At 42.4% G+C, this 117,555-nt stretch overlaps 1 protein-coding gene and 1 pseudogene across 11 annotated transcripts; both read right to left on the reverse strand.

Moving 5' to 3' along the window:
• Window positions 1-35,120: 35,120 nt before the first annotated feature.
• Window positions 35,121-114,640, reverse strand: MALT1 (MALT1 paracaspase). 11 transcript variants are annotated; one of them, XR_012427112.1, is made up of 18 exons: window positions 114,214-114,640; window positions 104,849-105,015; window positions 88,416-88,537; window positions 84,331-84,481; window positions 78,801-78,979; window positions 78,291-78,387; window positions 77,428-77,460; window positions 74,270-74,296; window positions 72,100-72,132; window positions 66,767-66,809; window positions 63,955-64,158; window positions 53,698-53,875; window positions 52,902-52,976; window positions 51,949-52,076; window positions 44,355-44,504; window positions 41,533-41,690; window positions 40,235-40,360; window positions 35,121-38,622 (listed from the first exon to the last, which is right to left on the reverse strand). XR_012427112.1 is itself a non-coding variant. In XM_005586570.4 (17 exons), exons 1-17 carry the CDS (start codon window positions 114,420-114,422, stop codon window positions 38,185-38,187), a joined length of 2,475 nt encoding a protein of 824 aa, XP_005586627.3. In that variant the 5' UTR covers window positions 114,423-114,640; the 3' UTR covers window positions 35,121-38,184. The 11 variants fall into 11 exon arrangements, 8 of the variants coding, with proteins under 8 accessions (XP_005586627.3, XP_073878533.1, XP_073878530.1 ...); XM_005586570.4 differs by lacking the exon at window positions 66,767-66,809; XM_074022432.1 differs by lacking the exon at window positions 78,801-78,979 and having other exon boundaries at window positions 114,214-114,341.
• Window positions 93,061-95,145, reverse strand: LOC102128254 (large ribosomal subunit protein mL37-like; annotated as a pseudogene).
• Window positions 114,641-117,555: the final 2,915 nt, after the last annotated feature.

Consider the following 117,555-nt stretch of genomic DNA (forward strand, 5'->3'; position numbering starts at 1 on the left):
TTCTGTGGGGGAGGGGGCTGGGCCCTCTGCTAGCAGATTCCCTCAGCAACAGGGCCTGGCCAGGCTCCATTGTGCAGAGGCCCCAGCTAGGAAAGGCAGAGGGGGAAGGAAGGGAGGAGATGGTTTTCCACGGCCTGCCCTTCTCAGAGGGGGCTGTAAACATCCCAGAGCCCTTGGTTCCGGAGGGGGAGGAGACGCCCATGGAGAACTCAGTTGTTTCCCAGGAGGAGAAGGCTAGAGAGGGGCCCCGTGGGCATCACTGAGGTCATTGTTTACATGTGGAAAATTAGGCTGCAGCCACTCTTGGCTGCATCCCGGGTGGGAGGTGTTAGAAAGAGGACCAGACCAATCTTGCCCTTTGACGATGCCCAGAGGAGGCGACCAGTCCCCGACAGCCCTGCTTGGCGGCGGATCCTGGCCTTCCGTCCTCTGTGCGCATGCGTGACATTTTCTGCTCTGCCCTTGTCAAAATGACTGCATGTTCTTCTTAGCATTTCAATTTGCAGAGCTTCTGAAGGGCTTCTGCCTCTGAAGTCCCCTGCCCTGCCTCGGTTCTCACGCCTTCACGCTGTCCCTGCTCTTCCATCCTGCGTGGCTGTGGTCCCCTCTCCCTCGCCCCATCTCTCCTTCTTAGCGTCCATCTCCTCCCCACGTTCCTTCTTCCCATTTATTCCTCCCCCACCGCTGTTCCAAAAACAAACAAATTTCCCGTCCTCTTTCCAGTCTGTTTTCCCTCAGGATAATAAAAGTTCTGTCGGGGATCAATAAAACCATCCAGGCTACAAGACATTAGCAAACTTTGTGACCTAGACAGGCAATGCAAGTTAGAAAGCTTTTGCCAATAGTGATGTTTTAATTTATTTATTCATTTATTTTGAGATGGAGTTTCGCTCTGTTGCCCATGCTGGAGTGTAGTGGTGTGATCTTTGCTCCCTGCAACCTCCGCCTCCTAGGTTCAAGCGATTCTCCTGCCTCAGCCTCCCGAGTAGCTGGGACTATAGGCATGTGCCACCATGCCCGGCTAATTTTGTATTTTTAGTAGAGATGGGTTTTCTCCATGTTGGCCAGGCTGATCTCGAACTCCTGACCTCAGGTGATCTGTCTATCTAAGCCTCCCAAAGTGCTGGGATTACAGGCGTGAGACACTGTGCCTGGCCTATTATTTATTTATTTATTTAGAGATGGAGTCTTGCTCTGTTAGGCTGGAGTGCAGTGGCGATCTCAGCTCACCGCAACCTCTGCCTCGCGGGTTCAAGCGATTCTCAGCGATTCATTCCTTAGCCTCCTGAGTAGCTGGGACTACAGGCGTGCGTCACCACACCTGGCTAATTTTTGTATTTCTTTTTTTAATAGTAGAGACAGGGGGCCGGACGTGTTGGCTCACGCCTGTAATCCCAGCACTTTGGGAGGCTGAGGCGGGGGGATCACGGGGTCAGGAGATCGAGACCATCTTGGCTAACACGGTGAAACCCCATCTCTACTAAAAATACAAAAAAATTAGCCAGGTGTGGTGGCGGGCGCTTGTAGTCCCAGCTACTCAGAAGGCTGAGGTAGGAGAATGGTGTGAACCCGGGAGGTGGAGCTTGCAGTGAGCCGAGATTGCACCACTGGACTCCAGCCTGGGCGACAGAGCGAGACTCCATCTCAAAAAAAAAAAAAAAAAAAAAGTAGAGACAGGGTTTCACCATGTTGGCTAGGCTGGTCTCGAATGTCTGACCTCAAGTGATCAGCCCGCCTTGGCCTCCCAAAGTGCTGGGATTACAGGTGTGAGCCACTGCATCTGGCCCCAGTAGTGATATTTAAATGCCTTGGTATGTAAAGATTTGAGCATCCAAATGCAGAACACAGTTATTGTAAAAATGACCACTTTTCTGACCATGCCTGATGAAAAAGATGTTAGCATATTTTCTAAACATCATTTAGTGCCTTAAAAAGAACATAAATGCCTTCTGGAGGGATATGTTGATGTTTTTAGTAATTCTTATATTGCCACTTTCTTAGAGATCATTTTTTCGACCTGGAAAATGTCTTTTTTTTTTTTTTTGAGACAGGGTCTGGCTCTGTTGTCCAGACTGGAATGCAGTGGCACAATCTCAGTTCACTGCAGCCTCCACCTCCTGGGCTCAATTGATCCGCCCATCTTAGCCTCTTGAGTAGCTAGGACTACAGGTATGCACCACCGTGCCTGGCTAATTTTTGTAGTTTTTGCAGAGACAGGATTTTGCCTTGTTGCCCAGGCTGGTCTCGAACTCCTAGGCTCAAGCCATCCAGCAAGCCTTGGCCTCTGCAGTGAGCTGCAGTGCCTGGCCTGTCATGCTCTTAAATACACACTGGGGAGACCCAGTCACCCATTTCATGAGGGGCCTTTTCATTATTAAATGCATCACCCACATACAGGAGCAATACCCAGGACTCAGCAGAACAAAGCATGCAAACCCAAACCCAAATCTAACCTCTCCCAAAGCCTCTTCTCACCACACACCCTGGCCGAAATGTAAAAATATCCCAGTTAATTTCTCATAGGAAGGAGTTGGACCTCTGGCCAGCACAGAGTTCCTCTGACAATTACAACTCATGGAAGCACTTACCTTCCTTAGGCTTCACTTTCCGCTTCTGCAAAGTAGGGTCTGCTGTGAAGATAATTTATGTATGTCGAGCACTCAGCACAATTAGCAATATTAAGATTGTCTCTGACCTTTTTGCCTTGTAAATCTGCCTCTATTACCTCATATTACCAAGACTCACAATAAGATATTATATAATCAAGACTCACAGGATTATCAACCTCAATTTGCAGACAGAGAGATGGAAACTTAGGCAGGTTCAATAACTTTCTTGGGGTCATGCAGCCGGTTAGACCACGGAGTCTGGATCTGAACTCAAAGCACTCATCAAAATAAACTACAAGCTCTTTCCAGAGCATCAGCTGCCTCTCCTGCATCATGACACTGTTGTAAACGGCTGGCCTCACCTGAGTCCCTGGAGGTCTGTTCTGTGGCGACAAGTCCATTATGTCAATGCATTTGGAAATGGCGGGAGGCAGTCCTTCCGGATGGCTTTTAATGCCTCTGAAGCAGGTGGGGAGAGAGCAATATCAATGTTGGGGGATGCACTTGCAGCTCCTGCATGTGTGAGTGTACTGCTGTGTGTGCTGCCCAGGTCCTTCGCCAGGCTGGAGCCTTTTTTTTTTTTTCTTTTTTTTGAGACGGAGTCTTGCTCTGTCACCAGGCTGAAGTACAGTGGCACAATCTTGGCTCACTGCCACATCCGCCTCCTGGGTTCAAGCGATTCTCCTGCCTCAGCCTCCTGAGTAACTGGGACTACCAGGCATGCACCACCACACCCAGCTAATTTTTGTATTTTTTGTATGGACGGGGTTTCACCATGTTGGCCAGGATGGTCTTGATTTCTTGACCTTGTGATCTGCCCACCTTGGCCTCCCAAAGTGCTGGGATTACATGCATGAGCCACCACACCCGGCCGGCTGGAGTCTTAAGGCCTTTGAGGATAACTGCTTTCCACAAACACAGAGGAGATGGGCTTTCCTGCACTGCTGTGATCTCAGGGCAATGGGAAGCTTCCCCACGAAGTGTCCTCTAGATCCGGGTAGTCTAACATGAACCGGGCCTGAAGCACCGGTGTCTGAGGATGTTTCTTCTGAGGACTTTGCTCTGTCTAGGGTCCTCCTTCCAAATGCACATGCCAACAAGAAGGAAATCACAAGACTGATGGGGACCTCTTTCTGGAAAGTATTAACCACTGCCTAGCTGGGCTTGGGGAGCCAGAGGGAGTGGGCTCCCAGGAAGAACAACTCGGGTGTGGGGGCGAGAACAAGTGGGAGAGAGAATGGGGCAACAAGGAGAGGCTCACTGAGGACCCACTGTCCTTCCCAAGATGTGTGTGTTTTTTTTTTTTTGTTGTTGTTGTTTGTTTGAAGACAGGGTGTGATCTTGGCTCGCTGCAGCCTTGACCTCCTGGGCTCAAGTGATTCTCCCACCTCAGCCTCCCATGTAGCTGGGACCACAGGTACATGCCACCATACCAGGCTAATTTTTTAAATATATTTTTTTGTAGAGATGAGGTTTTGCCATGTTGCCCAGGCTGGTCTCGAACTCGTGGACTCAAGTGATCCACCCGTCTCGGCCTCCCAAAGTGCTGGGATTACAGGAGGGAGCCACTGTGCCCAGCCAGGAAAATACTTTTAATTTGATATTTGTTTTGCGGTCTCTGTTGGGTTTTCTGGCTCCTCCCTGCTAATTTTTGGCTAGAAATGAAGAGGGATGGTGGCAAGAGGAGGGTGTGTGCGTGAGTGGCGGGGGGTGAAGGAGAGTGAGAGCTGGTTGTCAGGCTGAGTGATGGTGGGTGGATGAGAAGGAAGCTGTCTCCCAGCTTCGACACAGGGGTGTGCACACTAGCCACATGCCACATCTTATACCATGCACACCACATCACACACGCACACTGAATCACACACACCATATACACACCCCTTACCCCATGGCACACACATACATCACACGCACACACCATGCACATACACACCACACACACTCCACATTATACACACACCACCACCACGCATACTTTCGAGAGAATAACATTGCCACCTGGTGGCTATTCACATTCAAAGGCCCCGCTGAGTCTCCAGCTTAAGTAATATAAGTTGTGTTACTTGGTACTTAGTTACTCCGGTTCCCACAGTCAAAAGTCCCTCAGCTCCCTTGTGTCCTTTTCTCTGAAAATGAGCCAAACCATAAATGTACTCCTGAGGAGTGTTTGACAGTGTTCCCAGGAAAGTCTGGGTGAGAGACAGCACTCCGAAAACATCCCCCAAATGCACTCCCGGTGCCCGGTGCCTTCAAACCCAGACAACTGGGCTTCTTTAGGAAAGAAACTGTGGACTTGAGGAGGCAGAGAATAGCCGAGAAAGGGCTTGATTTCAGGAGCTGATTCCAGCCTCTGTCAATACTGTGCATGTTTTAGCTGCAATGACGGAAGAGCAGAGAACCCTGCATTATCAATATCAATTTCTGCTTCCCTGACCCATGTTTGGCATCTCCAGTAACGGCTCATTTCACTTTGCAATAATTAAAAGATATGCCATCCATTTGCATTTTGAGTTCCTGCTCTGGGCCAGGCACGATGCCTGGAGTTCTGTCTGCTCCATCCACTGCTGGTGGCCTCAGTCCCCCCAGAAGGTGCAAACACAAGTGTGCTACTTGCTTTTTCTTTTTCGTTTTTTTTTTTTTTTTTGAGACGGAGTCTCGCTCTGTCGCCCAGGCTGGAGCGCAGTGGCCGGATCTCAGCCCACTGCAAGCTCCGCCTCCCGGGTTTACGCCATTCTCCTGCCTCAGTCTCCCGAGTAGCTGGGACTACAGGCGCCCGCCACCTCGCCCGGCTAGTTTTTGTATTTTTTAGTAGAGACGGGGTTTCACTTGATCTCCTGACCTCGTGATCCGCCCGTCTTGGCCTCCCAAAGTGCTGGGATTACAGGCTTGAGCCACCGCGCCCGGCCCTTGCTTTTTCTTTTTTTGAGACAGGGTCTCTCTCTGTCACCCAGGCTGGAGTGCATTGGCACAATCTGGGCTCACTGCAGCCTCGACCTTCTGGGCCCAAGTGATCCTGCCTCCTCAGCAGCTAGGACTACAGGTGTGAGTCACCACACCTGGCTAAGTTTTAAATGTTTTGTAAAGGCTGGGCACGGAGGCTCACGCCTATAATCCCAGAACTTTGGGAGGCCGAGGTAAGTGGATCGCCTGAGGTCAGGAGTTTGAGACCAGGCTGGCCAACATGGTGAAACCCCCGTCTCTACTAAAAATACAAAAAATTAGCCGGGCGTGGTGGCACATGTCTGTAATCCCAGCTACTTGGGAGGCTGAAGCAGGAGAATTGCTTGAACCTGGGAGGTGGAGGTTGCAGTGAGCCAAGATTGTGCCATTGCACCCCAGCCTAGGGAACAGAGCGAGACTCTGTCTCAAACACACACACACAAATTTTGTAGAGACTGGGGTTGGAGGGAGATCTCCTTATACTGCCCAGGCTGGTCTCGAACTCCTGGGTTCAAGCAATCCTCCTGCCTTGGTCTCCCAAAGTGCTGGGATTATGGGTGTGGGCCATTGTACCTGGCCTGCGTTCTTTTTCAACCACAGGTGATCTTTATCTCCCTACATCAGAGGCAGCAACAGGGTTCAGCTGAATGAGATCCTATGCATATAGATATGGTTTGGATTTGTGTCTCCACCCAAATCTCATGTTGAGTTGGAGGAGGGGCCTGGTGGGAGGCGATTGGATCATGAGAACGGATTTCCTCCTTGCTGTGCTTGTGATAGTGAGTGAGTTCTCACGAGATCTGACGGTTTAAAAGTGTGTGGCACTTCTCCCTTTCCGCTCTCTGCTGCTCTGCCGTTGTGAAGGTATGCTTGCTTCTCCTTCGCCTTCCACCATAATTGTAAGTTTCCTGAGGCCTCTCAGCCATGCTTCGTGTACAGCCTGTGGAACTGTAAGTCTATTAAACCTCTTTTGTTCATAAATTACCCAGTGTCAGGTAGTTCTTTATAGCAGTGTGAGAATGGACTAACGCACATACTGTGCATAACTCACTGCCTGTCACGTCATATGTGTTCCTAATGGTAGCTGCTTATGCATATAAATAATAACGATGCCTGGGAGCAATGCACATTTTCAAGTGCCTTGGAATTTTATAAGGACTCATTATAAGGCATCAGAATTTCCAGCTATAAGAATTTTTATTTGAGGAAGTTTAAGTTCTTTCCAAATACTAACCCAGAAGTCTTTGCAAAATCCCCTGAAAGTGACTGACCTGAAAGGGAACGCTGGCCGACCATTAATCTGAGTAATAGAGTTAGGACAAGGTACAGGCAGTTCTTCAAAGTCTCCCTCAAAGTCTGGAGCAATAAAACTGTGTTGTAAACAATCTGGTATTGAACTGTATGTTCTAGGTAAAGGGAGACTTTTTATTTGCCCCAAGGTGGGGAAGGAATACAGTTGTGAAAAGTGGTTCAGGATTAGCCCATGAGCAGGGCGACGGGGAGGACTGGAGGGCTCACATCGTCCCTTCTCTTCCTCCCTGGTATTTGAATATAGGTGGAATCAAGTCAATGTGAGGATCAGAGGAGGATGTAGGATAGCAGTGTGGAAAGCAACACCGGATGGGCTTGCAGGGCCTTGGAGCAGCAGGTGGGCTCTTGTGCCTGTGTGGGTCGTGGTGGTGAAGAGTGAAGTGCAGCTCTTTGAAGCTGAGTTGCTTCCCCCTAAGCTGCCTGTGAAGCTGGAAACTAGGCTGTTTACCTCTTTCTCCTAGGTCAAAACTCGAAGCACTTTTTGTTGGAGACATTTCTAAGTCTCCAGAAGAAAGGCAGAAAGTGAAAAAATTTAGAGTAAGACTGTCATCTATGCGTGTGGCTGTTAGGAGCAGAGCTTAAGGCCACATTCCTTCTCACAGTCTAATTCCAGCTTGTTCTTTGTCTCCTTTTACCTGTCTTTAAGCTTCCTTTTTTTTTCCTTTGGAGGCAAGGTCTCCCTCAGTTGCCCCAGCTGGAGTGTAGTGGTGTGATCATGGCTTACTGCAGCCTTGAACTCATGGGCTCAAGCGATCTTCCTGCCTTAGCCTCTGGAGCAGCTGGGACCAGAGGTGCGTGTCACCACATCCAGCTAATTAATTTTTTTAAAATTTAGAAATAGGGTCTCACTATGTTGCCCAGGATGGTCTCAAACTCCTGGGCTCAAGTAATCCTCCCACCTCAGCCTCCCAGAGTGTTGGGATTACAGGCATGAGCCACTGTGCCCAGCTGAAGCTTTTTTCTTTTTTCTTTTGAGACAGAGTTTTGCTCTTGTTGCCTAGGCTGGAGTGTGATGGCACCATCTCGGCTCACTGCAACCTCCACCTCCCAAGTTCAAGCGATTCTCCTGCCTCAGCCTCCTGAGTAGCTGGGACTACAGGCATTGCCACCATGCCTGGCTAACTTTGTACTTTTAGTAGAGATGGGGTTTCACTGTGTTGGTCAGGCTGGTCTCGAATTCCTGACCTCAGGTGATCCATCTGCCCCGGCTTCCCAAAGTGCCGGGATTACAGGCATGAGCCACCACGCCTGGCTCCCAGCTAAAGCTTTTTTAAAAAACCTTTTTATCTTAAGATGATTTAAGGCTTACAAAGGAGTTCCCATCTACCCGCCACCCAACTTCCCCTAAAGTTAGCATCTTAACATTAGTACAATCCTCTTAACTGCAGACTTTATTCGGGTTTTACCAGTCTTTCCATAAATGTCCCCTTTTGTGTTCCCAGATCCCAGGCAGGCAGAATCCCATATGACATGTGTAGTTGCTTGTCTTGTCTCCTTAGCCTCCTCCTACCTGTGACCGTTCCTGTCTTTCCTGACCTTGACACTTGACAGTTATTCTGCAGACTGTCTTTCAGTTTGAGTTTGATGTTTTCACACGATTAGATGAAGGTTATGCATTTTTGTAAGAATATCTTAAAAGTGGGGTTGTGCTCTGTTTAGCAGGCCATATCGGGGCACGTGACGTTGACATGTCTCATTACTGGTGATGTTTCTTTAGCCATATGACTAAGGTGATGTCTGCTGGTCTCTCCTCCAGCCTGTCTTTGAAGACAGCATGGCCCCTCACAGCTCCAGGACAGCCCTAACCCCAGCCAGAAGGACGTTCCTGGGAGGCTCATCTTCCCCTGCACATCCCAGAGTCGAAAATAGGCTGCTCAGAGCTGAGCTAGGGCCCAAGTGTGCGCTCTGTAAACCTGCAGATGTTTCTAATTTGATAGAATTGGTTGTTTCAACTGAGGTTGAAGCTGATGATTACATGAAAATAAGCCAGGTGAGGTGATTCACACTTATAATCCCAGCGCTTTAGAAGGCCGAGGTGAGAGGATCACCTGAGGCCAGGAATTTGAGACCACCTGGGCAACATAGTGAGATCCGTCTCGACACAAAATTAAAAATTAGCCAGGCGAGGTGGCACACCTGTCATTCCAGCTACTCAGGAGGCTGAGGCAAGAATATTGCTTGAGCACAGGAGGTTGAGGCTGCGGTGAACCGTGATTGCACCACTGTGCTCTGGACTGGGCGACAGAGGGAGACCCTGTATCAAAAACAGTGATCCCACCTAAGCGATGAAGGAGCTGATGGATTTATGCTCTAACTCCCATCAGTCACTGGTTGAGGAGGTGGGAGTTGGTGTGAATCCCTGGGTACCTCCAGGCTGCTGGGTACATAGGCAGAATCACCTCTGGAGAAAGCCCTTAGGAAACAGTTGCAGATATTGGCATTTGGAAGAGCACACTGAAGTGGTGAGCCCTGCGGGATATGGGCAGGGTACCAGCATCATCTGCTATAGGAAAGAAAGAGAAATTATATAAGTGTTTTTTTTTTTTTTTTAAAGTCTTGCTCCGTTGCCCAGGCTGGAGTGCAGCGGTGTGATCTTGGCTCACTGCACCCTCTGCCTCCCGGGTTGAATCAATTCTGCCTCAGCCTCCCAAGTAGCTGGGATTACATGCCTGGCTAATTTTTTTGTATTTTTAGTAGAGCGTTTTTACCATGTTGGCCAGACCGGTTTTGAACTCCTGGCACAAGCGATCTGCCCGCCTCAGCCTCCCAAAGTGCTAGGATTACAGTTGTGAGCCACTGGACCTGGCCAAAAATTACAGAAGTTATATATTTGTGTTAGTTTTTTTGTGATGCTATAAAATACCTGAGGCTAGATCGTTTATAAAGAAAAGAGGTTTATTTGATTCACAGTTCTCTAGGCTGCACAGGAAGTATAGTGCTGACATTTGCTTCTGGCGAGGCCTTAGGAAGCTTATTGCAGAAGGCAAAAGGACGCCAGTCTGTCACATGGCAAGAGCGGGAGGAGGTGCCAGGCTCTTTCAAACAACCAGATCTCATGTGAACTCATAGAGTGAGAACTTGCTAATTCCTGTGAGGACAGCACCAAGCCATTCATGAGGGATCCTCCTGCATCACCCAAACACCTCCCACTAGGCCCCACCTCCCACATTGGGGATCACATTTCAATATGAGATTTTGAGCAGATACATACAAACAATATAAACATTTAAACCCCAAAAGCGGTATGTGTCCTGTTCAGCTTCCTAAAGTTATTCATCTTAGTCTCCTACCAGCTAGCACAGTGCCTGGCATGGAGTGGGTATTTGGTACACATGTTTGATTGTTGAGGAAAAAGAGTTTCTCAGGAAAGGGTAGAAAGTGCTGAGAATGTCTCATGCATGTCAGGAAGCAGCAAGAGCTGTGCATAGAAAAGACTGCAGCCGCCGGGCACGGGGCTCAGGCCTGTAATCTCAGCACTTTGGGAGGCCAAGGTGGGTGGATCACCTGAGGTCCAGAGTTTGAGACCAGCCTGGCTAACCTGGTGAAACCTTGTCTCTACTAAAAATACAAAAATTAGCTGGGTGTGGTGGTATGCGCCTGTAATCCCAGCTACTTGGGAGGCTGAGGCAGGAGAATCGCTTGAACCCGGGAGGTGGAGGTTGCAGTGAGCTGAGATCACACCATTGCACTCCAGCCTGGGCGACAGAGCAAGACTCTGTCTCCAAAAAAAAAAAATAATAATAATAATTCTCATACAGTTCTGGAGAACAGAAATCTGAAGTCAGTTTCACTGGGCTAAAGTCAAGGTATTGGCAGGGCTTGTTTTTTCTGCAGGCTCTGAGGGGAGAATGTGCTTCTTGGCAGCTTCCAGCTTTCATTAGCTGCCTGGGTTCCTCAGCCCATGGTCTCTTCCTCCATCTTCAAAGAGCATCACTCCAGTCTCTCCTCTGTCATCACATTGCCTTGTTTTGTTTTGTTTTGTTTTGTTTGAGATGGAGTCTCACTCTGTCCTCCAGGCTGGAGTGCAATGGCATGATCTCGGCTCACTGCAACCTCTGCCTCCCAGGTTCAAGTGATTCTCCTGCCTCAGCCTCCCAAGTAGCTGGGATCACAGGCGTGCGCCACCACACCCAGCTAATTTTTTGTATTTTTAGTAGAGATGGTGTTTTCACCATGTTAGCCAGGATGGTCTCCATCTCCTGACCTTGTGATCCACCTGGCTCGGCCTCCCAAAGTGCTGGGATTACAGGTGTGAGCTGCCGCACCTGGCTTTCTTTCTTTTTTTTATTTTTTTTTATTTTTTTTTGTATTTTTAGTGGAGATGGGGTTTTACCATGTTGGCCAGGCTGGTTTTGAATTTCTGGCCCCAAGTGATTTGCTCAGCTAGGCCTCCCAAAGTGCTGGGATTACAGGCATGAGCCACTGTACCCAGCCTTCCTTTTTATTTATTTATTTATTAATTAATTAATTTTTTTTTTTTTGAGACGGAGTCTCGCTCTGTTGCCCAGGCTGGAGTGCAGTGGCCGGATCTCAGCTCACTGCAAGCTCCGCCTCCCGGGTTCACGCCATTCTCCTGCCTCAGCCTCCCGAGTAGTTGGGACTACAGGCGCCCACCACCGCGCCCGGCTAGTTTTTTGTATTTTTTAGTAGAGACGGGGTTTCACCGTGTTAGCCAGGATGGTCTCGATCTCCTGACCTCGTGGTCTGCCCATCTCGGCCTCCCAAAGTGCTGGGATTACAGGCTTGAGCCACCGCGCCCAGCCTTCCTTTTTATTTTTAGTTTAACAGAGTTTAATTGAGCAAAGAACAGTTCACAAATCGGGTAGCCTCTTGAGCTGGGGGAGGTTCAGAGAGGCTTTGGCGCAGCTGCATGGTAGATGATTTATAGACAGAAAATGGAAAAGGACTTACAGGAAACGGAAGTGAGGTAAGATCCGGACTGGTTATAGCTTGTTGTTTACATTTTTGAATAGTTTGAACAGTTAGCCCCCTTTGATTGACCAAAACTAGGTGGTTGGCACAAGAGTAGGCTACAGTCTGTTGACACCTCCATTTAGGTTATAGTTCATTATGTACAGAGAAACCTGCAGGCTGAACTTAAATATGTGAGGAGGCAGATTTAGGCTAATCTTGATTTAACAATTCCCCACTTTTGATCATCTTCTTGGTTTTGAGAGATTGACCAAAACCTTCATCATTGGTATCTTTTCACCATCTTAAATGTTCTTATTTGGTCTCGTAACCCACTGGGAAAGAGCAGAATAGTGGGTTTTGTGAGGTGAGAACAAGGACAAGATAACAGTTCTTGGGCTGGGCTTGGTGGCTCATGCCTGTAATCCCAGCACTGTGGGAGGGTGAGGTGGGTGGATCACAAGGTCAGGAGATCGAGACCATCCTGGCCAATGTGGTGAAACCCTGTCTCTACTAAAAATACAAAAATTAGCTGGGTGTGGTGGCACATGCCTGTAATCCCAGCTACTCGGGAGGCTGACGCAGGAGAATAGCTTGAACCAGGGAGTCGGAGGTTGCAGTGAGCCAAGATGGCGCCACTGCACTCCAGCCTGGTGATAGAGCAAGAGACTATCTCAAAAAAAAAAAAAAAAAAAAAAAAAAAAAAATTATCAGCAGAGGCAGCTGCTTCAGAATACCTCCAAGTTTCCAACATCCAAAATCAGCACCATTCAAAGGAGTGGAGTCTCGCCCTTCTGAGAGAGGAGGTAGAATCCACGTGTCCCAGAACCTCTGAGATGGTCCTGATTGCACATCTTCTGTCCTGTTATCAGCTCTTGTGGTAGATTCTAGAACCAGATCTGACCCAAGGACACTGAGCAGCAGGATTCTTCCTCCTCACAGCATGAATTGTTGAATGTATTGCTGCCCCCTCTCCTAATATTGTGGCTTTGAAGTCCCCAGTGGAAGACTCTTCACAGAAACCGTGGAAGGGGAAAGGCGGCCTCTTGGGTCACCACTGAGATTGTCCCATCGCCCATCACAACCTCCGCATCCCACTGGTCAGTTCCCGTGAAGGGAACTTCCACTAACCTTTCCCTTTGAAGGGGTTTGCTACATCTCTACGAAGTGTCAGCCCCAGGTTTAGGATAAGCACACGTTCCCTCTTCAAAGTGTTTACCTTTTACAGAATTCTTTCAATCTCCTTGATTGTATCAGGGCAAAATATATTGAGGGATGTATTAGGAATCTGTTAGGTTGCAAAATCCAAAAAACTCGACTACTGCTAACTTAAACAGGGCAAGGTTTCTCAACCCCAGCGCTATTGTTGTTTTTGGGTTGATGCTCTGTGTCGTGGGGGCACTGTCCTGTGTATTGGAGGATGCTTTGCAGAATCCTTGGCTTCTACCCATTACCTTAGTGATTCTCAAACAGGGGCGATTTTGTTCACCCAGGGGGCATCTGGCAATGTCTGGAGACATTTTTGGTTGTCACAACTGGAGGCGAGGGGTAGAAGTTGGCATTACTGGTGGCTAGTGGGCAGAGGGCAGGGATGCTGCTCAAATATCCCACAATTCCCAGGAGAGCTCCCAGCAACAATTACTGGGCTTCTGAAGGCCAGTCATGCCAAGGTAGAAAAATCCGGGTCTGAGGGAATGGAAGTGGGCATTGAAGTTGATCCAATAGGATGAAAGGAGAAAACCCCCAGAAGATTGACACTTCCCCCAAACATAGAATTCATATCCTATTTCCTCTGCAAAATCTGGCCCCATGCTGAGAAAGCCAAAAATAGTTGGTTTTAACTGATGAGTGCTGGGATAAGATTCCTCGCTGGCCTACTCCCTGAAACAATTTTGTTTTGTTTTGTTTTTTGAGATGAAGTCTCACTCTGTCACCCAGGTTGGAATGCAGTGGTGTGATCTCAGCTCACTGTAACCTCCACTTCCTGGGTTCAAGTGATTCTTTGTCCCTGAGCCTCCCGAGTAGCAAGGATTACAGGTGCATGCCACCATGCCCAGCTAATTTTTTGTATTTTGGGTAGAGATGGGGTTTCACCATGTCAGAACTCCTGACCTCCAGTGATCTGCCTACCTCAGCCTCCCAAAGTGTTGGGATTACAGGTGTAAGCCACCGCACCCGGCTGGGACTGCAAAAATTCTAAAAGCCACCAAATGCAGCTGCATTGGGCAATATGAGCCCTGACAATATTCTGCAAAATGAAATCCTGAAAGAACCAGATGCAAACACAGCCCACCTGGGCAGCAGGCAGGGCAGCCTCTGCGTTCTTTCTTTTCTTCCCCTTTATCTGACATCTGTTAAAATGCTTCGGCCTCAAAGTGCAATCAAATATCACCCACTTGTACGTACAAATGAAAATAACGGATAACAAAGGGAGAAAGGAAAGTGTATAAGCATAAATGCCTCAGCTGCAAATCGATCCAGTGCTGGGCATGAAAGATTGTATTTTTTGTTCTCTTATAAGTATAGCTAAGTGATGATAAATAAATAGATGTGAGTCGTCACCAATTAGCATAGCTACTGGTTTCCTCCTCACCCTTCCTCCCCATTGACAATGCACTAGGTATAGGTTGAGGGAGAAGGTCAGCTATGGAGTGAAAGAAAGGAGAGGTTAAAGTCATGGTGTGCACAGCTGCTGGGTGCACCTGAAATAACATTGTTTTCAAACCTTTTTCTTTTCTACCTACCACTAGCTTAAAATACAAGAGCTCATATGCATCTTTAAAATCCAAGTACAGGAAAATGGAAAACCAGACCACACTTCCAGTTCTACTTTTTCTCTCTGCTCTTCTGGTGTTATCAAGAGATACCACCACCTCCCTGGGCTGTCCTCTGGCCACGTGCTCTCAGGCTCAAGTCCCTTAAAGAGCTGGACAGCAAAGTCGAGGATGAAGGAGAAGGGACAGGCAGAGGAAGGTCTGCCATAGGCAGCACATTCCCAAGACATGTTGTGGGTATGAAAACATTCTGGATTTTCTCAAGTCCTTTGGCAACATTAAATTTTGTGTGTGTGTGTACTAAGGCTGAAACAGAAGGACTGGTAGAAAGAGGATTGTTGGTGAGTGCATGTAGACAGCCTGTGGTTGCATTGATAAGCCTTGTTAAAGTATTCATGTGAAAATTTACAAGTCAAAATGGAGAGAATTTAGGGCAATTCTAGGTCCCCAAGACCAGTGACTCTGATATTATTCAAAGATGATGGACTGGGCTAGGTGCAGTAACTCACACCTGTAATCCTAGCACTTTGGGAGGCTGAGGCAGGAGGATTGCTTGAAGCCAGGGTTTTGAGACCAGCCTGGGCAACATGGCAAAATCCTGTCCCTACAGAAATTTTTAAAATTAGCTAGAGCATGGTCTCATGCACCTGTAGTCCCAGCTACTCTGGAGGCTGCAGTGGGAGGATCGCTTGAGCCTGGGTGTTTGAGGCCACAGTGAGCCATGATTGCGCCACTGCACTCCAGCCTGGGCAACAGTGCGAGACCCCATCTCAAACCAAAACCAAGAAGTGTTAGCAGACTCACCTTTCCACAAGCTTTTGAGCCTCCCAGAGTGGGAACTGGCTCAGTCTATATAGCTCCCAGCACAGCATCAGGCAAGGGCGCTGTCATGAGTAGTGTTATTGGAGCCAGTCTGCCTGGGTCCAAATCCAGGCCCCACCATTTACCTCCCCTGTGACCTTGAACAAGCCAGCTAGCCCTCAGGGCTTTTATTTTCTCCTCTGTAAAATGGGCATAATAGCAGCATTTCCACTGCAAAGACCTGAACGAGTAAAGTGGTTAGCACTGTGCCAGGCTCATAGCGCTCTATAAGTATTAGCTGTTATAATTATTAGGGGTTCAAGTTCTGTTTTGCTCAGCTTTCTAGCTCATTGAACGCTAAAGACCCAGTGCATTGATTGCTCAAAAATTTGTCATAATTGCTTGGAACTTTTCATTTACATACTGCAAAGATTATTTCTGCCATAACATTGCAAATGTTTTTGAATAGCCTACTTCCCGTTTCTGAATATGGGCAGGGATCCCTTTGGGGTGCTCGCTGTGTGGGCTGTGTGTGGGGAGGGCGTGGAGGGTGGCATGACTGAGATGTACAGGGTGGAAACCCTCGGGACAGAGGGGCACTGGAAAGTTCGTAAGGCGCAGTGGCTGAAAAACCTCACACCCACCTTAGAATTCCCAATACACTTTCCTCAGTGAAGTCAGTCTCCAGGTCTGTCTTTTCCTTACAGTGTTTCTCAGTGCCTCATTCTGTACATGAGAAATCCCAGTACAAATCCAGAGTGGGAACGATGCAAAATAGAACTGTACACTTACAAATGGTTAATATGGCAAATGTTATGTTTCACAAGAATTAAAACGAATAGTAAAAAAGCCACAATTATAAAAAACAATCTAGAGTAGGGAGGGACCTAGGGACGTCTATTCATGATTTGACATCCAATTTGGAGAGGCCAGAGTCAGGGGAGCTCCCTGCCAGGATTCTGGTCCTTTTTCTTTTTCCCTGTTGGGTGGGTAGTTGTCAAAACTCCATTAGAATCTAAACGCTTTTGCTTCCATGCCCTGCCCCTGCCCCAGGGGCCCCAGGGGCGTATCTGGTTGACTGTTCTCAAGGCAGGGGCCTCCCTCCCAGGAGATTTGGTGGAGCTTTTTTGCTATTGCTCTGCCCTTTGGCAGCATCACAGGCGTGGGTGTGGGAGAGGGAACCCGCCACTTGTCCTGGCCTGTTCGTGCATGCCCGAGTCTGGCTGTCATCCCAGCCGCCCTGGCTGCTGTCCCTCGGTCTTCCTGAGGGCCCCCAGGCCTTCCAGGTATCGTATTGAGCCACGAGCTGGACGGGGAGGGCCTGGGTGTGCTATGCGTGGGAGCTCGCGGGTGGGTGAGAGCGCACCACTACCTCTGTGTGTTGCGCAGCTGCAGGGCCCCGGGCAGGTGCAGATGGCGCTCAGACCGGGACGAGTGCAAGCCTGTGCTGCCCTCTGCTGGGGACCCAGCTCCTGACCTGCCCCGAGCGCAGAAGGCTAAGGAAGACCCAAGGCCAGGCTGGGGCCCACAAAGCCGGGGTCCTCTAAGGGGTGCATCCATTTCCCAAGGCCCCCGTGCAGACTTTTAGCCGTCCCCGCGCGGGGGCCTCAGGGTTTCTCGCCGGGCCCTTCACGCCCTCTGGGCTCAGGCTGGCACGCACTGAGCCATTCTAGGTGGCCAGGACTCTGCTGTCTTGCCTAGGGGCCAGGTGAGCTCGAACTGTCCCCCTGGGGCGGCTGTGACTCCTGCAGGCTGTGCCTTCCTGGGCTCCTTTTCCAACATTGCCATCTGCCCCATTTCCTTTCCAAAGCAGAGGTGTAGGCGCCTGCCCACTATCAGTCCCCCTTTGTTGCCGGAGGCTCTGAAGGGTCCTCCTGCTTCCAGACCATCCATTCCCGTCTGACTCTGCAGCCAGACAGATCTTTCCAGAACACTAATCTGATTCTGTCATGCCCTGGCCTGACCTCCTTCAAAGTCTGCCAATTGCCAAGAGGGTCATTACAAAACTCAGCATGAAATACTAAGGCCTTCAGATCTGGTTCCTGCTTCTCTTCTACCTTTTAACCCCCAGCATTATGGTCTCTTATGTCCGTCATCTTCCTGTGGAGACGAGAGGCCTTGTGCTCTGGAGCCACACAGCCGGAGTCCTCTCCCAGCTCTGCTATTTGCTGGCTGTCTGACCTTGGCCGAGTTTCCTCTCTCTCTCCTTTTTTTTTTTTTTTTTTTTTTTTTTTTAAGATGGAGTCTTTCTCTGTCGCCCAGGCTGGAGTACTGTGGTGCGATCTTGGTTGACTGCAACCTCTGCCTCCCAGGTTCAAGCAATTCTCCTGCTTCAGCCTCCCAAGTAGCTGGGATTACAGGTGCCCGCCACCACGCCCAGCAAATGTTTTTGTATTTTTAGTAGAGATGGGTTTTCACCATGTTGGCCAGGCTGGTCTTGAACTCTTTTTTTTTTTTTTTTTTTTTTTGAGACGGAGTCTTGCTGGGTTGCCCAGGCTGGAGTGCAGTGGCCGGATCTCAGCTCACTGCAAGCTCCACCTCCTGGGTTTACGCGATTCTCCTGCCTCAGCCTCCCAAGTAGCTGGGACTACAGGTGCCCGCTGCCTCGCCTGGCTAGTTTTTTGTATTTTTTAGTAGAGACGGGGTTTCACCGTGTTAGCCAAGATGGTCTCGATCTCCTGACCTTGTGATCCACCCGTCTCGGCCTCCCAAAGTGCTGGGATTACAGGCTTGAGCCACCGCGCCCGGCCTTGAACTCGTGACCTCAGATGATCTGCCTGCCTTGGCCTCCCAAAGTGCTGGGATTACAGATGGTGACCCACCTCGCCCAACCCTGGAGTTTCTTCTCTTGCCTCAATTTTTCATCTATAAACTGGGGATGATAACAGTAATATGCTTCATAGGGTTGTTGTTAATATTATTTGCATATAGAATATATAAATGTATGCAAAGCACTTAGAATAGTATGTGGTGCATAGTAGGTACTTTATAAGTGTTAGTCAACATTATTCATTGAAAATGTGGGGTATCTCACTATGTTGCCCAGGCTGGAGTACAGTGGCTGTTCACAGGAGTGGTCCTGGCTCACTGCAGCCTCGAACTCCTGGCCTCAAGGGATCCTCCTGCCTCAGCCTCCCTAGTAGCTGGGACTATAGGCACGTGGCACTGTACTGGCTGCAATGTCTTCCCTTTGACTTCAACTTCTCCTGTTCATCTGATGGCTTGAATAGCCATTCAAGCAACCTATCCAGCAACCTCAGATCAGTTCCTTGATCTTAACCCCAGTGACCTTCACTTCCAATTTACTCAATCCACCCGCACTCATGACCACCCCAGAACTGGCCAGCACTCACACTAACAGAACTGTCTTTGAACTCTTACATTTCAGTATTCCACCTTCTGACAGCACCCACCTATCCTTCCAGCTATCTTAATATAAATGATTTTTTATTTGCTCATTTTCCTTCCAGGTTATCCAGATTTTTGGCCTCTCCTTTTACTATCAGATCTTTCTAGCTTTTTAAAATTTTCCTACTGAGTTTATACATTACTGATGCCTTGAACTCTTACCAAGTTCTTGAACTTTCTTGCACATCCATTCCCTCATGTATTCACTCAGTGAACATCCAGGGACTGTGTCAGGGACCAGCACACATGATCTCTGCCCGCAGAGCTTAGAGTGGAAGAAGGCAAAAAACACATTCACAGTTATACAATTTTGCATGAGAAAAATGCTGGGAATGAAAGCAACAGGCTGCCAGGTTGGAGAATAAAATGGAGAACTGCAAGAGGAGAGTCTTCAGGGATGGCTTCTGAAAAGATTCTTTGAATGTCACCAGATTGAGGCCATATGGACACATTGACGAGGACAGTTTTTTTGTTGGTTTGTTTTCAGGAGAAGAGTGTTGGGATTGAAATAATTTCAGAGTTAATAAAAGCGGACTGGGTGCGGTGGCTGAGGCCTGTAATCGCAGCACTTTGGGAGGCCAAGGTGGGTGGATCCCTTGATTCTAGGAGCTGGAGACCAGCCTGAGAAACAGTGAGACCCCATGTCTACAAAAATTTAAAAATTTGCCAGGCATAATGGCACATGCTTGGGCCCCAGCTACTTGGGAGGCTGAGGTGGGAGGATCTCTTGAGCTCACTGTGATTGCACCACTGCACTTCAGTCTGGATGACAAAATGAGACCCTGTCTAAAAAACCAGCATTAGTAAAAGTGACAAAGTAGAGATACAAGTAGAAATAGAGATGGTTCACACAGGCTCTGTTTTGGCAGTTTAGAGGGGGAAGCAGAGAAAATGGCAGATACTAGAGCAGGCAGGACTGGCTCCTTGTTAAAAAATTAAGGATTTCTAAGCAGCGACGGCAGAACACTAAACCAGGCACAGGGCCCTGTGTGTCTGCAGAGGTCTCACGCCCACGAAGCTGGCTCTGACAGCATGCCTGTGTGCCAGTGAGAAGAAGTGGTCAAAATGAGGCATATTGATCATATTAGAGGGGACATAACCGAATAAATGAAATTTAGGAAAGACAAAAAGGAGATGGAGAGGCTGGGCACGGTGGCTTATGCTTGCAATCCGAGCACTTTGGGAGACTGAGATGGGAGGATCACTTGAGCCCAGGAGGTTGAGACCAGCCTGGGTGACATAGCAAGACCCTGTCTACAAAAATAAAAATAAATTAGCTGGGCATAGGTGACGTGTGCTTGTAGTCCAGCTACTTGGGAGGCTGAGGTGGGAGAATTGCTTGAGCCCAGGAGGTTGAGGCTGCAGTGAGCTATGATTATACCACTGCACTCTAGCCTGGGCTAGAGAGTGAGAACCTTTCTCTAAAAGAAAATAAAAGGGGGATGCAACCCAGAGTCTATGTGGAGGGGTTAGACAGGAGTGACAAGTCCTCCACTGTAACAGGAAGAAAGAAAACTATAGATGCAAGAGGGTTAGTAACACGCTGTGATGGCTTCAGTTTTTCAATGACGGGTGAAACAAGGCTCCTAGGAGTGGGGGAGGGGAGGAGGAGAAGGGGAATGAGGGGCTGAAGTAGACAGAAGTGTGTGGAATGGTGGGGTTGGAGTTTCGCCAGCTGAAAGTAGAAGAGTGGATAGGGGAGTTGGTGTTTGTGAGAGCAAAGAGAATGAAACAAAGAATCCAGATTCTTTGTTAGACAAGAAAGTCAAGATTTGAGTGAAATAAGAGGGGCCAAGCGTTAGCATATTGATTCTGGTGACTTGTGATATTGAAGGGGCACTCGAGAAGGTGGGCTGGAAGATAGGGCTTTGTAATCAGAGAGGACAAAATTTAAATCCGTGATTTTGGAAGAGTGTAATTTTTGTGATGACAAGGTCCAGGATCTCTCTTGGGTGGTGTGTGGTTGGGTTACAAGAAGTCTGGATGAGGAAGCCAAGGAGCCGAGAGAAGAATTGCGTGGGTCATCAACATGGAGGTGAAATTACCAGGAATGATGAGGGCATAGGATGGAGCTAAGCCTTCAGGACAAGTGCTAAGTCTTCACTCTTCTCTCAAGATGGGAAAATAATGTACCATTAAAATTATTTTTCTTCTAGGCATGGTGGCTTATACCTATAATCCCAGCACTTTGAGAGGCCGGGTGGGAGAATTGTTTGAGCCCAGGAGTTTAAGACCAGCCTGGGCAATATAGCAAGACCCATCTCTACAAACAAAACTAGCAGGGCTTAGTGGAGGATCACTTGAGCCCTGGAGGTCGAGGCTGCAGTGAGCCATGATCAAGCCACTGCACTTCAGTCTGGGTGACAGACACCCTGTCTCAAAAAAATTTTTTTTTCTAACAACAGCAGTTCTAAGTTTTGCGAACTCCTCTCTTCTTCCACTTCATCAGAGAGATCAAATCTCCGTGGGACTGAAGGGGGCACAGTTCTTGCTTTGAGCCAGGAGAGGGAGCAAGAGACTGCAACAGAAGGTTCTGAATCTAAATGAAGCCATTTGGAAAACAAAGGGGTGGATCACGAAAGAGCTTGTGGTCCCCCCTGGCCTTTCTGCATTAGTTTCCTAGGGTTGTTCTAATAAATTACCACTAGCTTGGGCCTTACAATAGTGAACATTTATCCTCTCACAGCTGGAGTGCAGTGGTGTAATCTTGGCTCCGCCTCCTGGGTTCAAGCAATTCTCCTGCTTTAGCCTCCCAAGTAGCTGGGACTACAGGTGTGTGCCACTGCACCTGGCTAATTTTTGTATTTTTAGCGGAGATGGGGTTTCACCATGTTAGCCAGGCTGGTCTCGAACTCCTGACCTCAAGTGATCTGCCCACCTCAGCCTCCCAAAGTGCTGGGATTACAGGTGTGAGCCACCACACTGGGGCCCATGATATGCTTTTTTAAAAAAAAAAACAGCCTCAGAAATTTTGAACTACTTTTTCTAAAAGAAACCAGCTTTATGGAGAAATAATTCACATGCCAGATATTCACCAGTTTGGTATATTTCCAGATCATTGTTCATCACAATCAATTTGAAAACATTTTTATCACCCCAAAAGAGTCCCCATACCCATTGGCAGTTCCCGTTTCTCCCAAGTTCCCTGGCACCCAGTCCCTGGTAGCCTACCCTATCACTGGAGATTTGCCTTTCCTGGACTCTTTTTTTTTTTTTTTTTTTTGAGACGGAGTCTAGCTCTGTTGCCCAGGCTGGAGTGCAGTGGCCGGATCTCAGCTCACTGCAAGCCCTGCCTCCCGGGTTCACGCCATTCTCCTGCCTCAGCCTCCCGAGTAGCTGGGAGTACAGGCGCCCGCCACCTCGCCCGGCTAATTTTTTTTGTATTTTATTAGAGACGGGGTTTCACCGTGTTAGCCAGGATGGTCTCGATCTCCTGAACTCGTGATCCGCCCGTCTCGGCCTCCCAAAGTGCTGGGATTACAGGCTTGAGCCACCGCGCCCGGCCGCCTTTCCTGGACTCTTTACGGAAATGGAGTCAGACAGTAGAAATGCAGTCTTTTAAATTACTGATGGGCTGAGCTGGGTGCTGTGGCTCACTCCTGTAATCCCAGCACTTTAGGAGGCCAAGGTGGGCAGATCACTTGAGGTTAGGAGTTTGAGACCAGTCCGGCCAATATGGTGAAATCCTGTCGCTACTAAAAATGCAAAAATCAGTTGGGCATGGTGGTGCACACCTGTAATCCCAGCTACTCAGGAGGCTGACGCAGGAGAATCAATTGAACCCAGGATGCAGAAGTTGCAGTGAGCCAAGATCACACTACTGTACTCCAGCCTGGGCGACAGAGTGAGATTCTGTCTCAAAAAAAAAAAAAGAAAGAAAGAAAATATTATGAACAGCGGGTTAGATGTCATTCTTTTGATTTTAGGGTTGTATTCAAGTATAAGACTCATTCTTTTCACAATGAGTGGTTAAAGCAGCAAAGCTGTAGACATCTGAAGCCTTTGACGGCTTAGGGAATAGGAGGAAGATCTCTGGGGTCCCCCCTTTTCTCTCTCCTTCCCCCGCAGCCCTCTCCTTTGCCACCACCAGCCGAGGGAACAGTCTTGGGGGAAAGGAAACATCCAAACTCAGCGCTGTGGGGAGAGAGGAATGAAGGCATGGTAAGAGACATGCGGGGCTGTTCCTGGCTTGCTCACCACCTCGTCCTCGTCCTCTTCCTCTTCCTCTTCCTCACCAAGACCACGGAGTTCCCCCAGCCTTGGAGCAGAAGTGTGGTTGTGCCTCTGCAGTAAGCTGGGTGTGGGACTGGCCGGCCAGCATCTGCACTCTATGCCGAGTACCTGTGCCTGGGTGACCCTTCCCCTGCGACTCCAGTGTGACCTTCCTTCCCAAGCCTCTTGTTTCCCTGGGGGTCTTCCACATTCAGCCGTGTCAAGCTCAGGGAATAGCAGGAGGAAAATGGGATCCCCCCAGAGTTAGGGGCTGGGGGATGGGTTGCCACAGGTACTAACAGGCAAACCTGTCTTGTTCTTCCAGCCGGGTGCCAGTGGTAGTTGACAGGGAAGGGGCTCCTGAGGAAGACAGCAAGTGGGGAGAGAGGGAGAGACAGAGAAGATGGAGACGTTGGAAGTCTCTGCGGTGGCCCAAGGGGGCAGTGGGGCCTGGGGTAGTCGGGTTTCTGCTCCCACCAGCCCATAGGCCACTTGGTCCCTTTACTATGGACCCTGCTGTGGGCAGCCATGGTGGGGTGGAGGCGTGTCCCTGGCACCCCCATGTCTCCCTGCACGAGTTTCCTGAGGAATCTGTGGGCATCCCGACGCCCTCTGGGTTTTACCTGGAGAACCACTGCTCACAAGTGGCCACTCCTTATTTCTTTGAGCAACTTGAACTCTTTGTGAAATGGGCTCCACGGAGGCCTGTGCCAGTGGAGACAGGAAACATTGCCGCTGTTTTCAAGATGGTTCCGTTCACTCTCTGTCCTAGTGACCCTGTATTCAGCTCCCACTGTGATGGCTTGGGCGGGGGGATGGGCTCGTTTTCTGGATAGTTCCACTGCCTCTGCCCCACTGCATGCGAGCCTGGTCAGCCTGGTGAGGGAGGGCATGTTCAGGCCCCCTCCAGCCCTGGGCCTGCTGTCCTTCAGTGGCCTGTGTTCTGAAGACACGGGTGTGTCTCTGTCACCCACTACCCACTGAGTCACAAACACCTGGGGCGGGAAGGAAGGTAAATGCTCCTCGAGGGAGAGTGTGTGTATGAGGGTGGGGTGCGTGGCTGGGGGGGCACATGAATGGTAGCCTCCACTTAGGCGCCTGTACCCACCTTCTAGCAGGTCAGCACGGCTGAAGCCAGCAACTTTGTTGTGTTCTCTGGGCCTCAGCAGTCACGACTTTGGGCCCCGAGATGTGCCCTTGTCGCATTTATTTAAAGAGTTGAAATCTGAAAGGTGCATTAGAAACCGTTCTATTTCTAGAGTCACTCTAAATACACTGCGGTGGAAGATGGCCAAGAGCTATTGTGAAGTGAAAGTAGGAACTGGAAAACGGTGCACTCAGCATGATCTCACACATGCACACGTGTGTACACCTGTGTGTATACATGTCTAAAAGATCTGGACACATGTATGTGTATAATACTCATACGTGTGTGTGTGTATGTGTCCAGGTGGTCTGGAGATTTATATACATAATACAACCGGAAGAAATATACACTAAAGAGGTAGCATTATCTCTTGAAAGTGGGATTGGGATTATGTGGGGAGGGGAACTTTTAAACATTAATTTACGGAAAAGAAATGGAAAAACGTTCTGGTTCAGTCTAGCCAGGGTAAGTTTGAGACCTGGACCCCAGGGTGACTTGCACCTCAACCACTGCTCTCTGCCAGTGGCCTGGCCCTTGGTGTGAGTGTTTACAACCTCAGAAGTTACTTGTCCTGCAGGTGATTTCTTCCGATGGCTGGAGAATGTTTATGGCATTGTCCATCTCTCTTTCTCCTTAATGAAACTGCCTGGCAGCCACGGTATTTCAGAGAAGTCTTAGCCCCTAGTCACTCTCCCATGTAGCTCTCTGTTCCATTTTCCACGGGGATGACTGCTCTGACATCAGAATCGGCAATGGCAGCAGGAAGCCGTATCATCAAAGGTGCGAGGTTGAGCCCTGGAGAGAGAGGTGTTCATAGGGTAATTTTTGCAACAGTTGGAAAATGCTCTGCTGGACAGACCTGGCTTTTGCCCAGAGGCTCAGCAGGAGTTGGTCCATGTGCTCCGTTCTCATTTCCACCACCCAGTTACTCCCTGGGCCACCCGCCTGCCGCAGAACCTGAAGTCAAATCACCAGAGGCTCAGCTTTCTGGTCCACGGGGGGCTGTTTCTTTTTCTATTTATTTTATTTTATTTATTTATTTTTGAGATGGAGTCTCACTCTGTAACCAGGCTGGCGTGATCTTGGCTCACTGCAACCTCCACCTCCTAGGTTCGAGTGATCCCCCTGCCTCAGCCTCCGGAGTAGCTGGGACTACAGGTGCGCGCCATCATGCCCAGCTAATTTTTTTGTATTTTAGTAGAGACCGGGTTTCATCGTGTTGGCCAGGATTGTCTTGATCTCCTGACCTCATGATCCGCCCGCCTTGGCATCCCAAAGTACTGGGATTATAGGCATAAACCGCCACACCCGGCCATGTGTGACTGTTTCTAGGAGAGATTTCTGTCTCATCCATTCTCTTCCTTTTTTCTTTCTCTCCCTCAAAATTTTCCAGTGTTCCTGGGAGGGCTAGTCATTCACAACTTAAGAGTGGCATAGTAGTGGGCTTTCTGCCTGAAAGCTGAGGAGTTGGGACTTTAGAGTGGATGAGTGGAGGGATCGTTCTAGAGAGGAAGGCAGTGACTGGAAACTAGGTGGCAAGCAGGCATCGTTTTGCACTTCCACTCATCCCGTCTCTTCCCCAGAGCAAAAAGAACTGCAGTAAATTCTGGGGATTTGCAGTACTGACATCAAGTCCCCAGGGTGTCCCAGCAGAAGGGGTGGCAGCGACCATGGGCTGTTTCTACTGAATGGAAGGCTCCATCTCAGGAAGCAATAAAAGGCAGTGAGGTTTTTTGGGCACGTGGCATCTGTGAGATCTGAGGGGATCAGATAATGCCCAGGAAGGATTCTGAAAGCAAATGAGAACATTCAAAAATGCTCACTGACAGCACAGCCATGTACAGATTATCTGGGAGATCTTAAAGGAGGCATTTTTCCAGGGATGGGGAATCTCAGGTTGGCTTCAGAAGGTTGACTGAAGAGAGGGCCAGTGCCCTCTCCCTGGACCGCCTGCTTAGGTTAGAATGCATGTGTGCCTCCCTCACTAAGGTTTCATCAGTAATTTATTCTTTTTTTTTTTTTTTCTTTTTGGTGGGGGGAGACAGTCTCACTCTGTCACCCAGGCTGGAGTGCGATGGTATGATCTCTGCTCACTGCAACCTCTGCCTCCCAGGTTCAAGTGATTCTCCTGCTTCAGCCTCCCAAGTAGCTGGGATTACAGGCACCTGCCACCGTGCCCGGCTAATTTTTGTATTTTTAGTAGAGATAGGGTTTCACCACATTGGCCAGGCTGGTCTCGAACCCGTGACATCAGGTGATCCACCTGCCTTGGCCTCCCAAAGTGCTGGGATTACAGGCATGAGCCACTGTGCCCCACCAGGGTTTCATTCTTTAAAAAGGTCTGAAGTATCTCAAAGTAGATTGTAGCCACCATACACTGAACAAACAAAAAAAGCATTCTTCAGTTGGGCATGGTGGCTCACGCCTGTAATCCCAGCACTTTGGGAGGCCAAGGCAGGTGGATCACCTGAACCCAGGAGTTTGAGATCAGCCTGGCCAATGTGATGAAACCCCGTCTCTACTAAAAATACAAAAATTAGCTGGGCGTGGTAGCACATCCCTATAATCCCAGCTACTTGGGAGGCTGAGACAGGAGAATCGCTTGAACCCGGAAGGTAGAGGTTGCAGGGAGCGAAGGTCACGCCACTGCACTCCAGCCTGGCGACAGAGCGAGACTCCGTCTCAAACAAAACAAAAACCATTCTCCATTCGTCTCATAATTGAGTTTGGATTGGGCGACTGAGGCATGAACAGGATGTGAAGGAATGGAGATGTGGGTGTGGATGGTGTTATTGAGTAGTGTGGGAGAGAATGAGGGAGAGTTGAAGAGGGCATCTGGGATTGAGAAATGTCTTGAGGGGCTGATGCTGCAGCCTCTGGTCAAGAAGCCAGTGTCCAGGGAGAGGCTGCACATATCAGAAAGGGAGGACAATGTGAGCCCCACGGATGAGTGAGCAGGGGCAGGTCCTGAGGGAGTGCTTCTATGAATTTGGCATCCTGGGCAAATTTGGCAACAGATGGGCAAAAACCCAGAGGTGGAGAGAGGAGATGGGATCTCACATGAAGCTCAGCCTGGAGAAGTATCTGGAACTCTGAGCTCGGTGGGGGTGCAGAGCGGGGTGGGCATGAGAGAGCATGGAGGCTGGGGACGGGAATGGGGGCGTGGGCCCCTATGGCCTCTGTGTCTCCATGGAGTGGGCTGAGTGGTCGTCTGCTGAGATCAGCATGGTGGGAAAGAGACGGGGGCTCCAAGGAGAGAGCTTAAGCTCCAGCTCTTGGGCATGCCCTGCAGAGTCTGCCTGATGCTGGAAAAGGAGGACAAGGAGAGGAAGGAAGTGCAGTGCTGAGGGATAGAGGCTCTGATGGGGTAAGCCGAGGCTCCCTGAGAATGTGCAAAGGGGAATTTTATCCAACTTGGAGGCTGAGCAGTAAGGTTTTCTGAGGGATGTGTCACTTAATTAAGGTACGATTTGAAGAAAGAAGAGGGGTGAGCTTGGCAAAACTGTTACTGGAAAGAGGTCTTGATCCAGACCCCAAGGCAGTGTTCTTGGACCTTGTGCACAAAATAATTCAGGGTGAGTCCATAAAGTTTATCAAACAAGTTTATTAAGAAAGTAAAGGAATGAGAGTAGTTATTCCATAGACAGGAGTGGCACGGGCTGCTGGATGGAGTATATTCATGGTTACTTATGGATTCTGTGCAAAACCAGGGGTGGGTTGTTCATGAGTTTTCTGAGAAAGTGATTTCCTGGAACTGAGGGTCCCTCCCCTTTTTAGACTACATAGGGTAACTTCTGGACGTTGCATGGCATTTGTAAATGGTCAATTAGCAAATAAGTAGCAATGAGGATGATCAGAGGTCACTTTCATCACCATCTTGGTCTTGGTGGGTTTTGGCTGGCTTCTTTACTGCATCCTGTTTTATCGGCATGGTCTTTGTGACCTGTATCTTGTGATATCAGTCCTGCCAACCTCCTATCTCATCCTGTGACTGAGAATGCCTAACCTCCTGAATGCAGCCCCTATTCAAGATCGAGTCACTCATTCAAATCCCTCAGACAAAGTTAGGAAGGCATTCCAGGCCGTCAGCAGCAGGCACAATATTCCAGAGTGAGACAGCCTCAAGTGTCCTGGGGTGCGGTCATGATTAACCTTGACCAAGGAAAGGTTTGGCCCTTATCCCCGGCACCCAGGAGGCCACCTCTAAGCCCTTGGAATTGCCTCCCTGATAAGAGTGCATTTATTTACCTGGGGGCCTTGAGCCCCAAGAGATAGTCTCTGCTAACAATGTGACCTATGGGGGTCCCTCGGGCCAAGTGGTGTCAGCTCCACCTCTGCAGGGGCTGGAAACCAGCATCAGCCAACAGGATCAGCCATGTCTGGGTGACCAGCCCCCAGTAGAAATCTTGGACACCAAGGCTCAGGTGAGCGGCCCTAGCTGGCAGCGCTTTGTGTGTTTCGGCACATCGTTGTTGGGAGGAGTAAGCACTGACCGTGCAACTCCAGCAGAGGAGGATGATGGAGGGGGCCTGGTCTCTCCTGGCCTCTGTCCACGTGGCTCTTCCCTTGCTGATTGATTGGAATCTATATCCTTTCACTGTGATAAACCATGACCATGAGTGTTACAGCTTCTCTGAGTTCTCAGTTGTTCTCGTGAATTAATGGACCTGATCTTCCAGTGGAATGGGGTGGGCGGGAACCAGATTGGCCCGTGATGGCCTGTGATGTCCTGTGATGTCCTAGAATAGCCAGGTCACAGGTGGGCCTTCCCATCTGGGGAAGGTGATGAGCCCAGCCTGGCTGGTGCAATCTGGGGTCATTGTCAGGAGTCATTCATGCCAAGAGATGGTTTAGTTTCCATTCTGTGTGTGTTTTTGGGTGAAATGCACAGAGAAAGCACTACTCTCTGTCTCTGCATGGCTTCCTGTTGAGGGGACCAGGGAGGATGCAGTAAGAGAGATGGCCTTTGAGCTAGTCTCTGAGGTCCCCTTTAGGAATTGGTAAATAACACAACCCCAAAAGGAGAGGGACTTGGAGAAACCCAATGCTGGCTGGGGTGGCAGATTTGCCCCTGAAGTCTTTGGGTTGGACCCAGCTGTGTGGCAGCTCCCCTGCCTATCTCCCCAGGCTTAGCTCCCACGTGCCCTCTGCCCTCTAGTCTTGTCTATTGCTCTGCCCCCAGTGCTGGCCCCAGAGGTTCCCAGCCTTCCTGCTGAAGTGCCTGGGCTCCTGAGGAATGGAGTCCAAGCTTCCTCACACTCAGCCAGCAGCACTGGCCTGGGGCATGGATCACATGCCCTTTGGGGAGCGGGTGAGTCCTCTAGGAGTAGGTCCCGCACTGCCCCTCTGGCCTCTCACAGCCCCACTCGGATTATGTATTTGGAGATGGGCTCAGGGAGCCTCAGCTCTAGGCTTGCTGGTGACCCCAGGCCCTGTAGCATCTGGCCAGGAAGTTCCTGTGCAGTGTAGGCCAATAGCCAGCCTCCCTTTTTAAGTGGCATTTTGAAAGCCAGCTGCTCCCATTGGCCCACCTGAAGCTATCCCTTCTCCTGCTTGTCCTCAGCAGGGGCCTGCCTCCAGGTCTGCTCAGCTGAGCAGCGCATCACGCAATGGTCTTCCTTATCCTCCTTCTCGACACTGTTCGGTGACATTCTTTTCAGTCTACTGGCAGAATGAATCCTACCTAGTAACGGTTGTGGTTTCCAGAGCCCTCAGCCCTCCGCCCTCCCCACTCTGTTGGCCAGTCTAGCTTGGGCCTTGGTGGCCAGTGTTGGTCACATGCTGCCAACAAGGGGCCAGGACACGAAAATGTCGGAAAAGGTAATTTGTGAGTCATACCATGGGTCAGGTCTGAGATGTGAAGTCAGCTTACATGGCTAGAAAGGCTCCAAGGCAAGTCTGCAAGCTGAACCAATGAATTACTGTAGCTCAAGCAAACTGGTCAGAAAGCACCCCGGGTGGCAGACACTGGCAGGGTCCATGTAGGTGCTGTCCAGGACGGGGAGACTCTTAGCTTGGAAGCATTCAGCCTCACTGGCAAGGTTGGCCAATGAGAGGGACATTTGGCTCATCTTAGCCTGCTGTCATTAACCGTCAGGTTCATCTAGATGACCCCCACCCAGCCCCGCGCCATGTTCCTTTCGTGCTCATAGAGCCTTGGGCTATGATGTGGCCTTCTGCACGTACACTTCCAGGAAAAGCGTGTCCCAGCATGCCAACCCCTGTGTACCCCCTATCTGGCCTTCCCCCAACAAGCACACTTCTGCCTCGCAGGTGGGAGTGTCACTGCACACCTCAAAACTGTATCCCTCCCAAAGCTATACAACTGGGCGTCTAAGTGTAAAATCAGGTTTTCAGACACCTAATACCTAGCTAGCAGTAACAACTGATTCCAATGGGAAGATACCAGACGGTGCTGCGCCTTGTTAGTAGTACCTGCTAGCAAGCCGCATCTTGAATAACAAAGCTGATTTGGGGGACAAATTTGGTGTCATTTGCTCGAGGGCCTGAACCGCAGGTCAGGACCTTTTCACATGGTCTTTCCCTGTCACCAGCAGCTCACACTGGCTGACAGGACTCCCTCCAGGCCAGACGCCTCCAGCCCTCACTGTGTAGTCAGGAAGCTTTTCTTCCCCTTTTCTCTAAGGGCTGCGGTCTCCCAGAGGCGCCAAGCTGGTGTGGGGTATGGCTGTGTTGGGGGAGAATCTCAAAGCAAAAGCAGGGTTTAGCGCAGACCAAAACTTACCTGGAAAGGCAATGTGAAAAACAGTGGGGAACCCCAACCCTGCCCCTCCAACAAGGGGCTACTCTGATGTTTGAAAACCACTAGACATAGACGTGAGGTCAACTGTCTGACCAGGAGATTGGGAAGGAAACAAAGCCGCTTACCCAAGTTGGAGCATAACATAAAGGATGCTGAGGTCAGATGGCAATGTGACCCACATCTGGCAAGAATAGATGTATATGTTACAAACACAGACTATAAAAAAACTGTCAGCCTTTGAGGGAGACACTGTCTTTGTAATGTAGAAATAACCAGTCTGTACAGACTTGGAAGTGGTAAAACCAAAGCTTATGAAAATATTTTTAAAAATATTAAAAATTTCCCTAGCAGAGCAGCCTACTGTGTGGAGCATAATACAGCAACATTAATTTTAGGTCAAATCCTTTGGACATAATGTGACCTAAAAGTACATCACATTTAGAGATGCACTTTTGCTTCTATAATGTTTCAATATTTTAAAAGTGTTTTTCATGTAAGAATGAGACATTAAGACACTGTTGTGTACTTCTCCTGTTACGGTATAAGCAGCAGCAGTACTGTGGACAAAATACCCGGCTCTGGTCTGCGTCTGAATCATCCTGGCTCTGCCCTTACTAGCTGGGTTATCCTGGAGGGTATATTAATATCTCTGGTTAGCCTAACAATCAGTTCATCTAGGAACTGCAAGGCTGTTGAGGGTTAAATAAGACCTCATGTAAAATGTTTTAACCTAGCACACAGAAAGGGCTTCCATCTGCTGCCCTGGTGCTCAGCAACTTATTAATGGAGAAATACTCATCCAATCATTTTTAGTACTTAAAATGCTATTTATCAACTAAACTCAAGCACGACGAAAAAAAAGTTGGAATTACTTCGGATTTTGAGGTAGAATGAGCTTTACTAATTTTGTAACAGAATAACACTCTGTAATATGACATTGTACTTTTAAACTGAAGACTCCTTATGAAAAGTTAAAAATGTGTTCTTAAAACAAATTTATTGAAGCTGAGCATATTTACATTATACAATTGTGCATATCTGTATTTTAAAATTATACAATCGTTCACTGTGTAAAATCTGCAAGATACAGGTAAGCAAGCAAAGAAAAATTATCCCACCAGAGATAAATGCTGTTAATCTTTTGGTAAATCACCTTTAGAGCTGTTTTGCAGGGTAGATACCTAACACAAACAACTGGTGGCATTAAATCTGCATGATTTTTGAAAAGCGATTCTGGAGTGGAATCCAGAATAAATTCTGCAGTGGAATAAAACTCAATTGCAACTTTAGAAGATAAGCACTGCCAGCTGGGCGCGGTGGCTCCTGCCTGTAATCCCAGCACTTTGGGAGGCCAAGGTGGGTGGATCACTTGAGTTCATGAGTTCGAGACCAGCCTGGCCAACATGGTGAAACCCCATATCTACTAAAAATACAAAAATTAGCTGGGCGTGGTGGTGTGCGCCTGTAATGCCAGCTACTCAGGGGGCTGAGGCACGAGAATCGCTTGAACCCAGGAGGTGGAGGTTGCAGCAAACCAAGACATGCACTGCACTATAGCCTGGGAGACAGAGACTCAAAAAAAAAAAAAAAAAAAAAAGAGAGATGCACTGCCAATATATGAAAGTACTTTGTAGGAAGTACCTGAACAATGAATACACTCTATACTGCCTACAGGTATAGCTTTAAGAATTTAAAGCACATTTAAAGCACAAGGTTGATGGGTTGATGCTTTCCAAAAACGCCAGCACTTTAGAGGAACGGTCTTATTTAGTACTGCCAGCTCTGTAAAGTATTATAAGCCCTCTGATGATACAGCACCATCCCCATTTTACAGATAAGGAAACAGAAGCACAGGCAAGTAACACACTGAGCCACGCTATTAGTAAGGGCTGAAACCTGAGGTGTCTCAGATGACTCCTCCGTCATAAAGCCAAACTTTGATGCTCAATATTTTTAATGCTACCAAATTAGAAAAAAGAGAACATGGACACTTACATATTTTCACACTGAGTGTACTCTTTACTAATATTTTATTTTTGAGATAGTGTCTTGCTCTGTTGTCGGGGCTGGAGTGCAGTGGCACAATCTCCACTCACTGTAACCTCCGCCTTCTGGGCTCGAGCGATCTTCCCACTTCAGCCTCCTGAGTCACTGGGACTAACAGGTGTGTGCAACTATGACCAGTTAATTTTTGTTTTTTCTTTTTTTTGGTAGAGATGGGGTTTCACCATGTTGCCCAGGCTAGTCTTGAACTCCTGGGTTCAAATCATCTGCTTACTGAAGCCTCCCAAAGTGCTGGGATTACAGGTGTGAGCCACCATGCCCAGGGTTTCAGTGTCAAACTCTGAATTTGAATGTGAATGTCAAACTGAGAAACAGGATGGAATGCACAAAAGTAGTGTGTAAACTGAGTAGCTGACATCAGTTGACAGTTAAAGTAATGACAGTATATAAGTATCAGGTGAATGTTCAAGGAATAGGAAACAACTTTGTTAGGATGTCTGTTAGGAAAAAAAAACCCTTAAAAGTAAAATTACATACATCAGATTTTATCCAGATATTAAACTGATGCTGCTGAGGCAGGAGGATCACTTGAAGGATGGGTGTTTGAGACCAGAATGGGCAACAAAATTGAGACCCCACTTCTTTTTTTTTTTTTTTTTTTTTTTTTTTTGAGACGGAGTCTCGCTCTGTCACCCAGGCTGGAGTGCAGTGGCCAGATCTCAGCTCACTGCAAGCTCCGCCTCCTGGGTTCACGCCATTCTCCTGCCTCAGCGTCCCGAGTAGCTGGGACTACAGGCGCCCGCCACCGCGCCCAGCTAGTTTTTTGTATTTTTTAGTAGAGACGGGGTTTCACCGTGTTCGCCAGGATGGTCTCGATCTCCCGACCTCGTGATCCGCCCGTCTCGGCCTCCCAAAGTGCTGGGATTACAGGCTTGAGCCACCGCGCCCGGCCGAGACCCCACTTCTAATAAAATTAAAAGCAAACTAAAAATGCTTATGCCAATATACATGTCAATGATCTAAGCTTTGGCTACATAATTGAATTTCTTGAATTTGACAAGTCAAAAAATTGCAATTACTGAACAGGCCATCTCACTGTTACTTCATGTGCAAGTCAGAGATTTGAAAAGTAAGAGGTATTAGAGACGCAGGAAGAAGGAAATGTCTAAATGGACCTTTTCTGTGCCAGGATTCTTCTTTAAAGGCTTTCTTTTCTGAAATGTGTTGACTTGTTCATCTCTGAATGAGGAACAATCCAGTGTTTTATATTCAAATTATCCCATGAGTTGAGATTTCTTTTATTAGAAAATATATAATTTGTAATTGTGACTTTAATTTTTAAAAATTACCTTCCAGAAAATATCCCGTCAGCATCAAGTACTAGCTTTGAATTTGCGTGAGCCTTGAATTGCTCAAACCTCCACTATCCTAATTTCTTTATTACATTCTAACTGGTATTGATAGATGTGATAGATAATCTTTTCTAAATTCCACTTGTGTAAATCCTACTTCAATATTACAAAGCAATTGCCACGAGAGATTCAAGTAAAATAAAAACATGGTTGATAAAAAAAAAAGACCAAAACTGTATCATTCTTTTTTTAGCCAGTTTTAAAATTACAAATACATGTTTAGAATTTTTAAAAAAATTCATGCGATTCTCCTGTCTCAGCCCCCGTGGAGGCTACAGTGAGCCGAGACTATGTCACACTGCACTCCAGCCTGGGCAACAGAGCAGGACTCTGTCTTAAAAAAAAAAAAAAAAAATATATATATATACACACACACACACACACACACACACACAGTATAAAGGGGAAGCGCGATTCTCCTGCCTCAGCCTCCCTAGTAGCTGGGATTACAGGCGTGTGCCACCATGCCCAGCTAATTTTTTTTTTTGTATTTTTAGTAGAGACAGGGTTTTGCCATCTTGGCCAAGCTGGTCTCAAACTCCTGGGCTCAAGAGATCCACCTACCTTGGCCTCCCAACGTACTGAGATTATAGGTGTGAGCTACCACACCTGGCCTAAAACTAAAATTTTAAATTCAGTTCCTCACACTAGCTATTATTTCAATTGCTCAACAACCCCATGAGGCTAAAAGCTATCACACTGGGAGTGCGGACACCAAGCATCCTATCATCACAGCAAGTTCACTGGGACAGTGCTGCTCTGTGGTAACCACAGCTGGGCACCTGCATGTATTTTTTTTTTAATTATTACATACATGATTTTTCAAAATTTTTTTTCTCCCATTCTGAGGGTTTTCACTTTAATGGTGTCCTTTAAGACAAATTAATTTTGATGAAGTCCCATTTATGTATTGTTTTCCTTTGTTGCTTGTGCTTTTGATGTTGTATCTAAGAAACCATTCCTAAGCCCAACACCACAAAGATTTACTTCTGTTTTCTTCTAAGAGTTTAAACTCTTATATTTAGGTCTATGATCCATTTTGAGTTAGAATTTGTAATGTGGTAGGAAGTAGGGATCCTTTTGCTGGGCATGTAGCTATCAGTTGTCCCAGCACCGTTTGTTGAAAAGACCACTCCTTCTCTATTGAATGGTATTAGCATCCTTGTTGAAAATAAGTTGATCAGAAATGTATGGGTTTATTTCTAGATGTTCAGTTCCATTCCTCTGATCAATATGTCTATCTATATGCCTACACTATCTTATTGTAGCTTCATAGCACATTTTGAAATTGGTAAAAGTGTCTTCCAACTTTGTTCTTTTCCAAGATTTTCTGGCTATTCTGGGTCCCCTGCATTTCCGTATCAATTTTATCATCAGTTTGTCAATTTCTGCAAAAAATACAGCTAAGTTTTTGATAGGAATTGTGTTGAATATGTAGACTAATTTGGGCAACATTGCCATCTTACCAATATTAAGTCTTCTAATCCATGAACATGGATGTCTTTCCATTTATCTGGATCTTAATTTCTTTAAACAATATGTTGTAGTTTTATTCTTGATGCTACTGTATGTAGGATTTCTTCTCATTTTCAGAATGTTTTGTTAGTATAGAATTAAAACTGATTTTTGTATAATATTTGATCTTGTATCCTGCAACCTGTTGAACTCATTACTTTTTAGGGATTCCTTAGCATTTTCTATATACAAGTATACATCAACTGTGAATACATATAGTTTCACTTTTTTTGCAGTATAAATGGCTTTTATTAGCTTATTTTATTTTTTAGATGTTGAACAAACCTTGAATTCCTAACCTAACTGCTCTGGCTAGAACTTCAAGTACAATGCTGAACAGAAGTAGTGTGAGTGAACATCCTTGTCCTTCCCAATCTTAAGAGGAAAACATTCAGCCTTCAGTCTATCACCATGAAGTATAATGTCGTATGTGGGTTTTTCATAGATGTTATATTTATCATGTGTAGGAAGATTCCTTTTATTCCTAAGTTTGTTGAGTGTTTTTATCATGAAAAGTTTTGGATTTTATCAAATGCTATTTCTGTCTCTATTAAGACAATCTATGTGGGTTTTGTGCTTTATTAAATATGGTACAGTTGATCCTCATTCACAATTATGTATTTGTGAATTTACCAACTTGCTAAAATTTATAACCCTCAAATTGGTATCTGTGGCACTTTTGTGGTCATTTGTGGATATGTGTAAATGGATGAAAAATTTGAGTCACCCAATACACATGGTCCCAGCTGAGGCTGAACATGATGATGCTCTGCCTTCCTGTTTCAGCCTCTGCCTTCCTGTTTCAGCCTCATAGAGAAATGACTGGAGGATGGAAACGGCAGGGGAAATTCAGTGTAGTACAAGAAGCTCTGGCTCCAGGGCCAGGTGGATGGGGTTTGAATTTCAGCTCTGACACCTGTTAGTGGGCATGTCACTTAACACTTGATACCTCACTTTCACTTCTGTAAAATAAAGTAGAATTTGCTAGGATGAATTAAGAATTCAAGCTCATAATGTGCATGAGATAAACATATGTATACACACATATACACAAACACATTCTCCTAAAAGCAGTTGTTCCATATTTAATTCAGTGTTTGTGGGAGAATATTTTGTAGAACATAATTACTGTCAATAATGAGAACTGACTGTATATTAGTTTATTTGATTTTTAGATGTTGAACCAACCTTGAATTCCTGGGATAAATTCCACTTGGTCATGATGTAGAATCCTTTTTATACGTTGCTGGATTCAGTTTGCTAATATTTTTGTTAATGATTTTTGTGTATTAATAAGGAATATTGGCTTATAGTTTTCTTGTGATATCTAGTCTAGTATCAGGGTAATACCTCCTAGAATACGTTGGGAAGTATTCTATTCTCTCCTACTTTTAGAAACAGTTTGCAAAAAATTAGTGCTAATTTTAATGTTTGTGAGACTTTTAAAATTATTAATTCAGTATTTTTCCTTGTTAGTGCCAATTGCATTTTTAACCAACTTTTAGGTAGAACCAAAGATAAGAATATTATCTCATTAGGCCAGTGAAATTCAAGAAGAAAATACATATTATCAAGGAAGATGCTAAATATTTGGAAAATTCAGATAGGCAGCTATGAAAATTATCCATTATATCTTGATTCTTAACCTCTATCTAGCTTTAACAAACATTTGATCACTTCTCATGTGGTTTTATAATCTTATGAACAAGAAATTTCAGCCTGTTCTACATCAGATTTATATACAAACCTCTTAACTAAAACTTGCAGCAAAGTCCTTATCAAAAACTAAAGCCTGTACATTCCTTTAGACAATACACAGCTATGTATCTCTATATATTTATACATATAAATATATTTCACTCTATCTACAAAAATAACACTTAGCTCAGAACCTGTCAGGAAGGCAGTGTGTAGTGGAAAAAATACTGGAATAGATTTCTGGAGGTCTCAGTTCTGGTGCCAGCTCTAACTTAGATGCCTCTATGTGTTTCTTCCATTGATAAAATGAGGTTATGCCTGGTGATCAGCAAGGTTCTTTCTGGTGTTAAAAATACAATGACTTATTCTGCAATAATGCCATTCTCATTGCTCTTACTTCAGATGGTCACGATGAAAATATTTTGTTATATACATATAAACATACACACCTCCATACTTCATTTGTACAGAACTAATCAACCAATTCACAAAATCTTAGAAAGAGGAAGTCTGTGATTAAATAATGTAATTCCAACATCTCAAAGTCCTGAAGTTTGCTATGAAACAGTTACTACTATTCTTTCTCTACATATACAAATTTGCCTTTTCACTTTATGTAAGTGTAGTACTATCTCACATGAGGCATCTATAATTATGCTAACTTTCAAAAACAAGGCGGTCATTTTTCAGAAATTCTGAGCCTGTCAGAGAAACTAAACGGTATTTCATCAGTTGTCTCTACTGGCACATTACTTCGACTAAAATGACATGAAGAATGGTGAGCGAAACTTGAAATAAATGCATCTGGAGTCCGGCTGCAATGACAGCTATCTGCTGGTGTAACATTACTTGGATTACCAGGATGTGAATGGTAAACACCATGGAATGGGTCTTGCAATGAGTGATAATGCCCTGCTCCTCCTGAGGTGGCTGCAGAACTCTGGTAAGGACCATTAGACATAAGACAAGTTTGAAAGCAAGTCTTCCTTCCCAAACCTCGATGCATGTCTAATTTAGCAATGAGAGGTTTCCCAACATTCACTTCCTGCTTGTCCTCTACAGTATCTTCCAATCCTGAGTACTGATATGATAAACATACTGTGAAGACTAGATGTTCCTGGAAAGGAAAAAAAATCTGGTTTATTATTGGCATCAACAGTGAATATATAGCAATCTGAAAATATATTCACACATACACACCCCACCCCCTCACCACCAAAAATCCACTAACTCTCCTTTTCCAGGTTCCAAATCCTCAAGGCATCCTTTATATCTCCCCAAAACTGAGAAATGCCAGCTATCATCATCTTCCTTTCCTTCATGCGATACTTACAATACATTTAGAATTTCTAGTTCTTAGTACTGTTAGTAGTCAAAGTCAGAGATCTTATATTCTAGATGAACAGGGAAAACATATTTTCCAAGCAGTGCAGCTTAGGAAACTTATCCTTCCTTATTACTAGAGATGGGGAATGATCTGGGCCGGGCATGGTGGCTCATGCCTATCCCAGCACTTTGGGAGGATGAGGCAGATGGATTACTTGAAGTTAGGAGTTCAAGACCAGCCTGGCCAATGTGGTGAAACCCGTCTCTACTAAAAATACAAAAAATTAACTGGGCATGGTGGCGTGTGTCTGTAGTCCTGGCTACTCAGGAGGCTGAGGCACAAGAATCACTTGAGTCCAGGACGTGGAGGTTGCAGTTAGCTGAGATTGTGCCATTGCACTCCAGCCTAGGTGACAGAGAGACACCACCTCAAAAAAAAAAAAAAAAAAAAAAACAAAAAACAAAAACCAGTTTTGTACCAGTTTTATAAAAAAAAGCTAAAGTTGTTTTTAAAATATAGTAATCCATAATCGTAGATGGAAAATATAACTGAATCAGATAATGGGCTAACTTTTTAAGAGAAGAAAGGACTTTTAAGTAGATGAGCTCCGAAAAGGATGACAACAGGTTTACGTGTGTAATTCTCAATTGTGCCCATTCCATTCCCTGAGTTTTAGCTGATACATTCTATGGGCATGTACTTGTGAACAAATTAAAATCTCAATTTTTGCAAAGAAAGCTTTCATTAGAACACTCAACATGCAGAACTAGCTTCTCATTTGTAAGTCAACTAGAAATAAAAAATGGAAAAGAAATTCCAATTCTAATTTGCTATATGTTTAGTTACAGAACTAGGAAATGATTACTTGAAAATCTGAACATATTTAAAAGTAGAATATGGAGCTGGGAGTGGTAGCTCACACCTGTAATCTGAGTGCTTTGGGAGGCCAAGAAGGGAGGATTCTTGAGGCCAGGAGTTCGAGATTGGCCTGGGCAATATAGTGAGCTCCCTTCTCTACAAAATGTTTTAAAAAATTAGCTGGGTGTGGTGGCATGTGCCTGCAGACTCAGCTACTTGGGAAGCTGAGGTGGCAGGATCATTTGCACTCAGGAGTTTGAGGTTATAGTAAGCTATGTTCATACCACTGCACTGCAGCCTGGGCGACAGAGTTAAGACTCTGTCTCTACAAAAAGAAAAAAGAATATGTTCTATGTTACTAATTTTTCAGCATTATGGAAGGTAAGCACACAAAGTCCTGTGGCCACCAGCGGAAACAGAATATAAGAAGGGTCCCTGATAGGACCTTCTGTAGACTGGTTATCTCTATTTAATAATAAGGCAGCATATCTATGGTCTATGCCAAAGTTTTCCATTAGTAGCTATAAACAGAAAAGGTAGTAACCTTTAATTTTTGCAGTGAACTGAGTCTGGTATACAGGCAATGCTTGGGAAGATCCTTTGATACCAAGTAGCTGCCAGTTTCTTCAGGTGTGCCTTTATTTGCATCTTTTGGATCAATATCTAGGTCCTGTAAAAAAAAAAAAAAAAAAAAAAAAAAAATTAGTGACTGTTAATAATGAAATCAATGAAAGCCACAATATAATCTAGTACATAAGAGGTCTTAACTGATATTGTTCTCTCGTGAATTTTGGCCTTTTGCAAATTTTGATAATCCCAAAATTATCCAGGGCTAAACAATGAAAACAACAATCTATGGTTATAATAGGAACTCTCAATTCTGTATTAAGCCATTTAAAAAGTAAAGTGAGCTCTGAAAGAGTTTCCTTTCAAATGATTCCTAGAAATGCTTCTTGAGCTACTCAAGTTTCCTCTTAAGCAGAGAGAGCCCCATTAGTGTTTGACTCCTGGATTCTCTTCTCTTAATGATCACTTTTGGGAAGGTGCAGGGAAATTTATATGATTAGAATATTTAAGAAGGATAAATAAACAGCCTTTTCCTTTTTCTTCTTTTAGAGCCAACCCAATGGCCAAGAGTAAGAGGGTTCTGCTCCTCCAGTGAGAAGCCCACAGGCCCCTGGCTTGCTCAGCACCCCAGGAAGCCTATCCGGGCTCCGTAGTGCTGAAACTGGAGGTGTGGGGTGGCCACTGAATTCTGGGGTTTGGTGCTAGACCGTTTACTCTGACATGAAGCAATATCCTCCACAAAGCCTCTATCAGTAATAAAAGTGATATTTTGGGTTTCTGCTTGTCTTACTCCTTGCTTGCTTCTCAATTTTGTCACACTCATGTAGGAAAGAGGGGTACTCTTTACTGGCTTCTTCAGACCAACATAAAATAACTATCACACCTGAATGTTTGAAAAGAGCAGAACTAGATTTCTATTATTCCAGGATATGACCATAACTTAACAAGACTTAAAAACTACTGTTTCCAATATAAGTTATAACTGTTTAAAAGGAAATTATTCTTGACATATTTGTAGCACATTTTATTCCTTCACATTGGCTCTCCTGTTTAGGATACAAGAAATCAAAGGCATCCTTCCTGAGTGAACTTTAGACATTTCTAAATCTCATAAACTTAAGGTATTTTGGAAGTTAGTAAATATTATGACCAGTGTTACTAAACTATAAATATATACACATATATAAATATATATATTTCCTTTATATTTACCATCAACTGTAAGTTAAAAAATTGAGTCTTTATATCACTATTTTAAATAAAAGAGAAACTCACAAGTGGAAAATCGGTAACGTAGGCATCACACATTATTATCTCGGGTGGTTTATAAACTATACTTGTATAGATTATCATGACATTGGAAAACTCAGCTGCAAATCCTAATTGAATCTGAACACCACAGTCAAACTTAAGACACATACTTTCCGGAAGTTCTGAAAAAGAACAATAAGAATAACTTTGGTAGGTTTCCTGATAAAAGGCAAATATTTATGGAGGAGAATATAGTTAGTATTTCTTTTGCTTAAAAACATGATTTACATTGTTTAAACACATACAATTTAAAAAATAAAGCTCAATATTCTGCTGGCCAAACAAAATCTTTCATTTACCATTTGCTTATAGTTCTTATCCGACTGTATATATAATTTTTATTGTGGCAATAAAAAATATGCATACAACTGTAGATAAATTCTCACTGTTGCCTCAATTTATATGACCAGAATTTTTAATAAAGCACAGTGTCACTGAATGGCCACACTATAGTTTGTTACCTTTAACCATTCTGTTAACTCTTGAATATAATACTTCTGGGTTTTATTGCTTTTCTGTCATAGTTCATAATGCTTTAAGATTGTCAGATGCCGGGCGCGGTGGCTCAAGCCTGTAATCCCAGCACTTTGGGAGGCCGAGACGGGCGGATCACGAGGTCAGGAGATCGAGACCATCCTGGCTAATATGGTGAAACCCCGTCTCTACTAAAAATACAAAAAACTAGCCGGGCGAGGTGGTGGGCGCCTGTAGTCCCAGCTACTCGGGAGGCTGAGGCAGGAGAATGGCGTAAACCCGGGAGGCGGAGCTTGCAGTGAGCTGAGATCCGGCCACTGCACTCCAGCCTGGGCGACAAAGCGAGACTCCGTCTCAAAAAAAAAAAAAAAAAAAGATTGTCAGATATAGCTATGTGATTGTTCCTTTACATATGGGACAAATTATTTTCAGTTTACATGGAATATAAAGTTTCAGCATAACATGTCCAAAACAGAGTATTTTTAAAATATTCGTCTACTTAATGGTATTAAAAAGTAGAAAGATACCATCATAGTTTTAACTATTCTTTAATTACTTAAATTAGCCATTTAAAAAATTTCTCTATACTTCCAGCAGTGTGGATTATTGAATTTGCATCATTTGCTTGTTTACTGAGGATCTAAATGTTTTTTTCTCTTACCTTTTTGTATGAGCTCTTTATTATTAAAAAACTACCTACTTATTAAATTTGTTACAAATATTTTCTATACGACCTTTTAGTTTTGTTTTATTGTTTCATTTATTGTTGACCTTTACCACTGTAATTTTTTTGTTTGTTTAGATCTTTTTTAGAGAAAAGACATTCAATTTCAATTACTTATCCAGTTATCTGGAATGGTGAGATATTTATAGCATTTTACATTTTAATGTGCTTTAGTATGTTAATTTACTAAAAATACACATTAGAGAACAAATTTTTTTTGAGACCGAGTTTTGCTCTTGTTGCCCAGGCTGGAGTACAATGGCGTGACCTCGGCTCACTGCAACCTCCGACTCCCGGGTTCAAGTGATTCTCCTGGCTCAGCCTCCAAAGTAGCTGAGATTACAGGCGCCTGCCACCATGACCAGCTAATTTTTTGTATTTTTAGTAGAGATGGAGTTTCACCATGTTGGCCAGGCTGGTCTTCAACTCCTGACCCCAGGTGATTCACCCATCTCGGCCTCCCAAAGTGCTGGGATTACAGGTGTGAGCCACCGTACCTGGCCAAGAACAAAACTTATGTATGAAAATAAAGATATTTTACAGAAGTTCAATAAATACAATTATTTTTCAATTATCTGTAAGAGACTCACAGAATAGATACTTGGACTCAGAAAATCCAAAATTATTTCAATCGGTAAACTTTTTTCATTAAACCATACATAATTAGCAAAAGGTAATTAAGGTACAGATTGATTTTCACCTCGTCATCTCTGCTGATCACTCAGCTTACTGATCAAGTGTCCAAGAGAGGATGCTCAGTTATATATGAATAATCACAAGTACAGAGGACTTGCTGAGTGCTCTGTACCTGCTCATTTCTACCTGCGCACTCATTCAATCCCAATAACCTATGAGGCAGGTACTGTTTTCTTCTTTTCGAGACAGAGTCTCGCTCTGTCGCCCAGACTGGAGTGCAGTGGGACAATCTCTGCTCACTGCACTGTGACCTCCAACTCTCAGGTTCAAGAGATTCTCTCGCCTCAGCCACCCTAGTAGTTGGGATTATAGGCATGCGCCACCACACTCTGCTAACTTTCTGTATTTTCAGTAGAGATGAGGTTTTCCCATGTTGCCCAGGCGGGTCTCTAACTCCTGACCTCAGGTGATCCACCTGCCTCGGCCTCCCAAAGTGCTAGGATTACAGGTGTGAGCCACCACAACTGGCCTGAAGCAGGTACTATTTCTTATTTACATGTTATAGATAACATGTTCATACAGTGGTAGAGACTGGATCAGAACCCAATCCACGATTTTCGACAGCTGCACACTTTAACAGGTCACAATATAGGAGAATCTAAGGATTGTGTATTAGATGAATGGAAAATTAACCTATCGTAAAAACAGAAAAATTTTTAAATGGTCATTTTAATTTCACCAATAGTGACAATAATGGGCTAAATAATTTGATATCTCTAACATCAAATATACCAGTGTAATATCCATAATTGAAATATTGGTTTGGTTTGAGATTTGCCTAGAAGGCCAAAATATTTTCACTGTAAAATTGGCAGGAAAGTTATTTATTCAGAAGAAACTTTATGATTTAACGTAAGTATATTATAGATCTAAAAAAAGGGCTTTACCATACCATGAGCCTTGGCCCACTGTAGATTCCGCACAAGAGATTCTGCAGAATACTCTGTTCCCTGTATTGGATCGGTAAGTGCTCTCTTCTCAGATAAACTACTTCGAATCTCTAGAGCCTGTTTGCCTTTGGTAAGGTGACACTTACCCATATCTAAAAGATATGAAAATAAATATTTTTCAGACCACCAATTCTTATGTTTTAAATATTTAGGATAAGAACTATCCTACATTATCAGGTTATATTCTCAGCATCATTTATCCACTCAACTAGTATTTCCAGAGCACCTATTATGTGCCAGACACAGCAAGCATGTTTTAATTTTTACTCATGTGTAGGTATTCATAAATGGTATATGCCAATGTTTTAGGTTTTCGAATTCAACAAAAATGTTATGTCTTTGTAATGTGCCATTTTCCTTCAACATGTTTTAGATACAGACTAATGTATATGGATACACATCAATTTAAATTTAGAAGTATATTCTTTAAGTTATAGTTTATCATACTTCTGTCTACTACATTATAAATTAACAATAGTAAAGGTTCTTTTTTTAAAAAAAAGAGACAAAAATATATGTGATCCAGAACTAAGTCTAAGTTAAATCAACATGTTGGGGGTTAAAAGGAGACACCTAGTATTGTAGGAGTACATTAAAATTATTATTTGTTAGAGAAGAAAAGATATACAATTTTTTTAAAAAAGGAGAAAATGAGCCAAATCAAAAAATTAGATGGTTAAAATAAGTACAAAAAATAACAAATGTAAATTAACTAAATTTTCTCATTAAAAGACCAAGATTATTAGATTGGATTTAATTTTTTTTTTTTTTTTTTGAGACGGAGTCTCGCTCTGTGGCCCAGGCTGGAGTGCAGTGGTGCGATCTCGGCTCACTGCAAGCTCCGCCTCCCGGGTTTCCGCCATTCTCCTGCCTCAGCCTCCCGAGTAGCTGGGACTACAGGCGCCCACCATCTCGCCCGGTTAGTTTTTTTTTTTTTTTTTTTTTTTTTTTTTTCTCAGTAGATACGGGGTTTCACCGTGTTAGCCAGGATGGTCTCGATCTCCTGACCTCGTGATCCGCCCGTCTGGGCCTCCCAAAGTGCTGGGATTACAGGCTTGAACCACCGCGCCCGGCCTAGATTGGATTTTAAACAATCTGTTATACGGTGCCTCCAAAAGCTACAGCAAAGCAGAAAGACATGAAATGGTTGAAAGTAAAAGTGTAGAGAAGCAGGCTAGCCTAGGGGTTAAAAGTAGGAAAGTAAAAGTGTAAAAAATAGCATATTAGGTCAACAAAAAGGAAGCTAGTGTGGCTCTATTAATATGATACAGAAAGACAAAAAAGCATTTGAAATGGAGGCATCACTACAAAATGATAAAGGTTCAATTCAATAAGAAAATATAAACATTTAAAACAAAAATAGTCACTAGGAAGTAAAAAGTGCTAGAATTACAAGAAAATTGGTAACCTGAGAGAGTTCAACATCTCAATTATTGATCAAAGAGACTATCAGCAGAAATATAGAAGTGAAAAAAAACAATAAAAATTAATAGGCCAAACCTAATGGGCACACATAGAGTTCTGCAACCAGTTACTATAAAAATATCCATTTTTTCTCAAGTACACATGCAAAATTTACAAAATTTCATCTTTTACTTGGCCATAATGAAAACCTCCACAAATTTCAAAGCATAGCAACTAGACAGACTATATTTGATCACAAAGCAATTAAGGTAGAAATAAAAAGTGAAAATTCCTGCCATATTTGAAAATTAAAGATAATATTATATAACTTAAAGGTCAAAGAAGAAAAAACTAAAAAAGTCCCTAAACTTGTAGGATGTGACGAAAGTGATGTTTTAAGACAAATGTAAAGCCTTAGAAACTTAAATTGGAAAAAATAGGCTAAAAGTGAATGAACTATGATGATAGAAAAAGAAAGAATAAATCAAATGCAAGGCAAGACATAAACAAACAGCAGAAGTTAGTGATGTAGAAAACAATGAAAAAGTAGAAGAAACCAATGGAGCCAAAGATTGGTTCTTCAAAACGAAATAGCACAACTGGCAAAAGCTGGCAATAAAGAAAAGAGGAAAGTAGGTGCAAGTAAGTAATACTGATGAAAATGGATACATAATTACAGATAAAGCAGAGATTAAAGAATACTATTAGAAATATGAGCAACTAGGCCGGGCACCGTGGCTCATGCCTGTAATCCCAGCACTTTGGAGGCCGAGGTGGGCAGATCACAAGGTCGGGAGATCAAGACCACCCTGGCTAACATGGTGAAACCCCGTCTCTACTAAAAATATAAAAAGCCGGGCATGGTGGCAGGCACCTGTAGTCCCAGCTACTGTGGAGGCCGAGGCAGGAGAATGGCGTGAACCCGGGAGGCGGAGGTTGCGGTGAGCCAAGATCGCACCACTGCGCTCCAGCCTGGGAGACAGAGCAAGACTCTGCCTCAAAAAAAAAAAAGAAAAAAAAAAAAATATGAACATGAGCAACTAAATGCCAACAAATTTGAAAACTGCCTAAATTCCTACAAAAATATTACAATATTACTTATCAAAATGGACTCAAGAAATGAAAAGCCTACATGGTACAATAAATATTCACGATATTGAAGCAGTAGTATTTCTACCAAAAAAACACCAATCCCAGGTTGGTTTATAGGCAAGTTCTACCATAAATAGATCACAATTTATACAGAATTCCCCAGTAAACAACAGGGTGTACTTCTTCTGTATCAGAGTTCTCCAGAGAAGCAGTACAAACAAGATGTGCACATGCGTACGCGTACACGTGTGTATGTGTGTGTGTACCCAGAGATAGAGTGAGAAGAAGGGATTGACTTAAGGTATTGGTTTATGAATTGTGGCGGTGCAAGTCTGAAATCTGCAGGCAGGCAGGCCGGCTGGGGATGCAGAGGAGAGCTGTAGTTTGAGCCCCAAAGGCAGGCTGCTGGCAAACTCACTGCTTGTGGGAGGTCAGTCTTTGCTCCATTAAGGCCTTCGGCTAACTGGATGAGGCCCATTCACACCATGGAGAGCAATCTGCTTTACTGAAAGTCCATCAGTTTAAACTTTAATCTCATCCAGAATAACGCTCGATCCATCACCTAGAGGCATCTTGAATAATGCTGGACTAAATATCTTGGCACTGAGGCCTGGCGAAAGTTGACGTAAAAATCAGCCGTCACAACCTCCATCTCATTCTACAAGGCCTACGCTACATTCTATCAGCATAACACTGATACCACTAAATACTAATTTTATTTTCTCATAAAATTAAACCAAATACTATAAGAAAGTAAAATTACAGGCCCATTTCCCATATGAATATAGATATGAAAATTCTAAACAAAATGATAGCAAATTAAATCTAGTAGTATATTAAAAATATAATACATCCCAATGAAAATGATTTATCTCAAGTTGGTTTAATGTTAGACTATAAATTTAACTCACCATATTAAGAAATTGAAAGAAAAGAAACATCCTATTATCTTCTTCATAGCTGCAGAAAAACCATTTAATCTTGTTCAACATTTATTCATAATAAAAATTTTCAAAAAAACAATGTAAAGAGAACTTCCTTAACCTGATAAGGAGTGTTAATGAAAAACTTACAATATTATTCTAAATGTGAAAACATTAGCAATATTCCCTTTAAAGTCAGAAACGAGACAAGGATGCCCACAACTACCTATTCTATTCAATAGTGTCTTAGCGGTCCTTGCTAGTATTATATCAAGAACACATACAACATTTCTCTAAATCAAACCGAAAAAAAAAAAAAACCCCACAAACACAGTAGAAAAATGGACAAATGACATGAACAGATGTTTCACACAAGATACACATATAGCTATTAAAAATATGAACAATGTTCAATATCACTAATGGTTAGGGAAAATCAAATCAAGACCACATGAGATACTATTTAACATCTGATTGGTAGGCCGGGCGTGGTGGCTCAAGCCTGTAATCCCAGCACTTTGGGAGGCCGAGACGGGCGGATCACGAGGTCAGGAGATCGAGACCATCCTGGCTAACACAGTGAAACCCTGTCTCTACTAAAAAATACAAAAAACTAGCCGGGCGAGGTGGCGGGCGCCTGTAGTCCCAGCTACGCGGGAGGCTGAGCCAGGAGAATGGCGTGAACCTGGGAGGCGGAGCTTGCAGTGAGCTGAGATCCAGCCACTGCACTCTAGCCTGGGTGACAAAGCAAGACTCCGTCTCAAAAAAAAACAAAAAAAACCAAAAAAAACACATCTGATTGGCAAAAATAAAAAAGTCTGACTATCAAGTGATGGAGAGAGTACAGATTCACATTATCCCTTGCTGGCTGCGGGGAGCAGGGTAAGTGTAGACTTGGCAACCACTTCACAAAACTGTCTGGCATTCTCTCGTAAAATGGAACACTGTCACACCCTACGACAGCAATTCCAAGCCCTAGAATCACACTGCAAAGAGATTCATGCATATATATTCCAGGAGACATATACAAGACTGTTAACCACAACTAACTCGAACGCTCACCAACACAGGAGAGTAGCTGAAAAAAACTGTAGTATGTTTGCATAATAGAATATTACATAGCAGTTAAAATGAAAAACTACGGTCATGCAACAATATGGCTCAATCTTAGCAATATAATATTAAATAAAAAAATTCTAGTCCCAAAAGACTACACAGACCATATCTTTTTATTAAGTTAAAAACAAAACTATGCATACTTTTTTGGGTATATATAAACTCAATAAAACTATGTAAAAAGAAAAAGGAGTAAGTTTAGAATGGTAGTTATCATGGAGCGGGGGAAGGGAAAAGAGAGGTCCTATAATTAGATGTAGGTTACTGTCAAGGTCCTATATTCATATCGAACATCTACTCACAATAAAAACCCTCAGTAGTATGTTCAACACTTCTGATAATAATGCTGTCCTGAATAGTACAAAAATAAAAGTCGGGTTACAGACTGATGGCTGTAGCTTTATAACAACCAATTTACCTCGTATGTTTTCCTTGCACACAGTTGAACATTCGTAAGGTGGGCCGGGCACGGTGGCTCACACCTTAATCCCAGCACTTTGGTAGGCAGAGGCCGGTGGCTCACTTGAGGCCACGAGTTCAAGACGGGCCTGGCCAACATGGTGAAACCCTATCTCTACCAAAAATACAAAAATTAGCCGGACATGGTGGTGCGTGCCTGTAGTCTTAGCTACTCGGGAGGCTGCGGCGAGAGAATCACTTGAACGTGGAAGGTGGAGGTTGCAGTGAGCCAAGATCATGCCACCGCACTCTAGCCTGCGCAACAGAGACTGTCTCACACAAAGAAACCAAAAACTGAAAAAAGAAATTGGTAACATGTTTATTTTCCCCTTCAACTGCTTGGCTTATAATCTCTGAATACTTTTCCCCCTCTGGAATGTTTTTTTTTTTGAGACAGGGCTCGCTCTGTCACATACGCTGGAGAGCGGTGGTGTGATCACACTTACTACAGTCTCAAACTCCCAGGCTCAAGCCGTCCTCCCACCTAAGCCTCGCGAGTAGCTGGCAATAGAGGTGCACACCATAATGCCTGGCTAATTTTTAAAATTTTTATAGAGATGGGGGTCTGACAATGTTGCCTAGGTTGGTCTCAAACTTCTGTGCTCAAGTGATTCTCCTGCCTCAGCCTCCCCAAATGCTGGGATTACAGGCACGAGCCACTGTACCTGGCCCCGAATATTTTTTTTTTTTTTAATTGAGATGGAATCTTGCTGTGTTGCCCAGGCTGGTCTTGAATTCCTGGGCTCAAGCAATCCTCCTACCTCAGCCTCCCAAAGTGCTAGGATTACAGGTGTGAGCCACCATGCCCAGCCATGGAATAATTTTTAATTAAGTAATCCGGAAGATCCAAAGGGAGAAGCAGCAAAGTTCTGTTTCAAAACTGGATGATTTGTGAAAAATTTCATACAACTGCTTTTGCTTTTCAGTACTAAGACAGGGGTCAGACACAAAGCACCCAAAACTCAAAATAAGGGCTAGATTTAACTGTATTATTTATCATGATACTATTAGACCTTTACTTATTTTGTACAACGAGTGGGCTGTTACCCATGAAGGGCACAATGTACATGGCACTGAGCTGAGTGTGCTCCACGTACACTGCAGGCTCTTCCTGCCTGGGCACTTCTAGGTAAGCAGACATGGTAGGACTGAAAAAGACCAGTGAAAAGCAAAACTTTCTAAGACATTTATAAAAAGTTCAAATATCCTCACAGCACATACTGGGATGCTATTCACTGCTATGACAATTTGGTACATATCATATATGGGTGAGCATGGTGCTTTTTATTAAGTTTTAAAACAGTTAAAATGTACTTAAAAATGAAATTGAAATAAAACACTGTAGAGTTTCTGGAGCACCTTACTGTATCTCAGTTGGAATATAACTGATGTAATCCAAAGGTTTTTTTTTTTTTTTTTTTTTTTTTTTAAAAAAGCAGAGACTTTCCTTCAAATGTGAGCTTCAGAAGAAGCCTAATGTAGAAAACAAATAAAAGTGGAATTTCTCTGGTTGAAGTGGGAGGGTGGCAGGAAGTCCAAAGCCCTGGCTGGTTATGTTAAATGGAAAAGTGGCTAAGTCAAGTGATCTAACTAACATAGCTACACAGATAAAAACATGAAAATAAATATGGCTGACAGTTGGCCAAACACCTTATACCCAAACTGCCATCACTGGAACATCCATGAAACTCCATTTTCTAGTGGTGCTAGTTTGTAAAAGAATTACTTTCTTCCTTTTTATTTGTATTTTTTATTTTGAAGACAGGGTCTCGCTATGTTGCTCAGGCTGGTCTTGAACTCCCGGCCTTAAGTGATCCTCCTGCCTCAGCTTCCTAAGTGCTGGGATTACAGGGTTGAGCCACCATGCCTGACCAAGTTACCTTCTTTCTGCTATGGCTTATAAAATGTTTTTTCAAAAACCACAGTGCAATCTACCAAAATACTAGGTACTTATTCAGCATCTGACATATGCATAACATTATACCAGCAGGCAGGGAAAGAACAGATAGAAATGGAAGATGTGGCATTAGAACCCCTAGGATCACATCCTTAAATCAGGATTTTAAAACTACTAAGTTCATTAAGGAAAAAAAATGAACTCAGCTTTTTCCAGCAGTATCTAAACATTTCTGTAAAGTTTTCTCACTCCCATCCTGGGAGAGACTGCTCACTGGACACCTCCCCACCACCCCTCCACGCCCCCCACCCACCCCCAAATAGGGAGATTCGCCAGCACCAAGGCACTGGGCACAGAAGCAAAGCAGAGATCTGAGGATTCAACTTTTAATGACTGTGCCTAGGCTTAGCCTTGTAGTCTAAGTAATGCTGCACAGATGGTGGAGAGCTACGTCAAAAGGGAAAGAAAGATGACATTAAATAGCAGAAGTGTTGCTGAATGTTATATTAATATAAAAATTGTTTTATAAAGTAGATACTAATTCCAAACCCACATAATAAGAATTAAACAATCACCAGAGAGGGAATCCTGAATAGGTGTGTCCCCCCTGCTCTTTTTTCTGAGTAGTTCCTCTTTATTTTTTACCTTCTGCAACTTCATCCAGTAACACAGTGATTTTCTTATCTTCTAATAATCTATCTTTCAAAAATTTCATAAAGATTCCATTTGCTAATCCAGAATGCTGGATTTCAAAAGCTTCTGCTCCTTGACACCTTAAAAATAGAAAAAGAAGTTAAACCAGGCACAGAAAGGCAAATACTGTATGTTCTCACTTATATGTGGATGCTAATAAAAATGAACTCAGAGAAGCAGCCAGCAGAATGGTGATTACCAGAGGCTGGGAGGTGGGCACGGCACAGGGACTGTTAGTCACAGGGTACAATGTTTCAGTTAGGAGGAAAAAAATGGTAAGTATTTGAGGTGATATGTGAATTAACTTGATTCAATCATTCCACATTGAATACGTACATCATAGCATATCTTTGTATCCCATAAATACCTACAATTATAACTTGTCAATATCCAATAAAAATAATTTTTTAAAAAGAAAATGTTAGAAAAACAAACACTTGCCACATGGGACTTCTGTGTACACTGATGAGCCTCATTTTCTCTTCTGCCTCTCACATGACATCAATAATTAAAGAGTTAATCTTTAAGCAGGAACTACATGCCCAATTTGGGCTTAATAATAAGATACCACGATATGGAATGCTAAAGTTGACGATTTAAAATTTTCTACCAAGAACATCAAGGAGGTAAATTTATGCCTACATGTCTATAGGTATTTTCTAGGCCTCTAATCTAGAATCAAAAAGACCTCAGGAGCCAGGCACAGTGGCACATGCCTGTAATCCCAGCGACTCAGAAGACTGAGGCAGGAGGATTGCTTGAGCCCAGGAGCAGCGAGCTATGATGGCGCCTCTGCACTCCAGCCTGGGCGACAGAGTTAAGACCCCTGATCCTAAAAAGCAAAAGCAAACAAAAAGATATCAAAGAATAAAGGAAACTTCAACGTAAACATAAAATTTTCTTACGTGGCATATCCAAACACAATATTGGCGGTGACTTTTAGTGCATCCAAGATTGGAATGGTATCATCGTAGTCATTTCTATTCAACGGAGGCAGAGAAGAGCAGACAGAAATATGAAAAGTTAAAGATCATCCTTAAAAGAGTATAAATAATGAGATAATACAACAGTATTTTAGAATACATAATTTAAAATTATAGATTCAAAATCTTTCATCTAGGTAGCTACATATCTACCCAAAATAACCCACTAACTCCTTGTTAGCTTTAAAACCGGAGTTGCATTTGAACTCTGGCATTGGATTTTGATTCGTAAATGCTGAGCAAGCAAAAAATAGTAAGTCTAGAGGCACTGGTTCTATTTCTTAGAAAGGCAATGGCAGATAAATGGGATCCAAACCTCCAAACATCTGCTTCGGCTACTCATTCTGTATCTGGAAGACCAGGACTGACTAGTGACCAGAAATCCCAACTCCATGGGTGCTGGTTTTGTTAATTCCTGAGGGAATAACTACAATGATTATTAAAGTCATCTAAAGGCATTCTGGAGAGTTGAATCCCCTGTAGTATGAGTAAATGCCCATGCCCTTTAGTTCTTTATGTTCTATAGCAAATATGAAGAGTTAAAATAATTAGATATACATGGAGTAAATATATTTTTCTCTAGTTTTGCTCTTCCAGTTTCGATGTATAAACTAAAATTCACACACGCAAATGGCTGTTAGCATTTCGCATGTTTCTCTAGTTTGTCAAGGTTGATATTTAACTCCAACAATTGTTTAATAAAGATTAGAAAATTTACCTTTTCCTACACATATCCAATAAGAATACATTAAGTCCAGTTTCTTTTTCTTGCATCAATTTCAGTATATTTTGTACACACAGACAATTTTCAGACCTATATGGATTTGGAGCATCAACAGGGACCATGAAGCTGTTCCCAAAATTTTCATAACCATGTCCTGCATAATACAATAACCCTTTGAAAAGAGGAAAATAAAAGAGAGGTAGATTTCAATTCTAAATGCACTGTGAACATACAGACTGCATAACTTTTTGTAAAAAAAAAAAACCATGACTTTAATTTTCTTCAAGGTGATGTGAGCATATGTAAGAAATACCCAATTACAAATATAGACAATGTTAATTTGCATTTAAAATTATTGGTAACAGGTCAGGCATGATGGCTCACACCTATAATCCCAGCACTTTGGGAGGCCAAGGCAGGGAGATCACTTGAGGTCAGGGGTTTGAAACCAGCCTGGCCAATGTGGTGAAACCCCATCTCTCCTAAAAATACAGAAATTGGCTTGGCGTTGTGGTGGGCACCTGTAATCCCAGCTACTTGGGAGGCTGAGGCAGAAGAATCACTTGAACCTGGGAGGTGGAGGTTGCTATGAGCTGAGATCATGCCGCTGCACTCCAGCCTGGGCGACAGAGCAAAACTCCGTCTCAAAAAAAATAATAAATAAAAAAATTATTACCAACAATCTGTACTTAAAATTTGCATTTTAAGACAGTAACAAAATGCTGTCTGAAGTATATCCTAATTTATAAAAGTAATATATTTGTAACCAATAGTATAATCTAAAATACAATTTTATTTTATGATATATAAAAAAGAATGCAGCTAGGATTTCTCTCCTGACTCATTTGTCTCCTCCATGAAGCTAAGGAGTTCTGTTAGGGCAGAGACAGTCTTACATTTATTTATTTGTGTATTCCTGGCATACAGCAGGAGCTTAGGAAGTATTTAACAGATGAACAAACACACACAATTCAGATGAACAGCACCTGCAATATGAAGTAAAGAAACTCCACAGGTATTACCATAAACATTAGTTAAGGGTTATTAAAATATAAGGGTAGTTTTATAATCAGAGATGGGAAATCTGATTTCACAGATTACTATTTTTTTCTTTTTGCTATGAGATATGAATACCAATCTTCCATCTAGAGTCTTTTGAATAATCTAAAATTTGCGATATTTTTAGGACTCAATAGATGAATCATATTTCCTTACTGAGAAATGATACTATAAAAACTAACACAACTCAATGTTTTCTTGAAAATAATTTTGTTTTGGCTGTAAAAAACAACAAAAATATCAGTCTGAACTTCTTCATAAAAATACTGGACAAAACACTTTTGAAGATATCCTCCCCTCTGCTTGCAATTTCTGGAGCCCACTAATTTTGCTCTCTCAATATTCTGGATTTAATTATTTCTTTACACGGTATTTTAAAGCAAACAGTAAAAGCCATTTAGATAGGGAATCCAAAATAGCTAATCCATTGTAATTATGGCCCCGACTCCTAGCAGAGACTGTGGCTTTGAGAATTAAAGACAATTTGCTGCATGTGGTCCTACAGGACAAAATCCACGTCGTCTGTTTTTTTTGAATTTCTATTAAAATGAGAAAAATGGTTCTTTCAAATACAACATTTCAGCTAAAATGAGAAAATAGATACAGCCATTTATCAAGTGTGGGTTCCAGCTCATGTGTGCTCTGGAAGTTATCACATAGGCACTGAGAGATGAAAAAGAAGGACGAAGACAAAGTTCCTAACCTCTAAGCAGGAGACCGGGAGATTCATGTATGGAGATTCACACATGTTTATGTTATCAAGCAACAATGAAAGCCATCATATAATTAAATGCCATAAGTCATGTTAGTGGAACAACCACCGTGTATGTATGAAATGAATAAAGTACAGAGAGGAATATCAGTATGAAGTGAAACAACAGGGGATGGTCTTAAGAGAGGGAAAGGCTAGAAATTTGGAAAGGCAGAGAGAGAGCAAGGTAGATTATGGGCAGGAGAACAGAAATAAACAGATAGGACCTGGAATGAAAGCTAACAGAAAAGAGACTAGCTTAGCAAAAAACTAAATTACTGTTGTGAATGAAAATAAGACAGCACACATAGGGAATTTTAAAAAGGAGTGCACAGATAGGTTTTAAAAATAATGACCAAAAGAATGGATTTAATTCAATAAACGACAAAGATCAGGTAACTGAAAAGACAACCCACACAACAGGAGAAAATATTTGCAAATCATTTATCTGATAAGGACAGCTTGTATCCAGAATAAAGAACTCTTCCACTCATCAGTAAAAAGACTAATGACGGCCGGGCGTGGTGGCTCACACCTGTAATCCCAGCACTTTGGGAGGCCAAGGCGGGTGGATCACCTGAGGTCATGAGTTCAAGACCAGCCTGGCCAACATGGTGAAACCCCATTTCTACTAAAAATACAAAAACCCAGCCAAGTGTGGGGGTGGGAGCCTGTAATCCCAGCTACTCAGGAGGCTAAAACAGGAGAATCGCTTGAACCCAGGAGGCGGAGGATGCACTGAGCCAAGATCCCGCCACTGTACTCCAGCCTGGGCAACAGAGCAAGACTCTATCTCAAAAAAAAAAAAAAAAAAAAAAAGACTAATGAGTTGATTTAAAAATAGGCAAAGATCTGATGCTTCTCCAAAGAGGATGTATGAGTGGCAAATATGCACATGAAAAGATGCTCAACATCATTAGCCAGTAGTGAAATGCAAATCCAAGTCATTTCACACTCACCAGGATGGCTACAATAAAAAGACAGACAAGAACAAGTGTTGGCAAGGATGCAGAGAAATTGGAACCCTCATTCATTTCTGGCGGCACAAATGTAAAATGGTGTAAGAACTTTGGAAAGAGTTTCGCAGTTCCTCAAAAAGTTAAATACAGATTACCATATGACCCAGGAATTTCACTCCCAGGTACATACCGAAGAGAAATGGAGACTATGTTCACATAAGAATGTGTACACAAATGCTCACAGCAGTATTATTCATAACGTCCAAAAATGTCCATGAGATGATAAATGATAAACAAAATACAGCATATAATTGAATATTATCTACTCCTAAAATAATGAAGTTCTAGTACATGCTGCAATATGAACGAACTTTGAAAACATTATGCGAAGTGAAAGAAGGCAGACATAAAAGGCCACATATTGGGTGATTCCATTTATATGAAATGTCCAGAAGAGGCAAATCCAGAGAAACAGAATATAGATTTGTGGTTGCCAGGGGCTGGTGTAAGGAGGAATGGGAGTGACTGTTGATGGATACAGGGTTTCTTTTTGGGATGATGGAAATGTTCTGAAGTTAGGTAGTGGTGACTGATGCCCCACCTTTGTGAAGATACTGAAATCACTGAATTATACACTTATAAAATAGAGTACAACTTATACTCCTCTATCAAGTATTCAAAACATAACTCTATTTTCCATCAGTCTCTTTACTGCTTCAAGAGCAAGACAAACTTATTTTTAACCTCCACAACTTTGCTCAAGTTACTCTATCTCCTTTCTATCTACTCTCCTCAAGGGTTATTTCCAAAGGTCAGAATCCTTAGCAAGTTACTACCTGGTAACCACTACCTGGTAACTGGTTTGTGGCTTTCTAACACACTTCAAATTCTCCCTACCTTGAAATGCTGTAGCAGCACTTTCTGACAATCACATACAGGCTTTTCCTGATATTGTATAGTCCTATGTCTACTTAGTTTTTCTGATAAGAAATCATAATGACACTAATCTTTTACATTTGCACACTCTGAGTAGCTCTTATCTGAAATGTTTGGGACCAGGAGTGTTTTGGATTTGGGGTTTTCAGATTAGAGATACTCAACCTGTATATTTTCTTGGTTTTCAAAGGACTTTCATACACACAATTTAATTTTAATCTATATATAATAACTTTAAATGATTTCTATCCTTATTTTATAGATGAGAAAATTAAATTACAAAGATTAAGTGATTTGCTTAAAATCACAGAGTTGATGTATGTTTTGACTCCATAGATAGTGTTTTTTCTCATTGTATTAAAGGACAATAATTTTCTTTTTTTGAGATGGAGTTTCACTCTTGTTGCTCAGGCTGGAGTGCAATGGTGCGATTTCAGCTCACTGCAACCTCCCGGGTTCAAGTGATTCTCCTGCCTCAGCCTCCTGAGTAGCTGGGATTACAGGCATACACCACCACGCCTCGCTAATTTTATATTTTTAGTAGAGACAGGGTTTCTCCATGTTGGTCAGGCTGGTCTCAAATTCCAGACCTCAGGTGATCTGCCTGCCTCGGCCTCTCAAAGTGTTGGGATTACAGGCGTGAGCCACTGTGCCCGGCCTGGGACTAAAACTTTCTTAAAAGGACAGATCATGATCTGTATTCACTATTATTTCCCTCAGCACACAGCATACTCCTTCATCTGGACTGTCGATGTAACGAAAATAACTCAGCAAATACTTACTGAATTGCATTAAATTAACAATGCAAACCAATCAAGACAGTCTCAGATCTGGAGTTCTCTTTTCAAGGGTCTTTTAGTAGAAATGGTACCATTTCAACAACTGGTATTACTTAGAGACAACTGACAGCAGGCCTAGGTGCTGCCTCCCTCATGTCAGGTAATATGTTTGGCTCCAGCAAGACTTGACTGGGGTGAAGACACAACTCTGAGGGAAGGCTTAGCTTCCATTCATACAGGGAAAAGCTGAATGTTGTTCTGTTACATTAATGCCACATGCCCAGCCCTGCAACTGCTGAATGAAATTAAGGCACTTAACACCAACATATGTTTTTTCTTTCCCAAAATGTCTTATGAAAAGGGTAACTATTCTGTATCAAAGTCTGCAACCAAATTATATTGAGGGGAACTAAGTACTTTTGTGTAAAATGAACTAGTCCAAATCATTTTTAAAAAAATTTTATGTATTTATTTATTTGAGACAGGGTCTTGCCCCGTTGCCCATACTGGAGTGCAGCAGTGCAATCACAGCTCACTGTAGCTTCGACCTCACAGGCTCAAGCTATCCTCCCACCTCAGCCTCCCAAGTAGCTGGGACCACAGGCGTGTGCCACCATGCCTGGCTAATTTTTAAATTTTTTGTAGAGATGAGGTCTCACTATATTGTCCAGGCTGGTCTTGAACTCCTGGGCTCAAACAACCCTCCCACCTTCGCTTCCCAGAGTGTTAGGATTATAGATGTGAGCCACTGTGCATGGCCCAAATCACTGTTGTTGTTGTTGTTTTAAATTCCATCTCTAGTACTGCTTATTTATTTAACTATCCTATTACTCAAGGATAGAGAAGAAAATATGTATTTTTTTACAAATGTCAAAAAACTTAACTATACTTAGAAATATAGTTCTGCAAATTAGATCTTTAGGGAATTTTATTTCTTGGGAGGATGATTCAAGAACATAGTCATGGATATTTATTTTTGCCTACAGAGAAAATAATCGTTTAAATGAAAAACTTTTCCACTCAACTGAATATGCACTCCACGTAGCACGTGAGGGGCCGATAAGCACAACCACCACCACCCCAGCAGGCTTACACAGCACTTACTATGTGCCAGGCACTGTTCCAAGAAAGGTCACTAGTTATATTGCCTCACACAATCCTCATAACAAGGTAGGTAATATTAACAACCCTCTTTCACAGATGGGAAAACTGAGACATGAAGAGGTTTAAAAGCTCATCCAAACTGAAATGCCTAGTAAGTGACAGAACCGAAATACGGATGCTGGCCAGCCTTGCTACTGTGCTATATAATACTGTCTATAATCTACTGCTGGCTTTTTAGTGAACTTGACTCTCAGACAATGTAAAATGTCAGTGCACTGGTTTTTCACTGTTTTACTACAATATAGCTTCAAACTCCCCAACTTTTTTTTCTCAAAATAAAAACCTTAGGCAGGCCGGGGCACGGTGGCTCACGCCTGTAATCCCAGCATTTTGGGAGGCCAAGGTGGGTGGATCCTGAGGTCAGGAGATGGAGCAAGACCATCCTGGCTAACACAGTGAAAGCCCGTCTCTACTACAAATACAAAAAATTAGCCAGGTGTTGGTGGCACGTGCCTGTAATCACAGCCGCTTGGGGGGCTGAGGCAGGAGAATTGCTTGAACCCAGGAGGCAGAGCTTGCAGTGAGCCAAGATCACGCCACTGCACTCCAGCCTGGGCGACAGAGCGAGACTCCGTATAAAAAAACTAAACAAAAAACCCCACAAAAAACCTTAAAAACCTAAAAAAAAGAACCCCTCAAAAAACCTTTGGAAGACCCTTAACACACAGAAACTGATTAAAGCTGGGTTTCTCTCATTGAAGCCTGAAGTAGAATGCTACCTAGTCCAAATCACCAATCTAAAGATGAAAAAGTGCTTGAATGTCTTTAATCAATTGACAGGAAATGACAATAATAATGGGTACAATATTTTGAGCACTTTTTGTGTGCCAGGCACAGGGATAATTATTTTGTCTTATCCTGTTAACCTCATTAATTTAGTTCTATCCATTTTGTAGATTCCTTTTGGCTTAGAAAAGTTAAAGAACCACAGTCACACGGCTAGTTAGCAGAAAGTCAAAGCTTCGAACCCAGGCTAACTACACTAAGGCCCACTGCTTAACCACTGAGCCACGTGAACTCAACAGCTGCTCTGCTGCAGGTCAAATAACACTTCTGCCATATTCCGACCAGACTCCTTTACTGTTCTTCTACACGAATGCACAGCAAAGCTGCAGCAAGCAATGAACACAGAAAGGCTATGTGGGGACAGATCTCAGGCCAAAGGGTTACTTTTTATCCTGGCCATCTATACAACATAACTAGAAATCCTTCTCCTTATTTATATTTAAAGACATGTAGTGTAAGTCAGTTATTTCTGATTTGGGTTCCTGTTTTTTATGTTTATATATGTTTAAAACTGAATTATTGTCTGTTCTGTTGCAACTTTTATTTCTTCTACAAACCTGCATGCAATATAATATAAAAGGGCATGAACTCAAGTTCCTCTGTTCTCCGAATCTAGCTGTTCATGCTGAAATTCTGGTGACTCTGCCTTCCATCTTCCCCCACAGCCCTAGAGCACTGAGTCCCCTGGTAATATCAACTAGCAGTAAAGGCACAGTCCAAAAGAAAAACTAAACGTTTCTTTATGATATGCCCTAAACCCTCAAGCCTGTACCACACTTACATTTAGTGTAGATGTGTCTGATGTTTGGAATATTCACAATACTTCAAAATATAATGCAGCCACCCTGTTAAGACACGAATCAGTAGGATTCAAAAGTTTTCTAGCTTTCTTAAGCTGACATTCTGCTTTAACATGCCTCTTTATTTTGTACTCCAAGACGATGTTTTTATATTGGGGCAAAGTTTCAGCCTAAACTGCAATCTTGTCACAATTTTTAATATTTCTGATTCTCTACTTCACAGGGGCAACTAAAGGATTTGTTTTTGTTATTTTGAGATGGAGTCTCGCTTTGTTGCCCAAGCTGGAGTGCAGTGGCATGATCTTGGCTCAGTGCAACCTCCCCCTACCAGGTTCAAGTGATTCTCCTGCCTCAGTTTCCCAAGTAGCTGGGATTACAGGTGCCCACCATCATGCTGGGCTAATTTTTGTACTTTTAGTAGAGATGGGGTTTCACCACGTTGGTCAGGCTGGTCTCGAACTCCTGACCTCAGGTGATCTGCTGCCCACCTTGGCCTTCCAAAGTGCTGAGATTACAGGTGTGAGCCACCATGCCCTGGCCACAGGATTTGTTTTTACAAGTCAAAAAAAGGGCTTAAAAGCCAAGGTGAAAATATCAATAAGAAATGAGAATAAACAACCTAGGTAGTAATTCTTCATATAATTCCCTCAATCTTTAAATACTTCACCGATACAGAAACCTAAACTGATTAATTTTTTTTTCTTACACCTCATCACTTCTAGTGAAGTTTTGGAAGCCTTTTCCTTTTTACGCCACGTAGGCACCTTAAAAGCTGAGATCAACTGTATAATATGAAAACAAACAACACCCCTGATGCCAGATTGAAAATACAGGTTGAGTATCCTTTATCTGAAAGACTTGGGACCAGAAGTGTTTCAGATTTTGGAATGTTTACATACACATAATGAGGTTATCTTGGGGATGCCACCCAAGTCTAAACACGAAACTCATTTATGTTTTTCTTTTCTTTTATTTTTTGAGACCAAGATTCCAAGTCTCATTCTGTCGCCTAGGCTGGAGTACAGTGGTGTGATCTTGGTTCACTGCAACCTCGGCCTCCTGGGTTCAAGCAATTCTTGTGTCTCAGCCTCTTGAGTGGCTGGGATTACAGGCATGCACCACCATGCCCAGCTAATTTTTGTGTTTTTATTTTATTTTTTTGAGATGGAGTCTCGCTCTGTCAGCCAGGCCGAAGTGCAGTGGTATGATCTTGGCTTACTACAACCTCCACCTCCCGGGTTTAAACCATTCTCCTGCCTCAACCTCCCGAGTAGCTGGGATTACAGGTGATTGCCACCGTACATTTTTAGTAGAGATGGGGTTTCACCATGTTAGACAGGCTGCTCTCGAACTCCTGACCTAGGTGATCTGCCCACCTCGGCCTCCCAAAGTGCTGGGATTACAGGCGTAAGCCATTGTATCCGGCCCAATTTTTGTGTTTTAGTAGAGACGGGGTTTTGCCATGTTGCCCAGGCTGGTCTCCAACTCCTGGGCTCAAGTGATCCACCCACCTCAGCCTCCCAAAGTGCTGAGATTACAGGCATGAGCCACCTCGCCTGGCCTCATTTATATTTCATATACATCTTAAAGACATAGCCTGGAGGTAATTTTATATAATATTTTAATAATTTTGTGAATGATATAAAGTTTTAACTTCGACACCTCATGACTTAAGGTGTAAAATTTTCCACTTGTGGCATCATGTTGGCACTCAAAAAGTTTTAGACTTTGGATTTTCAGATGAGGAATGCTCAACCTGTATAAGCCAATTACCAAGGTGGCGTATTTGCACTGTATATTCTTTCAGATTTTCATGAGAAAAAATGGATGGATACGCCCATTAGTCATCACTCCATAAGACTTATAAGCAAAGTTGTATTAACACATCAGCATAATAGCTGAAATCTCACATTTGAGGTGTTTACCTTGTTAACTTCATTTGTCTTTCTCTAAATCCTCATTATTTAGAGAAGGAAACTCATTTAAGTAAGATTTTAAGACTTTCCCCATCCCTTATACAACAGTGTGGTAAATCTTGGGGGGGGGGGGGCTTTTGTTTCATTAAAAAATCTACTTTGAGAACCATTAAAAATTCTAACCAAACTTGCCTTATCAATCTAATTACAAATAATAAGAGTAAATTTAGAAATTATTAAAATAAAATAACTGGAAAGATACAGGAGCCAAACCAGTACTTTTTGTTTATCATTGTATGCCTAACAACAGGCCTGGAAATGTCACTTCCCTGGCAATCTGATGTTATTGCACAATGTCACAGAAGCACAATCCTGCAAAACACGGTTCAGATGAGCTCAACAGCTGGCCTTCCCATATTGAAAGAAATAAATCACCAAATAAATGATTTGCTACTGATAGCACATTCTGTCTCTTTTGAAATTCTTTACTATATATGCAGTGTTAACATATTTAGGTGAAAGAATGGGAAAAAAAATTTAAACATTTACTGTTAGAATTTTTGTAGAGGTACATTTCTAAGCATATCTGTATAGAATTTCAATTTACAAATTGCTTTTATAGGCCCCATCCACCAACATTTCCTTGTTAAAATCTAGTTCCCACTAAAAGACTAGAAAATACCATGCAATAGTTAGGAAAAAGAAACATACAAAACATACATTCTACTAGAACCTTTTATGCTATCCCCCCAAAGAAAACCCCACATACTGCAGTATTTTCCACATATGAATGTGAATTTTGCTGTGTGGTCATCGAGTTTTACTATACTGTGGCTCTATCAATAAAAAAAATCACAAAAGATAGGCAAGAATTCTAATAAGAACAGTATGTTTTGGCAAAACAAGAAATATAAAAGTAAAGACATGAAGCTAATTAGTTATTCAGATGGAATGAAGATCAAATGTATCATCTTAATAAGAAAAATAAAACTCTTCCATTCAACAACATGCTTACCTTATCTGATTTTCAACTCTTAACCTAACTGGTATAATGAAAAGAATAATGGATAATTGTAAAAACAAACATTATAAATATCTTACCATATACTCCCTTGTCTAAAAGGAGTAAAAACTCATCCACAGCATTACGCATCTCATATTCAGTAAGATCCAACAGTGAAACGACTTTGAAGTCCAGCTGTCTCAGTAAGTTAGTCAATTCGTACACGTCCACCAAAGGAGCTTTGAGCTTGGGGTGCTCACGGTAATTCATATTTCCTATCAAAAGGGCAACCTTGTCCTTTGCTTTGAAAAAACAAAGAAAGGGGGTGTTTAAAGAAGATATAAAGATTAGAACAAAACCTATGGAAATGGTAGTATAATAAAAAAGTATGCTTTAAGACTGCATTATTTCATTTCAAATAAGATTTCCTTATTATTTAATTTCATATTAGAACTATTTATGTAGCAGATCAATATTCTCTGAGGAACACAGATGCTAACAACATCAAACTGAAATTAAACATATTCACACTTCTGAGAGCCAGGCAAAGGATATTTACTAGCTGCATATGAAGCATAATAGTAATTAATATTAAAGTTTACTTTTAATAAATTATAACAAAAGGGATGTAATATTCAACTAGACTTTTGGAGCAAATTTAAACAAGGAGTATCTGAAATTGGGTTCCCATCAAATTAGGTTCTGTTTTGCTGAGAATGGAAGAGGCTAAAATCAAGATAAATAACTAAAAAAGGGACAGGAAGACTTCACATTAGAGTGAATGAAGGGAAATACCAAAGAGAGAGAGAACTTCATTGAGTACTATATTCTCGGTTTCTGCAGTAGCCATGTAGATGTACTACTGCCTCTTCTTAGCATCTTTTAAAAATACTCCTCATTTGACTCAAATGAGGCTATTTCAGGGGTATGTGAAGATTTTGTGTATGAGTACCTTAAAAGTTCATTTTTTGAACTTAGTGCACTGAGACTTTGCTCAAAGATAATATATTCTGATAGAAACAGTTTTTTTGTTCGTAAAAGAAAAAAAGATGTGTATCTATGCCTGTAAGTAGCAGCTAGCTTAACCAGGTGTGCAGCCCATCTAAAACAGTGTGGAAGGCTGGACAGTGCTTACGAGGTCTTCAACACGGTACCTTTCTTTGATAGCCTGGAATGGGGTCAGTGGTTAAAAACTCAAGACCCACTGGTATCAAAGGGAGGAAAAAAATTAAAATTAAAAAAAATAACACACCAAAACCTCAAGACTATTCCGTGACAATAAGAGCCTGTGATGGCTCTTTCTTGAGGGCTGGCAGTGGGGCGTGTGCAGCACCTGTCATGGTAGCAGCAGTGATAGAAATGCCAGGGAGCAGAGAGAAAAGGTGACAAGAGTACCTGCAGCACCAGCCAACTGGCTGAAGAGCCGCCTGGCCAGAACTGCAGGCCACCCACCTCTGACACAGGCCAGCACTCGGTAACCAACCCTGTTTATTTGTAAGTTATCAATACTACTCTTAGGAAGTTGAAACAGGCATGAATGATCACATTGCTGACTTGACGGCTACACTATGTAATTTCAGATGTTTCAAATCATTGAGATGATTATTTCACCAAAAATCTGCTGAAATTGCTTTTCTTTCCATAGAACACTTAAACCTAGTGTTAAAACTGGCATCAACTTAAAATACTGTGACTTTCTCAAAGGATAAAAAACTCTACTTTGTGAAAAGCCTCAGTAATTTTACATCATGTCATCTTTATTCTGTATGTACATGTTCAGAGATTTCCAGCAAACTGCCCAGTCTTATCAATATATATAACAGTGAAATGATACTTAAGCCACATCATTAATTCAATGAAAAAGCTAAGAATACTCAGCATGGATTTCAATAGGAGGCAGCATAAAACTTAACATCACTTGTATTTCCTTTTGTTTTTGAGATGGAGTTTCGCTCCTGTTGCCCAGGCTGGAGTGCAATGGCACAACCTCGGCTCACTGCGACCTTCTGCCGCCCGGGTTCAAGCAATTCTCCCGCCTCAGCCTCCCGAGTAGCTGGGATTATAGGCATGCGCCACCATGCCTGGCTAATTTTGTATTTTTAGTAGAGATGGGGTTTCTCCACGTTGGTCAGGGTGGTCTCAAACTCCGGACCTCAGGTGATCTGCCCACCTCGGCCTTCTAAAGTGCTGGGATTACAGGTGTGAGCCACCACGCCTGGCCTTGTATTTCCTTTTCAAAATTTATTTTAAAATAAGCTAGTATTCTTACACTAAAGTACCCACTATAGCAAGACTGTTAGCTGGCTAATCCACAGCACATTTTTTGTGAGTCCATCAATGCTATTAGAATCCAGATCCAACCTCAACAGAGTGACAGACTCAGATCAATCTTCTTCTAAAGTGAGGGGAAATGCGAGAATGCATTGTCTCTGGTTTACATCATTATAGCCCAAATCATAGGTTTACAGAAGAGGTTAAAAAGTTACTGGGGTAGTAAAATGCTTGTAAATCATTCCATTTTTCCATGGAATACCATCATTTAATTATACACATCATAGATTTTTATTGGTAGAAAACAATTATAAGTATATAATAAAAAGAAATCACTGGGTCTTTAGGGAAATACAATTAACTGTCAAACTAAGCATCATGGGATGTTTTTGCTGCTATCAAATCTTTATTCACTGGTTTTGTTATCTCTTTGGGAAAGAAACACTTGGTACAGTTTACAGAATGCACAGGCTCAATAGTGTGAGAACTACAGGTCTTAAAATGTATGTATTGATAATTGTCTATAACACTTCTAAAATTTTTCCCCAATGATAATTTTTAATAGCTAGTTTCTAAGATGTCTTAGAGCATTTCCTTGACTTTAATGGTGAAAAAGATGGAGGGGTAAGTAAATCTTACCTGTCCAATCTACTTGTAAAACAGTTCCTGGGTGACAGGTGAACTGGGGTGATCGGAAGATGGAGAAGCAGTAGAAAGGGAGACGAAAAAAGACACGACAGAGAAACGAACAATAAAACTTGAATTTGAGGAGGTAAGACTGAGGAATAAAGAAAACTTCAAGATGGCAAATATAAAGCAATTTACAATGGTCTTCAAGTGATAACATAAATGAAGGGAATTTTTCTGTAGAAAAACATTTGCTGTAAGAGCTATCCACAACTTCTTGAACACAAACCATTTATTGGAAAAGTGAAACAAAAATGCCACCGGATTCAGCAAAAGAATAATGAAGCCACTTCAGAAAGACATTTTAACTCGTGATTCTAAACAGCTTCCAAAGTTTAATGTAATATATTCTTCAAAAACTGGTGTTATATCGTTAGTCCCATGTCTAATAATTTTATTATCTTATCTAAAATGAGTTAATATTCAGAAGCACCTAGAAAAGGAGCTGGCATATAGTAAATGCTATTAAGTATTTGTTTAAAAATCTCATGTATTAAATCTTTTAGTGACTCTTCACATCCTACAAAATAAAGTCCCAGTTTGATGGTGTGGGTGAGGAACAGGCAGCTCAGTATTGCTGGAAGGTGGAGGACTAGGGAAGGCGTGGCTGGGGGCTAGACTGGTGATGTAGTTTGGCATTCAAGGCCATCTGCATTCTAGTCCATGCCTATCTTTCCAGCTGTGGTAGCAGGCGGCCCCCAGCAAGCCACAGTATCCTTGCCCTTGTGAGTACAGTCACCCTACCTGTCAATCTGGGCTGTATCGTGACTTTCTTTGCGCAACATAATATGTGACTCTGCCAGTTCAGGGTCTAAGCCTTAAGAAGCTCTGACAGTTTCCACTTTGGAGATCCAGCCATGACATAAAGAAAACAGCTACATGGAGAGACCACTCAGGGAGGGACAAGGAACCGAGGGAAAGAGGGAGAGGGAAAGGAAGAGAAAGAAGTTGGGGGGCGGGAAGAGGAGGGGATGACAGAGAGAGACAGACAAGGAGAGGGAGAGACAGAGTGAGAGGAAGAGAAAGAGAGAGAGAGAGGGAGGGAGATTTTTCAGTCTTCACAGTCTTCTGGCAACCCCCATTAAGGTGCCAGGTATGTAAGCGAAGTCATCTTGAATGTTGCAGTCCCAGCCTCATCTGACTGCAACTGCATGAGACCCCAAGAAAGACCAGCAGAACCACCTGCTAAACCCAGTCCAACCCCGAGAACCATGAGAGATAATAAAACTCATGCAGTTCTTAAGCTAGTAAATTTTGCAATGTTATTCAGCACTAAATAACTACATTACCAGTCACTCCTTCCCTGGTTTCCTACCTTCCAACAATACTGAACTACTTGTTCCTCACCCACACCATCTACTTCATGCCTCCATCCTCACCATGTCTTCACCCTTTTTTCCCTCTCCTTCATTTCTGAATGAACTCTCATCCCATACATTTTCATTTTATCCCCTTGAGAGCTCCCAATTCATCCTTGAAAATTGTCACCTTGGCTTTGCCTCTTAGGATAAAGCCTTCTCTAACTCTCCTAAACTAATCTGATCACCATCTTCTATAAACAATTTCTAGATTCTTTACATATTTCTACTAGGCATGCATCATGTACTATATTATTCATTTAATGTCTGTCTCCTATTAGTATCCCAAAGCCTTGAATTCACAAACCAAGGCTTGTTCTCTTGTTTCATTAAGCAGCAGTTCCCACCCTTTCTGCACCAGGGACCAGTTCTGTGGAAGACAATTTTTCCATGGACAGTGCCAGGGGAGGGGTGGTTTTGAGATGAAATTGTTCCATCTCAGATCATCAGGCATTAGATCCTCCTAAGGAGTGTGCAATAGAGTTCACACTCCTATGAGAATCAAATGCCGCTGCTGATCTGACAGGAGGCAGAGCTCAGATGGGGAGGCAGAGCTCAGATGGGAATGCTCGCTCACTTGCCTCCTGTTGTGTGTCTCAGTTCCTAACAGGCCACGGACTGGTTCTGGTCCACAGCCTGGGGGTGGGGGACGCCTGTCATAAAGCACAGATGAAACATTAGATAAATGTTTGGTGAACTTCCATGATAGAAGTTGACTTGATATTCCATTTATCTTATTCTTTCAATTGGGACATGTTTGAGAAAGAATACCTGGCATAATGGAGCTAACAGAGGCTATGGAATGAGAGACAGCTGGGTTTCAATCCTGTCTCAACCACTAAATTGTATAATCCCAAGCAAGTTTTACTAAACACAGTTTTAAATTTTCATCTACTAAAAATGAGGAAAAATACGTACATCTCAGGGTTAAATTATACATTTCACTAGGTGAAAACACTTAGTTTATTAACATTACTATTAAATGCATACTTGTGATTAAACTATCTTCAACAACTAACCCAGTTACATTTGGATCTTGTCATTTTGTGTACCTAAGACATATGTATGCTCCTCACTATGGAATATGATGGCTATGCCTTTGTTCAGAACACTATTTTAATAGGTATTTCTTAATCAGCAAAGTCTGTCTGGAGATCTAAAGAAAAGACCATACAGCTGGAATACATGAAAACTTACCACTATGAATGAAACATAGCAGGTTGTTTTGTTTTTTTTTTTTTTTTTTTTTTTTGAGACAGTCTCGCTCTGTCGCCCAGGCCAGAGTGCAGTGGCTGGATCTCAGCTCACTGCAAGCTCTGCCTCCCGGGTTTCCGCCATTCTCCTGCCTCAGCCTCCCGAGTAGCTGGGACTACAGGCACCCGCCACCTCGCCCGGCTAGTTTTTTTGTATTTTTTTAGTAGAGACGGGGTTTCACCATGTTAGCCAGGATGGTCTCGATCTCCTGACCTCGTGATCCACCCATCTCAGCCTCCCAAAGTGCTGGGATTACAGGCTTGAGCCACCGCGCCCGGCCTGCAGGTTTTTTTTTTTTTTTTGAGACAGTCTCACTCTGTCGCCCAGACTGGAGTGCAGTGGCATGATCTCCACTCACTGCAACCTCTGCCTCCCAGGTTCAAGCGATTCTCCTGCCTCAGCTTCCCAAGTAGCTGAAACTACGGGCATGTGCCACCACATCCGGCTAATTTTTTTTCTATTTTTAGTAAAGTCGGGGTTTCACCATGTTGGTCAGGCTGGTCTGGAACTCCTGACCTCAGGTGGTCCCCCTGCCTCGGCCTCCCAAAATGCTGGGATTACAGGCGTGAGTCACTGCGACTGGCCTTCATAGCAGGTTTTCTTAAGGTGGTAATTCACAGTCCCTTATCCTTATCAACATCAAACACCTTCACCTTCACTGCCTCCTGATTCCATGATCATGGCTTGGACTTTGCGTCAACCTAAGCTGCTCCACCTCTGAAATCTAAAATAATCTATTTCCTCTTTGTAATCAAAACAACTTCCTATTCTTTTAACAGTTTTGCCATCTACTACTTATTCTACTTCTCTTCTAACTTGGTGAACTTTAAAAGTCTCCTGATTCCTTCATTTTCTCCCAGTTTAGTAACTTTTTGAAGGTTTTTTTTTTTTTTTTTTTTTTTGAGACAGAGTCTCACTCTGTCACCCAGGCTGGAGTGCAGTGGCGTGATTTCGGCTCACTGCAACCTCCGCCTCCTGGGTTCAAGTGATTCTCATGACTCAGCCTCCCGAGTAGCTGGGATTACAGGTATGTATCACCACACCCAGATCACCTTCTCTATTTTAAAGCTGAGTTCTGCTACTGAAAAATCACACAACTGATCTGAACCATTATAAATTCTTAATTTTTAAAAGTCTTAGTTGGACTCTCAATACACATTCACTTGTAGATCAGACTTATCAGACCTTGCTTCCATATTCTTTAGTCTCTAAGCCTCTGCCACAGCGTAAGATCTATATTCAGCCTTACTTTATTCTTTTTCCCTCAATCTTTTTCTTTGAGACAGTTTCACTCTTGTTGCCCAGGCTGGAGTGCAATTGCACGATCTCAGCTCATCACAACCTCTGCCTCCTAGGTTCAAGAGATTCTCCTGCCTCAGCCTCCCACATAGCTGGGATTACAGGCATGCACCACCACGCCCAGCTAATTTTTGTATTTTTAATGGAGATAGGGTTTCTCCATGTTGGTTAGGCTGATCTCGATCTCCTGACCCTCAGGTGATCCTGCTGCCTTGGCCTCCCACAGTGCTGGGACTACAGGCGTGGGCCACCATGCCCGGCCTTTTCCTCAACCTTTTAAGCATATGACTATGCCTAATTACCTAGAAATAAAAAACAAACTAAAAATGTCCTCAACTTCCCAATAAATCTATCTATTCACCAATCTCTCCTTCTTTTTAATCTCAAAAGAAGTTTCAACATTCTGATTAAAGCCAATTTCTCTTGTTTTTACCTGGGCCCAAATCCCTATCATCTCTTCTAGGAACTTGCTCTATAAGTTGTCCTCTCTTTGATGGATCACTCTAATCTACACAGTCAATCTACACAGTCTCAATAGATACTTCCTTTCCAAATGTAAATATCCTCACATTTTCCCCTCCTACCAAAACACTTTGAATATGTGCCCTATCTAGTTAATTTCAAATCACCCTTTCTTTCCAACAAATTAATATGTACTGTCTTCATTTGTACACTTCTGAATCTTTTCCCACTATTTTCTACATTGTATCCATGTTTAAATTCCCAGCATAACTCAGTAACTGACACATATTAGGCACTTTCAACATTCCACTCAAAGTCACCAATCATATCTTCAGTAGCTGATCTAATGGACAAATTTTAGACATATTTTATCTGGCTTCTGCCAGAATCAAGATGTTACCTATTATTATCATCTTTAAATGTTAATCTGCTAAACTTTTCTCCCTTACATTTTCCTGTCCCAGGCATGCTTTAAATGCAACTGTTCATTTACATTTTATTCTAAATTATTTTCTCTTCCCATTGGAGAAGATAGAGGGGCAAACGCTAAAGCTACTGCAACCCTTGTGATTTCTATCCCTCACCAAGAGACAGCACTAACCACTTCCTCCCCTATGCTAATTATGCAGCATGTACATGTTTCTTTTTGTATGCACGTCTGTTTGCATGTTGTGAGAAACACACAAATCACTCCACAGAAGGTGACTTGACCCTAGAAACTGAATTTGTAATCATTTTTAAGCCTCCTCTTCTAAACCTTCTTTTACAGATACAAAAAATAAAACATTTTAATTTATAATCCCAATGTTATTCAAATATTTCTTTAAAAAAGCAAATTAAAATGTCTTAAATTCCTTCTGGAGTTATACACAATAATTATACTTTGATCACGCATTTTAAAGCTCTACTCACCCAAAGGCTGGTCAGTTGTTTGTTCTTTATTATCTATACAAAGATAAAAAAGCAAAACATATAAGATGCTGTTGTCCATGGTATATTTCCAGAGTTAAAGATATAGGAAAAGTATAAAACAGCAGCATCATTTACAGAATATAGTTTCTAATCTTCAGATTTTTAATAAAAACACTCTTGAATGGAAAAAACTGATGGTGGTGTTCACAATAAGAAGTAGCAGTAGTTACCATTTCCTGATGCCACAGCTGGCACCGTTCTACATGCTTTATATATAATAGATCTAATGAAACCTCACTCTACCCTATCTATATTAACTCCATTATATAGACAAGGAAATTAAGGCAGAGAGAGATTAAAGTCACTCATCCAAAGTGAGTAAGCTAGTAAGTAGCAAATCTGGATACTGAGGGAGTCTCCTTCTGGATTCTATGCTTTCAATCTCTACTATACGGAAACTAAATCCCTCCCTGCACCTGGAGCACCATGTAGGGAAACATGTAGTTGATCAATTGTATGTCCACTACTGTCGAGAGATAACTTTGTACTATTGGTAAAATAAATGCCACTGAAGCCTATTAAAAGCTTTCCCTGTACAACATTCTTCTTTTAAACCTAAATTTTGGGTAGTCCCTGAATTGTGGGAAGTAAGAAAAAACTCAAAGGGCCAGGAAAATTTTAGAATCTTAGTCGTGGCTATTTACAAAAGTTTTTCTGAAATAGTTTTTCATAATGGTCATTAAAGAAAAGCAAGAATTAACAGACTAATTTAGGAAAGGGGATTCTATTCAGACCAAGAGAAACAATTACTAGGAAGGTTTTTGACAGTTCAAGACCTACTTGAAGCAGGTCTCACTGAGGCTTTGTGTGAATTTAAGGTTACTACAGCAAGGAGAATGATGCACACATAATGGGGACTTTCTGCTGTGTATAATTTGCTTATATTCAGTCAGCACAGTCCAACGGCATTCACAATAATAGATGTTTGCTAATGCAATATGAATATGACACTAAGCAAACTAGTAATGATGCTAAAATAATAAGAAATAAGTAGAGAAGTAATAGGGCTTTCTACAAATATTAAATGACATAACCACCTTCTTAATCTACTCCTGAAAGGTTTTATTTTCAGATCTATTCACAGGTTCCATCATTGTCTTTCAGGAAGCCTACACTGTGTTGATATCCTGTGTCTTCATGTAGTTCTCACTGTTGATATGCCTTTTATCTCAGTTGAAGGCTTAGCTTGTTAGAAATCTGTTCTAATTAAAATTAGCCTACAGAGTTCTGCATATTCTTGACAACTGTCACTCATTAAGAAATGGTCGGCCAGGCGCGGTGGCTCAAGCCTGTAATCCCAGCACTTTGGGAGGCCAAGGCGGGCGGATCACGAGGTCAGGAGATCGAGACCATCCTGGCTAACACGGTGAAACCCCGTCTCTACTAAAAATACAAAAAAAAAAAAACTAGCCGGGCGCGGTGGCGGGCGCCTGGAGTCCCAGCTACTCGGGAGGCTGAGGCAGGAGAATGGCGTAAACCCGGGAGGCGGAGCTTGCAGTGAGCTGAGATCCGGCCACTGCACTCCAGCCTGGGTGACAGAGCAAGACTCCGTCTCAAAAAAAAAAAAAAAAAAAAAAAAAAAAAAAAAAAAAAAAAAGAAATGGTCACTGACCAACCCACCTGTACGGTGCCAATGATCCCCATAAACACACTTCTTACTCCAGATATAGGCACCCACCCAACTAGTTCAAATACACTGTATGACTAAGGAACCAAGAAAAAGGTCCCAAGGGTCTGATCAGTTCAGAAATGTTACCCCTATCACTCTGTCAAACGCTGCTTCCTGCTTTCAGATTAAAGATCATGTACTTCCCCCATTAACTTCCTTATTATGATATACGGAGTAACACACAATGATAAAAAATACATTGAGGTTTTAGGTTACCTCAAACACTTTTTTTCTACCCTTACAGTTTTATAACCTAAAATATTTTTTGTATCATTTGCATAAAATTGTACTTCATGTAGTTAATTTCAACCTTAAATTATATTATTAAACATATAGAAAAAAGTTACTAGTATTACTATAGCAAAAGAATACCTATGGTATCTTTACTGCATTCAACAACTTAAAAACCTAAAACTAAAGTTTTATGTTTATATTACTCACCAGGATGACCAAGATTATTTAATTCATCTAAAACAAAATAAGAGAAAACAGACTAAGTAATTGAAATGCCAATTTAGCATAAATAGTAAGACTAATCAAAGTAGCTTTGAGCCAGTGAATTATGCTATAGTGTTTTATCAGTTTACAACTTTTCAAATTAAATGAAGAAGCCATGCAAATACCAAATTGCAAAGAATAGTGAATATTGCTGTGCTTATCATTTAGGACTTCTAAGCTATCACTGTTTTCATTAAGTGACAAAAACTAGGCTCTTTCATAATTTATTCATAGTTTTAGATATTCTGGCCAATTAAAACCAGTAATCTCAAATGATCTTTTTTTTAAGTCAACTTTTAATTTTAGAACATTTTAAGGTTTACAGAACTACTGTGAAGGCAGTGCAGAGAGAGTTCCTATATACCCCATACCTAATTTCTCTATTATTAACATCTTACGTTAGCATAGTGTATTTGTCACGTCTTATGCTAGAATAGTATATTTGTCACAACTAATGAATCATTAATGGTCTTTTTTACTCAGGGACTCCATTCAGGATCTCACATTACAACTGCTTGTGTCTCCTTAGGCTTGTATCTTCTTGGTTGTGACAATTGCTCAGGTGTTCCTTGTTTGTGATGACAGTGCAGTTTTGAGGAGTAACTGTCAGGTATTTTGCAGAATGTCACTCAACTGAGATTTGATGTTTTTCTCATGGTTAGATTCATAGTTTCTCAAGGTGTAAGGTGTTTTTTGGGGAGAAACAGTGGTTTCAGAAGTAACCTGTACCCCCACGGGACATCTTATCATGGCCAATGGATAGGTAAAATAAGCAATGACATTATAGCCATCTTTTTCTTTCAAGTTTTATGAAGATAAAAATTAAGATTAACAATAAATTACAAATGTTATATACTATTCATACTTTTTTTATGTAGAAACTTTATTCTTATATGTTACATAAAATCAATTGAAGAAGGTCTGAGTCAGCACAAGGGTCTGAGTCAGCACAATTTCTTTTGCCTTCAGTATTAGGCTCAACTTATTCCCAGTTACTTAGTAGGCAGCACCATACTCTTTCACCCCTCTTCAATGAGGCTGTATCATACATTTGCAATACAGTTAGGTTCTTTTCTAATAGTCTCCATTCCATCTTGGGACTCCCCTCCTCTGACCTCCTAAATGATTAAAATTTGTATACATGTATTCATCATTAATCATATAGAATAGTTGCACTGCCCTAAAAAAATCCACCTATTCAACCCGCACCCCTCATCCTGATCAAGTATCTTCTTCTCATTTAAACATAATAATTGTACATATTTATGGGATACATATGATATTTTGACACATGCATATAATGTATAATGATCAAATCAGGGTATTTAGGATATCCATCATCTCAGACACTTATTTCTTTGTGTGGGGAATATTTCACTTCTAGCTATTTCGAAATACATGGTAAAGAGCTGTTACCTATTGTCACCCTACTCTGCTATCAAACACTAGAACTTATTCCCTCTAACTGCAGGTCTGTACCTATTAACCAACCTCTCTTCATCCACCCCCAAGCCTCTTCCCAGTCTTAATCTACTCTCTACCTTCATGAGATCGACTTTTTTAGCTCCCATATATAAGTAAGAACGTATGATATTTGTCTTTCTGTGCCTGGCTTATTTCACTCAACATAATGACTGTTCCAACCATGTGGCTGCAAATGACATAATTTCATTCCTTTTTTATGGCTGAATAGTCTGATCAAGTATCTTGAACAAAATACACAAAATGCAATAGAGGACACCATGCTCTATAGGTAAAAAATATATATAAAATAAAGGACACTGTTCATATGCAATTCTCAACTTTGTGAACTTTCACTGAAATAAAATTTGGATCTAATTTTTTCATCTGAGACTTCTGGAGAAACTTCATAACTGGATTTTCATCTTTATGTGTTCTAAATAGAGTTACGTGAAAATTATTATTTAATAGTGTGCTTGCTACTGCAAAAATTACAGAGAATATTGCAGGTATAGAAGCAGCACAGAAAGGTGATAATTCACACGCATCACCCTGGAGCCAAACAGCAGTGCTAGCTTATATTTATTCTTAGAGGTTTCCAACTTTAGGAAGTCTTAAAAACCATGCAATTAGGCAAAAAGGATTAAGACAGGAAGAGGAGTTCGATTAGGATTTCTTCACATGGCTTCCCTCAAACAGGGTTAACAGATCATCGAATTATAACTCCCTTACAAGACAGAATTCTTGTTCGCAACTATGTATTAGGATGAAAACAGTAATTATAGTATTTCAAAGTGATGCTATAGAGACATGCAGGACAGGAAAATCAGAAAATGTAAAATTTAACATTATTTCCTTACTTTACCCAAGTAGAGCCTAAGCTTATGTAATAAAGAGGCAGAAATTGAAAAAAATACTTTGCCATCCACAAATCTCATTTTGCAAAACAATATGACATCACACTAAGGAAAGATGATCCAAGTTTTAATATTTACTCATTACAATTTAAGTACGATGCTTTGGCTAATTAAAAAAAATTAGAAGTTTATGTTGAAACAGATTTTCAGTTCCCTTTACATATTATGGTAAAGGTGACATGGTAGATTATCTAAAGTCTTGTAGCTTCAAAAAATCCTGATCAATTTTATATTAATACAGAATATTTAATATTTCATAAAACATATGTTAAATAAATTTCTTCTCCTGAAACTTTTATAAAAACTAAATTTCATTTGACAGCATCTAATCATGGCTAAAGGACAGACAAAATAATCTAAAACAAATATCCATGATCATATAGCCACTTATCTTTTTAATAAATTTTATGTAGATAAAACTTAACATTAAAAATTAATTGGAAATGTTCACTACTCAAAAGATACAATGCAGGAACTTTGTTCTTATATGTAATACTAATAGAAAGTCAACTGAAGATTAGTTATTGTAATAGTGTGTCAATTTAATCGTGTCTGTCCATTTATAAAACTTCAAAGATTAAAATACAATATTCTTCAATCAAAATCATTTCTTACAGCTAGTATTTTTTCCATCACTGCACTCAGTAAGCTAAGAGCACTCCACCAATCCCAAGAGTAACTAGCATGCAGGAGATTTGGTTTCAAACCAAAGACTTACACTACCTTCAGTGCACTCCACTGCCTCATCTGTTCTTCCTTGTTTCAGAAAAAACAAATTTGAATATATTGTAATTCATGATCTTAAGAAGGGCGGCCGTCAAGCAAATAGAGATAAATATCATAGAGATATGTTGGCAAACCAACACATGCAAATACCTCCTACTATGAACAATATAACTTCAAATATATTAAGCTGAAATATAAATTCCCAAATTATGCAGTTAATAATGGGATTGTTGATTAATAACCTTTCTTTCCTTTATATGTGTATGTTTGTTTTTAAAAATGTTTTATTAAAAATCTTTTTATTATTTTTAATTCAACCTCCCAGCCTGAAGCAATCCTCCCACTTTAGCCTCCCAAACAGCTGGCACCAGGTGCATGCTACCATGCCTAGCTAATTTATTTATTTATTGGTATTAGGGATGGAGTTGCACTATGTTGCCCAGGCTGGTCTCAAACTCCCGGGCTCAAATGAACCACCAACCTTTGGCCTCCAAAAGTGATGGGATTTTACAGGTGTGAGCTACTGCACCTGGCCAAAAATCTTTTTCCACTGAATCAAATTTTTTGTAGCTAAAGCTTTAAAGAATACATATTTTATCATAAATGTTGAAAATAAACTATAACTAAAATAATCTAAATAAAATGGCCTTTTTTCCTGATTATTTTTCCTTTCTGTGAACCTAGATTATGATTTTAGTGTGCATTCTTTCAAATTTCAATATAAATAATATAACTTCTAATACTTAACACATCATTAAATAGTATGGGGTAAAAAGTATAATTTCCTTTGCTTAAACGTTGCAGTTTATATAGCTTATATTATAGTCCACTTGTCAGAACACTGGAGAAATATTTCTTACCTATGATGATTTCTGCCTTCTTGCTATCTTGACTGTCTCGATCATTATATACATGACACCAGTAGGTTCCTTGGTGTTCCAAATCCACATAAGGCACCTATATCAATATTAGAACATGTAAATACTTCCTCTTCAATTTTAATGGCTTGGAGAAAAAGTCATTTTGTGTTTTAAAAATACCCTGCAAAACATAACATCTCAGAAGGCTTTAGACAATGTTACATTAGCTCCATTCATCAGGTTAAATACCAGCAAGTAAATGTTGTAATGATTCTAACAGTGCTGAGTTTCATGCAATACTATTTGACGCTTTACATATAAGCCTGAATTGAATTCTAGCACTTTAGCAAATATAAGAGTTAGTTAATATGAAATCATAAGGGACTTTAAATACAAATATTGAAAACATTAAAACATCTGAAAGGATATGAGTTTTAATGTTTATATTTCAATTGTACCATTTGTTTTACATGTTAACTTCCCCAAATGCCCCCAAAATCAACTTCCTACCATGTATAGCTTTTTGGTCTCATGTGTTAACGGTAATTCATTTTTGAACCACTGGTAGTGAGGAATAGGGCTTCCAACAGCAACACACTGTAAAACCAATGTGCTGCCTGGCATCAGCTTTTGGGAAGTTGGTTCAACACAGATTTGCAACTTGGATTCAGAGACGCCATCAACACTTCCTTAAATTAAAAGAAAAAATAAAATCTCTAGGTTAAAAATAAAAATGAAATTTTCCTATAATTAAAAAAAAAAGATGCGTCAAATTCCCCCTTCATTTGTTACAATCTTTAATAACATTTCCCAAACTGTTTCAAAAAACTATAGCACTCATAGAAATGTTAAGAGATATTCTGTGGCCAAAAGAATGCTGTGGACAAATAACTTTACAAAATTCTGGGTTACATAAGGTTAACACATTTCTCAATTGCAGGACTTCTCAAAGTTTTCAAAGTGCTAGTATGCATTGTTAGTTAAGGAGAGGAATATAGTTCAAGTGCCTTCCAAATGTGTTTGGCTGCAGAATCTTTTTGATGGAGGCAAACAACTTACTAACATCTTGAATGATATTGGCATTCAACATGGAAAGCTCTATGTTCCGTTCTTTGACATACTGAAATAAGTTTTGTAACCCGCACTGAATAAATACAGATGAGTTATCACTAACATTTCTACCCCAGGCAGATATTAGAAATCATTTACTTAACACTCATTTAATACTCTTTAAGTTCCCAGAAGGCAAAGAGCTTGTCAACTTTATGCCACAAGTCTCCATTATGAAACTCAGTGTCTAACACATTACAGGTGATCAGTAATATTCATTGAATGAATATGATTCCATTTATAAATATATTATTACATGCACAGAAATAGTGTAGAAAGACATACGTTGCTCTCTTAATTCATCAGGATTATTTCTGGAGACTGCTCCACTCCCACACGGACACCTTACCTGGGCTTTGATATCCTGCTCTGGGTCATCCCAGTGCATCCCAGTTCCTCCCACCCCCTCCCACCCCACACAAATGTCTACCATGTTTGGCCCCACCTAATGCCTTTAGAACTGAGTTGACAAGGAAGGGTAAGCCAGCTGAATGTTTTACAAAATTTTAAAAGCAGTGTGTGAGCTGGCATTAGGGTAACCAGTGGTCTCAGTTTGCCTAGGACAGAAAGGTTTCCCAGAATGCAGCACTTAAAAGTGTGAAGACTAGGAAAGTCCTGGGCAAACCAGATGGCTGGTCACCCCTTGCAGGCATGACCAATTAGATCCTCAAGGAACCCCACCTGCAAAGAGATTCTGCCTTCCTCACCAACTCCCTCTCTTGGGCCCTTCTCAAGTGCTCTTGAGAAGGCTAAAGAGGAGAGGAGAGGTAAAAGACCACCTGTGAAGTGCAGGTCCACAGGGCCTGTTTAAGGCTGAGGGAAACCCTTGGAGGTCCATGAGGCCCTCAGTGAGTGCAATGCCTTTGCTTTCCAAGGCTGGCTGGGGGCAGGGCAGCTAGGCAGGGGGTCTCAGACCCCCTGAGACATAGAAGAGACAAGGGTGGAGTTGGAGAACAAAAATGCTTCAGTGGTTCAATAAGCTGAGACTCTGGATGTAAAGTGAAGAGAGATCTCTTGCAGTTTGGCACTAGAGCTGTAAAACAGATTCTTGAAGTCTTCTCGATATGTCAATCTCAGTCCTGCCAAAGGGAAATCCTCATTCTACCCTCAATTCCATCAGTAGTAAATTGAATATATCTAAAGCCCAGACATAACAACTACAAATTGGATGGACTCATACCCCTATTCTAGTAGCCATTACAAGGGGTGTCCCTAGTTCCTGGACATAAAAATATTAATTTCAATCTCTGTTATATGTTAATGTGTAATATGTTAATCTCATATGTTAATGCTCTTTTTCTTTTATACTCAATGTTCAGCATTGAATAATTATGAGACTTACGAAGAAGAAAGAAAATGCAACCCTGTCGGGGGGTGGGAAGCTAGGGGAGGGATAGCATTAGGAGAAATACCTAATGTAGATGGCAGGTTGATGAGTGCAGCAAACCACCATGGCATGTGTATACCTATGTAATAAACCTGCATGTTCTGTACATGTATCCCAGAACTTAAAAGTATAATTTTAAAAATTTTCCTAATGTTGAAAGAGTCTCACATTTCTAAAATAAACCATGTTTACTTGTCAAAAAAAAAAAAAAGGCCGGGCGCAGTGGCTCAAGCCTATAATCCCAGCACTTTGGGAGGCCGAGATGGGCAGATCATGAGGTCAGGAGATCGAGACTATCCTGGCTAACACGGTGAAACCCTGTCTCTACTAAAAAATACAAAAAAAACTAGCTGGGCGAGGTGGCAGGCGCCTGTAGTCCCAGCTACTCGGGAGGCTGAGGCAGAGAATGGCGTAAACTCGGGAGGTGGAGCTTGCAGTGAGCTGAGATCCGGCCACTGCACTCCAGCCTGGGCGACAGAGCGAGACTCCGTCTCAAAAAAAAAAAAAAAAAAAAAGAAGAAAAAGAAAAGAAAAAGAAAGAAAAGCACAGCTGGTCTACATTCTGGAATTATCAGATTAACTCACATTAACTCAAAGACAAACATCTTAAAGGATCTGGTGAGAAAGGCAGTTAATCAACTTGCACAGAAAATGGTGGCTGACTTACAATTTCAGCAGTGAGAAATTGAAGGAAAAAAAAGAGCCAAATGGAAATAACAGAAATTTAAAATATCAAGATTTTCACTCATCAGTGCATTTGATGGGCTTACCAGCAGACTAGTCACACCAGAGAAAAGGATCAGTAATCTTGAAAACAGGTTAAAAGAAATCCAACTGGAAATAAAGAGATAAAGTGAAGGAAAGAAAGAAAAAAAAGACAGGGCTTATAAGACCTGTGGAACAACATCAAATAGTCTAACATACATATAGAGTCCCAGAAAGAAAGCAGAAGAAAAATATTTGGAGATTATGGCTAAAAATGATTCAAAATTGACGAAAGATAACAACTTACAGGTCCAAGAATCAGAGAACTCCAAGCAGAAAAAATTCAAGGGAGCAATTATAAAAGGAATAAATAAATTTCCATGATAAACAATGGAGGCTGAGGCCAAAAGACAATGGAGTAGTATCTTTAAAGTGGTGAAAACAAACCAACACACCTCTAAAATTCTATACACAACAAAAATATCGTTCAAAAATGAAGACAAAGAGATTAACAGAATTCAAATGCTGAGCTAATTTGTCTACAAATTATTTCACAAATAATTTTTACAAATTATTACAGAAAAACAGCAGATCTGAACCATAAGAACTGTTAAAAGGAATTTTTCAGCCAGAAGGGAAATTTTACTTGATAGCAACTACACGGCCTTTAGTGCTGACATCAATGCTAGAGTTTTTTTTTTTCCACGACATAATTTTTTAGGAACAATACAATAGTTTGGGAGAACAATATGCATTACGGAAAACAATTGAAAAGTGAGCAGCAAGACTACTACATGAGAGTTTTTTCTCCTACAAAACTGGAGACCACAACATTCAAATCCATAACAAACTGACCTCTTTTTGATTCACATTCTAATTATAGAACTCAAGACCGTCAGGTCTTAAATGCTATGTATTTATCTACTGATCTACTTTTTATAATGATCACATTTAGTATTCGTGAGTAACTTCAGGAAATAGCATTTTTCCATGATGTTAGTTTCACAATGTGTTTCTTTTTCTTATTTTTTGAGACAAGGTCTTGCTATGCCACCCAGGCTGGAGTGCACTGGTGTGATCTCAGCTCACTGCAACCTCTGCCTCCTGCGCTTGAGTGATCCTCGAATCTCAGCCTCCCGAGTAGCTGGGACTACAGGTGTCCACCGTCAGGCCTGACTAATTTTTTTTTTGCAGAGATAGGGGTTTGCCATGTTGGCCAGTGTGGTCTTGAACCCCTGGCCTCAAGTGATTCACCCGCCCCAGAACCCCAGCCTCCCAAAGTACTGGGATTACAGGTGTGAGCTACCATGCCAGGTTCACGATCTATTTCTTAAATAAGGAAAAGTAAGTTTTAGATATCAAGAATCCTTCAGAGATTTTTAGATAGCTTTGAATTTGTAAGAATATTAGGTGTTATTGACGGAAATATATCTGTCTCTGCTTTGTGAAACAGAATTCACCCTGGTTCTTCATTCTGTCAATAAACACCTACCGAGCGCTATTGGTTATTCAGTGTTTGGTTTTACAAAAGATCATTAAGAACCAGACTTTCCCTTCAGGAGTTCCATTAAATAGGGAGACAAGCCTGACAATATAAACAACCAAAATATAGAAATATGTTCAAAAGACTAATTTTTGGGAGAAAGAAGTGGTAGCAAGAAAGTCTTCCTGCTTTCTATTGCAACAGATTATCTTTTCTGATAGCTGTGTAAGTAATCTGGGGTCAGGGGCTCTCTCTTATGCTTAGTTTAAAACAGGTGTAACACCGAAGCCCAAGGCTGTGCCTCATGAGGGTGGTCACTGAACTGCATAACTGATGAGCGACTACTACCTGCCAGGCTTTGTTCTAAGAACTAGAAAGAGAAAAGGGAACTCCTTATCCCTATACTGCTCAGACAGCTAGCAAACAAATAATTTCAAAAGCAATGCAATGAGTTCTATAATAGACGTAAAATCAGAATGCCAAGGGAACAGAGGGAGCCGAGGCTTGAAAGAGTCATAAGAGTATGCCAGGCAGAAAAGGTATGCAAGATGGAAGGAAACACTGATGCAAAGATGTGGAGTGTGAATACGCAAGGTATTTTCAAGACAATGGAAGCAGCAGGGAGAAACTAAGTTGAGTATAGGTGCCGTGTGTGAGGGCAGAGTAATGGACCATGAAGGAAGGCAAACTTGAAGAGGTCCATGGCAGGGACCAGACTAAGGCCTGTTTATGTCTATGTCATCCTAAGGTATCTGCACACACGTATATGTGGTGTGTGTGCACGCACACACACACACAGAGAAAGACAAAGCAGGCTGGGCATGTTGGCTCACACCTGTAATCCCAGCACTTTGGGAGGCCGAGGCAGGTGGATCACCTGAGGTCAGGAGTTTGAGATCAGCCTGGCCAACATGGTGAAATCCCACTTCTACTAAAAGTACAAAAATTACCCAGGTGTGATAGCACGCGCCTGTAATCCCAGCTACTGCGGAGGCTGAGGCAGGAGGAATTGCTTAAACCTGGAAGGCAGAGGTTGCAGTGAGCTGAGATTACATGGCACCACTGCACTAGCCTGGGCAACAAAGTAAGACTTTGTCTTAAAAAACAAACAAACAAACAAACAAACAAACAAAACCAAAAACTAAATTACAAAAAAAAAAAAGAAAGAAAGAAAGAAAGAAAGACAAAGCACATGGATCAAATCTTAACAATGGTTGACATTATAATGGATGAAGTACCTATGTGAAATTTTGCTATGATTTTTGATACTTTAAAATTATTTAAAAGTAAACATTTAAAATAAAATAAAATATGGGGAATCCCCATGCCAACATTCAGTTTCTTTCATTACTTACTCCGGAAGCTCTCTGGGACATCGCAAACATCCAGCTGTGACCACTGGCTGAATTCAAAGGTGACATTGTTATTAACTCGACAGACATAAAAGCCTGCATCTTTTACATGCACTGCATTAAAAATAAGCTCTGATGTATTTCCATTTGGAATCTGTGGAAGAATCAATAAGAGAATAGAAGTGGATGACTCATCAAAAACACATCTTATAAAATATGCTGTACAAAATCTATGATTTCACTATGGAGCTTTGGAAGTGCAACATTTTTCCCCCAAGTACTAAAACATTTCTGAGTTAAAAACAGTAACACTTTGAGTTATTTAGGACTCAAGTATTAAAAATCCAGTCTTTTACAAATCCATTAACTAGAGAGTTAAGCTGGTCCCAAATATCTTCCAAAGGCTCACTAACAGAAAACTATTTGCTCTGTCATTTAAGAGATCAATCACTGAGTTCTGAAAGAATCTACAACTGCAACACTTAAGAGTTTAGCAGCCATACAAACACCACGGCGGCATAGAGAAAACACAGAATTAGGCTTGGCTATTGTTTTCAGCTCTGCCCACATTAGCTGGGAAGACATTGGCAAGTTATTTGACGTTGAGACCACACCTTCTGATCTGCAAAATTCTATAAGAGGATAAACTCCTCAACCAAACAATATCCAATCTCCTTCAAGGTCTAGACAGAGAAGGGCTATGGAAAGCGTATCAATGAGACAGTGAGAGGGGGTGGCCATCCACAGGCCCCACCTCCAATAGTAACATTTCTTTTATTAATGCTTTTTCTGCTCCCAGTGATTGATCAGCTACACCCAACTTTGGCACATTGCCAAGGGGCTTATTCAAGTGCCTCATTACAACAATTCCCTTGCAAAGAACAGGTTAATCTGACGATTTAAAATCTGAAATAGTCCCAAATTCAAGACTCTTTCAGCACCTCCATGATGCTCACTGGAACATTTCAGATTTGGGATGCTGAACTTTTAAGTATACAATGCAAATATTTCAGCACCTAAAAAAAATCCAAAATCTGAAATACTTCTGGTCCCAAGCATTTCAGACAAGGGATATTCAACCTGTACTTTAACAAGCTCACTTCCTCCCTCTCCAAACCCCAAGTAACTGAACTCTACCCTCTCCCCTTTCAGTACCTATACCAAAGCAAGAGTATTTTGCTGAGAATGTGACAACTGGGACAACAGGCTGCACTTTGAACTGCCTGACAATCCTACTATATGGTCCTAAGTGTGTTCTCCTTCTAGACTATTGATGTATACTCTCTCCTCAAACCTCCTGTAATCCTAGTTCTCTCAGGTACTGACTTCAGATAGAAATTATCTCCTTTTTCTGCCAACGAATCACAAACCTATCCATGTCTGTACCTATTTACAACTCCTCTGTTCCCTCCTGTTAAAATGGAAGATGCGTCTTCTGAACAAACGCTACTTGGGCTGAAGATCTGTGGAGACTCAGAACCCCAGAGTTGGTACGAAGATTTTATTAAACTGAAGACATCTGGGATTCAACAGATGCAGAAAGAAGTCTTCTCAGGCTTCCTTTATCTGACCCAAAGCAAAAACTTCTGGGAAATGAGGGTGCCATAAATTCCCTCTTGGGGCAACTTTTACTCCCCTTGGTAGACCAAGAGTAAAACTACCATAAATCTCTCTTTGGGGACTTTATGGTCACAATGAAGAGGAGATATCACTGGTGCCTGCATGAACAAACATTACCACAAACTTTGCTATCTTCCCTTGTTCTTCTCCCCTTTGTCTTTTCTGAACAAACCCATCCATTATGCTCACAGGGCCCCTGCCTTTCCCTACTAAATTAGTTACATAACCAGTTAGCAAGCTACTCCTTCTGAAAGCTCTTGCATGCACACAAATAAGCTTTTTCTCCATTAATCTGTCTTCTGTCAGTTAATTTTCCAATCTTCAACACCTCAGTATATAACACATCTCAGAGGCTCATATGGAAAGCCTAGGGGTCATCCTTGATTTCTCTTCCTTCTCCCCATACTCTATATCTAATCTGTCAGCTTAGTTGACTGTCTCTAAAATACACATTGAATAATGCACTGTGATCCACCTTCTCTGCTCCACACTACTGCTACTTCCAGTCAAGCACAGATATTAGACAACTACTCATCTTACTGTTCTCTGCTTCCTTTAAGCAGCAAGTTCATGTTTTAAAAGCATGAATCCTGGTTGCGCGTGGTAGCTCACGCCTGTAATCCTAGCACTTTGGGAGGCCGAGGCAGGCAGATCAAGAGATCAGGAGATTGAGACCATCTTGGCCAACATGGTGAAACCCTGTCTCTACTAAAATACAAAAAATTAGCTGGGCGTGGTGATGCACGCCTGTAGTCCCAGCTACTCAGAAGGCTGAGGCATGAGAATCGCTTGAACTGGGGAGGCAGAGGTTGCAGTGAGCCAAGATCGTGCCACTGCACTCCAGCATGGCGACAGAGCAAGCCTCCATCTCAAACAAACAAACAAAAAACAAAAAACATGAATCCTACCATGTTACTTCCCTTGCTTAAAACCTTTAGTAGCTTCTCACATTATGTTGCCACTCTGTTGATTTTCCTCATAGCTCTTAACTCACAGGAATTAACAGTGCTTGCTCTGTCCCCATTGGTGTGTAAGCTCTTTGAGGGCAGAGACCTTCTGGTCACAGCTGTATCATCAAGCCTAGAACATGGCCTGGCACAAAACAGGTGCTCGACAAGCACTTGTTAAGTAAACATCTCCTACAATACACCTATGATCATAAGAGTGGTTTCACAAAACTTGACTTGTTAAGAGTTTTAAAATCCATTACAACTCTTCAACTCTAAGATGCATTTTCCATCCCCTACATTTCTACCTTTCTCCAATCAGGACATAGTTTACAAATGATACACTTAATGTAGTAGGCTTTTTCCACTATTTCTCCTCAAAGGGCATTTATTAAAATGAAAGTAACTTTGCAATTGAGAAAATATGATTTAAAAAATACCTTTAGGTACCATCTTTCAAAAGCCTAGGCATGTAAAACATCCTGTCTACTTAATTCTCATAACCTCTGATGATAGGAATTCACATGGCTAATAATGGCAGTCAGGGTTCCAACACAGACCTATCTAGTGCCAAAGCTACATGCAATCTTTTTACTACATTCCACAGTTGCTCTGTCTTACCTCTGTGTAACAGACGGAAATAAAAGATTGTATAAAACCACAGAATTCTCCTACAGTATGAGGCAATCCAATTAAAGGAAAAGTCATTCTCAGAACAGCTTTATTTAGTTTCAGATTTGCAAAGGGAGACATGGCATCAAGTTTGGAAGAAAGCTGAATGACTGGGACTAAGAGAGTGAAAAGAATATGGACTTCCTGGGCACTGTGAAAGTGGGAGCAGAGTAGAGAGGGATGAAGGAATGGAAGAGAAAAGAGAAAACCCCACAGAAGTGGGACACAATGCAGGCAGCCAGACCACTGAGAAATCCCCAGTGCAGGATGGCTCAAGGAACTCTGAAGAAAAGAGAATTCTAAGATGTGATTTAAAATTATTTGTTGGGGGCTGCAGGGATCCAATCATTTCACAAAAGGAATAAATGGCCCATTCTGCCAATCTGAATTTTACTTCAGAATCTACCACAAGGTTCTAAATCTTCTCATACAGATAAAACAGTGATGTGGAATTCTTAAAAAGAATAGCACATTAACTTTCCATATAGCCTTGAAAATCTTCTAAAGATTTTGGTTGGAACATAATCTGTAGTAAAGAGTTTTGTATATACAAGAATGTACTGGTGATGTTTTATACTTGCTAACACTGTTGCCCTAAGTAATCCCTATTTTCCACAATTTTTAGAGTAGAGAACCGATTTCATTATTGTTTACAATGTTTCTATACGACAATTCTGGAACTGTCTTACCAAAATAATGATTATTGACTACTTCAGTAATAACCTAGCAATGTCTGTCAGACTTTTACCAAACTGTTAAAACTACATTTAGGACAATAATGTTAATTAATTCTCTATCATTCTCTCTCCTTATAACAGAAGCATTAAAAGATATATTTTTAAAAATTACCTCTTTATTCATTTTGAACCACTGATATTGAACAAAAGGATGTCCAGTTGCCCGGCAACACAGTTTCACAAACTGTCCAGCCAAGACTGCCTTTGACTCTGGGTTTATAGTAATCTTTATTCCTAAAGAAAAAAAAAAATTAAAGTCACAAAAGAGGGATTTTCCTTGTTTATACATCTGAAACCAAAAATTGAAACATTTTAGAAATAACCTGCATATTTATCTTTCTCATAAATCACTCATTCACATCGCCTTCTCAATCAATTTACACTTTGTGAGTTGCAGGCTTTGTAAAATCAGAGGAAAGAAACTTACTTGCAGAAGACTTTGATCTATTGTACTTCCCCATGATTGGGTGGGGGAGAAAATTATTTACCATATTTCTTCAATTTTTAGAAGCTTTTTTCCCCGTATTCTAACACTTCTGAAATCAGGATGCACCTTATAACAGATGCCTGTCAGGCACAGCCATAGCGTAGTTCTCAGTGTCAGCTCATGGAAATGTTTGGTCACAAATGCTCATATAGCTGCCACTTCAGTCGAGTCACATGCACTGCTAGTAACACAAGTGTTAAGTTGCAATGTCTGCTACGGTCTGAATGTATGCCCCCAAATTCATGAGCTGGAAACTGAATCCCGAATGTAACAATGTTGGGAGGTAGAGCCTAGCGGGAGGCTGTACCCTCACGAATGAATTAATGCCGCTGTAATAAGGGGGTTTGCAGGAGTGGGTTCTCTCTCTTTTCTGCCATGTGAGGACAAACTGTTCTTCCTTGCTTGCCCTTCTGCCTTGTGCCGTGTGAGGACACAGCAAGGAAGCCTTCATCAGAAGCTGATTCCTTGATCAGGGACTTCCCAGGCTCTGTAACTGTGCAAAATACATGTCTGTTCTTTAAAAATTACAGACTGTGGTACTGTACTATGGAAGCATGCAATGGACAAAGATAACACCATTGAAAATGTCTTCAAATTACTGCATTATTATTTAGCATTGAAAAGAAACGATTTTGGAAGAGAAGGACACAGAAACAGAGCAGTGGGAGATATATTTGATATACCTGTGACACAAACATTCCTCACTTGAGGAATAACTGCCAACATCGAAGCTTGGAAGACTTTTGACAGGAATTTGGAAGAAAATCCTAGTCAATAATGGAACACCCCCACTCCTTCTCTTGCCTCTCTCTCACTCACTAGCCCCAGGGAAGCACATGACTATGGCAGGAGGCCATTCAGGTAGCCCTGCAGAGAGGCCCAAGTGGTAAGAGTATTAGTTCATTTTCACGCTGCTGATAAAGGCATATCCACAACTGGGCAATTTACAAAAGAAAGAAGTTTAATAGACATACAGTTCTACGTGGCTAGGGAGGCCTCACAATCATGGTGGAAGGTGAAAGGCATGTCTCACGCGGCGGCAGACAAGAGAAGAGAACAAAGTTTGTGCAGGGAAACTCCCCCTTATAAAACCATCGGCTCTCATGAGACTTATTCACTATCACAAGAACAGCAGGGAAAGACCTGCCCCCATGATTCCATTACCTCCCACTGAATCCCTCCCACAACACATGGGAATTCAAGATGAGATCTGGGTGGGAATACAGGCAAACCATATCACTGTGGAAAGAAACAGACCTCCCGCCACAGCCAGTGAGGAAATGAGGTCTCCTGACAACACCTGCGAGCGAGCCATCTGAGAAGAGGATCCGCCAACCCTGGGGAAACCTTCGGACGACTGCAGACCTGGCTCAGAGTCTGACTGATGCCTCACGAGAGACCCTCAGCCAGGACTGCCCAGCTAAGCCACTCCTGGACTACTATCCTCAGAAACTGTGTGAGATAATACACCGTTGTTGTTTTTCATTTCTGACTTGGGTATAATTGATTATGCAGCAATAGATAACTGACATAAAAGAAACCAATGCTAGAAAAGTTTACATTTGCAAAAGTTTTAATAAATAAAACTGGGTTAGCTGGCTTTTAGGAAGGGAAGAAAAAGATAATTAAAATTTATAAAACTTAATTTCCTGCACCAACTTTTATTTTCTTTCCTTGTGTATACTGAATGTGACCTCATAACAGTGTCTTTCTTCTACCACCCACCAATGCAAAGAAACAAAACAAGACTACCAGTAAAAAGGAAACAGTGTAAATAACAGTAATCTTAATACATCAAAGGTGCCAAACTTTCTAGGAAAAAAAAATGTTCACGAAAGTCATAGCACAAAGACACTAAATAAAACCAAAATTAAAAACAAGTAAATATTTATTGTATATCTAGTACATTGGAGAGTCTCAAGAAACCCTAGAAAATCTTTAGTAAATATAGTAGAGCCTCTCAGAATTTTAAACTCTTGCCAAGGGAGGACATTGATTCACTAATCCTTTATGTAGAGGCCAAGTTAGTACAGGAGAGAAGTTCAAAATCTTTCTGAAATCTGTGATACATGTTGGTAGGAAAGGTGGAAAATGGGATAAGCACTCTTGCTGAAGCCAGCAAATTCATAACACTGTATTCGAATGTCCCCATATTTACCATTCATCTGCCAGGAGAGTTTTACATCACAACTTTGAAATACAAAGATTCTGATTTCCCAAGTTTCGATGTGACAGGAAAAAAAGTTGCAACAATGACAAAAGAGAACAAGTAATAAACCTAAAAAATATAGGAGTTTTGGCTACCCCAGCTTTAAATTTGAATGTCCTATAGCCACTACAAATTTCACATACCCAAATCCCTTCTGACACAAAATCTACTCCTCTGCCAGTCCCCACAGTTTCCCCATCTCAAAGATGGTAAACCAGTCTTATGGCCTACCACCATCCATCCGGTTATTCAGGACAAAAACTTTGCAGTTTTTAACATCATTCTTAAGGGCTCTAGGATTTTCAGAATAGTAAACGAGCACTGGCTTCAACTTTAAAGTTGTCAGCTGCATTAGCCCCTAACAAGAGAGTCAGCCAGGCACTGACTTCTCTCTAGCTATCAAAGTTCTAGATGGCACCTTCTTCCAACAGAAGGCTGTTTCATCTACGCTGAAAAATCTGTTTATTATAGCCATTTTCTTTAATGAGCTGGATCTTTTTTGGCTTTTTTGTTTTGAGACAAGGTCTCACTCTGTCACCTAGGCTGGAGTGCAGTGGCATGATCTCGCTCACTGCAACCTCTGCCTTCCAGGTGTAAGCAATTCTCCCACCTCAGCCTCCTGAGTGGCTGGGACCACAGGGAGGTACCACCGTGCCTGGCTAATTTTTTGTATTTTTTGCAAAGATGGGGTTTCACCATGTTGCCGGGGCTGGTATTGAACTCCTAAGCTCAAGCAATCCTCCTGCCTTGGCCTCCCAGAGTGCTAGTACTACAGATACCATGATCAATTGTGAGCCACCATGCCTGGCATTAGCTAGGTCTTCTGGATGACTTGCTGCAGCTTCTCCACCAGTACCTGCTGCTTCACTTTGCACTTTTATGTTACGGAGACAGCTTATTTCCTTAAACCTCATGAACCAACTTTTCTTCCGCAGCTTCCTCATCTCTCTCAGCCTTCACAGAAATGAGGAGAGTTAGGGCCTCACTCTGGATTAGGCTTTGGTTTAGGGGCATGCTGTGGCTGGTTTGATCTATCCAGACTACTACAACTTTCTCCATCTCAGCAATAAGGCTGTTTTGCCTTCTTATCATTCGTGTGTTCACTGAAGTAGCATTTTTAGTTACCTTCAAGAACTTTTCTTTTGCATTCGCAACTTGGTTAACCGGCACAAGAGGCCTAGCTTTCAGCCTATCTCAGCTTTTGATATGCTTTCCTCATTAAGTATAATCAATTCTAGCTTTTGATGTAAAGTGAGAGACACGTGACTCTTCCTTTCACCTGAACACTTAGAGATCACTGTAGGGTTATTAATCAGCCTAACTTCAATATTGTTGTGTCTCAGGGAATAGGAAAGCCCAAAGAGGGAGGGGGGAAGTGGGAGAGGAAGAGGGACCGGGAGGGAGAAGGAGAGGAAGAAAGAGAGAGCACGCGAGAGAGGGGAATGGCCAGTTGGCGGAGCAGTCGGAATACACGTGACATTTATCAATTAAGCTCACCTTCTTATAGGGGCATAATTTGTGGCACCCCAAAACAATTATAGTTTTTTTTTTTTTTTTCCTTTGCAATGCAAGGGCTCTTTATTGTCAGTGAGACCACCAGGCTAGATGAGCACTGAGGCTCCAGGGGGACCCCAGACCCTCTTCAGTGGGAGAAGGCAAAGGCGGGTTTCAGGCCTCAGAGTGGTCCTTGGCTCACACAACACCATGTAAATACAGAGCTAAAAACTTCCTGGATGTCTCCTACTGGAAACCAGTCAGTCCAACACATTCCACAACCACCTTTTTTTTTTTTTTTTGAGACAGAGTCTCACTCTGTCGCCCAGACTGGAGTACAGTGGCGTGATCTTGGCTCACTGCAACCTCTGCCTCCCGGGTTCAAGCAATTCTCCCGCCTCAGTCTCCTGAGTAGCTCGGATTACAGGCACGTGCCACCACACTCGGCTAATTTTTTTTTTTTTTTTTTTTTTACTGGAGATGGGGTTTTACTGTTAGCCAGGCTGGTTTCAATCTCCTGACCTTGTGATCCACCTGCCTCAGCCTCCCAAAGTGCTGGGATTACAGGCGGGAGCCACTGGGCCCGGCCCCACCTTCTTTTTGATCACTGGGAGACACCAAAAATGCTGAGAGTAGCTGGTATGATTCCATCCAGACCAAACTCTTGCCACACTTGTCAGAGGCCAGGTCTGTGGTGTTCAACTGTAACACCAGGAAATGGAATGCACGTCTGTCTGTGCATATACTCTGCACAACCACGGACTGCTCCAAGATCTTGGTGTCGTTCCCATAGAGGAGCTGGGCCTGAGCCAGGGCAATGCCAAAAGCAAACAGGATCATCTTGGCTCACAGCTGATCTGGTTGAAGGCTATGTGGTTGTAAACTGGCTTTCTCCAGGAAGTACAGGATATGGAGATAGGGGTAAGGATAGCCCTCCCAGAATCCTGTGCCATCTTCCACATCATAAACATTGCATTCCTGAAGATCAGTGGGGAGGGGGGTTGGGGATAGAAGGTCTCAAGAACATAATTTTTAGTAGCTTCAACCTCTTCTCTGGAGGAGATGAGGGGGACAGAGGATCCTTGGCACTCAGCGGTCTCCACTAGAACCATGACCCTGAAGAAGAGACTCAATTCCAGGTGGTGGATAACGTGGAGTTTTGGGCACAAATATGCCTGGCCAGAGAAGGATGCCTGAGAATCGGAGACTTACACAACCGTATCAGACTGTCTACAATGACCGGACAGCAGGCCTCTCTCCTGAGGATGTCCTCAGTACAGTGCCAGAGACAGGCATGAGAGATCAAATTCAGAAGACACTCATCTTGGTTCTCTATGTGGTTCCCTGTATCATCAACAAGGCTAAGTACTTTCTCAGGAAGGCATTCTATTAACTTGGCCTTGGTAAGCCAGAGGGCCTGCTTGACACCCCTGAGAAGGCGGCAAGGCTGGTGAAAGACATAGCATGCCTCGTCTTTGTATAGTGGCTGCTTGTGAATGGAGCTTGAGCAAAACTTTGGGGGCTTCGAGTCAGGGTCCCAGGGTCATGAACAGGGGGTGAGCAGAAGTTTGGGTGTTTGTAGCCAGGGTCCCAGGGCAGGAAGATCAGCGGTGGCAGCCCGGGCGTGAAGTACATCTTTCCCAAGGAGGGGATGGGCTCCAGTCCAGGGATCTCATACACTCCATCCAGGGGAGAAGGCTCTGGCTTCCACATGGAGTGCATGCCCCACTTACAGGGGCCCCACTCCACGTCTCGGGGCCCCGAAGCCCCCAAGGTTGAGCTGCCTGGAGCTAGCCAGTGCCTGCCTAGCAGTCCCCAATGCCAACACCACACTGATCTGGTCTTCTTTTTTTTTTTTTTTTTTTTGAGACGGAGTCTCGCTGTGTCGCCCAGGCTGGAGTGCAGTGGCCAGATCTCAGCTCACTGCAAGCTCCGCCTCCCGGGTTTTTACGCCATTCTCCTGCCTCAGCCTCCCGAGTAGCTGGGACTGCAGGCGCCCGCCACCTCGCCCGGCTAGTTTTTTGTATTTTTTAGTAGAGACGGGGTTTCACCGTGTTAGCCAGGATGGTCTCAAACTCCTGACCTCGTGATCCGCCCGTCTCGGCCTCCCAAAGTGCTGGGATTACAGGCTTGAGCCACCGCGCCCGGCGTGATCTGGTCTTCTTAAGACCGCCACCTGGATGCCGCCATCTTTCCACGCACCAACAATCACAGTAGTAACATCAAAGATCACCGATCACAGATCACCATGACAGATATAATGAAAAAGTTCGAAATATTGTAAGAATTACCAAAGCGTGACATAGAGATATGAAGTAAGCACATGCTGTTGGAAAAATGGCACTGACAGTTGCTAGACACAGGGTTGCCGCAAGCTGTCGACTTGTAAAAAATGAAGTACCTGCAAAGTGCAATAAAGTGAAGCATAATAAAACAAAGTGTGCCTGTACTTAGAATAAAAAATCCAAATTCCTTACCAGGGCTACAAAGTCCTCCACGAACTGCTCCCTCCTTTGGCCCCTCCCGCTCTCCTCCAGGCTCACCAAGCTCCAGCCGTACTGGGCCTCCTTCCTTCCACAAGCCAAGCTCTTTTCTGCCTTCCACTTACCAGTCCTCTGCTGGGTTCCCCCCGAACAAGCTCTGCTCTGCCATCCCCCACAACCACCACCCCACTGGCTCCCACTGTTCTACTGTTTCATGGCAGGCCCTTTCCTCATCATCCAGGTTTCTTACTAAATTATCACCAGCTTCTCTGGGAAATGTCTCTAAATTAGGTACCTTCCCACCCCCACAGTTATCTATTACATTCACCCAGTTCAGTGTCCTTCACTTTCTAAAATCCTTGTTTCTTACTGTTCATCTTAGGTACTAAAATAGAAGCTCCATGAGAGCAAGGACCTTGACGGTCTTAGTCACCAGTTCATTCAGCACCTAGAATTGTGCCCAGCACATGGCAGTGCAGTGGGTGTTAGTGGGTGTTCAACATGTGTTTGTTGAATATACATAATAATACTAGAAATTACTACAGCAGCAAGTTACTGCTTTACATGTACCAGGCATTTTTATCACTAACCTTTGAAATAACCACATAAGGTAGATACTACTTACATATATGTTACGATGAAAATAAGGTACATAATTTGCAGAAGGTCACCCAGATTACCTGGGCTAAATTAAACTGAGACTGTTTGTTTTTTTTTTTTTTTTTTTTTTTTTTTTTTACATTGTAAAATGGCAGAACCAGGATGCAAACCTAGGTTTTCCTGCCTTTTAAAGGTTTTAAACCCTTATGCTTTGCTTTCTCAGTGATTCTGATTCTTTTTTTGTTTTTTTGAGATAAGGTCTTGCTCTGTCACCCAGGCTGGAGTGCAGTGGCATGATCAGGGTTCACTGCAGCCTCAACCTCCTGGGCTCAAGCTATCCTCCTACCTCAGCCCCCCAGTAGCTGGGTCTAAGTGTGTGTATCACCATGCCTGGCTACTTTTTGCATTTTTTGTAGAGGCAGGGTTTGGCCATGTTGCCCAGGCTCGTCTTGAACTCCCAGGCTCAAGCAATCCACCCCATTTCAGCCTCCCAAAGCACTGGGATTATTGGAGTGAACCACCATGCCTGGCCTCTTGGTGATTCTGCTTTCTGCCACAGTGAGCCTATCTTACTGAGAAAGTATATCACACAAAGAGCAATCCCACACCAGGACACTGCTCATGAATATATACCATGGCAAATATTCTCTGCCACTATACAAGGAGATAAGAGACAAGAATGATGGAAAGGGTTTTTCCTCTCGAGTATTTTACAAAGAAGTAGGTGACTACTGGAAAGGGACCACATGGCCAGGTTCTAAAAGTTATCCTTCCTTTGTGTGGGACACAAGACTAAGTGATTTTTAAAATTAGTACTATTTTTATTTTTTTGTAGAAACAGGGTCTCACTACATTGTCCAGGTTGGCCTCATATGTTGCCCAGAACTCCTGGCCTCAAGGGATCCTCCTACCTCAGCCTCCCAAAGTGTTGGGATTACAGGTGTGAGCCACCATGCTGGGCCAAGACAAAGTGGCTTTTTTTTTTTTTTTTTTTGAGACGGAGTCTCGCTGTGTCGCCCAGGCTGGAGTGCAGTGGCCGGATCTCAGCTCACTGCAAGCTCTGCCTCCCGGGTTTATGCCATTCTCCTGCCTCAGCCTCCCGAGTAGCTGGGACTACAGGCGCCCGCCACCTCGCCCGGCTAGTTTTTTTTTTTTTTGTATTTTTTAGTAGAGACGGGGTTTCACCATGTTAGCCAGGATGGTCTCGATCTCCTGACCTCGTGATCCGCCCGTCTCGGCCTCCCAAAGTGCTGGGATTACAGGCTTGAGCCACCGCGCCCGGCCATACAAAGTGGCTTTTAATGTACATCTAAATTCACAGTTTATAAGCCTGTCCTGCACCAACAACTTTACTAATAAGCAAGGGGGTGTGTGTGTGTATAAAATATATACACAATTTATTGCTTCAAAGACTGAGAATTGAAAGGCAAAATGTGATTTGGAAACCACCCCTGGTGAATAGTCAAGAAAATTAGTTGCAATACCTCCCATATTTTAACCACACAAATTTCCTTCCTCCCACAAAGCCTTGTGCGACAGGGACCCATGGTCAACCCTTAGCCACCCCAATGCAGCACCCACTAGTAAGAAGGTGCTGAACAAAGGTAAAAAAAAGAATGTGGTATAGTGCTACGTAGGCTGTATGAAGGCACACAAATGAAAGTTCTATTTTAAACGGTGAACACACAGCTTCCTGGCAAACAAGCATATTTTTCAGATAACATCTACAAAGAAGTCAGAGAAGTTACTTGATTTCCTGTAACCCTGGGAGAATGTGACTAGGTACGATGGAACCAAGGATCGTGCTTTCAACTACACACACATATGCTGATAAACAAGTACATGCTACTAAGCAATAAAACAAAAATTTAAAACTCTGCTGGAATAAGAAAGATAGGATAATTTTTGACAAAAGGACACATCATAGCTTCCCTTGAAGTTATTCTCTCTCACAACACATTTAAATGTTGATGCAGTTTATCAATAAATACTTTTTCCAGAAACAGATCTATTCCGTACACTGAAGTTCATCTACTTTCAGAGGCCATGAAACAAACAAAAAAAAATTTTCATCAACTTCCATCTAAAACTCATCCTCAAAGTTACTCTGCAATCTTCTACGCTATCACAGAGAGTACCTACATGCCCCACAGCGTGCCCAAATAAATATCATTCCTCTTCCTCTAACAATTTCCCCCACTATATAACCAAAGTAGGTCCATGTGTGTCCCACCGCATTATACAAAGTACGTCCACATGTTTCTCTTACATGTCAACTGAAATTTGTATAGATTGTAGCTAAATCTAGTCTCCCACATCACATTCCTTATCCTGTTACATTGCCGGAGACTCCCCTCAACACTCCACACCCAGAAAGATACTCCTTCAGCCCTGTTCACCAGCCCTTTCTCTCCCTCTACTTCTTCCTTATATTCATGCCCATCCATACCATCTTTTTCTCTCTTCACTTCTTGATATTTTTCTTTGAGGAATAATTGCCAATTTCCTGATGGTCATGAAATGAGAAAAGTCCCTTACAAACAAGATCCAGTCTCTGAGCACTTTTTCAGTTGCCAAGAAGAAAAAAATTGAAGTCCATGGGTCAAAGAGGCAACTGAGGTAATAATACAAAACTAAGTTTCTTAATTCAGAAATTTCCTAGCATAATGGCAATGGCATGGAGTTCAGGTCAGGGGCAGCAGATCTGGTTTTTAATCCCCATCTTTGTTAATAACTGTGACTTAGGCCGGGTGCGGTGGCTCAAGCCTGTAATCCCAGCACTTTGGGAGGCCGAGACGGGCGGATCACGAGGTCAGGAGATCGAGAGACGATCCCGGCTAACACGGTGAAACCCCGTCTCTACTAAAAAATACAAAAAAACTAGCCGGGCGAGGTGGCGGGCGTCTGTAGTCCCAGCTACTCGGGAGGCTGAGGCAGGAGAACGGCGTAAACCCGGGAGGCGGAGCTTGCAGTGAGCTGAGATCCGGCCACTGCACTCCAGCCTGGGTGACAGAGCAAGACTCCGTCTCAAAAAAAAAAAAAAAAAAAAAAATAACTGTGACTTTGGCCAAATGATAACTTTTGGAGATCTCATTTTCCATATAAATGTTTGTTGGTTAAAATTTAAATGTTCACAATAGTACTGTTCTGTCGCTTCACAGAATTGTGAAGATAAAATGTGAAGGTATTTTAGAAACTAAAGAATAATATTAAACAATCTTTGCACTTATTTTAGAAATTAAAAATTAATAGCCAAAACATAATAATGCATGTGTTACAATGGATCTAAGAAAAAATGATACGAAATAAAAAAGGAGTAGAGGCAAACGGAAAGGATGTTACTGAAAAGATGGCACATGACCCTGCCACAGACATCTCATAGGTACCCTCAGTGAGGCACCTTTCATAAGAAGAGTGATATAAAATAGCAATATCGCAACACTTGAGCTGAAAAGCAACTTGGGATTCATCTTAATGAGACCCACATCAAGAATGCTAGTTCTCTCTGAACAGCTCCCATTGTTCAGCCTCTGGTCTGCCCATTCAAGGTTAAGGGCATCACTTCTCCAGGTAACCATTTCGTGATATATGTAACTAGGACTGATGAAGCCTATAATTCTACACTCACAATGTTTTCACTTAAAACAAAAGAAACGGGCCGGGCGCGGTGGCTCAAGCCTGTAATCCCAGCACTTTGGGAGGCCCAGACGGGCGGATCACGAGGTCAGGAGATTGAGACCAGCCTGGCTAACACGGTGAAACCCCGTCTCTACTAAAAAAATACAAAACACTAGCCGGGCGAGGTGGCGGGCGCCTGTAGTCCCAGCTACTCGGGAGGCTGAGGCAGGAGAATGGCGTAGACCCGGGAGGCGGAGCTTGCAGTGAGCTGAGATCCAGCCACTGCACTCCAGCCTGGGCGACACAGCAAGACTCCGTCTCAAAAAAAAAAAAAAAAAAAAAAATCAAAAGAAACAAATACGCTGGGTGTGGTGGCTCATGCCTGCAATCCCAGCACTTTGGGAGGCCGAGGTGGACAGATTACCTGAGGTCAGGAGTTTGAGACTAGCCTGGCCAACAAGGCGAAACCTCGTCGCTACTAAAAAGACAAAAATTAGCTGGGTGTGGGGGCGCGCACTTGTAATCCCAGCTACTCAGGAGGCTGAGGCAGAAGAATCACTTGAACCTGGGAGATGAGGCTGCAGTGAGCCAAGATCACGCCACTGCACTCCAGCCTGGGTAACAGAAAGAGACTCAAAAAGCAAGCAAACAACAACAACAAAAGAAACAAAAGCACCTTGAACTACACATCTGAGTCTATCTGCATTTGCCAATAACACAGATGTCAATATTGGTCGCTTTGGAATCAGTCTTTGAAACTTAAATAAGATCTAAAAAAAAATCATTACAGACCTTTGGTTCAAAACCATTTCAACACATTCATTTAACACCGTTCTCCAGTTCCCACTGAGATGAGCAAAGGAATAAAAGTAGGGAAACAATTTACTAGCGCTGGAAAATGGGATGAACACCATCCACTCGTTAAAAACTAGAAGCAATTTCTCTATCACATAATTCAAGTAAGAGCAGACTGAGGGGCAAGTTGGCCAACCCATGTGCAGTGGAAATGCTTGACCAGAGAGAAAGCAACAGAGAGTAAACCTCGATCCTCTGAGGCTCCTTCAGAAAATAGATAAAATTATAATTCCAGAGGGAGTTTACACTCAGACTTCATGCTGAGTGACTGCTGAAGCTGGCTCCTCATCACAGAAACTGTTCTACTTAGAGATGCGTGGATACTGCCCTAGCTATTTCTGGGCACCAAAACAAATTCAGAAAAGAAACTTGGTCAGTTTCTCAAAAGACAGAGAAACTCCACGATAGTTACCTCTCAGAGCTACCTCTGACTGTAGTTGGAACCATCACTTGGAACAGAATATGGCAATGTAAGACTATAGTTTCTCATTTAATCAAAAGAAATCTAAAGTTTCCCCTTCTCCCTGCATTTAGACCTCAAAGGCCAGTTCACAGGACAACCCAAACCAGGCTTCTCTCTGTAAGGACAGAGAAAAATCATCAGAATTCCTGCGGAATAAGAAGTAATGTCCTTCTATGAAATAGTATTAACGCAAAAAAGAGAAAACATTAGAATATTTCTATTTTGTATTTTCACTAAGACTCAAGAATATAGCAAAGAGGGAAAACTGGAGATCAGATGAACTTACTATATGTATATTTTTTACAACTGTCTTGGATATGATCTTTTACATATTTGTCTCCCCTACTAAACTATGACCTATCAGCAGGTGGAAACTATTGCTTTATTCATCTCTAAACTCACAGTGCCTAGCATAATGCCTAGCACAGCAAAGGCACTGCAACGCAGTAAACTTTACTGAATGCATGAGGCAAACCACCAATTAAGTTGATTCTATCAGAGCTTATCTTAATATAATTACAGTAGCTTTTATTCTCAATATCTTTATTAAAATATTAAAATTCTTCTCTATAATTCTTATATTTCTTTATTCTACTATGTATAAATAGAATAAGTCGGCTGGGTGCAATGGCTCACACCTGTAATCCCAGCACTTTGGGAGGCCAAGGCGGGTGGATCACCTGAGGTCAGAAGTTCGAGACCAGCCTGATCAACATGGAGAAACCCCATCTCTACTAAAACTACAAAATTAGCCAGGCGTGGTGGCATATGCCTGTAATCCCAGCTACTCAGGAGGCTGAGGCAGGAGAATTGCTTGAACCCGGGAGGCGGAGGTTGCGGTGAGTCAAAATCACGCCACTGCACTCCAGCCTGGGCAAGAAGAGTAAGGCTCCACCTCAAAAAAAAAAAAAAAAAAAAGTAAATCTTAGATTGTTCATACTAGATGCTAGATAATAAGCTAACAAATTAATTACTTCTTCCTAAAATTACTGAGCTTTATTAGATCCCAAAATATTTACTGTTAAATCAATAACTAACATTCAGGCAACAACCAATTCCTAAGGATATTACATGGCTAACATGACATAAAACCTCACAGAAAAAGTGCACAAGTGGTAACACAGAAACAGGGCGGTGGCTCCTGCCTGTAATCCCAGCACTTTGGGAGGCCAGGGCAGGTGGATTCCTTGAGCCCAGGAGTTCAAGACCAGCCTGGGCAACATAGCGAAACTCCGTATCTACCAAAAATAAAAAAAAATCAGCTGGGTGGTGCGTGCTTGTAGTCCCAGCTACTCAGGAGGCTGAGGTGGGAGGATTGCTTGAGCCTCGGGAGGTAGAGGCTGCAGTGAGCCAAGATCATATCGCTGCATTCCAGCCTGGGAGACAGAGCAAGACCATTTCTCACAAAATATTTAAAAAACAAAACAAACAATATTTCCCCACAGCTCACAAATGGACTGAAGAGAAAATTAAAAACAAAAAGAGAAAAAGAAACTGCTTTCCTTTTTCCATTCTCTCCTCAAATGCAAAAAAGCCCTATAAGATAATCTTGAGAAAGCCTGTAAGCCAAATATCAGGATAATCTGCACTGGGAAAAATTGATAGAAAAGTGCTAATCCTATTTGGAAAAAAACACAATGAGCAAAAATGGAGTTTTCAAAGGAAGATTACTAATGTTTATTAGGGTAGCACTTTATTAGTCGCTGGCCTGTCAAAAATAAAAATATAATGTTATTTAAAAAATTCAGGCAAATTGTTATACCTAAATAAATATACGACTCAATTTCAGTCAAGCCCGCTTTCACATATGGGAACCTTAAAAAAATTCCGAAACCCTAGATCTCAGGCCAGTGATCACAACACAAATCAAAAGAGATATGAGGCCCCTATCATTGTATAGATGAAATTCAACACAGCATCATCTCATGTAGCTCCTATAACTCTGCGAGGCAGAGAATACTTATGTTCATTTTATAGACTTGGCAAACAATGGTTAGAGTAATTAAGCATAATTATTGAAAAAGAGAATGAAATACATGTTATATTTACTTCCCAGAAAGGTTTCCTAAGCTTTCAGAGGCCCTAGTATTCCATAAAGTATGAGAACTTACTAAAGTAAGTAAAAGTAGACTTTACTAAGTATGAGACTTTACTAAGTATGAGAACTTGGACTTTACCAGCATGAAACCTAGACTGGTAGATTTCAAATGTCACAACTCCTGGGTGCTGCTTCAGGTACCAGCAATATAATAATTAATAAATACCACTTTAGGAAGTCTACTGTTTCTATCAGTAATGGGCCAGGTTTAAAAAAGAAAGTTGGCCGGGCACGGTGGCTCAAGCCTGTAATCCCAGCACTTTGGGAGGCCGAGACGGGCGGATCACGAGGTCAGGAGATCGAGACCATCCTGGCGAACACGGTGAAACCCCGTCTCTACTAAAAAATACAAAAAACTAGCCGGGCGAGGTGGCGGGCGCCTGTAGTCCCAGCTACTCGGGAGGCTGAGGCAGGAGAATGGCGTAGACCCGGGAGGCGGAGCTTGCAGTGAGCCGAGATCGCGCCACTGCACTCCAGCCTGGGTGACAGAGCCAGACTCCGTCTCAAAAAAAAAAAAAAAAAAAAAAGTTTACTGTTTGGTGCCAGTCAACGGTTGCATTTGGGAGGGTGGCATTAGCAGCTACTTATTCCCACCCCAGCCCTGTTGGTACGAAGAGGCGCTGGGAAACAGAAGGCAAGCATCCAATACAGTGTGTGTCACATTCATAGGGCATTTATCAGAGGCCTATTTTACCACCTACAGCGGGCCTTGTAAAGCAGGGATGACTGGGAGTCCAAGTCTCCTTATTTATAATCCAGGGCCCTTTCCATTTGCAGTAAACTACAAATAGAAAACTAGTTACCTCCCCAGCATCTGCTGCTTCCTTTTTCCTTCTAATAGTTCCAGTTTTGTTTGGTGATCCATGTGGTTCCAGGAAAGCTGACTCAACCCAACTCCACTCCTGGCTTCAAGCCAGGCGAGTCAGCACATTCCATCTCCTTGGCACAGTGACAGGTTTAGAGTTAGGCATGTGACCGAAGCTAGTTAACCAGATGAACTCTCTGGGTTTTGCTGGGACGAGAATGAAGAGCCCAGAAACAGCCAGCAAACATCTTGGGCTATGTGGAAAGTCAGTCGTGGAAGGAAGCCAATGCCAAGAAAGGAAGAGCAAAGACAAAAACCAACCAACTCCTTGAGACCAGGATTGTTCCTTGATTCTCTTGAAGCCAAACCAGCTCTAAGCTTTTCAGTCAGAAGGAGAAATGTATTCTCTTTATTAGGTCTATTTGAGTTGGGGTTTCTGGTACATGTAACTGACAGCATACCACTATACCATGTGTTCCTAATTCCCTATCCCACAACTAACAATAAAAAATAACATCTCAATTATAGTTTTAAGTTCCTCATGTTAACTTAAAAATACATCATAACCAAGCTGGTTATATAATGAAATGGTATACATCAAAACCACGTAAAATAGAGTGCATCAGGTCCTTTGTCCACTGCCCTTCCAAGTTCAACCAGCCTCTCTGCTTCCGGTGGGACAAATAATGGCCACTGGACCCCCGGGTAAGGAAGGGGGCCTGCAGTGCTGCCACAACCAGGCAGCTTCGATGGCATGTCCCTCCTGCCTCCCACCACTACTGTAGACCAACTCTATCTGCAGCTGAGAAGAGAGGAGCTGAATGGAGAAGAAGGACTGTTTCCTAAGCCTCACCTGATGTGGGAAGTGCAAAGCCTCACCCAGTGTCGGTAATTCAGGAAAAACTCATAAGGTGATAAGGTTGAGTTCTACCTGGTTTTGATGTATACCATTTCAACATTCAAAAGCCTCACTGCAGCAAAAAAAACTTAAACATTTGTCATACTTGCTTTACCTCATCTATACAGATATATAGGATTAAATATATGTTCATTTTTTTGGCTGCACTATTCCAATGCACATTATAGAAATCTTCTCCCTAAATACTTTAAAATGCATCTCCTTTTAAAAAAAGGGACATTCTCCTATAGCATCATTATCATATGATAATTACTTAATATGTCAAATATGTAGTTACATTCAGATTTTTCCAACTATCTCAAAAATGTCTCATGTAGCTGGTTTCTTCAACCACAACCCAACCAATATTCATGCGCTGCATTTGCTTTTTATGCGCTCTTTAGTCTCAACCTGGGAAAGCAAACAAGGCCCTACACATTTACATTTTCCAAAAATACTTCACACCATTCACCTGGTCAAAAAGAGAGATTTTCTTCTAAGTTTGGCTCCACGAACTCCTAAGAACCAAACCTACCTGGGGGGCTGAGAAGCTGAAGAACTTCAGTGTGCTCCATAGCCTGCAGGAAATCACTCAATTCTGTGACTGTGCAACCTTTTTCACCCATTAACTTCAGCAGACACAAGCTGGGGCTTCCTTCAGGCTCCAGCACCTTAAGAGAACACTGCTCCAGGTCTAGGCAACTGAAAGCAACAGAAAGAATTCAAGTCAACAGCTTTCTTCCACATGCTACACCTGCTATATATCTGGACCGCGGTGGTGCTGTACGGAATAAATCACAAGGGAGTGGGTGGGTGGTGACAAACTTTCACATAATGAATGCAAGTATCCTTTCCTCCTCTTTCCTCATGGGGAATCCCTCTTTATTCCCTTCTCCCACTCAGCTCCCATGATTATTGAATCAGGAGAATGAGAAACCTAGAAACAGGATGTGAGAGAAATTGAGCCTTGATACTTAAAGGATTTTTGCCTTTAATTTAGGAATGGGGAATAGGAAGGCCAGAAAAATTTCCTTACTCCTTCTTCAAAGATGGTGAAATACAAAGTGACCCCAAATGAAGCCCCAGTAGGCTACATTTTGCTGCCTCCTGAGTGAAAGAAATATGCACTCATTCCATTAGGGAGCCAAAATATCTTAAATCATAGGCACATGCATGTATACAAATGGTGTTGGTAGTACTCTGAATTGAAAGGAAGAGAGGCTAATGTCTCAAAAATGACACTAAACAGAACAATCAATGTTACAAGGTTAGCAATGGAAAAACATTTAAAATATCCTTAATTACTAGTTTAAATACAGTAGGGCATGCATATCAAATGAAATACTGTTAATTCAGTAAAAAAAACTGAGCCTGAGGTAAAGGCATAGGTCTTCAAGACATACTGAGAAATGAAGGAATTAACATAAACAACTGTATATTTTACACTATTTGCATTAACAAGATAGTATGTCTGTGTGTATATTCATACAAAAAAAGGAAGATACAGAACAGTGTTTGCTATTACCAAGATCCTTTGTGTGTGTTCTTATACATGGAGAGTAAACTTTGAAAAGGTATCTAAGAAACTCATAGCCATGGTTGCCTCAGAGAGGGTAAGAGAGTAGAGCTCATGGCTGGATGATCTACTTTTCACTATAATCCCTTTTGTACGGTTGATTTTTTCTGTGTATTTATTTTTTGATAGTTTTTTTTTTTTTTTTTTTTTAATAGAGATGGTGTCTTGCTATGTTGCCTAGGCTTGTTTCGAACTCCTGGGCTCAAGCGATAATACCGCCTCTGCCTCCCAAAGTGCTGGAGCCACCACTCCTGGCTCTTTTGATAATTTTTAAAAAGTATATTTAGAAAGAGAACCAGTACTATTGACATTCAGAGTACTTAGGCTGGGCATGGTGGCTCACACCTGTAATCCCAGCACTTTGGGAGGCCAAGGCAGGCGGATCTCATCAAGCCAGGAGTTTGAGATCAGCCTGGCCAACATGGTGAAATCCCGTCTCCACTAAAAATACAAAAGTTAGCTGGTGTCTGGTGGCGCACGCCTGTAGTCCCAGCTACTCAGGAGGCACAAGAATCGCTTGAACCCAGGAGGTGGAGATTGCAGTGAGCTGAGATCGTGCCACTGCACTCCAGCCTGGGCGACAGATCGAGACTCTCTTAAAAAAAAAGAAAAAAGAAACCAAAGTACTTCTAAGTACCTAGAAATATCCTACTGCAGGGACCATGGCCTGTGGGCCAAATGTGTTCAGCTACCTGATATCCGTAAATAAAGTTTTATTGGAGCACAGCTACACTCATTCATTCACATATTTACAAATGTCTATGGCAGCTCTCCTGATACAACAGCAGAGCTGAATACCTGGCTGCAAAGCCAAAAATATTTACCACTGGGTCCTCTATGGAAATAGTTTGCTAACCCTTCCTTTAAAGAGTGTCTTACTGTCCTTTTGTTAAAACTATTCTTTTAAAAATACCAGTATTTAACATACATATACAATTTCCTTTTCCATGTTATCGTGTGCCGCAGTGGTATACGAGATTAGAAAGATAGGTTAAGATCAGATCATAGAAGGCCACAAAGAATGGAACAATATATGAATTGTAATCATTTTATAGAAGGGGAAAATACAAGTATGAAACATGCAAGGGGAGACAAAAGAATAAAGTAAAAACCAAGCAATCAATGACACAAAAACTTTCCCAAAGAAACATAACCAACAGCAGCCAACCAAAGTGTTCAGATAATCTGCGTGATATACTATAGAATTCATGCCTCATCCATCTTTGCAGATCCTGCTCCTTTTCCTGCCAATTTCAATTACAGTCCCATATTAACTCTAGCTTCTCTATAAGGTCCTCCTAGACCACACCAGTCCACCAAACACACTTTATACACACAGTCCTCTAATTGCACTAATTCTATAGACAACTGTTTTTCTAAATGGCCAGTGAGTACATACTTTAGATATTCTGGGCCATAAAGTCTCTATCACACATTCTTCTTTGTTGTTGTTTGTTTTGTTTTACAATTCGTAAAACACAAAAACCAGTCTTAAATCATGGGTTATATGAAACCAGTAGCAGCCTGGATTTGGGCCTTCAGCAGTCTTGGGCAGACTTGTTTCATGTTTTATCTCACATAATTTAACCTCAGAACTGTGAGCTTTTCTTCATGCTCATGAAGAAAAGCTTCTTTATCCAACTAGATTATAGTAAACTCCTTGAAAACAGAAACCCCAGCATATTAAACATACATGTGTGTGTATACACACACACACAGACATAAAATCCCTCAATACCTAAAATTCTGTCTTGTCCATATTAATTATGCATAAATGAAAGATTACTGAATGAATTTCAATCATAACTGTCAAGGCTGAAAGCCTGAATAGATGCAAGGGGTGAAACATAATAGTGCTGGGGTGTGACAGAATCAAGGTTAGCAAGCTATTTTATTGCTTGAAATATTAATCCTCATTCATTTTGAGTAGTCTTATTAAGATGCTACCATACCATTTATACTGTCATCCAAGATTTATAATTCAACGATGTTAATTATTTCATATGGAAAAAATGTATACGATCAAATTAATTTCATTAGTAACATTATCTACCTCATAGAGTTGTTAGAATTAAATAGCTAATCCATGTAAGAAGTGTTTAACACAGTGCTTGACAGGTAACAGACATTCAATAAAGGTTAGCTCTTACTATGCAATAAGAATATGGGGATATTAAAATAATATTAAAGCTAATTTCTTAACTATGCTTATTTCTGAAACAATTTTAGCTTTTCCGGAAAAATTTTTTTGAGTAACTATTATTTTGGTAACCTGAAAATGTCCTCGAAGGCCTTCTGTGATCACTATCTTTACTAGGTATTCTTTTCTAAGCAATCTCGTTCAATTTTATTATATTCAATATGCCATTCTTGTTAAATGTTAATCATATCACAGGTCAACCAGTCCCAAATTCCGGACTGTAGACCAGTGGCAGCACAATCTGCAGTCCAAGGTAAAATGATACAAATAAGGACAACAAAGCTGTCTTTTATTCTAAAATTATCTTTTCTATTTTTAGGTGTTAAAAGTGTTCTTTCTTTTAAGAAACAATGCTGACTATGATGACAGAATACATAAAAAGTTGAAGCTGCCTGTTAGTGCTCTTATTTTGTGAAATTTTATTTTACTAGTTTCTGAAATGCCCAAGTGAAAGAACCTGTGTTAGAAACAATACAAGGATTACCAATTTTGTAAATAATTAGAATGAGATTTGTAAAAATAAGGATGCTGTATGCTAAATATAATTTTTATGATTCAGAAGTTTACCAGGATCTGACAAATGAAATTAAGAAGCCATCTCATCAAATGCAACCAAGTGATGCTTTAATTAATGTCATATTGATACAGAGACAATTAAAAACACTTGGCTTTCCTTCCCGCCAAAAGAACAAAGATCAAATTGAACTACAGATGATTTATCTTCCATTACAAGAGGCACAGGAGAAAAAGAAGATTCTGTATCTCCTTTGGTTTTACTGATTTTCCACATGGGCACCGGCTTTCAGCTAAGATGATGCTTACACAGACCTAACTTTTCTTTCTTTCCTTTTTAAGTTACATTCCTGTAAGAGTGTGCTTTGAAGTAGTTTCTGAAAGCCCTAATTTAGAATTTTTGATTTAATTTAAAAACTGCTTTATTACTGAAACAAATGTATTTTGCTTTTTAAAAACATCTCTATTTTTCACTTTAAAAATATATAATCAAATAGAACGTATTATACACCCTTTAGGGGACAAACTATGATGCTGTTTTTAGGTTCTTCTGCTTCTCCTCTTGGTACATTTACCGTTTGGAATCTTTATTCATTAATTTGATCTATTTAACAATCACCTAAAATAGGCTACCGTTTTTTCTAGGTGTTGAGGATACAGCAGGAAACAAAACAAAATTCTGCATCTTCCTGGATCTTTCACTCTAGAGAAGTATAGACATAAATTTAAATATACACAGAGCTCTCTCTTTGTGTATGTATCCAAGCAGCCAATGGTCATAAGTGTTTTGGAGGAAACTAAGATAACGCACGCAAGTAGACAGGTAACACTGAGCAGATGTAGGGGGTAATTTTAAATATTATGATCAGACAAGAGCTCAGTGAGGTGAACAAGTCATGTGGTTACTTACGGAGACCATCTCAGCCTGAGTAAGCAGCAAGTACAAAGACTACTGTGTCCAAAGGAAGGCAAGAAGGCACATGTGACCAGAGTAGAGAGGGATGGAGATAAGAAGATATCAGGATGAAGACTGAACTGGTAGCTAATGGTGTTTTTACTCTGAGATGGAAAAGCAATAGGAGAGTTGGCATTTTTTTTTTTTTTTTAAATGGGGTCTCTCTATGTTGCTCAGACTGGTTTTGAAGTCCTAGGCTTAAGTAATCCTCTCACCCTGGCCTCCCAAAGTGCTGGGATTACAGGTGTGAGGCTACCACGCCTGGCCACAAGTGGAGAGTTTTGAGCAAAGGAGGAATAAGACTTGATATGATGTTTTAAAAGAATCATTCTTACTGCTATATTGATAACAGACTGGGGTGGGAGCAAAGTGAAAGAAAGAGAAGTTAAATGGCTACTGGAATAATCCAGTTGAGAGACAACGTGGCTTGGTCCAGTGTGCCAGCAGTGGAGGTTGGATTCTACATACATATAGTGAAGGTACAGCAGGCAGGATGTACTGACAAAAATGATTTGTGTGTAAAAGTGGAGTCAGGAATGACTTCGAAGTTTTTGGCCTGAACAACCAGAGGGTATGGAAACTGTGAAAGAAAGAGGTTTATAAGGAAAGACAGGTTAAATTTTGGACATGTTACATTTAGGACGTCTCTGTCATTCAAGAGAAGATGGCAAACAAGTGTTTACATACATGAATCTAGGAGTTCAAAGCAGAGAAACGGGCTGGAAATAGAAATCAGGAGTAATCAACCCAAATAAATGTAAAGCCATGGGACTGAAGGGTAAGACCAAGAGGGCGAGAAGGAAACCTTTTTTAGTTTATTTGTTTTAGAGACAAGGTCTTACTCTGTCGACCATGCTGAAGGCTGACAATACCTAAATCAATTCCTAAAATTCTGTCTTGTCCATACTAATTATTCATAAATGAATGATTACTGAATGAATTTCAATCATAATTGTTGAGGCTCACTGCAGCCTCGAACTCCTGGGCTCAAGCAATCCCACCTCAGCCTGCAGAGTAGCTGGGACTATAGGTGTGTGCCACTATGCCTAGCTAATTTTTTATTTTTTGTAGAAACAGGGTCTCAGTATGTTTCCCAGGCTGGGAGGAAACCTTTTGTTAGAGCCTTTTATATGTTCTCATTCCTATAATAAACTGCATGAAAGCAGGATTTCTGCAGCTAAAAGTGCACCTTCTATTTAGCAGGTATGCAATGACTGTTTTTCCTTGGTCCAGGTTCCATAGCCTCATTCTAAGCTCCCTACTTAACAGAATTTTAGGCAGCATGTGATGCCTCCTGTAAGGTCTGCCATCCTTAGGGCTCAGATGTTCCATGCCACCAAAGAATTTACATAGCTTGGGCAAGACCCTCAGAGTCTGTGCCTATCCACACTAACAGCAAAGGGTGTCCAGGTCAGTCTTGAATGGAATTAGGGCTGAGTTTGACTATAGTGCATTCCCAAATGTACATGGCTGTGGGGAACTAAGCTATAAACAAGGATTTACTGTGAGTCATCAGCAATGAAAACATTTACAATTATTCCTAATCTATTGTAGACAGTTTGAACAGGCTCTTTTCTTGTGGTTTACTTATTTGTATTATTAAATTTTCACCCAGTTTGAGGAAAGATGTAAAGTGTCAGAAAAAAAAAGTGAAGAGAAGAAAAAGAAACAGAATGGGCAACATTTCGAGATTTTAGGGCTGCAGATCCAGTGACTGAAGAAAGCACTTCACAGCCTCGTGGGACTTGTCATCCACGTGGACTAGACGCTCACACTGTAATTCCTGTCTCTGGCACCAGGGAAAAAATACCTTTAGGACCTTCTAGTATCACAGATCCTCTCCCATCAGTATGAAATCACTTTACGGTAACTTTTTTGTCTTAAATAGAGTAAGCATCCTCAGCTGACCTTGCTTCACTGTCCAGCCCCCAAGTTCCCAGTGCTGCGTTTTGAAAAAAGTCAGTTTAATTCTTCTGATTTCAATAACGATGAGCTTAACATTCCCAAATTCTCCAACACTTCTCACTGCAACCAACCTTCTCAAAACTAACCTTTACCATCCTGAAAGACAGGTGAAATTTATCTGCCTCTCGTCAGACTTCCCACCCCAAATTCTCAGATTCCACAACTGCATGCCCTTTGTGCTTGCCACTTCTTGTTAGGCAACGGTCCCCTTCTCTGTGTGACTCCACAGAAAAGTGGCCGCAAATCTTTCCTTTAGTTCCCCCAAACAAAGCTAAGACCATTCTGTGGTCTTCAACAAAAACTGATCGAAGGCAGGCAAAGAAAACACAACACCCAACATCAAGTATCCACTGCTTTTGGATTCCAGCAGCCATGCTTCTGCCCTGGCAGGGCCTTGCTGACTTTCTTCTCCCTCCTTCACGGCCATGTAGGAGTCCTCCACACCCGGCTTTCTTCAGGAAGCCCAGAACCTTCCCTAACTAGAGTACTCTTAACACTGTAATACTCTGGAGATCTGCCCCCAAAGACAATTTTTTACATTATGGTAAGTCCAGAAATTCAGAAATTTATGGACCTAGCATAACAGTATTTTGGACTTTTTTTTTTTTGCGTATCCAAAAGCCCAACATGTTTTTCCCAGAACAGAAAAAAAAAATGCCACCTCTCTGTTAGGTCTTGCTAGTTATTCCCTCCTTACATCATTACTCCTTTGCACAAGCAATAATTCCAAATCACTATTACCCTTTGCCTCAATCCCAGACTCTGAAACTGAGAGTTGACAGGAGGGTTTAAGAAAATAATGTGGCCAGGCAGGGTAGCTCACGCCTGTAATCCCAGAACTTTGGAAGACTAAGGCGGATGGATCACCTGAGGTGATCACCAGCCTGGCTAACACAGCAAAATCCCCTCTCTACTAAAAATAAAAACAATTAGCGGGCCGTGGTGGCGCATGCTTGTAATCCCAGCTACTCGGGAGGCTGAGGCAGAAGAATTGCTTGAACCTGGGAGGCAGAGGCTGCAGTGAGCCAAGATCACACCATTGCACTCCAGCCTGGGCGACAGAGCAAGACTCCATCTTGGGGGAAAAAAAAAAGATAATGCAAAAATAAGAAGAACAAAGAAGAATGAAACAGCAGCAGCAGCATGTAAATATTTAGTACATTTTATGGTACATACCATGTCCTCAATAAATGACAAAAATCCACTATCATTCATATCCAACACAGCATTTAATGTCATTGTAAAGGTCCCCAAATAATAGTCCATTACTGGATAACCCCTTATGATTAGTAATTTAATATTTGTTAAGTTTTTTATCTTCTAAAATTTCTAGCAAATAGTAAGCACTTAATACCATTTTGAATAAATGACTTCCCTTTCATCAAGTATTTACTAACTTCTACACATAACAATATTAAGAGACGGTTTCTGTTCTTAAGGCATTTATACAGATGTGTACAAATAATTATACTATAAGACAAATCATAGTCATTTGAGAAGTTTAAAAAACTGCTAAGGGGTTCAAAGGCAGGCCAAAATTACAACAATGGTATAAAGTAATGGTTCTAAGTGGGGTCTGGGAACCCCTAGTGTAGTTCCTGAGACCCTTTCGCGCGGTCCACAAGGTCAAAAAGATGTTTCATAATAATATTAAGATTTTATTTAGCTTTTTCATTCATTCTTTCAGGAGTGGACACTGCAGTTTCCAGTGTCCTGTGACCTGTAATAGTGCAAAAGACTGAATGCAGAAGCACATAAACGAATCCAGCTCTGTGATTAAGCCAAGACATTAAAGAGATCTTCAAAACGAAAACCAATGCCACTTCTCTAATTGACTTTTTTGTTTTGGAAAATTTGTTTTTCCACGAAAGTATTATTTCTGCTACCATGTAATGGGTTATTCTTTTTAAATAATATTTTTAAAATGTCTTAGCTTTAATTTCAATGGCGGTAAATATCAGTATATATTACATGTATGTATTATCTCTAACCCACATAAGAGCTCTCTGGGGTCCTTAATAATTCTTAAGAGGGTAAAGGAGTCTCGAGACCAAAACTTCAGGAACTCTAATACAGCCATTCCAAACCTAATAAGGAAAAATAGTTTTAATTCGAGTTTCATGTTCATGGTGAAGTCAAAAAGGGAACGTGGTAACCTGGTTTGATGGAGGAAGATGATGAGTTCGGCGTCAGTCTTTTCCAATACCCTGCAAAATGTTCATGAATTCCTGCACCCCGCCCTCGGCATTCATCACCTCGCCTGCGCTTCTTCCCAGCCTTCCTTAGGTCTCCCAGGGCAGTGTCCACATCCCTTTCTTTTGCATTTTAAGTCCTCTGGATGACTGCCCCATCCCAGGGGTCTCCTGACAGCTTTCCTTCTCTCACTATCCTCCGGAGTCAACCTCGACTTCTCCCTCTCACCCAGGGGCGGGGGTGGGAACAGGGAGCTAAGCAGCCGCTGGGCCACTTTTGCCTCCTCCCTCCGGAGCCCCGGGCTCCGCTCTCAAATCCCAGGCGTTCCAGGGGGCTGCTGGGTTCCGCTCCGTCTCAATGACCGAAGTCCTCCCCACCTCCGCTCACTCACGCCGGCGGCCCCTGCCGCGCTCAGCCCCGCCGACGGCGCCCCCACTTCCCCACGGGAGCCCACCTCGCTCGGCCCGCTCGCCCGGCCTGCCGCGGCCCCGAGCTCACCTGAGGCGGAGGCGCCCGCGACTCCCCGCCAGCTCCGCCAGCCTCCTCCAGCCCCGGCCCTCGGGCGCCTGGTCCAGGTGCTCGCTGAGCCTCCGCAGCAGCGGCTCCCGCAGGCGGTTGAGGGTCGCGCCGGCCGGAGGGGCGAGCAGCGGCCCCGTGAGGGCAGCCGAGGGCGGCAGGGCCTGCAGCGGGTCCCCCAACAGCGACATGGCCCGCGCCGGAGACCCCGGACTGCCGGGGCTCCTGCCCGCGCCGTCACGGGCCTCGGCCCCGGGGTACCTTCCGCTCGCCTCCGAGTCGCGGAGGCAGGGGCGGAAGCACAAATCTGGCAGCGCGGCACGGCCCTCGGAGGAGGAAGCTCCGCTCCCCGCCCCAACCAGACAGGTTTGCCTGGGGGAGCCGGGCCTACCGGCCACGCCAGCCACGCAGAGGGGCGGGGCACCCGGGGGGCGAGGCGCGGAGCCTCGAGGGGCGGGACCTTGGGCCTCGAGGGGCGGGGCAGGGTCGCCTACTGCGGGCGGGCGTGCGGCTGTGCGCCTCCCTTGCCCACCCCTGCGGTCCCGGGCTGGCAGTGGCGCGCGCTTCAAACCCGGGAGGTGGGGAGGCCCTACAGAGCAGGAAAGGACGGGTTGGGTGCAGCTGGAGGAGGAAGCGGTGGAGGAACTACGCCCCGGCAGCTCCTCTACTGCGAGGAAGCCTGCGGCGTCTGGGCTTCCCGAGACCGTGGGAGGAGGCCTGCGTACTCACGCCAGAGAGCTGGGCATGCGGTTCTCCGTCGCCGGCTCCCGCCCGCAGTCTCCGGTGGGCGCTCTCCCCTGACTCAGGAACTTGCATGTGCCCAGCGACACACCAGAATCCTGCAATGGGCAACCTCAGTGGACGCTTCCTCGTTTTAGGGTTAGATGTGTATGGCATTGCTAGAGGGAAGTAGTGCTAGAGATCCGGATACTTGAGTTGGAATTGACCAAAATTTTTGACTAGACTTTTAAAAAATTACTACTTTGCAAACTGAGCTGTGGCATATTTAAGGCTAATCAGATCTGGGAAATGATTGTATTTAGCAGGAATCATCTGGTTTTCCCGGGTCAGACTGCCGCCCGCAATCTTCCTCGTCGAAGCAGACAACCCTGTAGAGGATGCCCTTCCCTGGAATGATCCGGAATGGATGACACCTGAGCTCTCTCTGCCAATCTTAGCAACATCCAAGGCCATTATTCCTTTGAAAACTATGGCTTCGTTTGGGACAAAAAAGGAAGTAACTTAGAAATGTGACCAGATAGTTCCCTACACAAGGCTTCCTGGCCCAATTTCTGTTGCCATTAGCTTTTCATCACCCAAGGCAGCAGGATTTTCTGATCAATAATTTGGATACCTATATTCTTATACATGTTGGCGAGGTAGGTGCGCCATACAGTCTCCACCTCTTTCTAGCAGAAGCAGTCCTTAAACTTCACTCTAGCATAAGTTCAGAATTCAGACTGCAGTGCGATGGCTAAGAGCATGACCTTTGGACCCGGAAAGATCTGCTGGATTCAAGGGTTAGAAGCTTGAATGAGTTACTTAATTTCTCTGCCTTATCTATTAACACAGGACTGAAAATAGTTTATATAGAGTTGTTGCCTATGTGAAGCACTTAACTCGGTAACTGGCACATCGTAGATAATAAATGCTATTACCCTTACACATACATACTCAGTTTGACTTGGCAAGCCTTTCCCAACCACTTCAGGTGCCTTCCCGTTTTGTCCTCAATCATTGAACAAATATTTTCTGAGGATCTATTACCTGCATCTGCCAATTATGCAAATCAAATCTAGTCTTTACGGGAATCCTGCCTTTTAATTTAAATTCAACAAAGGTCTTCTAAATTTAGACTTAGAAAAGTCTGCTGTGTACAAAGTGTTGCTTATGCAACCTCTCATGAGTTAAATGGGTGCCAGTGTTATTTACTCTTATCCAATATAGCTCAGCTGGGCACTGTTTTGACCTCGAGTTGTACCCTCCTCCCCCTGCTTCCCAAGTGACTGCCTCACTCGTTTTACCCTACTCCCAACCTTTTTTTCCACTTAGCAATTTTATAACCTATCCAGTCACTCTACCCGCCACCCTCCATCCTCTACCCAAACTGACATTACATTTTTTGACCGGTCTTTTTCTTCCCTCAACCAAATGTTAATATTTCTATGACATAATTTTACTCCTGTGGTTCTCTTACGGGCATAATGGTGTAGTAGAATGTGACCTTTAAAGTTAGTCCTGAGTTGGGGACTTGATGCTGCTGCCACTTACTAGTGGTGGACGTTAGGTGAGCTGCTTAACCTCTCTGAGCTTCAGTTTCCACACCTGTAAAAAGTGGAAAATAATAGTACCTAACAGTATTACATAGTGTCAGGGAGAAGTATGTGCATTGTATATTAGTACTCTTAAAGTTGCTACATCAATTTTGGGAACAACATAAGTAATTCAGCTTCCTTTTCTATATTAATCGTTATGTTTATATGAAGATAGGAAAAAAATTGGGGCTAAAGATCTGGCTTTTAAATGTCCCTAAAAAGTTCATGCATGTCTATAGATAATAGCCTTGGGAGTTCTTCCTCATTAGTTCAAAGTGAAATAGATCTTTGTAAATCCAGACAATTGGCAGGAAGCTTGTGGTTTCAATATATGGAACTCCATTGATGTAATCTTCAAAGCACTCATAGATCTGGAAACTGACTCATAGGATTTTTTTCCTTTATATAATTTAACTATAGATGGTACTCCAAGTAAAAAAAAAAATGCCAGAATGATATATTATTTCACAGTTGGACAGAGTTTAAAAGACTTAGTGCAGGAGAAACCCTGCTGGTCCTTGAATCTGTATACAGTGGAGGAAAAGGAAGCAGGACTTATGTGGCTTAAATGGCATTCATGGCCAGGCACGGTGGCTCACGCCTGTAATCCCAACACTTTGGGAGGCCGAGGCAGGCAGACAACGAGGTCAGGAGTTCGGGACCAGCGTGGCCAACATGGTGAAACCCCGTCTCTACTATACACACAAAAAAATTAGCTGGGTGTGGTTGTGCGTGCCTGTAATCCCAGCTACTTGGGAGGCTGAGGCAGGAGAATCGCTTGAACCCGGGAGGCAGAGGTTGCAGTGAGCTGAGATCATGCCACTGTAGTCCAGCGTGGGCGACAGGGCGAGACTGTCTAAAAAAAAAAAAAAAAAGTCATTCATTGTCTCCCATCCCTTATTCCATGCTCAGCCCGCTTTGTGACTTCTCTGACTCAGTCTTTGTAGAGGCCACTCAGGTGACCCACAGACACAGGCTCAGCACATCCCTTGCAGCCCATTCTTGCCAC

The sequence above is a fragment of the Macaca fascicularis genome, chromosome 18 (assembly GCF_037993035.2).
Source record: "Macaca fascicularis isolate 582-1 chromosome 18, T2T-MFA8v1.1".
In the NCBI taxonomy this organism is placed as follows: domain Eukaryota; kingdom Metazoa; phylum Chordata; class Mammalia; order Primates; family Cercopithecidae; genus Macaca; species Macaca fascicularis.

What these genes read in the sequence shown, in the direction of transcription:
- MALT1 (XM_005586570.4), bottom strand. Translation starts at nt 114,422, where the DNA reads ATGTCGCTGTTGGGGGACCCGCTGCAGGCCCTGCCGCCCTCGGCTGCC. An exon ending in TCAGCTTCTCAGCCCCCCAG is followed by an intron (nt 88,538 to 104,848) that starts GTAGGTTTGGTT and finishes TTTTTTCTTTAG; the next exon opens with GAATAAAGATTACTATAAAC. An exon ending in AACAACTGACCAGCCTTTGG is followed by an intron (nt 64,159 to 72,099) that starts GTGAGTAGAGCT and finishes GTTTTTTCAAAG; the next exon opens with CAAAGGACAAGGTTGCCCTT.